We start from the raw sequence: 144,179 nt of genomic DNA, 5'->3' as shown, positions 1-144,179 counted from the left end.
ACAATGCTCCAGAATTCTTCTCATCACAATGTTCCATGACCGTGTCATCACAATGCTCCATGGCCATTGTCATCACAATGCTCCAGAATTCTTGTCATCACAATGTTCCATGGCCGTGTCATCACAATGCTCCATGGCCCTTGTCAGCACAATGCTCCAGAATTCTCATCACAATGTTCCATGACCGTGTCATCACAGTGCTCCATGGCCCTTGTCATCATAATGCTCCAGAATTCTTGTCATCACAATGTTCCATGACCGTATCATCACAATGCTCCATGGCCCTTGTCAGCACAATGCTCCAGAATTCTTCGCATCAAAATGTTCCATGACCGTGTCATCACAATGCACCATGGCACTTGTCATCACAATGCTCCAGAATTCTTGTCATCACAATGTTCCATGGCCGTGTCATCACAATGCTCCATGGCCCTTGTCATCATAATGCTCCAGAATTCTTGTCATTACTATATTCCATGAACGTGTCATCACAATGCTCTATGGCGCTTGTCATCAGAATGCTCCAGAATTCTTGTCATCACAATGTTCCATGACCGTGTCATCACAATGCTCCATGGCCCTTGTCAGCACAATGTTCCATGACACTTTTTGTCACAATACTCCATGACCACAGTCATCACAGAGTTCTCTGTACATATCATCACAATGTTCCTTGTCACCTTTAATCACAATGCTCCATGCCCTTTAATCACAATGCTCCAGAAATCTTCTCATCACAATGTTCCATGACCGTTTCATCACAATGCTCTATGGCCACTGTCATCACAATGCTCCAGAATTCTTGTCATCACAATGTTCCATGGCCGTGTCATCACAATGCTCCATGGCCCTTGTCAGCACAATGCTCCAGAATTCTTCTCATCACAATGTTCCATGACCGTGTCATCACAATGCTCCATGGCCATTGTCATGACAATGCTCCAGAATTCTTCTCATCACAATGTTCCATGACCGTGTCATCACAATGGTCCATTGTCCTTGTCATCACAATGCTCCAGAATTCTTGTCATCACAATGTTCCATGGCCGTGTCATCACAATGCTCCATTGCCCTTGTCATCATAATGCTCCAGAATTATTGTCATCACAATGTTCCTTGACCGTGTCATCACAATGCTCCATGGCCCTTGTCAGCACAATGTTCCATGACACTTTTTGTCACAATACTCCATGACCACAGTCATCACAGAATTCTCTGCACATATCATCACAATGTTCCTTGTCACCTTTAATCACAATGCTCCATGCCCTTTAATCACAATGCTCCAGAATTCTTCTCATCACAATGTTCCATGACCGTGTCATCACAATGCTCCATGGCCCTTGTCATCACAATGCTCCAGAATTCTTCTCATCACAATGTTCCATGGCCGTGTCATCACAATGCTCCATTGCCCTTGTCATCACAATGCTCCAGAATTCTTGTCATCACAATGTTCCATGGCCCTGTCATCACAATGCTCCATTGCCCTTGTCATCATAATGCTCCAGAATTCTTGTCATCACAATGTTCCTTGACTGTGTCATCACAATGCTCCATGGCCCTTGTCAGCACAATGTTCCATGACACTTTTTGTCACAATACTCCATGACCACAGTAAATCACAGAATTCTCTGCACATATCATCACAATGTTCCTTGTCACCTTTAATCACAATGCTCCATGCCATTTAATCACAATGCTCCAGAATTCTTCTCATCACAATGTTCCATGACCGTGTCATCACAATGCTCCATGGCCCTTGTCATCACAATGCTCCAGAATTCTTGTCATCACAATGTTCCATGGCCGTGTCATCATAATGCTCCATGGCTCTTGTCATCATAATGCTCCAGAATTCTTGTCATTACTATATTCCATGAACGTGTCATCACAATGCTCTATGGCGCTTGTCATCAGAATGCTCCAGAATTCTTCTCATCACAATGTTCCATGACCGTGTCATCACAATGCTCCATGGCCCTTGTCAGCACAATGCTCCAGAATTCTTCTCATCACAATGTTCCATGACCGTGTCATCACAATGCTCCATGGCCCGTGTCAGCACAATGCTCAAGAATTCTTGTCATCACAATGTTCCATGACCGTGTCATCACAATGCTCCATGGCCATTGTCATCACAATGCTCCAGAATTCTTGTCATCACAATGTTCCTTGACCGTGTCATCACAATGCTCCATGGCCCTTGTCATCACAATGCTCCAGAATTCTTGTCATCACAATGTTCCATGACCGTATCATCACAATGCTCCATGGCCCTTGTCATCACAATGCTCCAGAATTCTTGTCATCACAATGTTCCATGACCGTGTCATCACCATGCTCCATGGCCCTTGTCATGACAATGCTCCAGAATTCTTCTCATCACAATGTTCCATGACCGTGTCATGACAATGCTCCATGGCCATTATCATCACAATGCTCCCGAATTCTTGTCATCACAATGTTCCATGGCCCTGTCATCACAATGCCCCATGGCCCTTGTCATCACAGTGCTCCAGAATTCTTGTCATCACAATGTTCCATGACCGTGTCATCACAATGCTACATGGCCCTTGTCAACACAATGTTCCATGAAACTTTTTGTCACAATACTCCATGACCACAGTCATCACAGAGTTCTCTGCACATATCATCACAATGTTCCTTGTCACGTTTAATCACAATGCTCCATGCCCTTTAATCACAATGCTCCAGAATTCTTCTCATCACAATGTTCCATGACCGTGTCATCACTGTGTTCCATGGCCACTGTCATCACAATGCTCCAGAATTCTTGTCATCACAATGTTCCTTGACCGTGTCATCACAATGCTCCATGGCCCTTGTCATTACAATGCTCCAGAATTCTTGTCATCACAATGTTCCATGACCGTGTCATCACAATGCTCCTTGGCCCATGTCAGCACAATGTTCCATGACACTTTTTGTCACAATACTCCATGACCACAGTCATCACAGAGTTCTCTGTACATATCATCACAATGTTCCTTGTCACCTTTAATCACAATGCTCCATGCCCTTTAATCACAATGCTCCAGAATTCTTCTCATCACAATGTTCCATGACCGTTTCATCACAATGCTCTATGGCTATTGTCATCACAATGCTCCAGAATTCTTGTCATCACAATGTTCCATGGCCGTGTCATCACAATGCTCCATGGCCCTTGTCAGCACAATGCTCCAGAATTCTTCTCATCACAATGTTCCATGACCGTGTCATCACAATGCTCCATGGCCATTGTCATGACAATGCTCCAGAATTCTTCTCATCACAATGTTCCATGACCGTGTCATCACAATGGTCCATTGCCCTTGTCATCACAATGCTCCAGAATTCTTGTCATCACAATGTTCCATGGCCGTGTCATCACAATGCTCCATGGCCCTTGTCATCATAATGCTCCAGAATTCTTGTCATTACTATATTCCATGAACGTGTCATCACAATGCTCTATGGCGCTTGTCATCAGAATGCTCTAGAATTCTTGTCATCACAATGTTCCATGGCCCTGTCATCACAATGCTCCATTGCCCTTGTCATCATAATGCTCCAGAATTATTGTCATCACAATGTTCCTTGACCGTGTCATCACAATGCTCCATGGCCCTTGTCAGCACAATGTTCCATGACACTTTTTGTCACAATACTCCATGACCACAGTCATCACAGAATTCTCTGCACATATCATCACAATGTTCCTTGTCACCTTTAATCACAATGCTCCATGCCCTTTAATCACAATGCTCCAGAATTCTTCTCATCACAATGTTCCATGACCGTGTCATCACAATGCTCCATGGCCCTTGTCATCACAATGCTCCAGAATTCTTGTCATCACAATGTTCCATGGCCGTGTCATCATAATGCTCCATGGCTCTTGTCATCAAAATGCTCCAGAATTCTTGTCATTACTATATTCCATGAACGTGTCATCACAATGCTCTATGGCGCTTGTCATCAGAATGCTCCAGAATTCTTGTCATCACAATGTTCCCTGACCGTTTCATCACAATGATCCATCGCCTTTGTCATCAGGATGCTCCAGAATTCTTGTCATCACAATGTTCCATAACCGTGTCATCACAATGCTCCATGGCCCTTGTCATGACAATGCTCCAGAATTCTTCTCATCACAATGTTCCATGACCGTGTCATCACAATGCTCCATGGGCATTGTCATCACAATGCTCCCGAATTCTTGTCATCACAATGTTCCATGGCCCTGTCATCACAGTGCTCCATGACCCTTGTCATCATAATGCTCCAGAATTCTTCTCATCACAATGTTCCATGACCGGGTCATCACAATGCTCCATGGCCCTTGTCAGCACAATGCTCCAGAATTCTTCTCATCACAATGTTCCATGACCGGGTCATCACAATGCTCCATGGCCCGTGTCAGCACAATGCTCCAGAATTCTTGTCATCACAATGTTCCATGACCGTGTCCTCACAATGCTCCATGGCCATTGTCATCACAATGCTCCAGAATTCTTGTCATCACAATGTTCCATGACCGTGTCATCACAATGCTCCATGGCCCTTGTCATCACAATGCTCCAGAATTTTGTCATCACAATGTTCCATGACCGTATCATTACAATGCTCCATGGCCCTTGTCAGCACAATGCTCCAGAATTCTTGTCATCACAATGTTCCATGACCGTGTCCTCACAATGCTCCATGGCCCTTGTAATCACAATGCTCCAGAATTCTTGTCATCACCATGTTCCATGACCGTGTCATCACAATGCTCCATGGCCCTTGTCATGACAATGCTCCAGAATTCTTCTCATCACAATGATCCATTACCGTGTCAACACAATGCTTCATGGCCACTGTCATCACAATGAACCAGAATTTTTGTCATCACAATGTTCCATGGCCGTGTCATCACAATGCTCCATGGCCCTTGTCATCATAATGCTCCAGAATTCTTGTCATTACTATATTCCATGAACGTGTCATCACAATGCTCTATGGCGCTTGTCATCAGAATGCTCCAGAATTCTTGTCATCACAATGTTCCATGGCCCTGTCATCACAATGCTCCATTGCCCTTGTCATCATAATGCTCCAGAATTCTTGTCATCACAATGTTCCTTGACCGTGTCATCACAATGCTCCATTGCCCTTGTCATTACAATGCTCCAGAATTCTTGTCATCACAATGTTCCATGACCGTGTCATCACAATGCTCAATGGCCCTTGTCAGCACAATGTTCCATGACACTTTTTGTCACAATACTCCATGACCACAGTCATCACAGAATTCTCTGCACATATCATCACAATGTTCCTTGTCACCTTTAATCACAATGCTCCATGCCCTTTAATCACAATGCTCCAGAATTCTTCTCATCACAATGTTCCATGACCGTGTCATCACAATGCTCCATGGCCTTTGTCATCACAATGCTCCAGAATTCTTGTCATCACAATGTTCCATGGCCGTGTCAGCACAATGCTCCATGGCCCTTGTCAGCACAATGCTCCAGAATTCTTCTCATCACAATGTTCCATGACCGTTCCATCACAATGCTCCATGGCCCTTGTCATCACAATGCTCCAGAATTCTTGTCATCACAATGTTCCATGGCCGTGTCATCACAATGCTCCATGGCCCTTGTCATCATAATGCTCCAGAATTCTTGTCATTACTATATTCCATGAACGTGTCATCACAATGCTCTATGGCGCTTGTCATCAGAATGTTCCAGAATTCTTGTCATCACAATGTTCCATGGCCCTGTCATCACAATGCTCCATTGCCCTTGTCATCATAATGCTCCAGAATTCTTGTCATCACAATGTTCCTTGACCGTGTCATCACAATGCTCCATGGCCCTTGTCAGCACAATGTTCCATGACACTTTTTGTCACAATACTCCATGACCACAGTCATCACAGAATTCTCTGCACATATCATCACAATGTTCCTTGTCACCTTTAATCACAATGCTCCATGCCCTTTAATCACAATGCTCCAGAATTCTTCTCATCACAATGTTCCATGACCGTGTCATCACAATGCTCCATGGCCCTTGTCATCACAATGCTCCAGAATTCTTGTCATCACAATGTTCCATGGCCGTGTCATCATAATGCTCCATGGCTCTTGTCATCATAATGCTCCAGAATTCTTGTCATTACTATATTCCATGAACGTGTCATCACAATGCTCTATGGCGCTTGTCATCAGAATGCTCCAGAATTCTTCTCATCACAATGTTCCATGACCGTGTCATCACAATGTTCCATGGCCCTTGTCAGCACAATGCTCCAGAATTCTTGTCATCACAATGTTCCTTGACCGTGTCATCACAATGCTCCATGGCCCTTGTCATCACAATGCTCCAGAATTCTTGTCATCACAATGTTCCATGACCGTATCATCACAATGCTCCATGGCCCTTGTCATCACAATGCTCCAGAATTCTTGTCATCACAATGTTCCATGACCGTGTCATCACCATGCTCCATGGCCCTTGTCATGACAATGCTCCAGAATTCTTCTCATCACAATGTTCCATGACCGTGTCATGACAATGCTCCATGGCCATTGTCATCACAATGCTCCCGAATTCTTGTCATCACAATGTTCCATGGCCCTGTCATCACAATGCCCCATGGCTCTTGTCATCACAGTGCTCCAGAATTCTTGTCATCACAATGTTCCATGACCGTGTCATCACAATGCTACATGGCCCTTGTCAGCACAATGTTCCATGACACTTTTTGTCACAATACTACATGACCACAGTCATCACAGAGTTCTCTGTACATATCATCACAATGTTCCTTGTCACCTTTAATCACAATGCTCCATGCCCTTTAATCACAATGCTCCAGAATTCTTCTCATCACAATGTTCCATGACCGTTTCATCACAATGCTCTATGGCCATTTTCATCACAATGCTCCAGAATTCTTGTCATCACAATGTTCCATGGCCGTGTCATCACAATGCTCCATGGCCCTTGTCAGCACAATGCTCCAGAATTCTTCTCATCACAATGTTCCATGACCGTGTCATCACAATGCTCCATGGCCATTGTCATGACAATGCTCCAGAATTCGTCTCATCACAATGTTCCATGACCGTGTCATCACAATGGTCCATGGCCCATGTCATGACAATGCTCCAGAATTCTTCTCATCACAATGTTCCATGACCGTGTCATCACAATGCTCCATGGCCATTGTCATCACAATGCTCCCGAATTCTTGTCATCACAATGTTCCATGGCCCTGTCATCACAGTGCTCCATGGCCCTTGTCATCATAATGCTCCAGAATTCTTCTCATCACAATGTTCCATGACCGTGTCATCACAATGCTCCATGGCCCTTGTCATCACAATGCTCCAGAATTTTGTCATCACAATGTTCCATGACCGTATCATTACAATGCTCCATGGCCCTTGTCAGCACAATGCTCCAGAATTCTTCTCATCACTATGTTCCATGACCGTGTCATCACAATGCTCCATGGCCCTTGTCATCACAATGCTCCAGAATTCTTGTCATCACCATGTTCCATGACCGTGTCATCACAATGCTCCATGGCCCTTGTCATGACAATGCTCCAGAATTCTTCTCATCACAATGATCCATTACCGTGTCAACACAATGCTTCATGGCCACTGTCATCACAATGAACCAGAATTTTTGTCATCACAATGTTCCATGGCCGTGTCATCACAATGCTCCATGGCCCTTGTCATCATAATGCTCCAGAATTCTTGTCATTACTATATTCCATGAACGTGTCATCACAATGCTCTATGGCGCTTGTCATCAGAATGCTCCAGAATTCTTGTCATCACAATGTTCCATGGCCCTGTCATCACAATGCTCCATTGCCCTTGTCATCATAATGCTCCAGAATTCTTGTCATCACAATGTTCCTTGACCGTGTCATCACAATGCTCCATTGCCCTTGTCATTACAATGCTCCAGAATTCTTGTCATCACAATGTTCCATGACCGTGTCATCACAATGCTCAATGGCCCTTGCCAGCACAATGTTCCATGACACTTTTTGTCACAATACTCCATGACCACAGTCATCACAGAATTCTCTGCACATATCATCACAATGTTCCTTGTCACCTTTAATCACAATGCTCCATGCCCTTTAATCACAATGCTCCAGAATTCTTCTCATCACAATGTTCCATGACCGTGTCATCACAATGCTCCATGGCCTTTGTCATCACAATGCTCCAGAATTCTTGTCATCACAATGTTCCATGGCCGTGTCAGCACAATGCTCCATGGCCCTTGTCAGCACAATGCTCCAGAATACTTCTCATCACAATGTTCCATGACCGTTCCATCACAATGCTCCATGGCCCTTGTCATCACAATGCTCCAGAATTCTTGTCATCACAATGTTCCATGGCCGTGTCATCATAATGCTCCATGGCTCTTGTCATCATAATGCTCCAGAATTCTTGTCATTACTATATTCCATGAACGTGTCATCACAATGCTCTATGGCGCTTGTCATCAGAATGCTCCAGAATTCTTGTCATCACTATGTTCCATGGCCCTGTCATCACAGTGCTCCATGGCCCTTGTCATCATAATGTTCCAGAATACTTCTCATCACAATGTTCCATGACCATGTCATCACAATGCTCCATGGCCCTTGTCAGCACAATGCTCCAGAATTCTTCTCATCACAATGTTCCATGACCGTGTCATCACAATGCTCCATGGCCCGTGTCAGCACAATGCTCCAGAATTCTTGTCATCACAATGTTCCATGACCGTGTCATCAAAATGCTCCATGGCCATTGTCATCACAATGCTCCAGAATTCTTGTCATCACAATGTTCCTTGACCGTGTCATCACAATGCTCCATGGCCCTTGTCATCACAATGCTCCAGAATTCTTGTCATCACAATGTTCCATGACCGTATCATCACAATGCTCCATGGCCCTTGTCATCACAATGCTCCAGAATTCTTGTCATCACAATGTTCCATGACCGTGTCATCACCATGCTCCATGGCCCTTGTCATGACAATGCTCCAGAATTCTTCTCATCACAATGTTCCATGACCGTGTCAACACAATGCTTCATGTCCACTGTCATCACAATGCTCCAGAATTCTTGTCATCACAATGTTCCATGGCCGTGTCATCACAATGCTCCATGGCCCTTGTCATCATAATGCTCCAGAATTCTTGTCATTACTATATTCCATGAACGTGTCATCACAATGCTCTATGGCGCTTGTCATCAGAATGTTCCAGAATTCTTGTCATCACAATATTCCATGGCCCTGTCATCACAATGCTCCATTGCCCTTGTCATCATAATGCTCCAGAATTCTTGTCATCACAATGTTCCTTGACCGTGTCATCACAATGCTCCATGGCCCTTGTCAGCACAATGTTCCATGACACTTTTTGTCACAATACTCCATGACCACAGTCATCACAGAATTCTCTGCACATATCATCACAATGTTCCTTGTCACCTTTAATCACAATGCTCCATGCCCTTTAATCACAATGCTCCAGAATTCTTCTCATCACAATGTTCCATGACCGTGTCATCACAATGCTCCATGGCCCTTGTCATCACAATGCTCCAGAATTCTTGTCATCACAATGTTCCATGGCCGTGTCATCATAATGCTCCATGGCTCTTGTCATCATAATGCTCCAGAATTCTTGTCATTACTATATTCCATGAACGTGTCATCACAATGCTCTATGGCGCTTGTCATCAGAATGCTCCAGAATTCTTCTCATCACAATGTTCCATGACCGTGTCATCACAATGCTCCATGGCCCTTGTCAGCACAATGCTCCAGAATTCTTGTCGTCACAATGTTCCTTGACCGTGTCATCACAATGCTCCATGGCCCTTGTCATCACAATGCTCCAGAATTCTTGTCATCACAATGTTCCATGACCGTATCATCACAATGCTCCATGGCCCTTGTCATCACAATGCTCCAGAATTCTTGTCATCACAATGTTCCATGACCGTGTCATCACCATGCTCCATGGCCCTTGTCATGACAATGCTCCAGAATTCTTCTCATCACAATGTTCCATGACCGTGTCATGACAATGCTCCATGGCCATTGTCATCACAATGCTCCCGAATTCTTGTCATCACAATGTTCCATGGCCCTGTCATCACAATGCCCCATGGCCCTTGTCATCACAGTGCTCCAGAATTCTTGTCATCACAATGTTCCATGACCGTGTCCTCACAATGCTACATGGCCCTTGTCAGCACAATGTTCCATGACACTTTTTGTCACAATACTACATGACCACAGTCATCACAGAGTTCTCTGTACATATCATCACAATGTTCCTTGTCACCTTTAATCACAATGCTCCATGCCCTTTAATCACAATGCTCCAGAATTCTTCTCATCACAATGTTCCATGACCGTTTCATCACAATGCTTTATGGCCATTTTCATCACAATGCTCCAGAATTCTTGTCATCACAATGTTCCATGGCCGTGTCATCACAATGCTCCATGGCCCTTGTCAGCACAATGCTCCAGAATTCTTCTCATCACAATGTTCCATGACCGTGTCATCACAATGCTCCATGGCCATTGTCATGACAATGCTCCAGAATTCTTCTCATCACAATGTTCCATGACCGTGTCATCACAATGGTCCATGGCCCATGTCATCACAATGCTCCAGAATTCTTGTCATCACAATGTTCCATGGCCGTGTCATCACAATGCTCCATGGCCCTTGTCATCATAATGCTCCAGAATTCTTGTCATTACTATATTCCATGAACGTGTCATCACAATGCTCTATGGCGCTTGTCATCAGAATGCTCTAGAATTCTTGTCATCACAATGTTCCATGGCCCTGTCATCACAATGCTCCATTGCCCTTGTCATCATAATGCTCCAGAATTATTGTCATCACAATGTTCCTTGACCGTGTCATCACAATGCTCCATGGCCCTTGTCAGCACAATGTTCCATGACACTTTTTGTCACAATACTCCATGACCACAGTCATCACAGAATTCTCTGCACATATCATCACAATGTTCCTTGTCACCTTTAATCACAATGCTCCATGCCCTTTAATCACAATGCTCCAGAATTCTTCTCATCACAATGTTCCATGACCGTGTCATCACAATGCTCCATGGCCATTGTCATCACAATGCTCCAGAATTCTTGTCATCACAATGTTCCATGGCCGTGTCATCATAATGCTCCATGGCTCTTGTCATCATAATGCTCCAGAATTCTTGTCATTACTATATTCCATTAACGTGTCATCACAATGCTCTATGGCGCTTGTCATCAGAATGCTCCAGAATTCTTGTCATCACAATGTTCCCTGACCGTTTCATCACAATGCTCCATCGCCTTTGTCATCAGAATGCTCCAGAATTCTTGTCATCACAATGTTCCATAACCGTGTCATCACAATGCTCCATGGCCCTTGTCAGCACAATGCTGCAGAATTCTTGTCTTCACAATGTTCCATGACCGTGTCATCACAATGCTCCATGGCCCTTGTCATCACAATTCTCCAGAATTCTTGTCATCACAATGTTCCATGACCGTGTCATCACAATGCTCCATGGCCCTTGTCATGACAATGCTCCAGAATTCTTCTCATCACAATATTCCATGACCGTGTCATCACAATGCTCCATGGCCATTGTCATCACAATGCTCCCGAATTCTTGTCATCACAATGTTCCATGGCCCTGTCATCACAGTGCTCCATGGCCCTTGTCATTATAATGCTCCAGAATTCTTCTCATCACAATGTTCCATGACCGTGTCATCACAATGCTCCATGGCCCGTGTCAGCACAATGCTCCAGAATTCTTGTCATCACAATGTTCCATGACCGTGTCATCAAAATGCTCCATGGCCATTGTCATCACAATGCTCCAGAATTCTTGTCATCACAATGTTCCTTGACCGTGTCATCACAATGCTCCATGGCCCTTGTCATCACAATGCTCCAGAATTCTTGTCATCACAATGTTCCATGACCGTATCATCACAATGCTCCATGGCCCTTGTCATCACAATGCTCCAGAATTCTTGTCATCACAATGTTCCATGACCGTGTCATCACCATGCTCCATGGCCCTTGTCATGACAATGCTCCAGAATTCTTCTCATCACAATGTTCCATGACCGTGTCATGACAATGCTCCATGGCCATTGTCATCACAATGCTCCCGAATTCTTGTCATCACAATGTTCCATGGCCCTGTCATCACAATGCTCCATGGCCCTTGTCATCACAATGCTCCAGAATTCTTGTCATCACAATGTTCCATGACCGTGTCATCACAATGCTCCATGGCCCTTGTCAGCACAATATTCCATGAAACTTTTTGTCAAAATACTCCATGACCACAGTCATCACAGAGTTCTCTGCACATATCATCACAATGTTCCTTGTCACCTTTAATCACAATGCTCCATGCCCTTTAATCACAATGCTCCAGAATTCTTCTCATCACAATGTTCCATGACCGTGTCATCACAATGCTCCATGGCCATTGTCATCACAATGCTCCAGAATTCTTGTCATCACAATGTTCCATGGCCGTGTCATCACAATGCTCCATGGCCCTTGTCAGCACAATGCTCCAGAATTCTCATCACAATGTTCCATGACCGTGTCATCACAGTGCTCCATGGCCCTTGTCATCATAATGCTCCAGAATTCTTGTCATCACAATGTTCCATGACCGTATCATCACAATGCTCCATGGCCCTTGTCAGCACAATGCTCCAGAATTCTTCGCATCAAAATGTTCCATTACCGTGTCATCACAATGCACCATGGCACTTGTCATCACAATGCTCCAGAATTCTTGTCATCACAATGTTCCATGGCCGTGTCATCACAATGCTCCATGGCCCTTGTCATCATAATGCTCCAGAATTCTTGTCATTACTATATTCCATGAACGTGTCATCACAATGCTCTATGGCGCTTGTCATCAGAATGCTCCAGAATTCTTGTCATCACAATGTTCCATGGCCCTGTCATCACAATGCTCCATTGCCCTTGTCATCATAATGCTCCAGAATTCTTGTCATCACAATGTTCCTTGACCGTGTCATCACAATGCTCCATGGCCCTTGTCATTACAATGCTCCAGAATTCTTGTCATCACAATGTTCCATGACCGTGTCATCACAATGCTCCATGGCCCTTGTCAGCACAATGTTCCATGACACTTTTTGTCACAATACTACATGACCACAGTCATCACAGAGTTCTCTGTACATATCATCACAATGTTCCTTGTCACCTTTAATCACAATGCTCCATGCCCTTTAATCACAATGCTCCAGAAATCTTCTCATCACAATGTTCCATGACCGTTTCATCACAATGCTCTATGGCCATTGTCATCACAATGCTCCAGAATTCTTGTCATCACAATGTTCCATGGCCGTGTCATCACAATGCTCCATGGCCCTTGTCATCACAATGCTCCAGAATTCTTCTCATCACAATGTTCCATGACCGTGTCATCACAATGCTCCATGGCCCTTGTCAGCACAATGCTCCAGAATTCTTGTCATCACAATGTTCCTTGACCGTGTCATCACAATGCTCCATGGCCCTTGTCATCACAATGCTCCAGAATTCTTGTCATCACAATGTTCCATGACCGTATCATCACAATGCTCCATGGCCCTTGTCATCACAATGCTCCAGAATTCTTGTCATCACAATGTTCCATGACCGTGTCATCACCATGCTCCATGGCCCTTGTCATGACAATGCTCCAGAATTCTTCTCATCACAATGTTCCATGACCGTGTCATGACAATGCTCCATGGCCATTGTCATCACAATGCTCCCAAATTCTTGTCATCACAATGTTCCATGGCCCTGTCATCACAATGCCCCATGGCCCTTGTCATCACAGTGCTCCAGAATTCTTGTCATCACAATGTTCCATGACCGTGTCTTCACAATGCTACATGGCCCTTGTCAGCACAATGTTCCATGACACTTTTTGTCACAATACTACATGACCACAGTCATCACAGAGTTCTCTGTACATATCATCACAATGTTCCTTGTCACCTTTAATCACAATGCTCCATGCCCTTTAATCACAATGCTCCAGAAATCTTCTCATCACAATGTTCCATGACCGTTTCATCACAATGCTCTATGGCCATTGTCATCACAATGCTCCAGAATTCTTGTCATCACAATGTTCCATGGCCGTGTCATCACAATGCTCCATGGCCCTTGTCAGCACAATGCTCCAGAATTATTCTCATCACAATGTTCCATGACCGTGTCATCACAATGCTCCATGGCCCTTGTCATGACAATGCTCCAGAATTCTTCTCATCACAATGATCCATTACCGTGTCAACACAATGCTCCATGGCCATTGTCATGACAATGCTCCAGAATTCTTCTCATCACAATGTTCCATGACCGTGTCATCACAATGGTCCATGGCCCATGTCATCACAATGCTCCAGAATTCTTGTCATCACAATGTTCCATGGCCGTGTCATCACAATGCTCCATGGCCCTTGTCATCATAATGCTCCAGAATTCTTGTCATTACTATATTCCATGAACGTGTCATCACAATGCTCTATGGCGCTTGTCATCAGAATGCTCTAGAATTCTTGTCATCACAATGTTCCATGGCCCTGTCATCACAATGCTCCATTGCCCTTGTCATCATAATGCTCCAGAATTATTGTCATCACAATGTTCCTTGACCGTGTCATCACAATGCTCCATGGCCCTTGTCAGCACAATGTTCCATGACACTTTTTGTCACAATACTCCATGACCACAGTCATCACAGAATTCTCTGCACATATCATCACAATGTTCCTTGTCACCTTTAATCACAATGCTCCATGCCCTTTAATCACAATGCTCCAGAATTCTTCTCATCACAATGTTCCATGACCGTGTCATCACAATGCTCCATGGCCATTGTCATCACAATGCTCCAGAATTCTTGTCATCACAATGTTCCATGGCCGTGTCATCATAATGCTCCATGGCTCTTGTCATCATAATGCTCCAGAATTCTTGTCATTACTATATTCCATTAACGTGTCATCACAATGCTCTATGGCGCTTGTCATCAGAATGCTCCAGAATTCTTGTCATCACAATGTTCCCTGACCGTTTCATCACAATGCTCCATCGCCTTTGTCATCAGAATGCTCCAGAATTCTTGTCATCACAATGTTCCATAACCGTGTCATCACAATGCTCCATGGCCCTTGTCAGCACAATGCTGCAGAATTCTTGTCTTCACAATGTTCCATGACCGTGTCATCACAATGCTCCATGGCCCTTGTCATCACAATTCTCCAGAATTCTTGTCATCACAATGTTCCATGACCGTGTCATCACAATGCTCCATGGCCCTTGTCATGACAATGCTCCAGAATTCTTCTCATCACAATGTTCCATGACCGTGTCATCACAATGCTCCATGGCCATTGTCATCACAATGCTCCCGAATTCTTGTCATCACAATGTTCCATGGCCCTGTCATCACAGTGCTCCATGGCCCTTGTCATTATAATGCTCCAGAATTCTTCTCATCACAATGTTCCATGACCGTGTCATCACAATGCTCCATGGCCCGTGTCAGCACAATGCTCCAGAATTCTTGTCATCACAATGTTCCATGACCGTGTCATCAAAATGCTCCATGGCCATTGTCATCACAATGCTCCAGAATTCTTGTCATCACAATGTTCCTTGACCGTGTCATCACAATGCTCCATGGCCCTTGTCATCACAATGCTCCAGAATTCTTGTCATCACAATGTTCCATGACCGTATCATCACAATGCTCCATGGCCCTTGTCATCACAATGCTCCAGAATTCTTGTCATCACAATGTTCCATGACCGTGTCATCACCATGCTCCATGGCCCTTGTCATGACAATGCTCCAGAATTCTTCTCATCACAATGTTCCATGACCGTGTCATGACAATGCTCCATGGCCATTGTCATCACAATGCTCCCGAATTCTTGTCATCACAATGTTCCATGGCCCTGTCATCACAATGCTCCATGGCCCTTGTCATCACAATGCTCCAGAATTCTTGTCATCACAATGTTCCATGACCGTGTCATCACAATGCTCCATGGCCCTTGTCAGCACAATATTCCATGAAACTTTTTGTCAAAATACTCCATGACCACAGTCATCACAGAGTTCTCTGCACATATCATCACAATGTTCCTTGTCACCTTTAATCACAATGCTCCATGCCCTTTAATCACAATGCTCCAGAATTCTTCTCATCACAATGTTCCATGACCGTGTCATCACAATGCTCCATGGCCATTGTCATCACAATGCTCCAGAATTCTTGTCATCACAATGTTCAATGGCCGTGTCATCACAATGCTCCATGGCCCTTGTCAGCACAATGCTCCAGAATTCTCATCACAATGTTCCATGACCGTGTCATCACAGTGCTCCATGGCCCTTGTCATCATAATGCTCCAGAATTCTTGTCATCACAATGTTCCATGACCGTATCATCACAATGCTCCATGGCCCTTGTCAGCACAATGCTCCAGAATTCTTCGCATCAAAATGTTCCATTACCGTGTCATCACAATGCACCATGGCACTTGTCATCACAATGCTCCAGAATTCTTGTCATCACAATGTTCCATGGCCGTGTCATCACAATGCTCCATGGCCCTTGTCATCATAATGCTCCAGAATTCTTGTCATTACTATATTCCATGAACGTGTCATCACAATGCTCTATGGCGCTTGTCATCAGAATGCTCCAGAATTCTTGTCATCACAATGTTCCATGGCCCTGTCATCACAATGCTCCATTGCCCTTGTCATCATAATGCTCCAGAATTCTTGTCATCACAATGTTCCTTGACCGTGTCATCACAATGCTCCATGGCCCTTGTCATTACAATGCTCCAGAATTCTTGTCATCACAATGTTCCATGACCGTGTCATCACAATGCTCCATGGCCCTTGTCAACACAATGTTCCATGACACTTTTTGTCACAATACTACATGACCACAGTCATCACAGAGTTTTCTGTACATATCATCACAATGTTCCTTGTCACCTTTAATCACAATGCTCCATGCCCTTTAATCACAATGCTCCAGAAATCTTCTCATCACAATGTTCCATGACCGTTTCATCACAATGCTCTATGGCCATTGTCATCACAATGCTCCAGAATTCTTGTCATCACAATGTTCCATGGCCGTGTCATCACAATGCTCCATGGCACTTGTCAGCACAATGCTCCAGAATTCTTCTCATCACAATGTTCCATGACCGTGTCATCACAATGCTCCATGGCCCTTGTCATCACAATGCTCCAGAATTCTTTTCATCACAATGTTCCATGGCCGTGTCATCATAATGCTCCATGGCTCTTGTCATCATAATGCTCCAGAATTCTTGTCATTACTATATTCCATGAACGTGTCATCACAATGCTCTATGGCGCTTGTCATCAGAATGCTCCAGAATTCTTCTCATCACAATGTTCCATGACCGTGTCATCACAATGCTCCATGGCCCTTGTCAGCACAATGCTCCAGAATTCTTGTCATCACAATGTTCCTTGACCGTGTCATCACAATGCTCCATGGCCCTTGTCATCACAATGCTCCAGAATTCTTGTCATCACAATGTTCCATGACCGTATCATCACAATGCTCCATGGCCCTTGTCATCACAATGCTCCAGAATTCTTGTCATCACAATGTTCCATGACCGTGTCATCACCATGCTCCATGGCCCTTGTCATGACAATGCTCCAGAATTCTTCTCATCACAATGTTCCATGACCGTGTCATGACAATGCTCCATGGCCATTGTCATCACAATGCTCCCGAATTCTTGTCATCACAATGTTCCATGGCCCTGTCATCACAATGCCCCATGGCCCTTGTCATCACAGTGCTCCAGAATTCTTGTCATCACAATGTTCCATGACCGTGTCATCACAATGCTACATGGCCCTTGTCAGCACAATGTTCCATGACAGTTTTTGTCACAATACTACATGACCACAGTCATCACAGAGTTCTCTGCACATATAATCACAATGTTCCATGTCACCTTTAATCACAATGCTCCATGCCCTTTAATCACAATGCTCCAGAATTCTTCTCATCACAATGTTCCATTACCGTGCCATCACAATGCTCCATGGCCCTTGTCATCACAATGCTCCAGAATTCTTCTCATCACAATGTTCCATGACCGTGTCATCACAATGCTCCATGGCCCTTGTCAGCACAATTCTCCAGAATTCTTCTCATCACAATGTTCCATGACCGTGTCATCACAATGCTCCATGGCCCGTGTCAGCACAATGCTCCACAATTCTTGTCATCACAATGTTCCATGACCGTGTCATCACAATGCTCCATGGCCATTGTCATCACAATGCTCCAGAATTCTTGTCATCACAATGTTCCTTGACCGTGTCATCACAATGCTCCATGGCCCTTGTCATCACAATGCTCCAGAATTCTTGTCATCACAATGTTCCATGACCGTATCATCACAATGCTCCATGGCCCTTGTCATCACAATGCTCCAGAATTCTTGTCATCACAATGTTCCATGACCGTGTCATCACCATGCTCCATGGCCATTGTCATGACAATGCTCCAGAATTCTTCTCATCACAATGTTCCATGACCGTGTCATGACAATGCTCCATGGCCATTGTCATCACAATGCTCCCGAATTCTTGTCATCACAATGTTCCATGGCACTGTCATCACAATGCCCCATGGCCCTTGTCATCACAGTGCTCCAGAATTCTTGTCATCACAATGTTCCATGACCGTGTCATCACAATGCTACATGGCCCTTGTCAGCACAATGTTCCATGAAACTTTTTGTCACAATACTCCATGACCACAGTCATCACAGGGTTCTCTGCACATATCATCACATTGTTCCTTGTCAACTTTAATCACAATGCTCCATGCCCTTTAATCACAATGCTCCAGAATTCTTCTCATCACAAAGTTCCATGACCGTGTCATCACAGTGTTCCATGGCCACTGTCATCACAATGCTCCAGAATTCTTGTCATCACAATGTTCCTTGACCGTGTCATCACAATGCTCCATGGCCCTTGTCATTACAATGCTCCAGAATTCTTGTCATCACAATGTTCCATGACCGTTTCATCACAATGCTCCTTGGCCCATGTCAGCACAATGTTCCATAACACTTTTTGTCACAATACTCCTTGACCACAGTCATCACAGAGTTCTCTGTACATATCATCACAATGTTCCTTGTCACCTTTAATCACAATGCTCCATGCCCTTTAATCACAATGCTCCAGAATTCTTCTCATCACAATGTTCCATGACCGTTTCATCACAATGCTCTATGGCCATTTTCATCACAATGCTCCAGAATTCTTGTCATCACAATGTTCCATGGCCGTGTCATCACAATGCTCCATGGCCCTTGTCAGCACAATGCTCCAGAATTCTTCTCATCACAATGTTCCATGACCGTGTCATCACAATGCTCCATGGCCATTGTCATGACAATGCTCCAGAATTCTTCTCATCACAATGTTCCATGACCGTGTCATCACAATGGTCCATGGCCCTTGTCAGCACAATGCTCCAGAATTCTTCTCATCACAATGTTCCATGACCGTGTCATCACAATGCTCCATGGCCATTGTCATGACAATGCTCCAGAATTCTTCTCATCACAATGTTCCATGACCGTGTCATCACAATGGTCCATGGCCCTTGTCATCACAATGCTCCAGAATTCTTGTCAGCACAATGTTCCATGACCGTGTCATCACCATGCTCCATGGCACTTGTCATGACAATGCTCCAGAATTCTTCTCATCACAATGTTCCATGACCGTGTCATGACAATGCTCCATGGCCATTGTCATCACAATGCTCCCGAATTCTTGTCATCACAATGTTCCATGGCCCTGTCATCACAATGCTCCATGGCCCTTGTCATCACAATGCTCCAGAATACTTGTCATCACAATGTTCCATGACCGTGTCATCACAATGCTCCATGGCCCTTGTCAGCACAATATTCCATGAAACTTTTTGTCAAAATACTCCATGACCACAGTCATCACAGAGTTCTCTGCACATATCATCACAATGTTCCTTGTCACCTTTAATCACAATGCTCCATGCCCTTTAATCACAATGCTCCAGAATTCTTCTCATCACAATGTTCCATGACCGTGTCATCACAATGCTCCATGGCCATTGTCATCACAATGCTCCAGAATTCTTGTCATCACAATGTTCCATGGCCGTGTCATCACAATGCTCCATGGCCCTTGTCAGCACAATGCTCCAGAATTCTCATCACAATGTTCCATGACCGTGTCATCACAGTGCTCCATGGCCCTTGTCATCATAATGCTCCAGAATTCTTGTCATCACAATGTTCCATGACCGTATCATCACAATGCTCCATGGCCCTTGTCAGCACAATGCTCCAGAATTCTTCGCATCAAAATGTTCCATGACCGTGTCATCACAATGCACCATGGCACTTGTCATCACAATGCTCCAGAATTCTTGTCATCACAATGTTCCATGGCCGTGTCATCACAATGCTCCATGGCCCTTGTCATCATAATGCTCCAGAATTCTTGTCATTACTATATTCCATGAACGTGTCATCACAATGCTCTATGGCGCTTGTCATCAGAATGCTCCAGAATTCTTGTCATCACAATGTTCCATGACCGTGTCATCACAATGCTCCATGGCCCTTGTCAGCACAATGTTCCATGACACTTTTTGTCACAATACTACATGACCACAGTCATCACAGAGTTCTCTGTACATATCATCACAATGTTCCTTGTCACCTTTAATCACAATGCTCCATGCCCTTTAATCACAATGCTCCAGAAATCTTCTCATCACAATGTTCCATGACCGTTTCATCACAATGCTCTATGGCCATTGTCATCACAATGCTCCAGAATTCTTGTCATCACAATGTTCCATGGCCGTGTCATCACAATGCTCCATGGCCCTTGTCAGCACAATGCTCCAGAATTCTTCTCATCACAATGTTCCATTACCGTGTCATCACAATGCTCCATGGCCCTTGTCATGACAATGCTCCAGAATTCTTCTCATCACAATGATCCTTTACCGTGTCAACACAATGCTTCATGGCCACTGTCATCACAATGCTCCAGAATTCTTGTCATCACAATGTTCCATGGCCGTGTCATCACAATGCTCCATGGCCCTTGTCATCATAATGCTCCAGAATTCTTGTCATTACTATAATCCATGAACGTGTCATCACAATGCTCTATGGCGCTTGTCATCAGAATGTTCCAGAATTCTTGTCATCACAATGTTCCATGGCCCTGTCATCACAATGCTCCATTGCCCTTAACATCATAATGCTCCAGAATTCTTGTCATCACAATGTTCCTTGTCCGTGTCATCACAATGCTCCATGGCCCTTGTCAGCACAATGTTCCATGACACTTTTTGTCACAATACTCCATGACCACAGTCATCACAGAATTCTCTGCACATATCATCACTATGTTCCTTGTCACCTTTAATCACAATGCTCCATGCCCTTTAATCACAATGCTCCAGAATTCTTCTCATCACAATGTTCCATGACCGTGTCATCACAATGCTCCATGGCCCTTGTCATCACAATGCTCCAGAATTCTTGTCATCACAATGTTCCATGGCCGTGTCATCATAATGCTCCATGGCTCTTGTCATCATAATGCTCCAGAATTCTTGTCATTACTATATTCCATGAACGTGTCATCACAATGCTCTATGGCGCTTGTCATCAGAATGCTCCAGAATTCTTCTCATCACAATGTTCCATGACCGTGTCAACACAATCCTCCATGGCCCTTGTCAGCACAATGCTCCAGAATTCTTCTCATCACAATGTTCCATGACCGTGTCATCACATTGCTCCATGGCCCGTGTCAGCACAATGCTCCAGAATTCTTGTCATCACAATGTTCCATGACCGTGTCATCACAATGCTCCATGGCCATTGTCATCACAATGCTCCAGAATTCTTGTCATCACAATGTTCCTTGACCGTGTCATCACAATGCTCCATGGCCCTTTTCATCACAATGCTCCAGAATTCTTGTCATCACAATGTTCCATGACCGTATCATCACAATGCTCCATGGCCCTTGTCATCACAATGCTCCAGAATTCTTGTCATCACAATGTTCCATGACCGTGTCATCACCATGCTCCATGGCCCTTGTCATGACAAAGCTCCAGAATTCTTCTCATCACAATGTTCCATGACCGTGTCATGACAATGCTCCATGGCCATTGTCATCACAATGCTCCCGAAATCTTGTCATCACAATGTTCCATGGCCCTGTCATCACAATGCCCCATGGCCCTTGTCATCACAGTGCTCCAGAATTCTTGTCATCACAATGTTCCATGACCGTGTCATCACAATGCTACATGGCCCTTGTCAGCAAAATGTTCCATGACACTTTTTGTCACAATACTCCATGACCACAGTCATCACAGAATTCTCTGCACATATCATCACAATGTTCCTTGTCACCTTTAATCACAATGCTCCATGCCCTTTAATCACAATGCTCCAGAATTCTTCTCATCACAATGTTCCATGACCGTGTCATCACAATGCTCCATGGCCTTTGTCATCACAATGCTCCAGAATTCTTGTCATCACAATGTTCCATGGCCGTGTCAGCACAATGCTCCATGGCCCTTGTCAGCACAATGCTCCAGAATTCTTCTCATCACAATGTTCCATGACCGTGCCATCACAATGCTCCATGGGCCTTGTCATCACAATGCTCCAGAATTCTTGTCATCACAATGTTCCATGGCCGTGTCATCATAATGCTCCATGGCTCTTGTCATCATAATGCTCCAGAATTCTTGTCATTACTATATTCCATAAATGTGTCATCACAATGCTCTATGGCGCTTGTCATCAGAATGCTCCAGAATTCTTGTCATCACAATGTACCATGGCCCTGTCATCACAGTGCTCCATGGCCCTTGTCATCATAATGTTCCAGAATTCTTCTCATCACAATGTTCCATGACCATGTCATCACAATGCTCCATGGCCCTTGTCAGCACAATGCTCCAGAATTCTTCTCATCACAATGTTCCATGACCGTGTCATCACAATGCTCCATGGCCCGTGTCAGCACAATGCTCCAGAATTCTTGTCATCACAATGTTCCATGACCGTGTCATCAAAATGCTCCATGGCCATTGTCATCACAATGCTCCAGAATTCTTGTCATCACAATGTTCCTTGACCGTGTCATCACAATGCTCCATGGCCCTTGTCAGCACAATATTCCATGAAACTTTTTGTCAAAATACTCCATGACCACAGTCATCACAGAGTTCTCTGCACATATCATCACAATATTCCTTGTCACCTTTAATCACAATGCTCCATGCCCTTTAATCACAATGCTCCAGAATTCTTGTCATCACAATGTTCCATGACCGTATCATCACAATGCTCCATGGCCCTTGTCATCACAATGATCCAGAATTCTTCTCATCACAATGTTCCATGACCGTGTCATGACAATGCTCCATGGCCATTGTCATCACAATGCTCCCGAATTCTTGTCATCACAATATTCCATGGCCCTGTCATCACAATGCCCCATGGCCCTTGTCATCACAGTGCTCCAGAATTCTTGTCATCACAATGTTCCATGACCGTGTCATCACAATGCTACATGGCCCTTGTCAGCACAATGTTCCATGACAGTTTTTGTCACAATACTACATGACCACAGTCATCACAGAGTTCTCTGCACATATAATCACAATGTTCCATGTCACCTTTAATCACAATGCTCCATGCCCTTTAATCACAATGCTCCAGAATTCTTCTCATCACAATGTTCCATTACCGTGCCATCACAATGCTCCATGGCCCTTGTCATCACAATGCTCCAGAATTCTTGTCATCACAATGTTCCATGGCCGTGTCATCATAATGCTCCATGGCTCTTGTCACCATAATGCTCCAGAATTCTTGTCATTACTATATTCCATGAACGTGTCATCACAATGCTCTATGGCGCTTGTCATCAGAATGCTCCAGAATTCTTCTCATCACAATGTTCCATGACCGTGTCATCACAATGCTCCATGGCCCTTGTCAGCACAATTCTCCAGAAATCTTCTCATCACAATGTTCCATTACCGTGCCATCACAATGCTCCATGGCCCTTGTCATCACAATGCTCCAGAATTCTTCTCATCACAATGTTCCATGACCGTGTCATCACAATGCTCCATGGCCCTTGTCAGCACAATTCTCCAGAATTCTTCTCATCACAATGTTCCATGACCGTGTCATCACAATGCTCCATGGCCCGTGTCAGCACAATGCTCCACAATTCTTGTCATCACAATGTTCCATGACCGTGTCATCACAATGCTCCATGGCCATTGTCATCACAATGCTCCAGAATTCTTGTCATCACAATGTTCCTTGACCGTGTCATCACAATGCTCCATGGCCCTTGTCATCACAATGCTCCAGAATTCTTGTCATCACAATGTTCCATGACCGTATCATCACAATGCTCCATGGCCCTTGTCATCACAATGCTCCAGAATTCTTGTCATCACAATGTTCCATGACCGTGTCATCACCATGCTCCATGGCCATTGTCATGACAATGCTCCAGAATTCTTCTCATCACAATGTTCCATGACCGTGTCATGACAATGCTCCATGGCCATTGTCATCACAATGCTCCCGAATTCTTGTCATCACAATGTTCCATGGCACTGTCATCACAATGCCCCATGGCCCTTGTCATCACAGTGCTCCAGAATTCTTGTCATCACAATGTTCCATGACCGTGTCATCACAATGCTACATGGCCCTTGTCAGCACAATGTTCCATGAAACTTTTTGTCACAATACTCCATGACCACAGTCATCACAGGGTTCTCTGCACATATCATCACATTGTTCCTTGTCAACTTTAATCACAATGCTCCATGCCCTTTAATCACAATGCTCCAGAATTCTTCTCATCACAAAGTTCCATGACCGTGTCATCACAGTGTTCCATGGCCACTGTCATCACAATGCTCCAGAATTCTTGTCATCACAATGTTCCTTGACCGTGTCATCACAATGCTCCATGGCCCTTGTCATTACAATGCTCCAGAATTCTTGTCATCACAATGTTCCATGACCGTTTCATCACAATGCTCCTTGGCCCATGTCAGCACAATGTTCCATAACACTTTTTGTCACAATACTCCTTGACCACAGTCATCACAGAGTTCTCTGTACATATCATCACAATGTTCCTTGTCACCTTTAATCACAATGCTCCATGCCCTTTAATCACAATGCTCCAGAATTCTTCTCATCACAATGTTCCATGACCGTTTCATCACAATGCTCTATGGCCATTTTCATCACAATGCTCCAGAATTCTTGTCATCACAATGTTCCATGGCCGTGTCATCACAATGCTCCATGGCCCTTGTCAGCACAATGCTCCAGAATTCTTCTCATCACAATGTTCCATGACCGTGTCATCACAATGCTCCATGGCCATTGTCATGACAATGCTCCAGAATTCTTCTCATCACAATGTTCCATGACCGTGTCATCACAATGGTCCATGGCCCTTGTCAGCACAATGCTCCAGAATTCTTCTCATCACAATGTTCCATGACCGTGTCATCACAATGCTCCATGGCCATTGTCATGACAATGCTCCAGAATTCTTCTCATCACAATGTTCCATGACCGTGTCATCACAATGGTCCATGGCCCTTGTCATCACAATGCTCCAGAATTCTTGTCAGCACAATGTTCCATGACCGTGTCATCACCATGCTCCATGGCACTTGTCATGACAATGCTCCAGAATTCTTCTCATCACAATGTTCCATGACCGTGTCATGACAATGCTCCATGGCCATTGTCATCACAATGCTCCCGAATTCTTGTCATCACAATGTTCCATGGCCCTGTCATCACAATGCTCCATGGCCCTTGTCATCACAATGCTCCAGAATACTTGTCATCACAATGTTCCATGACCGTGTCATCACAATGCTCCATGGCCCTTGTCAGCACAATATTCCATGAAACTTTTTGTCAAAATACTCCATGACCACAGTCATCACAGAGTTCTCTGCACATATCATCACAATGTTCCTTGTCACCTTTAATCACAATGCTCCATGCCCTTTAATCACAATGCTCCAGAATTCTTCTCATCACAATGTTCCATGACCGTGTCATCACAATGCTCCATGGCCATTGTCATCACAATGCTCCAGAATTCTTGTCATCACAATGTTCCATGGCCGTGTCATCACAATGCTCCATGGCCCTTGTCAGCACAATGCTCCAGAATTCTCATCACAATGTTCCATGACCGTGTCATCACAGTGCTCCATGGCCCTTGTCATCATAATGCTCCAGAATTCTTGTCATCACAATGTTCCATGACCGTATCATCACAATGCTCCATGGCCCTTGTCAGCACAATGCTCCAGAATTCTTCGCATCAAAATGTTCCATGACCGTGTCATCACAATGCACCATGGCACTTGTCATCACAATGCTCCAGAATTCTTGTCATCACAATGTTCCATGGCCGTGTCATCACAATGCTCCATGGCCCTTGTCATCATAATGCTCCAGAATTCTTGTCATTACTATATTCCATGAACGTGTCATCACAATGCTCTATGGCGCTTGTCATCAGAATGCTCCAGAATTCTTGTCATCACAATGTTCCATGACCGTGTCATCACAATGCTCCATGGCCCTTGTCAGCACAATGTTCCATGACACTTTTTGTCACAATACTACATGACCACAGTCATCACAGAGTTCTCTGTACATATCATCACAATGTTCCTTGTCACCTTTAATCACAATGCTCCATGCCCTTTAATCACAATGCTCCAGAAATCTTCTCATCACAATGTTCCATGACCGTTTCATCACAATGCTCTATGGCCATTGTCATCACAATGCTCCAGAATTCTTGTCATCACAATGTTCCATGGCCGTGTCATCACAATGCTCCATGGCCCTTGTCAGCACAATGCTCCAGAATTCTTCTCATCACAATGTTCCATGACCGTGTCATCACAATGCTCCATGGCCCTTGTCATGACAATGCTCCAGAATTCTTCTCATCACAATGATCCTTTACCGTGTCAACACAATGCTTCATGGCCACTGTCATCACAATGCTCCAGAATTCTTGTCATCACAATGTTCCATGGCCGTGTCATCACAATGCTCCATGGCCCTTGTCATCATAATGCTCCAGAATTCTTGTCATTACTATAATCCATGAACGTGTCATCACAATGCTCTATGGCGCTTGTCATCAGAATGTTCCAGAATTCTTGTCATCACAATGTTCCATGGCCCTGTCATCACAATGCTCCATTGCCCTTAACATCATAATGCTCCAGAATTCTTGTCATCACAATGTTCCTTGTCCGTGTCATCACAATGCTCCATGGCCCTTGTCAGCACAATGTTCCATGACACTTTTTGTCACAATACTCCATGACCACAGTCATCACAGAATTCTCTGCACATATCATCACTATGTTCCTTGTCACCTTTAATCACAATGCTCCATGCCCTTTAATCACAATGCTCCAGAATTCTTCTCATCACAATGTTCCATGACCGTGTCATCACAATGCTCCATGGCCCTTGTCATCACAATGCTCCAGAATTCTTGTCATCACAATGTTCCATGGCCGTGTCATCATAATGCTCCATGGCTCTTGTCATCATAATGCTCCAGAATTCTTGTCATTACTATATTCCATGAACGTGTCATCACAATGCTCTATGGCGCTTGTCATCAGAATGCTCCAGAATTCTTCTCATCACAATGTTCCATGACCGTGTCAACACAATCCTCCATGGCCCTTGTCAGCACAATGCTCCAGAATTCTTCTCATCACAATGTTCCATGACCGTGTCATCACATTGCTCCATGGCCCGTGTCAGCACAATGCTCCAGAATTCTTGTCATCACAATGTTCCATGACCGTGTCATCACAATGCTCCATGGCCATTGTCATCACAATGCTCCAGAATTCTTGTCATCACAATGTTCCTTGACCGTGTCATCACAATGCTCCATGGCCCTTTTCATCACAATGCTCCAGAATTCTTGTCATCACAATGTTCCATGACCGTATCATCACAATGCTCCATGGCCCTTGTCATCACAATGCTCCAGAATTCTTGTCATCACAATGTTCCATGACCGTGTCATCACCATGCTCCATGGCCCTTGTCATGACAAAGCTCCAGAATTCTTCTCATCACAATGTTCCATGACCGTGTCATGACAATGCTCCATGGCCATTGTCATCACAATGCTCCCGAAATCTTGTCATCACAATGTTCCATGGCCCTGTCATCACAATGCCCCATGGCCCTTGTCATCACAGTGCTCCAGAATTCTTGTCATCACAATGTTCCATGACCGTGTCATCACAATGCTACATGGCCCTTGTCAGCAAAATGTTCCATGACACTTTTTGTCACAATACTCCATGACCACAGTCATCACAGAATTCTCTGCACATATCATCACAATGTTCCTTGTCACCTTTAATCACAATGCTCCATGCCCTTTAATCACAATGCTCCAGAATTCTTCTCATCACAATGTTCCATGACCGTGTCATCACAATGCTCCATGGCCTTTGTCATCACAATGCTCCAGAATTCTTGTCATCACAATGTTCCATGGCCGTGTCAGCACAATGCTCCATGGCCCTTGTCAGCACAATGCTCCAGAATTCTTCTCATCACAATGTTCCATGACCGTGCCATCACAATGCTCCATGGGCCTTGTCATCACAATGCTCCAGAATTCTTGTCATCACAATGTTCCATGGCCGTGTCATCATAATGCTCCATGGCTCTTGTCATCATAATGCTCCAGAATTCTTGTCATTACTATATTCCATAAATGTGTCATCACAATGCTCTATGGCGCTTGTCATCAGAATGCTCCAGAATTCTTGTCATCACAATGTACCATGGCCCTGTCATCACAGTGCTCCATGGCCCTTGTCATCATAATGTTCCAGAATTCTTCTCATCACAATGTTCCATGACCATGTCATCACAATGCTCCATGGCCCTTGTCAGCACAATGCTCCAGAATTCTTCTCATCACAATGTTCCATGACCGTGTCATCACAATGCTCCATGGCCCGTGTCAGCACAATGCTCCAGAATTCTTGTCATCACAATGTTCCATGACCGTGTCATCAAAATGCTCCATGGCCATTGTCATCACAATGCTCCAGAATTCTTGTCATCACAATGTTCCTTGACCGTGTCATCACAATGCTCCATGGCCCTTGTCAGCACAATATTCCATGAAACTTTTTGTCAAAATACTCCATGACCACAGTCATCACAGAGTTCTCTGCACATATCATCACAATATTCCTTGTCACCTTTAATCACAATGCTCCATGCCCTTTAATCACAATGCTCCAGAATTCTTGTCATCACAATGTTCCATGACCGTATCATCACAATGCTCCATGGCCCTTGTCATCACAATGATCCAGAATTCTTCTCATCACAATGTTCCATGACCGTGTCATGACAATGCTCCATGGCCATTGTCATCACAATGCTCCCGAATTCTTGTCATCACAATATTCCATGGCCCTGTCATCACAATGCCCCATGGCCCTTGTCATCACAGTGCTCCAGAATTCTTGTCATCACAATGTTCCATGACCGTGTCATCACAATGCTACATGGCCCTTGTCAGCACAATGTTCCATGACAGTTTTTGTCACAATACTACATGACCACAGTCATCACAGAGTTCTCTGCACATATAATCACAATGTTCCATGTCACCTTTAATCACAATGCTCCATGCCCTTTAATCACAATGCTCCAGAATTCTTCTCATCACAATGTTCCATTACCGTGCCATCACAATGCTCCATGGCCCTTGTCATCACAATGCTCCAGAATTCTTGTCATCACAATGTTCCATGGCCGTGTCATCATAATGCTCCATGGCTCTTGTCACCATAATGCTCCAGAATTCTTGTCATTACTATATTCCATGAACGTGTCATCACAATGCTCTATGGCGCTTGTCATCAGAATGCTCCAGAATTCTTCTCATCACAATGTTCCATGACCGTGTCATCACAATGCTCCATGGCCCTTGTCAGCACAATTCTCCAGAATTCTTCTCATCACAATGTTCCATGACCGTGTCATCACAATGCTCCATGGCCCGTGTCAGCACAATGCTCCACAATTCTTGTCATCACAATGTTCCATGACCGTGTCATCACAATGCTCCATGGCCATTGTCATCACAATGCTCCAGAATTCTTGTCATCACAATGTTCCTTGACCGTGTCATCACAATGCTCCATGGCCCTTGTCATCACAATGCTCCAGAATTCTTGTCATCACAATGTTCCATGACCGTATCATCACAATGCTCCATGGCCCTTGTCATCACAATGCTCCAGAATTCTTGTCATCACAATGTTCCATGACCGTGTCATCACCATGCTCCATGGCCATTGTCATGACAATGCTCCAGAATTCTTCTCATCACAATGTTCCATGACCGTGTCATGACAATGCTCCATGGCCATTGTCATCACAATGCTCCCGAATTCTTGTCATCACAATGTTCCATGGCACTGTCATCACAATGCCCCATGGCCCTTGTCATCACAGTGCTCCAGAATTCTTGTCATCACAATGTTCCATGACCGTGTCATCACAATGCTACATGGCCCTTGTCAGCACAATGTTCCATGAAACTTTTTGTCACAATACTCCATGACCACAGTCATCACAGGGTTCTCTGCACATATCATCACATTGTTCCTTGTCAACTTTAATCACAATGCTCCATGCCCTTTAATCACAATGCTCCAGAATTCTTCTCATCACAAAGTTCCATGACCGTGTCATCACAGTGTTCCATGGCCACTGTCATCACAATGCTCCAGAATTCTTGTCATCACAATGTTCCTTGACCGTGTCATCACAATGCTCCATGGCCCTTGTCATTACAATGCTCCAGAATTCTTGTCATCACAATGTTCCATGACCGTTTCATCACAATGCTCCTTGGCCCATGTCAGCACAATGTTCCATAACACTTTTTGTCACAATACTCCTTGACCACAGTCATCACAGAGTTCTCTGTACATATCATCACAATGTTCCTTGTCACCTTTAATCACAATGCTCCATGCCCTTTAATCACAATGCTCCAGAATTCTTCTCATCACAATGTTCCATGACCGTTTCATCACAATGCTCTATGGCCATTTTCATCACAATGCTCCAGAATTCTTGTCATCACAATGTTCCATGGCCGTGTCATCACAATGCTCCATGGCCCTTGTCAGCACAATGCTCCAGAATTCTTCTCATCACAATGTTCCATGACCGTGTCATCACAATGCTCCATGGCCATTGTCATGACAATGCTCCAGAATTCTTCTCATCACAATGTTCCATGACCGTGTCATCACAATGGTCCATGGCCCTTGTCAGCACAATGCTCCAGAATTCTTCTCATCACAATGTTCCATGACCGTGTCATCACAATGCTCCATGGCCATTGTCATGACAATGCTCCAGAATTCTTCTCATCACAATGTTCCATGACCGTGTCATCACAATGGTCCATGGCCCTTGTCATCACAATGCTCCAGAATTCTTGTCATCACAATGTTCCATGACCGTGTCATCACCATGCTCCATGGCCCTTGTCATGACAATGCTCCAGAATTCTTCTCATCACAATGTTCCATGACCGTGTCATGACAATGCTCCATGGCCATTGTCATCACAATGCTCCCGAATTCTTGTCATCACAATGTTCCATGGCCCTGTCATCACAATGCTCCATGGCCCTTGTCATCACAATGCTCCAGAATTCTTGTCATCACAATGTTCCATGACCGTGTCATCACAATGCTCCATGGCCCTTGTCAGCACAATATTCCATGAAACTTTTTGTCAAAATACTCCATGACCACAGTCATCACAGAGTTCTCTGCACATATCATCACAATGTTCCATGTCACCTTTAATCACAATGCTCCATGCCCTTTAATCACAATGCTCCAGAATTCTTCTCATCACAATGTTCCATGACCGTGTCATCACAATGCTCCATGGCCATTGTCATCACAATGCTCCAGAATTCTTGTCATCACAATGTTCCATGGCCGTGTCATCACAATGCTCCATGGCCCTTGTCAGCACAATGCTCCAGAATTCTCATCACAATGTTCCATGACCGTGTCATCACAGTGCTCCATGGCCCTTGTCATCATAATGCTCCAGAATTCTTGTCATCACAATGTTCCATGACCGTATCATCACAATGCTCCATGGCCCTTGTCAGCACAATGCTCCAGAATTCTTCGCATCAAAATGTTCCATGACCGTGTCATCACAATGCACCATGGCACTTGTCATCACAATGCTCCAGAATTCTTGTCATCACAATGTTCCATGGCCGTGTCATCACAATGCTCCATGGCCCTTGTCATCATAATGCTCCAGAATTCTTGTCATTACTATATTCCATGAACGTGTCATCACAATGCTCTATGGCGCTTGTCATCAGAATGCTCCAGAATTCTTGTCATCACAATGTTCCATGACCGTGTCATCACAATGCTCCATGGCCCTTGTCAGCACAATGTTCCATGACACTTTTTGTCACAATACTACATGACCACAGTCATCACAGAGTTCTCTGTACATATCATCACAATGTTCCTTGTCACCTTTAATCACAATGCTCCATGCCCTTTAATCACAATGCTCCAGAAATCTTCTCATCACAATGTTCCATGACCGTTTCATCACAATGCTCTATGGCCATTGTCATCACAATGCTCCAGAATTCTTGTCATCACAATGTTCCATGGCCGTGTCATCACAATGCTCCATGGCCCTTGTCAGCACAATGCTCCAGAATTCTTCTCATCACAATGTTCCATGACCGTGTCATCACAATGCTCCATGGCCCTTGTCATGACAATGCTCCAGAATTCTTCTCATCACAATGATCCATTACCGTGTCAACACAATGCTTCATGGCCACTGTCATCACAATGCTCCAGAATTCTTGTCATCACAATGTTCCATGGCCGTGTCATCACAATGCTCCATGGCCCTTGTCATCATAATGCTCCAGAATTCTTGTCATTACTATAATCCATGAACGTGTCATCACAATGCTCTATGGCGCTTGTCATCAGAATGTTCCAGAATTCTTGTCATCACAATGTTCCATGGCCCTGTCATCACAATGCTCCATTGCCCTTAACATCATAATGCTCCAGAATTCTTGTCATCACAATGTTCCTTGACCGTGTCATCACAATGCTCCATGGCCCTTGTCAGCACAATGTTCCATGACACTTTTTGTCACAATACTCCATGACCACAGTCATCACAGAATTCTCTGCACATATCATCACTATGTTCCTTGTCACCTTTAATCACAATGCTCCATGCCCTTTAATCACAATGCTCCAGAATTCTTCTCATCACAATGTTCCATGACCGTGTCATCACAATGCTCCATGGCCCTTGTCATCACAATGCTCCAGAATTCTTGTCATCACAATGTTCCATGGCCGTGTCATCATAATGCTCCATGGCTCTTGTCATCATAATGCTCCAGAATTCTTGTCATTACTATATTCCATGAACGTGTCATCACAATGCTCTATGGCGCTTGTCATCAGAATGCTCCAGAATTCTTCTCATCACAATGTTCCATGACCGTGTCAACACAATCCTCCATGGCCCTTGTCAGCACAATGCTCCAGAATTCTTCTCATCACAATGTTCCATGACCGTGTCATCACATTGCTCCATGGCCCGTGTCAGCACAATGCTCCAGAATTCTTGTCATCACAATGTTCCATGACCGTGTCATCACAATGCTCCATGGCCATTGTCATCACAATGCTCCAGAATTCTTGTCATCACAATGTTCCTTGACCGTGTCATCACAATGCTCCATGGCCCTTTTCATCACAATGCTCCAGAATTCTTGTCATCACAATGTTCCATGACCGTATCATCACAATGCTCCATGGCCCTTGTCATCACAATGCTCCAGAATTCTTGTCATCACAATGTTCCATGACCGTGTCATCACCATGCTCCATGGCCCTTGTCATGACAAAGCTCCAGAATTCTTCTCATCACAATGTTCCATGACCGTGTCATGACAATGCTCCATGGCCATTGTCATCACAATGCTCCCGAAATCTTGTCATCACAATGTTCCATGGCCCTGTCATCACAATGCCCCATGGCCCTTGTCATCACAGTGCTCCAGAATTCTTGTCATCACAATGTTCCATGACCGTGTCATCACAATGCTACATGGCCCTTGTCAGCACAATGTTCCATGACACTTTTTGTCACAATACTCCATGACCACAGTCATCACAGAATTCTCTGCACATATCATCACAATGTTCCTTGTCACCTTTAATCACAATGCTCCATGCCCTTTAATCACAATGCTCCAGAATTCTTCTCATCACAATGTTCCATGACCGTGTCATCACAATGCTCCATGGCCTTTGTCATCACAATGCTCCAGAATTCTTGTCATCACAATGTTCCATGGCCGTGTCAGCACAATGCTCCATGGCCCTTGTCAGCACAATGCTCCAGAATTCTTCTCATCACAATGTTCCATGACCGTGCCATCACAATGCTCCATGGGCCTTGTCATCACAATGCTCCAGAATTCTTGTCATCACAATGTTCCATGGCCGTGTCATCATAATGCTCCATGGCTCTTGTCATCATAATGCTCCAGAATTCTTGTCATTACTATATTCCATAAATGTGTCATCACAATGCTCTATGGCGCTTGTCATCAGAATGCTCCAGAATTCTTGTCATCACAATGTACCATGGCCCTGTCATCACAGTGCTCCATGGCCCTTGTCATCATAATGTTCCAGAATTCTTCTCATCACAATGTTCCATGACCATGTCATCACAATGCTCCATGGCCCTTGTCAGCACAATGCTCCAGAATTCTTCTCATCACAATGTTCCATGACCGTGTCATCACAATGCTCCATGGCCCGTGTCAGCACAATGCTCCAGAATTCTTGTCATCACAATGTTCCATGACCGTGTCATCAAAATGCTCCATGGCCATTGTCATCACAATGCTCCAGAATTCTTGTCATCACAATGTTCCTTGACCGTGTCATCACAATGCTCCATGGCCCTTGTCAGCACAATATTCCATGAAACTTTTTGTCAAAATACTCCATGACCACAGTCATCACAGAGTTCTCTGCACATATCATCACAATATTCCTTGTCACCTTTAATCACAATGCTCCATGCCCTTTAATCACAATGCTCCAGAATTCTTCTCATCACAATGTTCCATGACCGTGTCATCACAATGCTCCATGGCCATTGTCATCACAATGCTCCAGAATTCTTGTCATCACCATGTTCCATGGCCGTGTCATCACAATGCTCCATGGCCCTTGTCAGCACAATGCTCCAGAATTCTCATCACAATGTTCCATGACCGTGTCATCACAGTGCTCCATGGCTCTTGTCATCATAATGCTCCTGAATTCTTCTCATCACAATGTTCCATGACCGTGTCATCACAATGCTCCATGGCCCTTGTCATCATAATGCTCCAGAATTCTTGTCATCACAATGTTCCTTGACCGTGTCATCACAATGCTCCATGGCCCTTGTCAGCACAATGTTCCATGACACTTTTTGTCACAATACTCCATGACCACAGTCATCACAGAATTCTCTGCACATATCATCACAATGTTCCTTGTCACCTTTAATCACAATGCTCCATGCCCTTGTCATCACAATGCTCCAGAATTCTTGTCATCACAATGTTCCATGACCGTATCATCACAATGCTCCATGGCCCTTGTCATCACAATGCTCCAGAATTCTTGTCATCACAATGTTCCATGACCGTGTTATCACCATGCTCCATGGCCCTTGTCATGACAATGCTCCAGAATTCTTCTCATCACAATGTTCCATGACCGTGTCATGACAATGCTCCATGGCCATTGTCATCACAATGCTCCCGAATTCTTGTCATCACAATGTTCCATGGCCCTGTCATCACAATGCCCCATGGCCCTTGTCATCACAGTGCTCCAGAATTCTTGTCATCACAATGTTCCATGACCGTGTCATCACAATGCTACATGGCCCTTGTCAGCACAATGTTCCATGAAATTTTTGTCACAATACTCCATGACCACAGTCATCACAGAGTTCTCTGCACATATCATCACAATGTTCCTTGTCACGTTTAATCACAATGCTCCATGCCCTTTAATCACAATGCTCCAGAATTCTTCGCATCACAATGTTCCATGACCGTGTCATCACAGTGTTCCATGGCCACTGTCATCACAATGCTCCAGAATTCTTGTCATCACAATGTTCCTTGACCGTGTCATCACAATGCTCCATGGCCCTTGTCATTACAATGCTCCAGAATTCTTGTCATCACAATGTTCCATGACCGTGTCATCACAATGCTCCTTGGCCCATGTCAGCACAATGTTCCATGACACTTTTTGTCACAATACTCCTTGACCACAGTCATCACAGAGTTCTCTGTACATATCATCACAATGTTCCTTGTCACCTTTAATCACAATGCTCCATGCCCTTTAATCACAATGCTCCAGAATTCTTCTCATCACAATGTTCCATGACCGTTTCATCACAATGCTCTATGGCCATTGTCATCACAATGCTCCAGAATTCTTGTCATCACAATGTTCCATGGCCGTGTCATCACAATGCTCCATGGCCCTTGTCAGCACAATGCTCCAGAATTCTTCTCATCACAATGTTCCATGACCGTGTCATCACAATGCTCCATGGCCATTATCATGACAATGCTCCAGAATTCTTCTCATCACAATGTTCCATGACCGTGTCATCACAATGGTCCATGGCCCTTGTCATCACAATGCTCCAGAATTCTTGTCATCACAATGTTCCATGGCCGTGTCATCACAATGCTCCATGGCCCTTGTCATCATAATGCTCCAGAATTCTTGTCATTACTATATTCCATGAACGTGTCATCACAATGGTCTATGGCGCTTGTCATCAGAATGCTCTAGAATTCTTGTCATCACAATGTTCCATGGCCCTGTCATCACAATGCTCCATTGCCCTTGTCATCATAATGCTCCAGAATTATTGTCATCACAATGTTCCTTGACCGTGTCATCACAATGCTCCATGGCCCTTGTCAGCACAATGTTCCATGACACTTTTTGTCACAATACTCCATGACCACAGTCATCACAGAATTCTCTGCACATATCATCACAATGTTCCTTGTCACCTTTAATCACAATGCTCCATGCCCTTTAATCACAATGCTCCAGAATTCTTCTCGTCACAATGTTCCATAACCGTGTCATCACAATGCTCCATGGCCCTTGTCATCACAATGCTCCAGAATTCTTGTCATCACAATGTTCCATGGCCGTGTCATCATAATGCTCCATGGCTCTTGTCATCATAATGCTCCAGAATTCTTGTCATTACTATATTCCATGAACGTGTCATCACAATGCTCTATGGCGCTTGTCATCAGAATGCTCCAGAATTCTTGTCATCACAATGTTCCCTGACCGTTTCATCACAATGCTCCATCGCCTTTGTCATCAGAATGCTCCAGAATTCTTTTCATCACAATGTTCCATGACTGTGTCATCACAATGCTCCATGGCCCTTGTCATGACAATGCTCCAGAATTCTTCTCATCACAATGTTCCATGACTGTGTCATCACAATGCTCCATGGCCATTGTCATCACAATGCTACCGAATTCTTGTCATCACAATGTTCCATGGCCCTGTCATCACAGTGCTCCATGGCCCTTGTCATCATAATGTTCCAGAATTCTTCTCATCACAATGTTCCATGACCGTGTCATCACAATGCTCCATGGCCCTTGTCAGCACAATGCTCCAGAATTCTTCTCATCACAATGTTCCATGACCGTGTCATCACAATGCTCCATGGCCCGTGTCAGCACAATGCTCCAGAATTCTTGTCATCACAATGTTCCATGACAGTTTCATCACAATGCTCCATGGCCATTGTCATCACAATGCTCCAGAATTCTTGTCATCACAATGTTCCTTGACCGTGTCATCACAATGCTCCATGGCCCTTGTCATCACAATGCTCCAGCATTCTTGTCATCACAATGTTCCATGACCGTATCATCACCATGCTCCATGGCCCTTGTCATCACAATGCTCCAGAATTCTTGTCATCACAATGTTCCATGACCGTGTCTTCACCATGCTCCATGGCCCTTGTCATGACAATGCTCCAGAATTCTTCTCATCACAATGTTCCATGACCGTGTCATGACAATGCTCCATGGCCATTGTCATCACAATGCTCCCGAATTCTTGTCATCACAATGTTCCATGGCCCTGTCATCACAATGCTCCATGGCCCTTGTCATCACAGTGCTCCAGAATTCTTGTCATCACAATGTTCCATGACCGTGTCATCACAATGCTCCATGGCCCTTGTCAGCACAATGTTCCATGAAACTTTTTGTCACAATACTCCATGACCATAGTCATCACAGAGTTCTCTGCACATATCATCACAATATTCCTTGTCACCTTTAATCACAATGCTCCATGCCCTTTAATCACAATGCTCCAGAATTCTTCTCATCACAATGTTCCATGACCGTGTCATCACAATGCTCCATGGCCCTTGTCATCACAATGCTCCAGAAATCTTGTCATCACAATGTTCCATGGCCGTGTCATCATAATGCTCCATGGCTCTTGTCATCATAATGCTCCAGAATTCTTGTCATTACTATATTCCATGAACGTGTCATCACAATGCTCTATGGCGCTTGTCATCAGAATGCTCCAGAATTCTTGTCATCACAATGTTCCCTGACCGTTTCATCACAATGCTCCATCGCCTTTGTCATCAGAATGCTCCAGAATTCTTGTCATCAAAATGTTCCATAACCGTGTCATCACAATGCTCCATGGCCCATGTCAGCACAATGCTCCAGAATTCTTCTCATCACAATGTTCCATGACCGTGTCATCACAATGCTCCATGGCCCGTGTCAGCACAATGCTCCAGAATTCTTGTCATCACAATGTTCCATGACAGTGTCATCACAATGCTCCATGGCCATTGTCATCACAATGCTCCAGAATTCTTGTCATCACAATGTTCCTTGACCGTGTCATCACAATGCTCCATGGCCCTTGTCATCACAATGCTCCAGAATTCTTGTCATCACAATGTTCCATGACCGTATCATCACAATGCTCCATGGCCCTTGTCATCACAATGCTCCAGAATTCTTCTCATCACAATGTTCCATGACCGTGTCATCACCATGCTCCATGGCCCTTGTCATGACAATGCTCCATGGCCCTTGTCAGCACAATGTTCCATGAAACTTTTTGTCACAATACTCCATGACCACAGTCATCACAGAGTTCTCTGCACATATCAACACAATGTTCCTTGTCACGTTTAATCACAATGCTCCATGCCCTTTAATCACAATGCTCCAGAATTCTTCTCATCACAATGTTCCATGACCGTGTCATCACAGTGCTCCATGGCCACTGCCATCACAATGCTCCAGAATTCTTGTCATCACAATTTTCCATGGCCGTGTCATCACAATGCTCCATGGCCCTTGTCATCATAATGCTCCAGAATTCTTGTCATTACTATATTCCATGAACGTGTCATCACAATGCTCTATGGCGCTTGTCATCAGAATGCTCCAGAATTCTTGTCATCACAATGTTCCATGGCCCTGTCATCACAATGCTCCATTGCACTTGTCATCATAATGCTCCAGAATTCTTGTCATCACAATGTTCCTTGACCGTGTCATCACAATTCTCCATGGCCCTTGTCATTACAATGCTCCAGAATTCTTGTCATCACAATGTTCCATGACCGTGTCATCACAATGCTCCATGGCCCTTGTCAGCACAATGTTCCATGACACTTTTTGTCACAATACTCCATGACCACAGTCATCACAGAATTCTCTGCACATATCATCACAATGTTCCTTGTCACCTTTAATCACAATGCTCCATGCCCTTTAATCACAATGCTCCAGAATTCTTCTCATCACAATGTTCCATGACCGTGCCATCACAATGCTCCATGGCCCTTGTCATCACAATTCTCCAGAATTCTTGTCATCACAATGTTCCATGGCCGTGTCATCATAATGCTCCATGGCTCTTGTCATCATAATGCTCCAGAATTCTTGTCATTACTATATTCCATGAACGTGTCATCACAATGCTCTATGGTGCTTGTCATCAGAATGCTCCAGAATTCTTGTCATCACAATGTTCCCTGACCGTTTCATCACAATGCTATATCGCCTTTGTCATCAGAATGCTCCGGAATTCTTGTCATCACAATGTTCCATAACCGTGTCATCACAATGCTCCATGGCCCTTGTCAGCACAATGCTCCAGAATTCTTGTCTTCACAATGTTCCATGACCGTGTCATCACAATGCTCCATGGCCCTTGTCATGACAATGCTCCAGAATTCTTCTCATCACAATGTTCCATGACCGTGTCATCACAATGCTCCATGGCCATTGTCATCACAATGCTCCCGAATTCTTGTCATCACAATGTTCCATGGCCCTGTCATCACAGTGCTCCATGGCCCTTGTCATCATAATGTTCCAGAATTCTTCTCATCACAATGTTCCATGAACGTGTCATCACAATGCTCCATGGCCCTTGTTAGCACAATGCTCCAGAATTCTTCTCATCACAATGTTCCATGACCGTGTCATGACAATGCTCCATGGCCATTGTCATCACAATGCTCCCGAAATCTTGTCATCACAATGTTCCATGGCCCTGTCATCACAATGCCCCATGGCCCTTGTCATCACAGTGCTCCAGAATTCTTGTCATCACAATGTTCCATGACCGTGTCATCACAATGCTACATGGCCCTTGTCAGCAAAATGTTCCATGACACTTTTTGTCACAATACTCCATGACCACAGTCATCACAGAATTCTCTGCACATATCATCACAATGTTCCTTGTCACCTTTAATCACAATGCTCCATGCCCTTTAATCACAATGCTCCAGAATTCTTCTCATCACAATGTTCCATGACCGTGTCATCACAATGCTCCATGGCCTTTGTCATCACAATGCTCCAGAATTCTTGTCATCACAATGTTCCATGGCCGTGTCAGCACAATGCTCCATGGCCCTTGTCAGCACAATGCTCCAGAATTCTTCTCATCACAATGTTCCATGACCGTGCCATCACAATGCTCCATGGGCCTTGTCATCACAATGCTCCAGAATTCTTGTCATCACAATGTTCCATGGCCGTGTCATCATAATGCTCCATGGCTCTTGTCATCATAATGCTCCAGAATTCTTGTCATTACTATATTCCATAAATGTGTCATCACAATGCTCTATGGCGCTTGTCATCAGAATGCTCCAGAATTCTTGTCATCACAATGTACCATGGCCCTGTCATCACAGTGCTCCATGGCCCTTGTCATCATAATGTTCCAGAATTCTTCTCATCACAATGTTCCATGACCATGTCATCACAATGCTCCATGGCCCTTGTCAGCACAATGCTCCAGAATTCTTCTCATCACAATGTTCCATGACCGTGTCATCACAATGCTCCATGGCCCGTGTCAGCACAATGCTCCAGAATTCTTGTCATCACAATGTTCCATGACCGTGTCATCAAAATGCTCCATGGCCATTGTCATCACAATGCTCCAGAATTCTTGTCATCACAATGTTCCTTGACCGTGTCATCACAATGCTCCATGGCCCTTGTCAGCACAATATTCCATGAAACTTTTTGTCAAAATACTCCATGACCACAGTCATCACAGAGTTCTCTGCACATATCATCACAATATTCCTTGTCACCTTTAATCACAATGCTCCATGCCCTTTAATCACAATGCTCCAGAATTCTTGTCATCACAATGTTCCATGACCGTATCATCACAATGCTCCATGGCCCTTGTCATCACAATGATCCAGAATTCTTCTCATCACAATGTTCCATGACCGTGTCATGACAATGCTCCATGGCCATTGTCATCACAATGCTCCCGAATTCTTGTCATCACAATATTCCATGGCCCTGTCATCACAATGCCCCATGGCCCTTGTCATCACAGTGCTCCAGAATTCTTGTCATCACAATGTTCCATGACCGTGTCATCACAATGCTACATGGCCCTTGTCAGCACAATGTTCCATGACAGTTTTTGTCACAATACTACATGACCACAGTCATCACAGAGTTCTCTGCACATATAATCACAATGTTCCATGTCACCTTTAATCACAATGCTCCATGCCCTTTAATCACAATGCTCCAGAATTCTTCTCATCACAATGTTCCATTACCGTGCCATCACAATGCTCCATGGCCCTTGTCATCACAATGCTCCAGAATTCTTGTCATCACAATGTTCCATGGCCGTGTCATCATAATGCTCCATGGCTCTTGTCACCATAATGCTCCAGAATTCTTGTCATTACTATATTCCATGAACGTGTCATCACAATGCTCTATGGCGCTTGTCATCAGAATGCTCCAGAATTCTTCTCATCACAATGTTCCATGACCGTGTCATCACAATGCTCCATGGCCCTTGTCAGCACAATTCTCCAGAATTCTTCTCATCACAATGTTCCATGACCGTGTCATCACAATGCTCCATGGCCCGTGTCAGCACAATGCTCCACAATTCTTGTCATCACAATGTTCCATGACCGTGTCATCACAATGCTCCATGGCCATTGTCATCACAATGCTCCAGAATTCTTGTCATCACAATGTTCCTTGACCGTGTCATCACAATGCTCCATGGCCCTTGTCATCACAATGCTCCAGAATTCTTGTCATCACAATGTTCCATGACCGTATCATCACAATGCTCCATGGCCCTTGTCATCACAATGCTCCAGAATTCTTGTCATCACAATGTTCCATGACCGTGTCATCACCATGCTCCATGGCCATTGTCATGACAATGCTCCAGAATTCTTCTCATCACAATGTTCCATGACCGTGTCATGACAATGCTCCATGGCCATTGTCATCACAATGCTCCCGAATTCTTGTCATCACAATGTTCCATGGCACTGTCATCACAATGCCCCATGGCCCTTGTCATCACAGTGCTCCAGAATTCTTGTCATCACAATGTTCCATGACCGTGTCATCACAATGCTACATGGCCCTTGTCAGCACAATGTTCCATGAAACTTTTTGTCACAATACTCCATGACCACAGTCATCACAGGGTTCTCTGCACATATCATCACATTGTTCCTTGTCAACTTTAATCACAATGCTCCATGCCCTTTAATCACAATGCTCCAGAATTCTTCTCATCACAAAGTTCCATGACCGTGTCATCACAGTGTTCCATGGCCACTGTCATCACAATGCTCCAGAATTCTTGTCATCACAATGTTCCTTGACCGTGTCATCACAATGCTCCATGGCCCTTGTCATTACAATGCTCCAGAATTCTTGTCATCACAATGTTCCATGACCGTTTCATCACAATGCTCCTTGGCCCATGTCAGCACAATGTTCCATAACACTTTTTGTCACAATACTCCTTGACCACAGTCATCACAGAGTTCTCTGTACATATCATCACAATGTTCCTTGTCACCTTTAATCACAATGCTCCATGCCCTTTAATCACAATGCTCCAGAATTCTTCTCATCACAATGTTCCATGACCGTTTCATCACAATGCTCTATGGCCATTTTCATCACAATGCTCCAGAATTCTTGTCATCACAATGTTCCATGGCCGTGTCATCACAATGCTCCATGGCCCTTGTCAGCACAATGCTCCAGAATTCTTCTCATCACAATGTTCCATGACCGTGTCATCACAATGCTCCATGGCCATTGTCATGACAATGCTCCAGAATTCTTCTCATCACAATGTTCCATGACCGTGTCATCACAATGGTCCATGGCCCTTGTCAGCACAATGCTCCAGAATTCTTCTCATCACAATGTTCCATGACCGTGTCATCACAATGCTCCATGGCCATTGTCATGACAATGCTCCAGAATTCTTCTCATCACAATGTTCCATGACCGTGTCATCACAATGGTCCATGGCCCTTGTCATCACAATGCTCCAGAATTCTTGTCATCACAATGTTCCATGACCGTGTCATCACCATGCTCCATGGCCCTTGTCATGACAATGCTCCAGAATTCTTCTCATCACAATGTTCCATGACCGTGTCATGACAATGCTCCATGGCCATTGTCATCACAATGCTCCCGAATTCTTGTCATCACAATGTTCCATGGCCCTGTCATCACAATGCTCCATGGCCCTTGTCATCACAATGCTCCAGAATTCTTGTCATCACAATGTTCCATGACCGTGTCATCACAATGCTCCATGGCCCTTGTCAGCACAATATTCCATGAAACTTTTTGTCAAAATACTCCATGACCACAGTCATCACAGAGTTCTCTGCACATATCATCACAATGTTCCATGTCACCTTTAATCACAATGCTCCATGCCCTTTAATCACAATGCTCCAGAATTCTTCTCATCACAATGTTCCATGACCGTGTCATCACAATGCTCCATGGCCATTGTCATCACAATGCTCCAGAATTCTTGTCATCACAATGTTCCATGGCCGTGTCATCACAATGCTCCATGGCCCTTGTCAGCACAATGCTCCAGAATTCTCATCACAATGTTCCATGACCGTGTCATCACAGTGCTCCATGGCCCTTGTCATCATAATGCTCCAGAATTCTTGTCATCACAATGTTCCATGACCGTATCATCACAATGCTCCATGGCCCTTGTCAGCACAATGCTCCAGAATTCTTCGCATCAAAATGTTCCATGACCGTGTCATCACAATGCACCATGGCACTTGTCATCACAATGCTCCAGAATTCTTGTCATCACAATGTTCCATGGCCGTGTCATCACAATGCTCCATGGCCCTTGTCATCATAATGCTCCAGAATTCTTGTCATTACTATATTCCATGAACGTGTCATCACAATGCTCTATGGCGCTTGTCATCAGAATGCTCCAGAATTCTTGTCATCACAATGTTCCATGACCGTGTCATCACAATGCTCCATGGCCCTTGTCAGCACAATGTTCCATGACACTTTTTGTCACAATACTACATGACCACAGTCATCACAGAGTTCTCTGTACATATCATCACAATGTTCCTTGTCACCTTTAATCACAATGCTCCATGCCCTTTAATCACAATGCTCCAGAAATCTTCTCATCACAATGTTCCATGACCGTTTCATCACAATGCTCTATGGCCATTGTCATCACAATGCTCCAGAATTCTTGTCATCACAATGTTCCATGGCCGTGTCATCACAATGCTCCATGGCCCTTGTCAGCACAATGCTCCAGAATTCTTCTCATCACAATGTTCCATGACCGTGTCATCACAATGCTCCATGGCCCTTGTCATGACAATGCTCCAGAATTCTTCTCATCACAATGATCCATTACCGTGTCAACACAATGCTTCATGGCCACTGTCATCACAATGCTCCAGAATTCTTGTCATCACAATGTTCCATGGCCGTGTCATCACAATGCTCCATGGCCCTTGTCATCATAATGCTCCAGAATTCTTGTCATTACTATAATCCATGAACGTGTCATCACAATGCTCTATGGCGCTTGTCATCAGAATGTTCCAGAATTCTTGTCATCACAATGTTCCATGGCCCTGTCATCACAATGCTCCATTGCCCTTAACATCATAATGCTCCAGAATTCTTGTCATCACAATGTTCCTTGACCGTGTCATCACAATGCTCCATGGCCCTTGTCAGCACAATGTTCCATGACACTTTTTGTCACAATACTCCATGACCACAGTCATCACAGAATTCTCTGCACATATCATCACTATGTTCCTTGTCACCTTTAATCACAATGCTCCATGCCCTTTAATCACAATGCTCCAGAATTCTTCTCATCACAATGTTCCATGACCGTGTCATCACAATGCTCCATGGCCCTTGTCATCACAATGCTCCAGAATTCTTGTCATCACAATGTTCCATGGCCGTGTCATCATAATGCTCCATGGCTCTTGTCATCATAATGCTCCAGAATTCTTGTCATTACTATATTCCATGAACGTGTCATCACAATGCTCTATGGCGCTTGTCATCAGAATGCTCCAGAATTCTTCTCATCACAATGTTCCATGACCGTGTCAACACAATCCTCCATGGCCCTTGTCAGCACAATGCTCCAGAATTCTTCTCATCACAATGTTCCATGACCGTGTCATCACATTGCTCCATGGCCCGTGTCAGCACAATGCTCCAGAATTCTTGTCATCACAATGTTCCATGACCGTGTCATCACAATGCTCCATGGCCATTGTCATCACAATGCTCCAGAATTCTTGTCATCACAATGTTCCTTGACCGTGTCATCACAATGCTCCATGGCCCTTTTCATCACAATGCTCCAGAATTCTTGTCATCACAATGTTCCATGACCGTATCATCACAATGCTCCATGGCCCTTGTCATCACAATGCTCCAGAATTCTTGTCATCACAATGTTCCATGACCGTGTCATCACCATGCTCCATGGCCCTTGTCATGACAAAGCTCCAGAATTCTTCTCATCACAATGTTCCATGACCGTGTCATGACAATGCTCCATGGCCATTGTCATCACAATGCTCCCGAAATCTTGTCATCACAATGTTCCATGGCCCTGTCATCACAATGCCCCATGGCCCTTGTCATCACAGTGCTCCAGAATTCTTGTCATCACAATGTTCCATGACCGTGTCATCACAATGCTACATGGCCCTTGTCAGCACAATGTTCCATGACACTTTTTGTCACAATACTCCATGACCACAGTCATCACAGAATTCTCTGCACATATCATCACAATGTTCCTTGTCACCTTTAATCACAATGCTCCATGCCCTTTAATCACAATGCTCCAGAATTCTTCTCATCACAATGTTCCATGACCGTGTCATCACAATGCTCCATGGCCTTTGTCATCACAATGCTCCAGAATTCTTGTCATCACAATGTTCCATGGCCGTGTCAGCACAATGCTCCATGGCCCTTGTCAGCACAATGCTCCAGAATTCTTCTCATCACAATGTTCCATGACCGTGCCATCACAATGCTCCATGGGCCTTGTCATCACAATGCTCCAGAATTCTTGTCATCACAATGTTCCATGGCCGTGTCATCATAATGCTCCATGGCTCTTGTCATCATAATGCTCCAGAATTCTTGTCATTACTATATTCCATAAATGTGTCATCACAATGCTCTATGGCGCTTGTCATCAGAATGCTCCAGAATTCTTGTCATCACAATGTACCATGGCCCTGTCATCACAGTGCTCCATGGCCCTTGTCATCATAATGTTCCAGAATTCTTCTCATCACAATGTTCCATGACCATGTCATCACAATGCTCCATGGCCCTTGTCAGCACAATGCTCCAGAATTCTTCTCATCACAATGTTCCATGACCGTGTCATCACAATGCTCCATGGCCCGTGTCAGCACAATGCTCCAGAATTCTTGTCATCACAATGTTCCATGACCGTGTCATCAAAATGCTCCATGGCCATTGTCATCACAATGCTCCAGAATTCTTGTCATCACAATGTTCCTTGACCGTGTCATCACAATGCTCCATGGCCCTTGTCAGCACAATATTCCATGAAACTTTTTGTCAAAATACTCCATGACCACAGTCATCACAGAGTTCTCTGCACATATCATCACAATATTCCTTGTCACCTTTAATCACAATGCTCCATGCCCTTTAATCACAATGCTCCAGAATTCTTCTCATCACAATGTTCCATGACCGTGTCATCACAATGCTCCATGGCCATTGTCATCACAATGCTCCAGAATTCTTGTCATCACCATGTTCCATGGCCGTGTCATCACAATGCTCCATGGCCCTTGTCAGCACAATGCTCCAGAATTCTCATCACAATGTTCCATGACCGTGTCATCACAGTGCTCCATGGCTCTTGTCATCATAATGCTCCTGAATTCTTCTCATCACAATGTTCCATGACCGTGTCATCACAATGCTCCATGGCCCTTGTCATCATAATGCTCCAGAATTCTTGTCATCACAATGTTCCTTGACCGTGTCATCACAATGCTCCATGGCCCTTGTCAGCACAATGTTCCATGACACTTTTTGTCACAATACTCCATGACCACAGTCATCACAGAATTCTCTGCACATATCATCACAATGTTCCTTGTCACCTTTAATCACAATGCTCCATGCCCTTGTCATCACAATGCTCCAGAATTCTTGTCATCACAATGTTCCATGACCGTATCATCACAATGCTCCATGGCCCTTGTCATCACAATGCTCCAGAATTCTTGTCATCACAATGTTCCATGACCGTGTTATCACCATGCTCCATGGCCCTTGTCATGACAATGCTCCAGAATTCTTCTCATCACAATGTTCCATGACCGTGTCATGACAATGCTCCATGGCCATTGTCATCACAATGCTCCCGAATTCTTGTCATCACAATGTTCCATGGCCCTGTCATCACAATGCCCCATGGCCCTTGTCATCACAGTGCTCCAGAATTCTTGTCATCACAATGTTCCATGACCGTGTCATCACAATGCTACATGGCCCTTGTCAGCACAATGTTCCATGAAATTTTTGTCACAATACTCCATGACCACAGTCATCACAGAGTTCTCTGCACATATCATCACAATGTTCCTTGTCACGTTTAATCACAATGCTCCATGCCCTTTAATCACAATGCTCCAGAATTCTTCGCATCACAATGTTCCATGACCGTGTCATCACAGTGTTCCATGGCCACTGTCATCACAATGCTCCAGAATTCTTGTCATCACAATGTTCCTTGACCGTGTCATCACAATGCTCCATGGCCCTTGTCATTACAATGCTCCAGAATTCTTGTCATCACAATGTTCCATGACCGTGTCATCACAATGCTCCTTGGCCCATGTCAGCACAATGTTCCATGACACTTTTTGTCACAATACTCCTTGACCACAGTCATCACAGAGTTCTCTGTACATATCATCACAATGTTCCTTGTCACCTTTAATCACAATGCTCCATGCCCTTTAATCACAATGCTCCAGAATTCTTCTCATCACAATGTTCCATGACCGTTTCATCACAATGCTCTATGGCCATTGTCATCACAATGCTCCAGAATTCTTGTCATCACAATGTTCCATGGCCGTGTCATCACAATGCTCCATGGCCCTTGTCAGCACAATGCTCCAGAATTCTTCTCATCACAATGTTCCATGACCGTGTCATCACAATGCTCCATGGCCATTATCATGACAATGCTCCAGAATTCTTCTCATCACAATGTTCCATGACCGTGTCATCACAATGGTCCATGGCCCTTGTCATCACAATGCTCCAGAATTCTTGTCATCACAATGTTCCATGGCCGTGTCATCACAATGCTCCATGGCCCTTGTCATCATAATGCTCCAGAATTCTTGTCATTACTATATTCCATGAACGTGTCATCACAATGGTCTATGGCGCTTGTCATCAGAATGCTCTAGAATTCTTGTCATCACAATGTTCCATGGCCCTGTCATCACAATGCTCCATTGCCCTTGTCATCATAATGCTCCAGAATTATTGTCATCACAATGTTCCTTGACCGTGTCATCACAATGCTCCATGGCCCTTGTCAGCACAATGTTCCATGACACTTTTTGTCACAATACTCCATGACCACAGTCATCACAGAATTCTCTGCACATATCATCACAATGTTCCTTGTCACCTTTAATCACAATGCTCCATGCCCTTTAATCACAATGCTCCAGAATTCTTCTCGTCACAATGTTCCATAACCGTGTCATCACAATGCTCCATGGCCCTTGTCATCACAATGCTCCAGAATTCTTGTCATCACAATGTTCCATGGCCGTGTCATCATAATGCTCCATGGCTCTTGTCATCATAATGCTCCAGAATTCTTGTCATTACTATATTCCATGAACGTGTCATCACAATGCTCTATGGCGCTTGTCATCAGAATGCTCCAGAATTCTTGTCATCACAATGTTCCCTGACCGTTTCATCACAATGCTCCATCGCCTTTGTCATCAGAATGCTCCAGAATTCTTTTCATCACAATGTTCCATGACTGTGTCATCACAATGCTCCATGGCCCTTGTCATGACAATGCTCCAGAATTCTTCTCATCACAATGTTCCATGACTGTGTCATCACAATGCTCCATGGCCATTGTCATCACAATGCTACCGAATTCTTGTCATCACAATGTTCCATGGCCCTGTCATCACAGTGCTCCATGGCCCTTGTCATCATAATGTTCCAGAATTCTTCTCATCACAATGTTCCATGACCGTGTCATCACAATGCTCCATGGCCCTTGTCAGCACAATGCTCCAGAATTCTTCTCATCACAATGTTCCATGACCGTGTCATCACAATGCTCCATGGCCCGTGTCAGCACAATGCTCCAGAATTCTTGTCATCACAATGTTCCATGACAGTTTCATCACAATGCTCCATGGCCATTGTCATCACAATGCTCCAGAATTCTTGTCATCACAATGTTCCTTGACCGTGTCATCACAATGCTCCATGGCCCTTGTCATCACAATGCTCCAGCATTCTTGTCATCACAATGTTCCATGACCGTATCATCACCATGCTCCATGGCCCTTGTCATCACAATGCTCCAGAATTCTTGTCATCACAATGTTCCATGACCGTGTCTTCACCATGCTCCATGGCCCTTGTCATGACAATGCTCCAGAATTCTTCTCATCACAATGTTCCATGACCGTGTCATGACAATGCTCCATGGCCATTGTCATCACAATGCTCCCGAATTCTTGTCATCACAATGTTCCATGGCCCTGTCATCACAATGCTCCATGGCCCTTGTCATCACAGTGCTCCAGAATTCTTGTCATCACAATGTTCCATGACCGTGTCATCACAATGCTCCATGGCCCTTGTCAGCACAATGTTCCATGAAACTTTTTGTCACAATACTCCATGACCATAGTCATCACAGAGTTCTCTGCACATATCATCACAATATTCCTTGTCACCTTTAATCACAATGCTCCATGCCCTTTAATCACAATGCTCCAGAATTCTTCTCATCACAATGTTCCATGACCGTGTCATCACAATGCTCCATGGCCCTTGTCATCACAATGCTCCAGAAATCTTGTCATCACAATGTTCCATGGCCGTGTCATCATAATGCTCCATGGCTCTTGTCATCATAATGCTCCAGAATTCTTGTCATTACTATATTCCATGAACGTGTCATCACAATGCTCTATGGCGCTTGTCATCAGAATGCTCCAGAATTCTTGTCATCACAATGTTCCCTGACCGTTTCATCACAATGCTCCATCGCCTTTGTCATCAGAATGCTCCAGAATTCTTGTCATCAAAATGTTCCATAACCGTGTCATCACAATGCTCCATGGCCCATGTCAGCACAATGCTCCAGAATTCTTCTCATCACAATGTTCCATGACCGTGTCATCACAATGCTCCATGGCCCGTGTCAGCACAATGCTCCAGAATTCTTGTCATCACAATGTTCCATGACAGTGTCATCACAATGCTCCATGGCCATTGTCATCACAATGCTCCAGAATTCTTGTCATCACAATGTTCCTTGACCGTGTCATCACAATGCTCCATGGCCCTTGTCATCACAATGCTCCAGAATTCTTGTCATCACAATGTTCCATGACCGTATCATCACAATGCTCCATGGCCCTTGTCATCACAATGCTCCAGAATTCTTCTCATCACAATGTTCCATGACCGTGTCATCACCATGCTCCATGGCCCTTGTCATGACAATGCTCCATGGCCCTTGTCAGCACAATGTTCCATGAAACTTTTTGTCACAATACTCCATGACCACAGTCATCACAGAGTTCTCTGCACATATCAACACAATGTTCCTTGTCACGTTTAATCACAATGCTCCATGCCCTTTAATCACAATGCTCCAGAATTCTTCTCATCACAATGTTCCATGACCGTGTCATCACAGTGCTCCATGGCCACTGCCATCACAATGCTCCAGAATTCTTGTCATCACAATTTTCCATGGCCGTGTCATCACAATGCTCCATGGCCCTTGTCATCATAATGCTCCAGAATTCTTGTCATTACTATATTCCATGAACGTGTCATCACAATGCTCTATGGCGCTTGTCATCAGAATGCTCCAGAATTCTTGTCATCACAATGTTCCATGGCCCTGTCATCACAATGCTCCATTGCACTTGTCATCATAATGCTCCAGAATTCTTGTCATCACAATGTTCCTTGACCGTGTCATCACAATTCTCCATGGCCCTTGTCATTACAATGCTCCAGAATTCTTGTCATCACAATGTTCCATGACCGTGTCATCACAATGCTCCATGGCCCTTGTCAGCACAATGTTCCATGACACTTTTTGTCACAATACTCCATGACCACAGTCATCACAGAATTCTCTGCACATATCATCACAATGTTCCTTGTCACCTTTAATCACAATGCTCCATGCCCTTTAATCACAATGCTCCAGAATTCTTCTCATCACAATGTTCCATGACCGTGCCATCACAATGCTCCATGGCCCTTGTCATCACAATTCTCCAGAATTCTTGTCATCACAATGTTCCATGGCCGTGTCATCATAATGCTCCATGGCTCTTGTCATCATAATGCTCCAGAATTCTTGTCATTACTATATTCCATGAACGTGTCATCACAATGCTCTATGGTGCTTGTCATCAGAATGCTCCAGAATTCTTGTCATCACAATGTTCCCTGACCGTTTCATCACAATGCTATATCGCCTTTGTCATCAGAATGCTCCGGAATTCTTGTCATCACAATGTTCCATAACCGTGTCATCACAATGCTCCATGGCCCTTGTCAGCACAATGCTCCAGAATTCTTGTCTTCACAATGTTCCATGACCGTGTCATCACAATGCTCCATGGCCCTTGTCATGACAATGCTCCAGAATTCTTCTCATCACAATGTTCCATGACCGTGTCATCACAATGCTCCATGGCCATTGTCATCACAATGCTCCCGAATTCTTGTCATCACAATGTTCCATGGCCCTGTCATCACAGTGCTCCATGGCCCTTGTCATCATAATGTTCCAGAATTCTTCTCATCACAATGTTCCATGAACGTGTCATCACAATGCTCCATGGCCCTTGTTAGCACAATGCTCCAGAATTCTTCTCATCACAATGTTCCATGACCGTGTCATCACAATGCTCCATGGCCATTGTCATCACAATGCTCCAGAATTCTTGTCATCACAATGTTCCATGGCTGAGTCATCACAATGCTCCATGGCCTTGTCATCATAATGCTCCAGAATTATTGTCATTACACTGTTCCATGACCGTATAATCACAATGCTCCATGGCCCTTGTCAGCACAATGCTCCAGAATTCCTCTCATCACAATGTTCCATGACCGTTTCAACACAATGCTCCATGGCCACTGTCATCACAATGCTCCAGAATTCTTGTCATCACAATGTTCCATGGCCGTGTCATCACAATGCTCCATGGCCCTTTTCATCATAATGATCCAGAATTCTTGTCATTACTATATTCCATGAACGTGTCATCACAATGCTCTATGGCGCTTGTCATCAGAATGCTCCAGAATTCTTGTCATCACAATGTTCCATGTCCCTGTCATCACAATGCTCCATTGCCCTTGTCATCATACTGCTCCAGAATTCTTGTCATCACAATGTTCCTTAACCGTGTCATCACAATGCTCCATGGCCCTTGTCATCACAATGCTCCAGAATTCTTGTCATCACAATGTTCCATGACCGTGTCATCACAATGCTCCATGGCCCTTGTCATCACAATGCTCCAGAATTCTTCTCATCACAATGTTCCATGACCGTGTCATCACAATGCTCCATGGCCCTTGTCATCACAATGCTCCAGAATTCTTGTCATCACAATGTTCCATGACCGTATCAACACAATGCTCCATGGCCACTGTCATCACAATGCTCCAGAATTCTTGTCATCACAATGTTCCATGGCCGTGTCATCACAATGCTCCATGGCCCTTGTCAGCACAATGTTCCATGACAATTTTTGTCACAATACTCCATGACCACAGTCATAACAGAGTTCTCTGTACATATCATCACAATGTTCCTTGTCACCTTTAATCACAATGTTCCATGCCCTTTAATCACAATGCTCCAGAATTCTTCTCATCACAATGTTCCATGACCGTTTCATCACAATGCTCTATGGCCATTGTCATCACAATGCTCTAGAATTCTTGTCATCACAATGTTCCATGGCCGTGTCATCACAATGCTCCATGGCCCTTGTCAGCACAATGCTCCAGAATTCTTCTCATCACAATGTTCCATGACCGTGTCATCACAATGGTCTATGGCCCTTGTCATCACAATGCTCCAGAATTCTTGTCATCACAATGTTCCATGGCCGTGTCATCACAATGCTCCATGGCCTTTGTCCTCATAATGCTCCAGAATTCTTGTCATTACAATGCTCCATGGCCTTTGTCATCATAATGCTCCAGAATTCTTGTCATTACTATATTCCATGAACGTGTCATCACAATGCTCTATGGCGCTTGTCATCAGAATGCTCCAGAATTCTTGTCATCACAATCTTCCATGGCCCTGTCATCAAAATGCTCCATGGCCCTTGTCATCATAATGCTCCAGAATTCTTGTCATCACAATGTTCCATGACCGTATCATCACAGTGCTCCATGACCCTTGTCATCACAATGATCCGGAATTCTTCTCATCACAATGTTCCATGACCGTGTCATCACAATGCTCCATGGCCCTTGTCATCACAATGCTCCAGAATTCTTGTCATCACAATGTTCCTTAACCATGTCATCACAATGCTCCATGGCCCTTGTCATCACAATGCTCCAGAATCCTTGTCATCACAATGTTCCATGACCGTGTCATCACAATGCTCCATGGCCCTTGTCAGCACAATGCTCCAGAATTCTTCTCATCACTATGTTCCATGACCGTGTCATCACAATGCTCCATGGCCCTTGTCATCACAATGCTCCAGAATTCTTTTCATCACCATGTTCCATGACCGTGTCATCACAATGCTCCATGGCCCTTGTCATGACAATGCTCCAGAATTCTTCTCATCACAATGATCCATTACCGTGTCAACACAATGCTTCATGGCCACTGTCATCACAATGCTCCAGAATTCTTGTCATCACAATGTTCCATGGCCGTGTCATCACAATGCTCCATGGCCCTTGTCATCATAATGCTCCAGAATTCTTGTCATTACTATATTCGATGAACGTGTCATCACAATGCTCTATGGCGCTTGTCATCAGAATGCTCCAGAATTCTTGTCATCACAATGTTCCATGGCCCTGTCATCACAATGCTCCATTGCCCTTGTCATTACAATGCTCCAGAATTCTTGTCATCACAATGTTCCATGACCGTGTCATCACAATGCTCCATGGCCCTTGTCAGCACAATGTTCCATGACACTTTTTGTCACAATACTCCATGACCACAGTCATCACAGAATTCTCTGCACATATCATCACAATGTTCCTTGTCACCTTTAATCACAATGCTCCATGCCCTTTAATCACAATGCTCCAGAATTCTTCTCATCACAATGTTCCATGACCGTGTCATCACAATGCTCCATGGCCATTGTCATCACAATGCTCCAGAATTCTTGTCATCACAATGTTCCATGGCCGTGTCAGCACAATGCTCCATGGCCTTTGTCAGCACAATGCTCCAGAATTCTTCTCATCACAATGTTCCATTACCGTGCCATCACAATGCTCCATGGCCCTTGTCATCACAATGCTCCAGAATTCTTGTCATCACAATGTTCCATGGCCGTGTCATCATAATGCTCCATGGCTCTTGTCATCATAATGCTCCAGAATTCTTGTCATTACTATATTCCATGAACGTGTCATCACAATGCTCTATGGCGCTTGTCATCAGAATGCTCCAGAATTCTTGTCATCACAATGTTCCCTGACCGTTTCATCACAATGCTCCATCGCCTTTGTCATCAGAATGCTGCAGAATTCTTGTCATCACAATGTTCCATAACCGTGTCATCACAATGCTCCATGGCCCTTGTCAGCACAATGCTCCAGAATTCTTGTCTTCACAATGTTCCATGACCGTGTCATCACAATGCTCCATGGCCCTTGTCATGACAATGCTCCAGAATTCTTCTCATCACAATGTTCCATGACCGTGTCATCACAATGCTCCATGGCCATTGTCATCACAATGCTCCCGAATTCTTGTCATCACAATGTTCCATGGCCCTGTCATCACAGTGCTCCATGGCCCTTGTCATCATAATGTTCCAGAATTCTTCTCATCACAATGTTCCATGACACTTTTTGTCACAATATTCCATGACCACTGTCATCACAGAGTTTTCTGCCCATATCATCACAATGTTCCTTGTCAACTTTAATCACAATGCTCCATGCACTTTCATCACAATGCTCCAGAAATCTTGTCATCGCAATGTTCCTTGACCATGTCATCACAATGCTCCATGACCCTTGTCATCACAATGATCCAGAATTCTTCTCATCACAATGTTCCATGAACGTGTCATCACAATGCTCCATGGCCCTTGTTAGCACAATGCTCCAGAATTCTTCTCATCACAATGTTCCATGACCGTGTCATCACAATGCTCCATGGCCATTGTCATCACAATGCTCCAGAATTCTTGTCATCACAATGTTCCATGACCATGTCATCACAATGCTCCATGACCCTTGTCATCACAATGATCCAGAATTCTTCTCATCACACTGTTCCATGACCGTATCATCACAATGCTCCATGGCCCTTGTCAGCACAATGCTCCAGAATTCTTCTCATCACAATGTTCCATGACCGTTTCAACACAATGCTCCATGGCCACTGTCATCACAATGCTCCAGAATTCTTGTCATCACAATGTTCCATGGCCGTGTCATCACAATGCTCCATGGCCCTTGTCATCATAATGATCCAGAATTCTTGTCATTACTATATTCCATGAACGTGTCATCACAATGCTCCATGGCCCTTGTCAGCACAATGCTCCAGAATTCTTCTCATCACAATGTTCCATGACCGTGTCATCACAATGCTCCATGGCCACTGTCATCACAATGCTCCAGACTTCTTGTCATCATAATGTTCCATGGCCGTGTCATCACAATGCTCCATGGCCCTTGTCATCATAATGCTCCAGAATTCTTGTCATTACTATATGCTATGAACGTGTCATCACAATGCTCTATGGCGCTTGTCATCAGAATGCTCCAGAATTCTTGTCATCAAGATGTTGCATGACCGTGTCATCACAATGCTCCATCGCCTTTGTCATCAGAATGCTCCAGAATTCTTGTCATCACAATGTTCCATGACCATGTCATCACAATGCTCCATGGCCCTTGTCAGCACAATGCTCCAGAATTATTGTCATCACAATGTTCCATGACCGTGTCATCACAATGCTCCATGGCCCTTGTCATGACAATGCTCCAGAATTCTTCTCATCACAATGTTCCATGACCGTCTCAACACAATGCTCCTTGGCCACTGTCATCACAATGCTCCAGAATTCTTGTCATCACAATGTTCCATGGCCGTGTCATCACAATGCTCCATGGCCCTTGTCATCATAAAGCTCCAGAATTCTTGTCATTACTATATTCCATGAACGTGTCATCACAATGCTCTATGGCGCTTGTCATCAGAATGCTCCAGAATTCTTGTCATCACAATGTTCCATGGCCCTGTCATCACAATGCTCCATTGCCCTTGTCATCATAATGCTCCAGAATTCTTGTCATCACAATGTTCCTTGACCGTGTCATCACAATGCTCCATGGCCCTTGTCATTACAATGCTCCAGAATTCTTGTCATCACAATGTTCCATGACCGTGTCATCACAATGCTCCATGGCCCTTGTCAGCACAATGTTCCATGATACTTTTTGTCACAATACTCCATGACCACAGTCATCACAGAGTTCTCTGTACATATCATCACAATGTTCCTTATCACCTTTAATCACAATGCTCCATGCCTTTTAATCAAAATGCTCCAGAATTCTTCCCATCCCAAAGTTCCATGACCGTTTCATCACAATGCTCTATGGCCATTGTCATCACAATGCTCCAGAATTCTTGTCATCACAATGTTCCATGGCCGTGTCATCACAATGCTCCATGGCCCTTGTCAGCACAATGCTCCAGAATTCTTCTCATCACAATGTTCCATGACCGGGTCATCACAATGCTCCATGGCCAATGTCATGACAATGCTCCAGAATTCTTCTCATCACAATGTACCATGACCGTGTCATCACAAAGCTCCATGGCCTTTGTCATCATAATGCTCCAGAATTCTTGTCATTACTAGATTCCATGAACGTGTCATCACAATGCTCTATGGCGCTTGTCATCAGAATGCTCCAGAATTCTTGTCATCACAATCTTCCATGGCCCTGGTCATCATAATGCTCCAGAATTCTTGTCATCACAATGTTCCTTGACCATGTCATCTCAATGCTCCATGGCCCTTGTCATCACAATGCTCCAGAATTCTTGTCATCACAATGTTCCATGACCGTGTCATCACAATGCTCCATGGCCCTTGTCAGCACAATATTCCATGACAATTTTTGTCACAATACTCCATGACCACTGTCATCACAGAGTTTTCTGCCCATATCATCACAATGTTCCTTTTCAACTTTAATCACAATGCTCCATGCACTTACATCACAATGCTCCAGAAATCTTGTCATCGCAATGTTCCTTGACCATGTCATCACAATGCTCCATGACCCTTGTCATCACAATACTCCAGAATTCTTCTCATCACAATGTTCCATGACCGTGTCATCACAATGCTCCATGGCCATTGTCATCACAATGCTCCAGAATTCTTGTCATCACCATGTTCCATGGCTGTGTCATCACAATGCTCCATGGCCCTTGTCATCATAATGCTCCAGAATTCTTGTCATTACACTGTTCCATGACCGTATCCTCACAATGCTCCATGGCCCTTGTCAGCACAATGCTCCAGAATTCTTCTCATCATAATGTTCCATGACCGTGTCAACACAATGCTCCATGGCCACTGTCATCACAATGCTCCAGAATTCTTGTCATCACAATGTTCCATGGCCGTGTCATCACAATGCTCCATGGCCCTTGTCATCAGAATGCTCCAGAATTCTTGTCATTACTATATGCCATGAACGTGTCATCACAATGCTCTATGGCGCTTGTCATCAGAATGCTCCAGAATTCTTGTAATCAAGTTGTTGCATGACCGTGTCATCACAATGCTCCATCGCCTTTGTCATCAGAATGCTCCAGAATTCTTGTCATCACAATGTTCCATGACCGTGTCATCACAGTGCTCCATGGCCCTTGTCAGCACAATGCTACAGAATTCTTCTCATCACAATGTTCCATGACCGTGTCATCACAATGCTCCATGGCCATTGTCATGACAATGCTCCAGAATTCTTCTCATCACAATGTTCCATGACCGTGTCATCACAATGCTCCATGGCCCTTGTCATCACAATACTCCAGAATTCTTGTCATCACAATGTTCCATGGCCGTGTCATCACAATGCTCCATGGCCTTTGTCATCATAATGCTCCAGAATTCTTGTCATTACTATATTCCATGAACGTGTCATCACAATGCTCTATGGCGCTTGTCATCAGAATTATCCAGAATTCTTGTCATCACAATCTTCCATGGCCCTGTCATCACAATGCTCCATGGCCCTTGTCATCATAATGCTCCAGAATTCTTGTCATCACAATGTTCCATGACCGTATCATCACAGTGCTCCATGGCCCTTGTCAGCACAAGCTCCAGAATTCTTGTCATCACAATGATCCATGACAGTGTCATCACAATGCTCCATGGCCATTGTCATCACAATGCTCCAGAATTCTTGTCATCACAATGTTCCTTGACCGTGTCATCACAATGCTCCATGGCCCTTGTCATCACAATGCTCCAGAATTCTTGTCATCACAATGTTCCATGACCGTATCATCACAATGCTCCATGGCCCTTGTCATCACAATGCTCCAGAATTCTTGTCATCACAATGTTCCATGACCGTGTCATCACCATGCTCCATGGCCCTTGTCATGACAATGCTCCAGAATTCTTCTCATCACAATGTTCCATGACCGTGTCATGACAATGCTCCATGGCCCTTGTCAGCACAATGTTCCATGAAACTTTTTGTCACAATACTCCATGACCACAGTCATCACAGAGTTCTCTGCACATATCAACACAATGTTCCTTGTCACGTTTAATCACAATGCTACATGCCCTTTAATCACAATGCTCCAGAATTCTTCTCATCACAATGTTCCATGACCGTGTCATCACAGTGCTCCATGGCCACTGTCATCACAATGCTCCAGAATTCTTGTCATCACAATGTTCCATGGCCGTGTCATCACAATGCTCCATGGCCATTGTCATCATAATGCTCCAGAATTCTTGTCATTACTATATTCCATGAACGTGTCATCACAATGCTCTATGGCGCTTGTCATCAGAATGCTCCAGAATTATGGTCATCACAATGTTCCATGGCCCTGTCATCACAATGCTCCATTGCCCTTGTCATCATAATGCTCCAGAATTCTTGTCCTCACAATGTTCCTTGACCGTGTCATCACAATGCTCCATGGCCCTTGTCATTACAATGCTCCAGAATTCTTGTCATCACAATGTTCCATGACCGTGTCATCACAATGCTCCATGGCCCTTGTCAGCACAATGTTCCATGACACTTTTTGTCACAATACTCCATGACCACAGTCATCACAGAGTTCTCTGTACATATCATCACAATGTTCCTTGTCACCTTTAATCACAATGTTCCATGCCCTTTAATCACAATGCTCCAGAATTCTTCTCATCACAATGTTCCATGACCGTTTCATCACAATGCTCTATGGCCATTGTCATCACAATGCTCTAGAATTCTTGTCATCACAATGTTCCATGGCCGTGTCATCACAATGCTCCATGGCCCTTGTCAGCACAATGCTCCAGAATTCTTCTCATCACAATGTTCCATGACCGTGTCATCACAATGGTCCATGGCCCTTGTCATCACAATGCTCCAGAATTCTTGTCATCACAATGTTCCATGGCCGTGTCATCACAATGCTCCATGGCCTTTGTCCTCATAATGCTCCAGAATTCTTGTCATTACAATGCTCCATGGCCTTTGTCATCATAATGCTCCAGAATTCTTGTCATTACTATATTCCATGAACGTGTCATCACAATGCTCTATGGCGCTTGTCATCAGAATGCTCCAGAATTCTTGTCATCACAATCTTCCATGGCCCTGTCATCAAAATGCTCCATGGCCCTTGTCATCATAATGCTCCAGAATTCTTGTCATCACAATGTTCCATGACCGTATCATCACAGTGCTCCATGACCCTTGTCATCACAATGCTCCAGAATTCTTGTCATCACAATGTTCCTTAACCATGTCATCACAATGCTCCATGGCCCTTGTCATCACAATGCTCCAGAATCCTTGTCATCACAATGTTCCATGACCGTGTCATCACAATGCTCCATGGCCCTTGTCAGCACAATGCTCCAGAATTCTTCTCATCACTATGTTCCATGACCGTGTCATCACAATGCTCCATGGCCCTTGTCATCACAATGCTCCAGAATTCTTTTCATCACCATGTTCCATGACCGTGTCATCACAATGCTCCATGGCCCTTGTCATGACAATGCTCCAGAATTCTTCTCATCACAATGATCCATTACCGTGTCAACACAATGCTTCATGGCCACTGTCATCACAATGCTCCAGAATTCTTGTCATCACAATGTTCCATGGCCGTGTCATCACAATGCTCCATGGCCCTTGTCATCATAATGCTCCAGAATTCTTGTCATTACTATATTCCATGAACGTGTCATCACAATGCTCTATGGCGCTTGTCATCAGAATGCTCCAGAATTCTTGTCATCACAATGTTCCATGGCCCTGTCATCACAATGCTCCATTGCCCTTGTCATTACAATGCTCCAGAATTCTTGTCATCACAATGTTCCATGACCGTGTCATCACAATGCTCCATGGCCCTTGTCAGCACAATGTTCCATGACACTTTTTGTCACAATACTCCATGACCACAGTCATCACAGAATTCTCTGCACATATCATCACAATGTTCCTTGTCACCTTTAATCACAATGCTCCATGCCCTTTAATCACAATGCTCCAGAATTCTTCTCATCACAATGTTCCATGACCGTGTCATCACAATGCTCCATGGCCATTGTCATCACAATGCTCCAGAATTCTTGTCATCACAATGTTCCATGGCCGTGTCAGCACAATGCTCCATGGCCCTTGTCAGCACAATGCTCCAGAATTCTTCTCATCACAATGTTCCATTACCGTGCCATCACAATGCTCCATGGCCCTTGTCATCACAATGCTCCAGAATTCTTGTCATCACAATGTTCCATGGCCGTGTCATCATAATGCTCCATGGCTCTTGTCATCATAATGCTCCAGAATTCTTGTCATTACTATATTCCATGAACGTGTCATCACAATGCTCTATGGCGCTTGTCATCAGAATGCTCCAGAATTCTTGTCATCACAATGTTCCCTGACCGTTTCATCACAATGCTCCATCGCCTTTGTCATCAGAATGCTGCAGAATTCTTGTCATCACAATGTTCCATAACCGTGTCATCACAATGCTCCATGGCCCTTGTCAGCACAATGCTCCAGAATTCTTGTCTTCACAATGTTCCATGACCGTGTCATCACAATGCTCCATGGCCCTTGTCATGACAATGCTCCAGAATTCTTCTCATCACAATGTTCCATGACCGTGTCATCACAATGCTCCATGGCCATTGTCATCACAATGCTCCCGAATTCTTGTCATCACAATGTTCCATGGCCCTGTCATCACAGTGCTCCATGGCCCTTGTCATCATAATGTTCCAGAATTCTTCTCATCACAATGTTCCATGACACTTTTTGTCACAATATTCCATGACCACTGTCATCACAGAGTTTTCTGCCCATATCATCACAATGTTCCTTGTCAACTTTAATCACAATGCTCCATGCACTTTCATCACAATGCTCCAGAAATCTTGTCATCGCAATGTTCCTTGACCATGTCATCACAATGCTCCATGACCCTTGTCATCACAATGATCCAGAATTCTTCTCATCACAATGTTCCATGAACGTGTCATCACAATGCTCCATGGCCCTTGTTAGCACAATGCTCCAGAATTCTTCTCATCACAATGTTCCATGACCGTGTCATCACAATGCTCCATGGCCATTGTCATCACAATGCTCCAGAATTCTTGTCATCACAATGTTCCATGACCATGTCATCACAATGCTCCATGACCCTTGTCATCACAATGATCCAGAATTCTTCTCATCACACTGTTCCATGACCGTATCATCACAATGCTCCATGGCCCTTGTCAGCACAATGCTCCAGAATTCTTCTCATCACAATGTTCCATGACCGTGTCATCACAATGCTCCATGGCCACTGTCATCACAATGCTCCAGACTTCTTGTCATCATAATGTTCCATGGCCGTGTCATCACAATGCTCCATGGCCCTTGTCATCATAATGCTCCAGAATTCTTGTCATTACTATATGCTATGAACGTGTCATCACAATGCTCTATGGCGCTTGTCATCAGAATGCTCCAGAATTCTTGTCATCAAGATGTTGCATGACCGTGTCATCACAATGCTCCATCGCCTTTGTCATCAGAATGCTCCAGAATTCTTGTCATCACAATGTTCCATGACCATGTCATCACAATGCTCCATGGCCCTTGTCAGCACAATGCTCCAGAATTATTGTCATCACAATGTTCCATGACCGTGTCATCACAATGCTCCATGGCCCTTGTCAGCACAATGCTCCAGAATTCTTGTCATCACAATGATCCATGACAGTGTCATCACAATGCTCCATGGCCATTGTCATCACAATGCTCCAGAATTCTTGTCATCACAATGTTCCTTGACCGTGTCATCACAATGCTCCATGGCCCTTGTCATCACAATGCTCCAGAATTCTTGTCATCACAATGTTCCATGACCGTATCATCACAATGCTCCATGGCCCTTGTCATCACAATGCTCCAGAATTCTTGTCATCACAATGTTCCATGACCGTGTCATCACCATGCTCCATGGCCCTTGTCATGACAATGCTCCAGAATTCTTCTCATCACAATGTTCCATGACCGTGTCATGACAATGCTCCATGGCCCTTGTCAGCACAATGTTCCATGAAACTTTTTGTCACAATACTCCATGACCACAGTCATCACAGAGTTCTCTGCACATATCAACACAATGTTCCTTGTGACGTTTAATCACAATGCTACATGCCCTTTAATCACAATGCTCCAGAATTCTTCTCATCACAATGTTCCATGACCGTGTCATCACAGTGCTCCATGGCCACTGTCATCACAATGCTCCAGAATTCTTGTCATCACAATGTTCCATGGCCGTGTCATCACAATGCTCCATGGCCATTGTCATCATAATGCTCCAGAATTCTTGTCATTACTATATTCCATGAACGTGTCATCACAATGCTCTATGGCGCTTGTCATCAGAATGCTCCAGAATTATGGTCATCACAATGTTCCATGGCCCTGTCATCACAATGCTCCATTGCCCTTGTCATCATAATGCTCCAGAATTCTTGTCCTCACAATGTTCCTTGACCGTGTCATCACAATGCTCCATGGCCCTTGTCATTACAATGCTCCAGAATTCTTGTCATCACAATGTTCCATGACCGTGTCATCACAATGCTCCATGGCCCTTGTCAGCACAATGTTCCATGACACTTTTTGTCACAATACTCCATGACCACAGTCATCACAGAGTTCTCTGTACATATCATCACAATGTTCCTTGTCACCTTTAATCACAATGTTCCATGCCCTTTAATCACAATGCTCCAGAATTCTTCTCATCACAATGTTCCATGACCGTTTCATCACAATGCTCTATGGCCATTGTCATCACAATGCTCTAGAATTCTTGTCATCACAATGTTCCATGGCCGTGTCATCACAATGCTCCATGGCCCTTGTCAGCACAATGCTCCAGAATTCTTCTCATCACAATGTTCCATGACCGTGTCATCACAATGGTCCATGGCCCTTGTCATCACAATGCTCCAGAATTCTTGTCATCACAATGTTCCATGGCCGTGTCATCACAATGCTCCATGGCCTTTGTCCTCATAATGCTCCAGAATTCTTGTCATTACAATGCTCCATGGCCTTTGTCATCATAATGCTCCAGAATTCTTGTCATTACTATATTCCATGAACGTGTCATCACAATGCTCTATGGCGCTTGTCATCAGAATGCTCCAGAATTCTTGTCATCACAATCTTCCATGGCCCTGTCATCAAAATGCTCCATGGCCCTTGTCATCATAATGCTCCAGAATTCTTGTCATCACAATGTTCCATGACCGTATCATCACAGTGCTCCATGACCCTTGTCATCACAATGATCCGGAATTCTTCTCATCACAATGTTCCATGACCGTGTCATCACAATGCTCCATGGCCCTTGTCATCACAATGCTCCAGAATTCTTGTCATCACAATGTTCCTTAACCATGTCATCACAATGCTCCATGGCCCTTGTCATCACAATGCTCCAGAATCCTTGTCATCACAATGTTCCATGACCGTGTCATCACAATGCTCCATGGCCCTTGTCAGCACAATGCTCCAGAATTCTTCTCATCACTATGTTCCATGACCGTGTCATCACAATGCTCCATGGCCCTTGTCATCACAATGCTCCAGAATTCTTTTCATCACCATGTTCCATGACCGTGTCATCACAATGCTCCATGGCCCTTGTCATGACAATGCTCCAGAATTCTTCTCATCACAATGATCCATTACCGTGTCAACACAATGCTTCATGGCCACTGTCATCACAATGCTCCAGAATTCTTGTCATCACAATGTTCCATGGCCGTGTCATCACAATGCTCCATGGCCCTTGTCATCATAATGCTCCAGAATTCTTGTCATTACTATATTCCATGAACGTGTCATCACAATGCTCTATGGCGCTTGTCATCAGAATGCTCCAGAATTCTTGTCATCACAATGTTCCATGGCCCTGTCATCACAATGCTCCATTGCCCTTGTCATTACAATGCTCCAGAATTCTTGTCATCACAATGTTCCATGACCGTGTCATCACAATGCTCCATGGCCCTTGTCAGCACAATGTTCCATGACACTTTTTGTCACAATACTCCATGACCACAGTCATCACAGAATTCTCTGCACATATCATCACAATGTTCCTTGTCACCTTTAATCACAATGCTCCATGCCCTTTAATCACAATGCTCCAGAATTCTTCTCATCACAATGTTCCATGACCGTGTCATCACAATGCTCCATGGCCATTGTCATCACAATGCTCCAGAATTCTTGTCATCACAATGTTCCATGGCCGTGTCAGCACAATGCTCCATGGCCCTTGTCAGCACAATGCTCCAGAATTCTTCTCATCACAATGTTCCATTACCGTGCCATCACAATGCTCCATGGCCCTTGTCATCACAATGCTCCAGAATTCTTGTCATCACAATGTTCCATGGCCGTGTCATCATAATGCTCCATGGCTCTTGTCATCATAATGCTCCAGAATTCTTGTCATTACTATATTCCATGAACGTGTCATCACAATGCTCTATGGCGCTTGTCATCAGAATGCTCCAGAATTCTTGTCATCACAATGTTCCCTGACCGTTTCATCACAATGCTCCATCGCCTTTGTCATCAGAATGCTCCAGAATTCTTGTCATCACAATGTTCCATAACCGTGTCATCACAATGCTCCATGGCCCTTGTCAGCACAATGCTCCAGAATTCTTGTCTTCACAATGTTCCATGACCGTGTCATCACAATGCTCCATGGCCCTTGTCATGACAATGCTCCAGAATTCTTCTCATCACAATGTTCCATGACCGTGTCATCACAATGCTCCATGGCCATTGTCATCACAATGCTCCCGAATTCTTGTCATCACAATGTTCCATGGCCCTGTCATCACAGTGCTCCATGGCCCTTGTCATCATAATGTTCCAGAATTCTTCTCATCACAATGTTCCATGACACTTTTTGTCACAATATTCCATGACCACTGTCATCACAGAGTTTTCTGCCCATATCATCACAATGTTCCTTGTCAACTTTAATCACAATGCTCCATGCACTTTCATCACAATGCTCCAGAAATCTTGTCATCGCAATGTTCCTTGACCATGTCATCACAATGCTCCATGACCCTTGTCATCACAATGATCCAGAATTCTTCTCATCACAATGTTCCATGAACGTGTCATCACAATGCTCCATGGCCCTTGTTAGCACAATGCTCCAGAATTCTTCTCATCACAATGTTCCATGACCGTGTCATCACAATGCTCCATGGCCATTGTCATCACAATGCTCCAGAATTCTTGTCATCACAATGTTCCATGACCATGTCATCACAATGCTCCATGACCCTTGTCATCACAATGATCCAGAATTCTTCTCATCACACTGTTCCATGACCGTATCATCACAATGCTCCATGGCCCTTGTCAGCACAATGCTCCAGAATTCTTCTCATCACAATGTTCCATGACCGTTTCAACACAATGCTCCATGGCCACTGTCATCACAATGCTCCAGAATTCTTGTCATCACAATGTTCCATGGCCGTGTCATCACAATGCTCCATGGCCCTTGTCATCATAATGATCCAGAATTCTTGTCATTACTATATTCCATGAACGTGTCATCACAATGCTCTATGGCGCTTGTCATCAGAATGCTCCAGAATTCTTGTCATCACAATGTTCCATGTCCCTGTCATCACAATGCTCCATTGCCCTTGTCATCATACTGCTCCAGAATTCTTGTCATCACAATGTTCCTTGACCGTGTCATCACAATGCTCCATGGCCCTTGTCATCACAATGCTCCAGAATTCTTGTCATCACAATGTTCCATGACCGTGTCATCACAATGCTCCATGGCCCTTGTCAGCACAATGCTCCAGAATTCTTCTCATCACAATGTTCCATGACCGTGTCATCACAATGCTCCATGGCCACTGTCATCACAATGCTCCAGACTTCTTGTCATCATAATGTTCCATGGCCGTGTCATCACAATGCTCCATGGCCCTTGTCATCATAATGCTCCAGAATTCTTGTCATTACTATATGCTATGAACGTGTCATCACAATGCTCTATGGCGCTTGTCATCAGAATGCTCCAGAATTCTTGTCATCAAGATGTTGCATGACCGTGTCATCACAATGCTCCATCGCCTTTGTCATCAGAATGCTCCAGAATTCTTGTCATCACAATGTTCCATGACCATGTCATCACAATGCTCCATGGCCCTTGTCAGCACAATGCTCCAGAATTATTGTCATCACAATGTTCCATGACCGTGTCATCACAATGCTCCATGGCCCTTGTCATGACAATGCTCCAGAATTCTTCTCATCACAATGTTCCATGACCGTCTCAACACAATGCTCCATGGCCACTGTCATCACAATGCTCCAGAATTCTTGTCATCACAATGTTCCATGGCCGTGTCATCACAATGCTCCATGGCCCTTGTCATCATAAAGCTCCAGAATTCTTGTCATTACTATATTCCATGAACGTGTCATCACAATGCTCTATGGCGCTTGTCATCAGAATGCTCCAGAATTCTTGTCATCACAATGTTCCATGGCCCTGTCATCACAATGCTCCATTGCCCTTGTCATCATAATGCTCCAGAATTCTTGTCATCACAATGTTCCTTGACCGTGTCATCACAATGCTCCATGGCCCTTGTCATTACAATGCTCCAGAATTCTTGTCATCACAATGTTCCATGACCGTGTCATCACAATGCTCCATGGCCCTTGTCAGCACAATGTTCCATGATACTTTTTGTCACAATACTCCATGACCACAGTCATCACAGAGTTCTCTGTACATATCATCACAATGTTCCTTATCACCTTTAATCACAATGCTCCATGCCTTTTAATCAAAATGCTCCAGAATTCTTCCCATCCCAAAGTTCCATGACCGTTTCATCACAATGCTCTATGGCCATTGTCATCACAATGCTCCAGAATTCTTGTCATCACAATGTTCCATGGCCGTGTCATCACAATGCTCCATGGCCCTTGTCAGCACAATGCTCCAGAATTCTTCTCATCACAATGTTCCATGACCGGGTCATCACAATGCTCCATGGCCAATGTCATGACAATGCTCCAGAATTCTTCTCATCACAATGTACCATGACCGTGTCATCACAAAGCTCCATGGCCTTTGTCATCATAATGCTCCAGAATTCTTGTCATTACTAGATTCCATGAACGTGTCATCACAATGCTCTATGGCGCTTGTCATCAGAATGCTCCAGAATTCTTGTCATCACAATCTTCCATGGCCCTGGTCATCATAATGCTCCAGAATTCTTGTCATCACAATGTTCCTTGACCATGTCATCTCAATGCTCCATGGCCCTTGTCATCACAATGCTCCAGAATTCTTGTCATCACAATGTTCCATGACCGTGTCATCACAATGCTCCATGGCCCTTGTCAGCACAATATTCCATGACAATTTTTGTCACAATACTCCATGACCACTGTCATCACAGAGTTTTCTGCCCATATCATCACAATGTTCCTTTTCAACTTTAATCACAATGCTCCATGCACTTACATCACAATGCTCCAGAAATCTTGTCATCGCAATGTTCCTTGACCATGTCATCACAATGCTCCATGACCCTTGTCATCACAATACTCCAGAATTCTTCTCATCACAATGTTCCATGACCGTGTCATCACAATGGTCCATGGCCATTGTCATCACAATGCTCCAGAATTCTTGTCATCACCATGTTCCATGGCTGTGTCATCACAATGCTCCATGGCCCTTGTCATCATAATGCTCCAGAATTCTTGTCATTACACTGTTCCATGACCGTATCCTCACAATGCTCCATGGCCCTTGTCAGCACAATGCTCCAGAATTCTTCTCATCATAATGTTCCATGACCGTGTCAACACAATGCTCCATGGCCACTGTCATCACAATGCTCCAGAATTCTTGTCATCACAATGTTCCATGGCCGTGTCATCACAATGCTCCATGGCCCTTGTCATCAGAATGCTCCAGAATTCTTGTCATTACTATATGCCATGAACGTGTCATCACAATGCTCTATGGCGCTTGTCATCAGAATGCTCCAGAATTCTTGTAATCAAGTTGTTGCATGACCGTGTCATCACAATGCTCCATCGCCTTTGTCATCAGAATGCTCCAGAATTCTTGTCATCACAATGTTCCATGACCGTGTCATCACAGTGCTCCATGGCCCTTGTCAGCACAATGCTACAGAATTCTTCTCATCACAATGTTCCATGACCGTGTCATCACAATGCTCCATGGCCATTGTCATGACAATGCTCCAGAATTCTTCTCATCACAATGTTCCATGACCGTGTCATCACAATGCTCCATGGCCCTTGTCATCACAATACTCCAGAATTCTTGTCATCACAATGTTCCATGGCCGTGTCATCACAATGCTCCATGGCCTTTGTCATCATAATGCTCCAGAATTCTTGTCATTACTATATTCCATGAACGTGTCATCACAATGCTCTATGGCGCTTGTCATCAGAATTATCCAGAATTCTTGTCATCACAATCTTCCATGGCCCTGTCATCACAATGCTCCATGGCCCTTGTCATCATAATGCTCCAGAATTCTTGTCATCACAATGTTCCATGACCGTATCATCACAGTGCTCCATGACCCTTGTCATCACAATGATCCAGAATTCTTCTCATCACAATGTTCCATGACCGTGTCATCACAATGCTCCATGGCCCTTGTCAGCACAATGCTCCAGAATTCTTGTCATCACAATGATCCATGACAGTGTCATCACAATGCTCCATGGCCATTGTCATCACAATGCTCCAGAATTCTTGTCATCACAATGTTCCTTGACCGTGTCATCACAATGCTCCATGGCCCTTGTCATCACAATGCTCCAGAATTCTTCTCATCACAATGTTCCATGGCCGTGTCAGCACAATGCTCCATGGCCCTTGTCAGCACAATGCTCCAGAATGCTTCTCATCACAATGTTCCATGACCGTGCCATCACAATGCTCCATGGCCCTTGTCATCACAATGCTCCAGCATTCTTGTCATCACAATGTTCCATGGCCGTGTCATCATAATGCTCCATGGCTCTTGTCATCATAATGCTCCAGAATTCTTGTCATTACTATATTCCATGAACGTGTCATCACAATGCTCTATGGCGCTTGTCATCAGAATGCTCCAGAATTCTTGTCATCACAATGTTCCCTGACCGTTTCATCACAATGCTCCATCGCCTTTGTCATCAGAATGCTCCAGAATTCTTGTCATCACAATGTTCCATAACCGTGTCATCACAATGCTCCATGGCCCTTGTCAGCACAATGCTCCAGAATTCTTGTCTTCACAATGTTCCATGACCGTGTCATCACAATGCTCCATGGCCCTTGTCATGACAATGCTCCAGAATTCTTCTCATCACAATGTTCCATGACCGTGTCATCACAATGCTCCATGGCCATTGTCATCACAATGCTCCCGAATTCTTTTCATCACAATGTTCCATGGCCCTGTCATCACAGTGCTCCATGGCCCTTGTCATCATAATGTTCCAGAATTCTTCTCATCACAATGTTCCATGACACTTTTTGTCACAATACTCCATGACCACTGTCATCACAGAGTTTTCTGCCCATATCATCACAATGTTCCTTGTCAACTTTAATCACAATGCTCCATGCACTTTCATCACAATGCTCCAGAATTCTTCTCATCACAATGTTCCATGACCGTGTCATCACAATGCTCCATGGCCCTTGTTAGCACAATGCTCCAGAATTCTTCTCATCACAATGTTCCATGACCGTGTCATCACAATGCTCCATGGCCATTGTCATCACAATGCTCCAGAATTCTTGTCATCACAATGTTCCATGGCTGTGTCATCACAATGCTCCATGGCCTTGTCATCATAATGCTCCAGAATTATTGTCATTACACTGTTCCATGACCGTATCATCACAATGCTCCATGGCCCTTGTCAGCACAATGCTCCAGAATTCTTCTCATCACAATGTTCCATGACCGTTTCAACACAATGCTCCATGGCCACTGTCATCACAATGCTCCAGGATTCTTGTCATCACAATGTTCCATGGCCGTGTCATCACAATGCTCCATGTCCCTTGTCATCATAATGAATCAGAATTCTTGTCATTACTATATTCCATGAACGTGTCATCACAATGCTCTATGGCGCTTGTCATCAGAATGCTCCAGAATTCTTGTCATCACAATGTTCCATTTCCCTGTCATCACAATGCTCCATTGCCCTTGTCATCATACTGCTCCAGAATTCTTGTCATCACAATGTTCCTTGACCGTGTCATCACAATGCTCCATGGCCCTTGTCATCACAATGCTCCAGAATTCTTGTCATCACAATGTTCCATGACCGTGTCATCACAATGCTCCATGGCCCTTGTCATCACAATGCTCCAGAATTCTTGTCATCACAATGTTCCATGACCGTATCAACACAATGCTCCATGGCCACTGTCATCACAATGCTCCAGAATTCTTGTCATCACAATGTTCCATGGCCGTTTCATCACAATGCTCCATGGCCCTTGTCATCATAATGCTCCAGAATTCTTGTCATTACTATATGCCATGAACGTGTCATCACAATGCTCTATGGCGCTTGTCATCAGAATGCTCCAGAATTCTTGTCATCAAGATGTTGCATGACCGTGTCATCACAATGCTCCATCGCCTTTGTCATCAGAATGCTCCAGAATTCTTGTCATCACAATGTTCCATGACCGTGTCATCACAGTGCTCCATGGCCCTTGTCAGCACAATGCTCCAGAATTATTGTCATCACAATGTTCCATGACCGTGTCATCACAATGCTCCATGGCCCTTGTCATGACAATGCTCCAGAATTCTTCTCATCACAATGTTCCATGACAGTGTCAACACAATGCTCCATGGCCACTGTCATCACAATGCTCCAGACTTCTTGTCATCATAATGTTCCATGGCCGTGTCATCACAATGCTCCATGGCCCTTGTCATCATAATGCTCCAGAATTCTTGTCATTACTATATGCTATGAACGTGTCATCACAATGCTCTATGGCGCTTGTCATCAGAATGCTCCAGAATTCTTGTCATCAAGATGTTGCATGACCGTGTCATCACAATGCTCCATCGCCTTTGTCATCAGAATGCTCCAGAATTCTTGTCATCACAATGTTCCATGACCTTGTCATCACAATGCTCCATGGCCCTTGTCAGCACAATGCTCCAGAATTCTTGTCATCACAATGTTCCATGACCGTGTCATCACAATGCTCCATGGCACTTGTCAAGACAATGCTCCAGAATTCTTGTCATCACAATGTTCCATGGCCGTGTCATCACAATGCTCCATGGCCCTTGTCAGCACAATGCTCCAGAATTCTTCGCATCACAATGTTCCATGACCGTGTCATCACAATGCTCCATGGCCCTTGTCATCACAATGCTCCAGAATTCTTGTCATCACAATGTTCCATGACCGTATCATCACAATGCTCCATGGCCCTTGTCATCACAATGCTCCAGAATTCTTGTCATCACAATGTTCCATGACCGTGTCATCACCATGCTCCATGGCCCTTGTCATGACAATGCTCCAGAATTCTTCTCATCACAATGTTCCATGACCGTGTCATGACAATGCTCCATGGCCCTTGTCAGCACAATGTTCCATGAAACTTTTTGTCACAATACTCCATGACCACAGTCATCACAGAGTTCTCTGCACATATCAACACAATGTTCCTTGTCACGTTTAATCACAATGCTACATGCCCTTTAATCACAATGCTCCAGAATTCTTCTCATCACAATGTTCCATGACCGTGTCATCACAGTGCTCCATGGCCACTGTCATCACAATGCTCCAGAATTCTTGTCATCACAATGTTCCATGGCCGTGTCATCACAATGCTCCATGGCCATTGTCATCATAATGCTCCAGAATTCTTGTCATTACTATATTCCATGAACGTGTCATCACAATGCTCTATGGCGCTTGTCATCAGAATGCTCCAGAATTATGGTCATCACAATGTTCCATGGCCCTGTCATCACAATGCTCCATTGCCCTTGTCATCATAATGCTCCAGAATTCTTGTCCTCACAATGTTCCTTGACCGTGTCATCACAATGCTCCATGGCCCTTGTCATTACAATGCTCCAGAATTCTTGTCATCACAATGTTCCATGACCGTGTCATCACAATGCTCCATGGCCCTTGTCAGCACAATGTTCCATGACACTTTTTGTCACAATACTCCATGACCACAGTCATCACAGAGTTCTCTGTACATATCATCACAATGTTCCTTGTCACCTTTAATCACAATGTTCCATGCCCTTTAATCACAATGCTCCAGAATTCTTCTCATCACAATGTTCCATGACCGTTTCATCACAATGCTCTATGGCCATTGTCATCACAATGCTCTAGAATTCTTGTCATCACAATGTTCCATGGCCGTGTCATCACAATGCTCCATGGCCCTTGTCAGCACAATGCTCCAGAATTCTTCTCATCACAATGTTCCATGACCGTGTCATCACAATGGTCCATGGCCCTTGTCATCACAATGCTCCAGAATTCTTGTCATCACAATGTTCCATGGCCGTGTCATCACAATGCTCCATGGCCTTTGTCCTCATAATGCTCCAGAATTCTTGTCATTACAATGCTCCATGGCCTTTGTCATCATAATGCTCCAGAATTCTTGTCATTACTATATTCCATGAACGTGTCATCACAATGCTCTATGGCGCTTGTCATCAGAATGCTCCAGAATTCTTGTCATCACAATCTTCCATGGCCCTGTCATCAAAATGCTCCATGGCCCTTGTCATCATAATGCTCCAGAATTCTTGTCATCACAATGTTCCATGACCGTATCATCACAGTGCTCCATGACCCTTGTCATCACAATGATCCGGAATTCTTCTCATCACAATGTTCCATGACCGTGTCATCACAATGCTCCATGGCCCTTGTCATCACAATGCTCCAGAATTCTTGTCATCACAATGTTCCTTAACCATGTCATCACAATGCTCCATGGCCCTTCTCATCACAATGCTCCAGAATCCTTGTCATCACAATGTTCCATGACCGTGTCATCACAATGCTCCATGGCCCTTGTCAGCACAATGCTCCAGAATTCTTCTCATCACTATGTTCCATGACCGTGTCATCACAATGCTCCATGGCCCTTGTCATCACAATGCTCCAGAATTCTTTTCATCACCATGTTCCATGACCGTGTCATCACAATGCTCCATGGCCCTTGTCATGACAATGCTCCAGAATTCTTGTCATCACAATGTTCCATGACCGTGTCATCACAATGCTCCATGGCCCTTGTCAGCACAATGTTCCATGACACTTTTTGTCACAATACTCCATGACCACAGTCATCACAGAATTCTCTGCACATATCATCACAATGTTCCTTGTCACCTTTAATCACAATGCTCCATGCCCTTTAATCACAATGCTCCAGAATTCTTCTCATCACAATGTTCCATGACCGTGTCATCACAATGCTCCATGGCCATTGTCATCACAATGCTCCAGAATTCTTGTCATCACAATGTTCCATGGCCGTGTCAGCACAATGCTCCATGGCCCTTGTCAGCACAATGCTCCAGAATTCTTCTCATCACAATGTTCCATTACCGTGCCATCACAATGCTCCATGGCCCTTGTCATCACAATGCTCCAGAATTCTTGTCATCACAATGTTCCATGGCCGTGTCATCATAATGCTCCATGGCTCTTGTCATCATAATGCTCCAGAATTCTTGTCATTACTATATTCCATGAACGTGTCATCACAATGCTCTATGGCGCTTGTCATCAGAATGCTCCAGAATTCTTGTCATCACAATGTTCCCTGACCGTTTCATCACAATGCTCCATCGCCTTTGTCATCAGAATGCTCCAGAATTCTTGTCATCACAATGTTCCATAACCGTGTCATCACAATGCTCCATGGCCCTTGTCAGCACAATGCTCCAGAATTCTTGTCTTCACAATGTTCCATGACCGTGTCATCACAATGCTCCATGGCCCTTGTCATGACAATGCTCCAGAATTCTTCTCATCACAATGTTCCATGACCGTGTCATCACAATGCTCCATGGCCATTGTCATCACAATGCTCCCGAATTCTTGTCATCACAATGTTCCATGGCCCTGTCATCACAGTGCTCCATGGCCCTTGTCATCATAATGTTCCAGAATTCTTCTCATCACAATGTTCCATGACACTTTTTGTCACAATATTCCATGACCACTGTCATCACAGAGTTTTCTGCCCATATCATCACAATGTTCCTTGTCAACTTTAATCACAATGCTCCATGCACTTTCATCACAATGCTCCAGAAATCTTGTCATCGCAATGTTCCTTGACCATGTCATCACAATGCTCCATGACCCTTGTCATCACAATGATCCAGAATTCTTCTCATCACAATGTTCCATGAACGTGTCATCACAATGCTCCATGGCCCTTGTTAGCACAATGCTCCAGAATTCTTCTCATCACAATGTTCCATGACCGTGTCATCACAATGCTCCATGGCCATTGTCATCACAATGCTCCAGAATTCTTGTCATCAAGATGTTGCATGACCGTGTCATCACAATGCTCCATCGCCTTTGTCATCAGAATGCTCCAGAATTCTTGTCATCACAATGTTCCATGACCATGTCATCACAATGCTCCATGGCCCTTGTCAGCACAATGCTCCAGAATTATTGTCATCACAATGTTCCATGACCGTGTCATCACAATGCTCCATGGCCCTTGTCATGACAATGCTCCAGAATTCTTCTCATCACAATGTTCCATGACCGTCTCAACACAATGCTCCATGGCCACTGTCATCACAATGCTCCAGAATTCTTGTCATCACAATGTTCCATGGCCGTGTCATCACAATGCTCCATGGCCCTTGTCATCATAAAGCTCCAGAATTCTTGTCATTACTATATTCCATGAACGTGTCATCACAATGCTCTATGGCGCTTGTCATCAGAATGCTCCAGAATTCTTGTCATCACAATGTTCCATGGCCCTGTCATCACAATGCTCCATTGCCCTTGTCATCATAATGCTCCAGAATTCTTGTCATCACAATGTTCCTTGACCGTGTCATCACAATGCTCCATGGCCCTTGTCATTACAATGCTCCAGAATTCTTGTCATCACAATGTTCCATGACCGTGTCATCACAATGCTCCATGGCCCTTGTCAGCACAATGTTCCATGATACTTTTTGTCACAATACTCCATGACCACAGTCATCACAGAGTTCTCTGTACATATCATCACAATGTTCCTTATCACCTTTAATCACAATGCTCCATGCCTTTTAATCAAAATGCTCCAGAATTCTTCCCATCCCAAAGTTCCATGACCGTTTCATCACAATGCTCTATGGCCATTGTCATCACAATGCTCCAGAATTCTTGTCATCACAATGTTCCATGGCCGTGTCATCACAATGCTCCATGGCCCTTGTCAGCACAATGCTCCAGAATTCTTCTCATCACAATGTTCCATGACCGGGTCATCACAATGCTCCATGGCCAATGTCATGACAATGCTCCAGAATTCTTCTCATCACAATGTACCATGACCGTGTCATCACAAAGCTCCATGGCCTTTGTCATCATAATGCTCCAGAATTCTTGTCATTACTAGATTCCATGAACGTGTCATCACAATGCTCTATGGCGCTTGTCATCAGAATGCTCCAGAATTCTTGTCATCACAATCTTCCATGGCCCTGGTCATCATAATGCTCCAGAATTCTTGTCATCACAATGTTCCTTGACCATGTCATCTCAATGCTCCATGGCCCTTGTCATCACAATGCTCCAGAATTCTTGTCATCACAATGTTCCATGACCGTGTCATCACAATGCTCCATGGCCCTTGTCAGCACAATATTCCATGACAATTTTTGTCACAATACTCCATGACCACTGTCATCACAGAGTTTTCTGCCCATATCATCACAATGTTCCTTTTCAACTTTAATCACAATGCTCCATGCACTTACATCACAATGCTCCAGAAATCTTGTCATCGCAATGTTCCTTGACCATGTCATCACAATGCTCCATGACCCTTGTCATCACAATACTCCAGAATTCTTCTCATCACAATGTTCCATGACCGTCTCATCACAATGCTCCATGGCCATTGTCATCACAATGCTCCAGAATTCTTGTCATCACCATGTTCCATGGCTGTGTCATCACAATGCTCCATGGCCCTTGTCATCATAATGCTCCAGAATTCTTGTCATTACACTGTTCCATGACCGTATCCTCACAATGCTCCATGGCCCTTGTCAGCACAATGCTCCAGAATTCTTCTCATCATAATGTTCCATGACCGTGTCAACACAATGCTCCATGGCCACTGTCATCACAATGCTCCAGAATTCTTGTCATCACAATGTTCCATGGCCGTGTCATCACAATGCTCCATGGCCCTTGTCATCAGAATGCTCCAGAATTCTTGTCATTACTATATGCCATGAACGTGTCATCACAATGCTCTATGGCGCTTGTCATCAGAATGCTCCAGAATTCTTGTAATCAAGTTGTTGCATGACCGTGTCATCACAATGCTCCATCGCCTTTGTCATCAGAATGCTCCAGAATTCTTGTCATCACAATGTTCCATGACCGTGTCATCACAGTGCTCCATGGCCCTTGTCAGCACAATGCTACAGAATTCTTCTCATCACAATGTTCCATGACCGTGTCATCACAATGCTCCATGGCCATTGTCATGACAATGCTCCAGAATTCTTCTCATCACAATGTTCCATGACCGTGTCATCACAATGCTCCATGGCCCTTGTCATCACAATACTCCAGAATTCTTGTCATCACAATGTTCCATGGCCGTGTCATCACAATGCTCCATGGCCTTTGTCATCATAATGCTCCAGAATTCTTGTCATTACTATATTCCATGAACGTGTCATCACAATGCTCTATGGCGCTTGTCATCAGAATTATCCAGAATTCTTGTCATCACAATCTTCCATGGCCCTGTCATCACAATGCTCCATGGCCCTTGTCATCATAATGCTCCAGAATTCTTGTCATCACAATGTTCCATGACCGTATCATCACAGTGCTCCATGACCCTTGTCATCACAATGATCCAGAATTCTTCTCATCACAATGTTCCATGACCGTGTCATCACAATGCTCCATGGCCCTTGTCAGCACAATGCTCCAGAATTCTTGTCATCACAATGATCCATGACAGTGTCATCACAATGCTCCATGGCCATTGTCATCACAATGCTCCAGAATTCTTGTCATCACAATGTTCCTTGACCGTGTCATCACAATGCTCCATGGCCCTTGTCATCACAATGCTCCAGAATTCTTCTCATCACAATGTTCCATGGCCGTGTCAGCACAATGCTCCATGGCCCTTGTCAGCACAATGCTCCAGAATGCTTCTCATCACAATGTTCCATGACCGTGCCATCACAATGCTCCATGGCCCTTGTCATCACAATGCTCCAGCATTCTTGTCATCACAATGTTCCATGGCCGTGTCATCATAATGCTCCATGGCTCTTGTCATCATAATGCTCCTGAATTCTTGTCATTACTATATTCCATGAACGTGTCATCACAATGCTCTATGGCGCTTGTCATCAGAATGCTCCAGAATTCTTGTCATCACAATGTTCCCTGACCGTTTCATCACAATGCTCCATCGCCTTTGTCATCAGAATGCTCCAGAATTCTTGTCATCACAATGTTCCATAACCGTGTCATCACAATGCTCCATGGCCCTTGTCAGCACAATGCTCCAGAATTCTTGTCTTCACAATGTTCCATGACCGTGTCATCACAATGCTCCATGGCCCTTGTCATGACAATGCTCCAGAATTCTTCTCATCACAATGTTCCATGACCGTGTCATCACAATGCTCCATGGCCATTGTCATCACAATGCTCCCGAATTCTTGTCATCACAATGTTCCATGGCCCTGTCATCACAGTGCTCCATGGCCCTTGTCATCATAATGTTCCAGAATTCTTCTCATCACAATGTTCCATGACACTTTTTGTCACAATACTCCATGACCACTGTCATCACAGAGTTTTCTGCCCATATCATCACAATGTTCCTTGTCAACTTTAATCACAATGCTCCATGCACTTTCATCACAATGCTCCAGAAATCTTGTCATCGCAATGTTCCTTGACCATGTCATCACAAGGCTCCATGACCCTTGTCATCACAATGATCCAGAATTCTTCTCATCACAATGTTCCATGAACGTGTCATCACAATGCTCCATGGCCCTTGTTAGCACAATGCTCCAGAATTCTTCTCATCACAATGTTCCATGACCGTGTCATCACAATGCTCCATGGCCATTGTCATCACAATGCTCCAGAATTCTTGTCATCACAATGTTCCATGGCTGTGTCATCACAATGCTCCATGGCCTTGTCATCATAATGCTCCAGAATTATTGTCATTACACTGTTCCATGACCGTATCATCACAATGCTCCATGGCCCTTGTCAGCACAATGCTCCAGAATTCTTCTCATCACAATGTTCCATGACCGTTTCAACACAATGCTCCATGGCCACTGTCATCACAATGCTCCAGGATTCTTGTCATCACAATGTTCCATGGCCGTGTCATCACAATGCTCCATGTCCCTTGTCATCATAATGAATCAGAATTCTTGTCATTACTATATTCCATGAACGTGTCATCACAATGCTCTATGGCGCTTGTCATCAGAATGCTCCAGAATTCTTGTCATCACAATGTTCCATTTCCCTGTCATCACAATGCTCCATTGCCCTTGTCATCATACTGCTCCAGAATTCTTGTCATCACAATGTTCCTTGACCGTGTCATCACAATGCTCCATGGCCCTTGTCATCACAATGCTCCAGAATTCTTGTCATCACAATGTTCCATGACCGTGTCATCACAATGCTCCATGGCCCTTGTCATCACAATGCTCCAGAATTCTTGTCATCACAATGTTCCATGACCGTATCAACACAATGCTCTATGGCGCTTGTCATCAGAATGCTCCAGAATTCTTGTCATCAAGATGTTGCATGACCGTGTCATCACAATGCTCCATCGCCTTTGTCATCAGAATGCTCCAGAATTCTTGTCATCACAATGTTCCATGACCGTGTCATCACAGTGCTCCATGGCCCTTGTCAGCACAATGCTCCAGAATTATTGTCATCACAATGTTCCATGACCGTGTCATCACAATGCTCCATGGCCCTTGTCATGACAATGCTCCAGAATTCTTCTCATCACAATGTTCCATGACAGTGTCAACACAATGCTCCATGGCCACTGTCATCACAATGCTCCAGACTTCTTGTCATCATAATGTTCCATGGCCGTGTCATCACAATGCTCCATGGCCCTTGTCATCATAATGCTCCAGAATTCTTGTCATTACTATATGCTATGAACGTGTCATCACAATGCTCTATGGCGCTTGTCATCAGAATGCTCCAGAATTCTTGTCATCAAGATGTTGCATGACCGTGTCATCACAATGCTCCATCGCCTTTGTCATCAGAATGCTCCAGAATTCTTGTCATCACAATGTTCCATGACCTTGTCATCACAATGCTCCATGGCCCTTGTCAGCACAATGCTCCAGAATTCTTGTCATCACAATGTTCCATGACCGTGTCATCACAATGCTCCATGGCACTTGTCAAGACAATGCTCCAGAATTCTTGTCATCACAATGTTCCATGGCCGTGTCATCACAATGCTCCATGGCCCTTGTCAGCACAATGCTCCAGAATTCTTCGCATCACAATGTTCCATGACCGTGTCATCACAATGCTCCATGGCCCTTGTCATCACAATGCTCCAGAATTCTTGTCATCACAATGTTCCATGACCGTATCATCACAATGCTCCATGGCCCTTGTCATCACAATGCTCCAGAATTCTTGTCATCACAATGTTCCATGACCGTGTCATCACCATGCTCCATGGCCCTTGTCATGACAATGCTCCAGAATTCTTCTCATCACAATGTTCCATGACCGTGTCATGACAATGCTCCATGGCCCTTGTCAGCACAATGTTCCATGAAACTTTTTGTCACAATACTCCATGACCACAGTCATCACAGAGTTCTCTGCACATATCAACACAATGTTCCTTGTCACGTTTAATCACAATGCTACATGCCCTTTAATCACAATGCTCCAGAATTCTTCTCATCACAATGTTCCATGACCGTGTCATCACAGTGCTCCATGGCCACTGTCATCACAATGCTCCAGAATTCTTGTCATCACAATGTTCCATGGCCGTGTCATCACAATGCTCCATGGCCATTGTCATCATAATGCTCCAGAATTCTTGTCATTACTATATTCCATGAACGTGTCATCACAATGCTCTATGGCGCTTGTCATCAGAATGCTCCAGAATTATGGTCATCACAATGTTCCATGGCCCTGTCATCACAATGCTCCATTGCCCTTGTCATCATAATGCTCCAGAATTCTTGTCCTCACAATGTTCCTTGACCGTGTCATCACAATGCTCCATGGCCCTTGTCATTACAATGCTCCAGAATTCTTGTCATCACAATGTTCCATGACCGTGTCATCACAATGCTCCATGGCCCTTGTCAGCACAATGTTCCATGACACTTTTTGTCACAATACTCCATGACCACAGTCATCACAGAGTTCTCTGTACATATCATCACAATGTTCCTTGTCACCTTTAATCACAATGTTCCATGCCCTTTAATCACAATGCTCCAGAATTCTTCTCATCACAATGTTCCATGACCGTTTCATCACAATGCTCTATGGCCATTGTCATCACAATGCTCTAGAATTCTTGTCATCACAATGTTCCATGGCCGTGTCATCACAATGCTCCATGGCCCTTGTCAGCACAATGCTCCAGAATTCTTCTCATCACAATGTTCCATGACCGTGTCATCACAATGCTCCATGGCCCTTGTCATCATAATGCTCCAGAATTCTTGTCATTACTATATTCCATGAACGTGTCATCACAATGCTCTATGGCCATTGTCATCACAATGCTCTAGAATTCTTGTCATCACAATGTTCCATGGCCGTGTCATCACAATGCTCCATGGCCCTTGTCAGCACAATGCTCCAGAATTCTTCTCATCACAATGTTCCATGACCGTGTCATCACAATGGTCCATGGCCCTTGTCATCACAATGCTCCAGAATTCTTGTCATCACAATGTTCCATGGCCGTGTCATCACAATGCTCCATGGCCTTTGTCCTCATAATGCTCCAGAATTCTTGTCATTACAATGCTCCATGGCCTTTGTCATCATAATGCTCCAGAATTCTTGTCATTACTATATTCCATGAACGTGTCATCACAATGCTCTATGGCGCTTGTCATCAGAATGCTCCAGAATTCTTGTCATCACAATCTTCCATGGCCCTGTCATCAAAATGCTCCATGGCCCTTGTCATCATAATGCTCCAGAATTCTTGTCATCACAATGTTCCATGACCGTATCATCACAGTGCTCCATGACCCTTGTCATCACAATGATCCGGAATTCTTCTCATCACAATGTTCCATGACCGTGTCATCACAATGCTCCATGGCCCTTGTCATCACAATGCTCCAGAATTCTTGTCATCACAATGTTCCTTAACCATGTCATCACAATGCTCCATGGCCCTTCTCATCACAATGCTCCAGAATCCTTGTCATCACAATGTTCCATGACCGTGTCATCACAATGCTCCATGGCCCTTGTCAGCACAATGCTCCAGAATTCTTCTCATCACTATGTTCCATGACCGTGTCATCACAATGCTCCATGGCCCTTGTCATCACAATGCTCCAGAATTCTTTTCATCACCATGTTCCATGACCGTGTCATCACAATGCTCCATGGCCCTTGTCATGACAATGCTCCAGAATTCTTCTCATCACAATGATCCATTACCGTGTCAACACAATGCTTCATGGCCACTGTCATCACAATGCTCCAGAATTCTTGTCATCACAATGTTCCATGGCCGTGTCATCACAATGCTCCATGGCCCTTGTCATCATAATGCTCCAGAATTCTTGTCATTACTATATTCCATGAACGTGTCATCACAATGCTCTATGGCGCTTGTCATCAGAATGCTCCAGAATTCTTGTCATCACAATGTTCCATGGCCCTGTCATCACAATGCTCCATTGCCCTTGTCATTACAATGCTCCAGAATTCTTGTCATCACAATGTTCCATGACCGTGTCATCACAATGCTCCATGGCCCTTGTCAGCACAATGTTCCATGACACTTTTTGTCACAATACTCCATGACCACAGTCATCACAGAATTCTCTGCACATATCATCACAATGTTCCTTGTCACCTTTAATCACAATGCTCCATGCCCTTTAATCACAATGCTCCAGAATTCTTCTCATCACAATGTTCCATGACCGTGTCATCACAATGCTCCATGGCCATTGTCATCACAATGCTCCAGAATTCTTGTCATCACAATGTTCCATGGCCGTGTCAGCACAATGCTCCATGGCCCTTGTCAGCACAATGCTCCAGAATTCTTCTCATCACAATGTTCCATTACCGTGCCATCACAATGCTCCATGGCCCTTGTCATCACAATGCTCCAGAATTCTTGTCATCACAATGTTCCATGGCCGTGTCATCATAATGCTCCATGGCTCTTGTCATCATAATGCTCCAGAATTCTTGTCATTACTATATTCCATGAACGTGTCATCACAATGCTCTATGGCGCTTGTCATCAGAATGCTCCAGAATTCTTGTCATCACAATGTTCCCTGACCGTTTCATCACAATGCTCCATCGCCTTTGTCATCAGAATGCTCCAGAATTCTTGTCATCACAATGTTCCATAACCGTGTCATCACAATGCTCCATGGCCCTTGTCAGCACAATGCTCCAGAATTCTTGTCTTCACAATGTTCCATGACCGTGTCATCACAATGCTCCATGGCCCTTGTCATGACAATGCTCCAGAATTCTTCTCATCACAATGTTCCATGACCGTGTCATCACAATGCTCCATGGCCATTGTCATCACAATGCTCCCGAATTCTTGTCATCACAATGTTCCATGGCCCTGTCATCACAGTGCTCCATGGCCCTTGTCATCATAATGTTCCAGAATTCTTCTCATCACAATGTTCCATGACACTTTTTGTCACAATATTCCATGACCACTGTCATCACAGAGTTTTCTGCCCATATCATCACAATGTTCCTTGTCAACTTTAATCACAATGCTCCATGCACTTTCATCACAATGCTCCAGAAATCTTGTCATCGCAATGTTCCTTGACCATGTCATCACAATGCTCCATGACCCTTGTCATCACAATGATCCAGAATTCTTCTCATCACAATGTTCCATGAACGTGTCATCACAATGCTCCATGGCCCTTGTTAGCACAATGCTCCAGAATTCTTCTCATCACAATGTTCCATGACCGTGTCATCACAATGCTCCATGGCCATTGTCATCACAATGCTCCAGAATTCTTGTCATCACAATGTTCCATGACCATGTCATCACAATGCTCCATGACCCTTGTCATCACAATGATCCAGAATTCTTCTCATCACACTGTTCCATGACCGTATCATCACAATGCTCCATGGCCCTTGTCAGCACAATGCTCCAGAATTCTTCTCATCACAATGTTCCATGACCGTTTCAACACAATGCTCCATGGCCACTGTCATCACAATGCTCCAGAATTCTTGTCATCACAATGTTCCATGGCCGTGTCATCACAATGCTCCATGGCCCTTGTCATCATAATGATCCAGAATTCTTGTCATTACTATATTCCATGAACGTGTCATCACAATGCTCTATGGCGCTTGTCATCAGAATGCTCCAGAATTCTTGTCATCACAATGTTCCATGTCCCTGTCATCACAATGCTCCATTGCCCTTGTCATCATACTGCTCCAGAATTCTTGTCATCACAATGTTCCTTGACCGTGTCATCACAATGCTCCATGGCCCTTGTCATCACAATGCTCCAGAATTCTTGTCATCACAATGTTCCATGACCGTGTCATCACAATGCTCCATGGCCCTTGTCAGCACAATGCTCCAGAATTCTTCTCATCACAATGTTCCATGACCGTGTCATCACAATGCTCCATGGCCACTGTCATCACAATGCTCCAGACTTCTTGTCATCATAATGTTCCATGGCCGTGTCATCACAATGCTCCATGGCCCTTGTCATCATAATGCTCCAGAATTCTTGTCATTACTATATGCTATGAACGTGTCATCACAATGCTCTATGGCGCTTGTCATCAGAATGCTCCAGAATTCTTGTCATCAAGATGTTGCATGACCGTGTCATCACAATGCTCCATCGCCTTTGTCATCAGAATGCTCCAGAATTCTTGTCATCACAATGTTCCATGACCATGTCATCACAATGCTCCATGGCCCTTGTCAGCACAATGCTCCAGAATTATTGTCATCACAATGTTCCATGACCGTGTCATCACAATGCTCCATGGCCCTTGTCATGACAATGCTCCAGAATTCTTCTCATCACAATGTTCCATGACCGTCTCAACACAATGCTCCATGGCCACTGTCATCACAATGCTCCAGAATTCTTGTCATCACAATGTTCCATGGCCGTGTCATCACAATGCTCCATGGCCCTTGTCATCATAAAGCTCCAGAATTCTTGTCATTACTATATTCCATGAACGTGTCATCACAATGCTCTATGGCGCTTGTCATCAGAATGCTCCAGAATTCTTGTCATCACAATGTTCCATGGCCCTGTCATCACAATGCTCCATTGCCCTTGTCATCATAATGCTCCAGAATTCTTGTCATCACAATGTTCCTTGACCGTGTCATCACAATGCTCCATGGCCCTTGTCATTACAATGCTCCAGAATTCTTGTCATCACAATGTTCCATGACCGTGTCATCACAATGCTCCATGGCCCTTGTCAGCACAATGTTCCATGATACTTTTTGTCACAATACTCCATGACCACAGTCATCACAGAGTTCTCTGTACATATCATCACAATGTTCCTTATCACCTTTAATCACAATGCTCCATGCCTTTTAATCAAAATGCTCCAGAATTCTTCCCATCCCAAAGTTCCATGACCGTTTCATCACAATGCTCTATGGCCATTGTCATCACAATGCTCCAGAATTCTTGTCATCACAATGTTCCATGGCCGTGTCATCACAATGCTCCATGGCCCTTGTCAGCACAATGCTCCAGAATTCTTCTCATCACAATGTTCCATGACCGGGTCATCACAATGCTCCATGGCCAATGTCATGACAATGCTCCAGAATTCTTCTCATCACAATGTACCATGACCGTGTCATCACAAAGCTCCATGGCCTTTGTCATCATAATGCTCCAGAATTCTTGTCATTACTAGATTCCATGAACGTGTCATCACAATGCTCTATGGCGCTTGTCATCAGAATGCTCCAGAATTCTTGTCATCACAATCTTCCATGGCCCTGGTCATCATAATGCTCCAGAATTCTTGTCATCACAATGTTCCTTGACCATGTCATCTCAATGCTCCATGGCCCTTGTCATCACAATGCTCCAGAATTCTTGTCATCACAATGTTCCATGACCGTGTCATCACAATGCTCCATGGCCCTTGTCAGCACAATATTCCATGACAATTTTTGTCACAATACTCCATGACCACTGTCATCACAGAGTTTTCTGCCCATATCATCACAATGTTCCTTTTCAACTTTAATCACAATGCTCCATGCACTTACATCACAATGCTCCAGAAATCTTGTCATCGCAATGTTCCTTGACCATGTCATCACAATGCTCCATGACCCTTGTCATCACAATACTCCAGAATTCTTCTCATCACAATGTTCCATGACCGTGTCATCACAATGCTCCATGGCCATTGTCATCACAATGCTCCAGAATTCTTGTCATCACCATGTTCCATGGCTGTGTCATCACAATGCTCCATGGCCCTTGTCATCATAATGCTCCAGAATTCTTGTCATTACACTGTTCCATGACCGTATCCTCACAATGCTCCATGGCCCTTGTCAGCACAATGCTCCAGAATTCTTCTCATCATAATGTTCCATGACCGTGTCAACACAATGCTCCATGGCCACTGTCATCACAATGCTCCAGAATTCTTGTCATCACAATGTTCCATGGCCGTGTCATCACAATGCTCCATGGCCCTTGTCATCAGAATGCTCCAGAATTCTTGTCATTACTATATGCCATGAACGTGTCATCACAATGCTCTATGGCGCTTGTCATCAGAATGCTCCAGAATTCTTGTCATCACAATGTTCCATGGCCCTGTCATCACAATGCTCCATTGCCCTTGTCATCATAATGCTCCAGAATTCTTGTCATCACAATGTTCCTTGACCGTGTCATCACAATGCTCCATGGCCCTTGTCATTACAATGCTCCAGAATTCTTGTCATCACAATGTTCCATGACCGTGTCATCACAATGCTCCATGGCCCTTGTCAGCACAATGTTCCATGATACTTTTTGTCACAATACTCCATGACCACAGTCATCACAGAGTTCTCTGTACATATCATCACAATGTTCCTTATCACCTTTAATCACAATGCTCCATGCCTTTTAATCAAAATGCTCCAGAATTCTTCCCATCCCAAAGTTCCATGACCGTTTCATCACAATGCTCTATGGCCATTGTCATCACAATGCTCCAGAATTCTTGTCATCACAATGTTCCATGGCCGTGTCATCACAATGCTCCATGGCCCTTGTCAGCACAATGCTCCAGAATTCTTCTCATCACAATGTTCCATGACCGGGTCATCACAATGCTCCATGGCCAATGTCATGACAATGCTCCAGAATTCTTCTCATCACAATGTACCATGACCGTGTCATCACAAATCTCCATGGCCTTTGTCATCATAATGCTCCAGAATTCTTGTCATTACTAGATTCCATGAACGTGTCATCACAATGCTCTATGGCGCTTGTCATCAGAATGCTCCAGAATTCTTGTCATCACAATCTTCCATGGCCCTGGTCATCATAATGCTCCAGAATTCTTGTCATCACAATGTTCCTTGACCATGTCATCTCAATGCTCCATGGCCCTTGTCATCACAATGCTCCAGAATTCTTGTCATCACAATGTTCCATGACCGTGTCATCACAATGCTCCATGGCCCTTGTCAGCACAATATTCCATGACAATTTTTGTCACAATACTCCATGACCACTGTCATCACAGAGTTTTCTGCCCATATCATCACAATGTTCCTTTTCAACTTTAATCACAATGCTCCATGCACTTACATCACAATGCTCCAGAAATCTTGTCATCGCAATGTTCCTTGACCATGTCATCACAATGCTCCATGACCCTTGTCATCACAATACTCCAGAATTCTTCTCATCACAATGTTCCATGACCGTGTCATCACAATGCTCCATGGCCATTGTCATCACAATGCTCCAGAATTCTTGTCATCACCATGTTCCATGGCTGTGTCATCACAATGCTCCATGGCCCTTGTCATCATAATGCTCCAGAATTCTTGTCATTACACTGTTCCATGACCGTATCCTCACAATGCTCCATGGCCCTTGTCAGCACAATGCTCCAGAATTCTTCTCATCATAATGTTCCATGACCGTGTCAACACAATGCTCCATGGCCACTGTCATCACAATGCTCCAGAATTCTTGTCATCACAATGTTCCATGGCCGTGTCATCACAATGCTCCATGGCCCTTGTCATCAGAATGCTCCAGAATTCTTGTCATTACTATATGCCATGAACGTGTCATCACAATGCTCTATGGCGCTTGTCATCAGAATGCTCCAGAATTCTTGTAATCAAGTTGTTGCATGACCGTGTCATCACAATGCTCCATCGCCTTTGTCATCAGAATGCTCCAGAATTCTTGTCATCACAATGTTCCATGACCGTGTCATCACAGTGCTCCATGGCCCTTGTCAGCACAATGCTACAGAATTCTTCTCATCACAATGTTCCATGACCGTGTCATCACAATGCTCCATGGCCATTGTCATGACAATGCTCCAGAATTCTTCTCATCACAATGTTCCATGACCGTGTCATCACAATGCTCCATGGCCCTTGTCATCACAATACTCCAGAATTCTTGTCATCACAATGTTCCATGGCCGTGTCATCACAATGCTCCATGGCCTTTGTCATCATAATGCTCCAGAATTCTTGTCATTACTATATTCCATGAACGTGTCATCACAATGCTCTATGGCGCTTGTCATCAGAATTATCCAGAATTCTTGTCATCACAATCTTCCATGGCCCTGTCATCACAATGCTCCATGGCCCTTGTCATCATAATGCTCCAGAATTCTTGTCATCACAATGTTCCATGACCGTATCATCACAGTGCTCCATGACCCTTGTCATCACAATGATCCAGAATTCTTCTCATCACAATGTTCCATGACCGTGTCATCACAATGCTCCATGGCCCTTGTCAGCACAATGCTCCAGAATTCTTGTCATCACAATGATCCATGACAGTGTCATCACAATGCTCCATGGCCATTGTCATCACAATGCTCCAGAATTCTTGTCATCACAATGTTCCTTGACCGTGTCATCACAATGCTCCATGGCCCTTGTCATCACAATGCTCCAGAATTCTTCTCATCACAATGTTCCATGGCCGTGTCAGCACAATGCTCCATGGCCCTTGTCAGCACAATGCTCCAGAATGCTTCTCATCACAATGTTCCATGACCGTGCCATCACAATGCTCCATGGCCCTTGTCATCACAATGCTCCAGCATTCTTGTCATCACAATGTTCCATGGCCGTGTCATCATAATGCTCCATGGCTCTTGTCATCATAATGCTCCAGAATTCTTGTCATTACTATATTCCATGAACGTGTCATCACAATGCTCTATGGCGCTTGTCATCAGAATGCTCCAGAATTCTTGTCATCACAATGTTCCCTGACCGTTTCATCACAATGCTCCATCGCCTTTGTCATCAGAATGCTCCAGAATTCTTGTCATCACAATGTTCCATAACCGTGTCATCACAATGCTCCATGGCCCTTGTCAGCACAATGCTCCAGAATTCTTGTCTTCACAATGTTCCATGACCGTGTCATCACAATGCTCCATGGCCCTTGTCATGACAATGCTCCAGAATTCTTCTCATCACAATGTTCCATGACCGTGTCATCACAATGCTCCATGGCCATTGTCATCACAATGCTCCCGAATTCTTGTCATCACAATGTTCCATGGCCCTGTCATCACAGTGCTCCATGGCCCTTGTCATCATAATGTTCCAGAATTCTTCTCATCACAATGTTCCATGACACTTTTTGTCACAATACTCCATGACCACTGTCATCACAGAGTTTTCTGCCCATATCATCACAATGTTCCTTGTCAACTTTAATCACAATGCTCCATGCACTTTCATCACAATGCTCCAGAAATCTTGTCATCGCAATGTTCCTTGACCATGTCATCACAATGCTCCATGACCCTTGTCATCACAATGATCCAGAATTCTTCTCATCACAATGTTCCATGAACGTGTCATCACAATGCTCCATGGCCCTTGTTAGCACAATGCTCCAGAATTCTTCTCATCACAATGTTCCATGACCGTGTCATCACAATGCTCCATGGCCATTGTCATCACAATGCTCCAGAATTCTTGTCATCACAATGTTCCATGGCTGTGTCATCACAATGCTCCATGGCCTTGTCATCATAATGCTCCAGAATTATTGTCATTACACTGTTCCATGACCGTATCATCACAATGCTCCATGGCCCTTGTCAGCACAATGCTCCAGAATTCTTCTCATCACAATGTTCCATGACCGTTTCAACACAATGCTCCATGGCCACTGTCATCACAATGCTCCAGGATTCTTGTCATCACAATGTTCCATGGCCGTGTCATCACAATGCTCCATGTCCCTTGTCATCATAATGAATCAGAATTCTTGTCATTACTATATTCCATGAACGTGTCATCACAATGCTCTATGGCGCTTGTCATCAGAATGCTCCAGAATTCTTGTCATCACAATGTTCCATTTCCCTGTCATCACAATGCTCCATTGCCCTTGTCATCATACTGCTCCAGAATTCTTGTCATCACAATGTTCCTTGACCGTGTCATCACAATGCTCCATGGCCCTTGTCATCACAATGCTCCAGAATTCTTGTCATCACAATGTTCCATGACCGTGTCATCACAATGCTCCATGGCCCTTGTCATCACAATGCTCCAGAATTCTTGTCATCACAATGTTCCATGACCGTATCAACACAATGCTCCATGGCCACTGTCATCACAATGCTCCAGAATTCTTGTCATCACAATGTTCCATGGCCGTTTCATCACAATGCTCCATGGCCCTTGTCATCATAATGCTCCAGAATTCTTGTCATTACTATATGCCATGAACGTGTCATCACAATGCTCTATGGCGCTTGTCATCAGAATGCTCCAGAATTCTTGTCATCAAGATGTTGCATGACCGTGTCATCACAATGCTCCATCGCCTTTGTCATCAGAATGCTCCAGAATTCTTGTCATCACAATGTTCCATGACCGTGTCATCACAGTGCTCCATGGCCCTTGTCAGCACAATGCTCCAGAATTATTGTCATCACAATGTTCCATGACCGTGTCATCACAATGCTCCATGGCCCTTGTCATGACAATGCTCCAGAATTCTTCTCATCACAATGTTCCATGACAGTGTCAACACAATGCTCCATGGCCACTGTCATCACAATGCTCCAGACTTCTTGTCATCATAATGTTCCATGGCCGTGTCATCACAATGCTCCATGGCCCTTGTCATCATAATGCTCCAGAATTCTTGTCATTACTATATGCTATGAACGTGTCATCACAATGCTCTATGGCGCTTGTCATCAGAATGCTCCAGAATTCTTGTCATCAAGATGTTGCATGACCGTGTCATCACAATGCTCCATCGCCTTTGTCATCAGAATGCTCCAGAATTCTTGTCATCACAATGTTCCATGACCTTGTCATCACAATGCTCCATGGCCCTTGTCAGCACAATGCTCCAGAATTCTTGTCATCACAATGTTCCATGACCGTGTCATCACAATGCTCCATGGCACTTGTCAAGACAATGCTCCAGAATTCTTGTCATCACAATGTTCCATGGCCGTGTCATCACAATGCTCCATGGCCCTTGTCAGCACAATGCTCCAGAATTCTTCGCATCACAATGTTCCATGACCGTGTCATCACAATGCTCCATGGCACTTGTCATCACAATGCTCCAGAATTCTTGTCATCACAATGTTCCATGACCGTGTCATCACAATGCTCCATGGCCCTTGTCATGACAATGGTCCAGAATTCTTCTCATCACAATGTTCCATGACCGTGTCAACACAATGCTCCATGGCCACTGTCATCACAATGCTCCAGAATTCTTGTCATCACAATGTTCCATGGCCGTGTCATCACAATGCTCCATGGCCCTTGTCATCATAAAGCTCCAGAATTCTTGTCATTACTATATTCCATGAACGTGTCATCACAATGCTCTATGGCGCTTGTCATCAGAATGCTCCAGAATTCTTGTCATCACAATGTTCCATGGCCCTGTCATCACAATGCTCCATTGCCCTTGTCATCATAATGCTCCAGAATTCTTGTCATCACAATGTTCCTTGACCGTGTCATCACAATGCTCCATGGCCCTTGTCATTACAATGCTCCAGAATTCTTGTCATCACAATGTTCCATGACCGTGTCATCACAATGCTCCATGGCCCTTGTCAGCACAATGTTCCATGATACTTTTTGTCACAATACTCCATGACCACAGTCATCACAGAGTTCTCTGTACATATCATCACAATGTTCCTTGTCACCTTTAATCACAATGCTCCATGCCCTTTAATCACAATGCTCCAGAATTCTTCTCATCCCAATGTTCCATGACCGTTTCATCACAATGCTCTATGGCCATTGTCATCACAATGCTCCAGAATTCTTGTCATCACAATGTTCCATGGCCGTGTCATCACAATGCTCCATGGCCCTTGTCAGCACAATGCTCCAGAATTCTTCTCATCACAATGTTCCATGACCGGGTCATCACAATGCTCCATGGCCATTGTCATGACAATGCTCCAGAATTCTTCTCATCACAATGTTCCATGACCGTGTCATCACAATGCTCCATGGCCTTTGTCATCATAATGCTCCAGAATTCTTGTCATTACTATATTCCATGAACGTGTCATCACAATGCTCTATGGCGCTTGTCATCAGAATGCTCCAGAATTCTTGTCATCACAATCTTCCATGGCCCTGTCATCACAATGCTCCATGGCCCTTGTCATCATAATGCTCCAGAATTCTTGTCATCACAATGTTCCATGACCGTATCATCACAGTGCTCCATGACCCTTGTCATCACAATGCTACAGAATTCTTGTCATCACAATGTTCCTTGACCATGTCATCACAATGCTCCATGGCCCTTGTCATCACAATGCTCCAGAATTCTTGTCATCACAATGTTCCATGACCGTGTCATCACAATGCTCCATGGCCCTTGTCAGCACAATGTTCCATGACACTTTTTGTCACAATACTCCATGACCACTGTCATCACAGAGTTTTCTGCCCATATCATCACAATGTTCCTTGTCAACTTTAATCACAATGCTCCATGCACTTACATCACAATGCTCCAGAAAGCTTGTCATCGCAATGTTCCTTAACCATGTCATCACAATGCTCCATGACCCTTGTCATCACAATGCTCCAGAATTCTTCTCATCACAATGTTCCATGACCGTGTCATCACAATGCTCCATGGCCATTGTCATCACAATGCTCCAGAATTCTTGTCATCACAATGTTCCATGGCTGTGTCATCACAATGCTCCATGGCCCTTGTCATCATAATGCTCCAGAATTCTTGTCATTACACTGTTCCATGACCGTATCCTCACAATGCTCCATGGCCCTTGTCCGCACAATGCTCCAGAATTCTTCTCATCATAATGTTCCATGACCGTGTCAACACAATGCTCCATGGCCACTGTCATCACAATGCTCCAGAATTCTTGTCATCACAATGTTCCATGGCCGTGTCATCACAATGCTCCATGGCCCTTGTCATCAGAATGCTCCAGAATTCTTGTCATTACTATATGCCATGAACGTGTCATCACAATGCTCTATGGCGCTTGTCATCAGAATGCTCCAGAATTCTTGTCATCAAGATGTTGCATGACTGTGTCATCACAATGCTCCATCGCCTTTGTCATCAGAATGCTCCAGAATTCTTGTCATCACAATGTTCCATGACCGTGTCATCACAGTGCTCCATGGCCCTTGTCAGCACAATGCTCCAGAATTATTGTCATCACAATGTTCCATGACCGTGTCATCACAATGCTCCATGGCCCTTGTCATGGCAATGCTCCAGAATTCTTCTCATCACAATGTTCCATGACCGTGTCAACACAATGCTCCATGGCCACTGTCATCACAATGCTCCAGAATTCTTGTCATCACAATGTTCCATGGCCGTGTCATCACAATGCTCCATGGCCCTTGTCATCATAATGCTCCAGAATTCTTGTCATTACTATATGCCATGAACGTGTCATCACAATGCTCTATGGCGCTTGTCATCAGAATGCTCCAGAATTCTTGTCATCAAGATGTTGCATGACTGTGTCATCACAATGCTCCATCGCCTTTGTCATCAGAATGCTCCAGAATTCTTGTCATCACAATGTTCCATGACCATGTCATCACAATGATCCATGGCCCTTTTCATCAGAATGCTCCAGAATTCTTGTCATCACAATGTTCCATGACCATGTCATCACAATGCTCCATGGCCCTTGTCATGACAATGCTCCAGAATTCTTCTCATCACAATGTTCCATGACCGTGTCATCACAATGCTCCTTGGCCATTGTCATCACAATGCTCCCAAATTTTTGTCATCACAATGTTCCATGGCCCTGTCATCACAATGCTCCATGGCCTTGTCATCATAATGCTCCAGAATTCTTGTCATCACAATGTTCCATGACAGTATCATCACAATGCTCCATGGCCCTTGTCAGCACAATGCTCCAGAATTCTTCTCATCACAATGTTCCATGACCGTGTCATCACAATGCTCCATGGCCCTTGTCAGCACAATGCTCCAGAATTCTTTTCATCACAATGTTCCATGACCGTGTCATCACAATGCTCCATGGCCATTGTCATCACAATGCTCCAGAATTCTTGTCATCACAATGTTCCATGGCGGTGTCATCACAATGCTCCATGGCCCTTGTCATCATAATGCTCCAGAATTCTTGTCATCACAATGTTCCATGACCGTATCATCACAATGCTCCATGGCCCTTGTCAGCACAATGCTCCAGAATTCTTCTCATCACAATGTTCCATGACCGTGTCATCACAATGCTCCATGGCCCGTGTCAGCACAATGCTCCAGAATTCTTGTCATCACAATGTTCCATGACCGTGTCATCACAATGCTCCATGGCCATTGTCATCACAATGCTCCCGAATTCTTGTCATCACAATGTTTCTTGACCGTGTCATCACAATGCTCCATGGCCCTTGTCATCACAATGTTCCAGAATTCTTGTCATCACAATGTTCCATGACCGTGTCATCACCATGCTCCATGGCCCTTGTCATGACAATGCTCCAGAATTCTTCTCATCACAATGTTCCATGACCGTGTCATGACAATGCTCCATGGCCATTGTCATCACAATGCTCCCGAATTCTTGTCATCAAAATGTTCCATGGCCCTGTCATCACAATGCTCCATGGCCCTTGTCATCACAATGCTCCAGAATTCTTGTCATCACAATGTTCCATGACCGTGTCATCACAATGCTCCATGGCCCTTGTCAGCACAATGTTCCATGACACTTTTTGTCACAACACTCCATGACCACAGTCATGACAGAGTTCTCTGTACATATCATCACAATGTTCCTTGTCACCTTTAATCACAATGCTCCATGCCCTTTAATCACAATGCTCCAGAATTCTTCTCATCACAATGTTCCATGACCGTTTCATCACAATGCTCTATGGCCATTGTCATCACAATGCTCCAGAATTCTTGTCATCACAATGTTCCATGGCCGTGTCATCACAATGCTCCATGTCCCTTGTCAGCACAATGATCCAGAATTCTTCTCATCACAATGTTCCATGACCGTGTCATCACAATGCTCCATGGCCATTGTCATGACAATGCTCCAGAATTCTTCTCATCACAATGTTCCATGACCGTGTCATCACAATGCTCCATGGCCCTTGTCATCACAATGCTCCAGAATTCTTGTCATCACAATGTTCCATGGCCGTGTCATCACAATGCTCCATGGCCTTTGTCATCATAATGCTCCAGAATTCTTGTCATTACTATATTTCATGAACGTGTCATCACAATGCTCTATGGCGCTTGTCATCATTATTATCCAGAATTCTTGTCATCACAATCTTCCATGGCCCTGTCATCACAATGCTCCATGGCCCTTGTCATCATAATGCTCCAGAATTCTTGTCATCACAATGTTCCATGACCGTATCATCACAGTGCTCCATGACCCTTGTCATCACAATGATCCAGAATTCTTCTCATCACAATGTTCCATGACCGTGTCATCACAATGCTCCATGGCCCTTGTCATCACAATGCTCCAGAATTCTTGTCATCACAATGTTCCTTGACCACGTCATCACAATGCTCCATGGCCCTTGTCATCACAATGCTCCAGAATTCTTGTCATCACAATGTTCCATGACCGTGTCATCACAATGCTCCATGGCCCTTGTCAGCACAATGTTCCATGACACTTTTTGTCACAATACTCCATGACCACTGTCATCACAGAGTTTTCTGCCCATATCATCACAATGTTCCTTGTCAACTTTAATCACAATGCTCCATGCACTTTCATCACAATGCTCCAGAAATCTTGTCATCGCAATGTTCCTTGACCATGTCATCACAGTGCTCCATGACCCTTGTCATCACAATGATCCAGAATTCTTCTCATCACAATGTTCCATGAACGTGTCATCACAATGCTCCATGGCCCTTGTTAGCACAATGCTCCAGAATTCTTCTCATCAAAATGTTCCATGACCGTGTCATCACAATGCTCCATGGCCATTGTCATCACAATGCTCCAGAATTCTTGTCATCACAATGTTCCATGACCGTGTCATCACAATGCTCCATGGCACTTGTCATGACAATGCTCCAGAATTCTTGTCATCACAATGTTCCATGGCCGTGTCATCACAATGCTCCATGGCCCTTGTCAGCACAATGCTCCAGAATTCTCATCACAATGTTCCATGACCGTGTCATCACAGTGCTCCATGGCCCTTGTCATCATAATGCTCCAGAATTCTTGTCATCACAATGTTCCATGACCGTGTCATCACAATGCTCCATGGCCCTTGTCAGCACAATGTTCCATGACAATTTTTGTCACAATACTCCATGACCACAGTCATCACAGAGTTCTCTGTACATATCATCACAATGTTCCTTGTCACCTTTAATCACAATGCTCCATGCTCTTTAATCACAATGCTCCAGAATTCTTCTCATCACAATGTTTCATGACCGTTTCATCACAATGCTCTATGGCCATTGTCATCACAATGCTCCAGAATTCTTGTCATCACAATGTTCCATGGCCGTGTCATCACAATGCTCCATGGCCCTTGTCAGCACAATGCTCCAGAATTCTTCTCATCACAATGTTCCATGACCGTGTCATCACAATGCTCCATGGCCATTGTCATGACAATGCTCCAGAATTCTTCTCATCACAATGTTCCATGACCGTGTCATCACAATGCTCCATGGCCCTTGTCATCACAATGCTCCAGAATTCTTGTCATCACAATGTTCCATGGCCGTGTCATCACAATGCTCCATGGCCTTTGTCATCATAATGCTCCAGAATTCTTGTCATTACTATATTCCATGAACGTGTCATCACAATGCTCTATGGCGCTTGTCATCAGAATTATCCAGAATTCTTGTCATCACAATCTTCCATGGCCCTGTCATCACAATGCTCCATGGCCCTTGTCATCATAATGCTCCAGAATTCTTGTCATCACAATGTTCCATGACGGTATCATCACAGTGCTCCATGACCCTTGTCATCACAATGATCCAGAATTCTTCTCATCACAATGTTCCATGACCGTGTCATCACAATGCTCCATGGTCCTTGTCATCACAATGCTCCAGAATTCTTGTCATCACAATGTTCCATGACCGTGTCATCACAATGCTCCATGGCCCTTGTCAGCACAATGTTCCATGACACTTTTTGTCACAATACTCCATGACCACTGTCATCACAGAGGTTTCTGCCCATATCATCACAATGTTCCTTGTCAACTTTAATCACAATGCTCCATGCACTTTCATCACAATGCTCCAGAAATCTTGTCATCGCAATGTTCCTTGACCATGTCATCACAGTGCTCCATGACCCTTGTCATCACAATGATCCAGAATTCTTCTCATCACAATGTTCCATGAACGTGTCATCACAATGCTCCATGGCCCTTGTTAGCACAATGCTCCAGAATTCTTCTCATTAAAATGTTCCATGACCGTGTCATCACAATGCTCCATGGCCATTGTCATCACAATGCTCCAGAATTCTTGTCATCACAATGTTCCATGACCGTGTCATCACAATGCTCCATGGCACTTGTCATGACAATGCTCCAGAATTCTTGTCATCACAATGTTCCATGGCCGTGTCATCACAATGCTCCATGGCCCTTGTCAGCACAATGCTCCAGAATTCTCATCACAATGTTCCATGACCGTGTCATCACAGTGCTCCATGGCCCTTGTCATCATAATGCTCCAGAATTCTTGTCATCACAATGTTCCATGACTGTGTCATCACAATGCTCCATGGCCCTTGTCAGCACAATGTTCCATGACACTTTTTGTCACAATACTCCATGACCACAGTCATCACAGAGTTCTCTGTACATATCATCACAATGTTCCTTGTCACCTTTAATCACAATGCTCCATGCCCTTTAATCACAATGCTCCAGAATTCTTCTCATCACAATGTTCCATGACCGTTTCATCACAATGCTCTATGGCCATTGTCATCACAATGCTCCAGAATTCTTGTCATCACAATGTTCCATGGCCGTGTCATCACAATGCTCCATGGCCCTTGTCAGCACAATGCTCCAGAATTCTTCTCATCACAATGTTCCATGACCGTGTCATCACAATGCTCCATGGCCATTGTCATGACAATGCTCCAGAATTCTTGTCATCACAATGTTCCATGACCGTATCATCACAGTGCTGCATGACCCTTGTCATCACAATGATCCAGAATTCTTCTCATCACAATGTTCCATGACCGTGTCATCACAATGCTCCATGGCCCTTTTCATCACAATGCTCCAGAATTCTTGTCATCACAATGTTCCTTGACCATGTCATCACAATGCTCCATGGCCCTTGTCATCACAATGCTCCAGAATTCTTGTCATCACAATGTTCCATGACCGTGTCATCACAATGCTCCATGGCTCTTGTCAGCACAATGTTCCATGACACTTTTTGTCACAATACTCCATGACCACTGTCATCACAGAGGTTTCTGCCCATATCATCACAATGTTCCTTGTCAACTTTAATCACAATGCTCCATGCACTTTCATCACAATGCTCCAGAAATCTTGTCATCGCAATGTTCCTTGACCATGTCATCACAGTGCTCCATGACCCTTGTCATCACAATGATCCAGAATTCTTCTCATCACAATGTTCCATGAACGTGTCATCACAATGCTCCATGGCCCTTGTTAGCACAATGCTCCAGAATTCTTCTCATCAAAATGTTCCATGACCGTGTCATCACAATGCTCCATGGCCATTGTCATCACAATGCTCCAGAATTCTTGTCATCACAATGTTCCATGACCGTGTCATCACAATGCTCCATGGCACTTGTGATGACAATGCTCCAGAATTCTTGTCATCACCATGTTCCATGACCGTGTCATCACAATGCTCCATGGCCCTTGTCATGACAATGCTCCAGAATTCTTCTCATCACAATGTTCCATGACCGTGTCAACACAATGCTCCATGGCCACTGTCATCACAATGCTCCAGAATTCTTGTCATCACAATGTTCCATTGCCGTGTCATCACAATGCTCCATTGCCCTTGTCATCATAATGCTCCAGAATTCTTGTCATTACTATATTCCATGAACGTGTCATCACAATGCTCTATGGCGCTTGTCATCAGAATGCTCCAGAATTCTTGTCATCACAATCTTCCATGGCCCTGTCATCACAATGCTCCATGGCCCTTGTCATCATAATGCTCCAGAATTCTTGTCATCACAATGTTCCATGACCGTATCATCACAGTGCTCCATGACCCTTGTCATCACAATGATCCAGAATTCTTCTCATCACAATGTTCCATGACCGTGTCATCACAATGCTCCATGGCCCTTGTCATCACAATGCTCCAGAATTCTTGTCATCACAATGTTCCTTGACCATGTCATCACAATGCTCCATGGCCCTTGTCATCACAATGCTCCAGAATTCTTGTCATCACAATGTTCCATGACCGTGTCATCACAATGCTCCATGACCCTTGTCAGCACAATGTTCCATGACACTTTTTGTCACAATACTCCATGACCACTGTCATCACAGAGTTTTCTGCCCATATCATCACAATGTTCCTTGTCAACTTTAATCACAATGCTCCATGCACTTTCATCACAATGCTCCAGAAATATTGTCATCGCAATGTTCCTTGACCATGTCATCACAATGCTCCATGACCCTTGTCATCACAATGATCCAGAATTCTTCTCATCACAATGTTCCATGAACGTGTCATCACAATGCTCCATGGCCCTTGTTAGCACAATGCTCCAGAATTCTTCTCATCACAATGTTCCATGACCGTGTCATCACAATGCTCCATGGCCATTGTCATCACAATGCTCCAGAATTGTTGTCATCACAATGTTCCATGGCTGTGTCATCACAATGCTCCATGGCCCTTGTCATCATAATGCTCCAGAATTATTGTCATTACACTGTTCCATGACCGTATCATCACAATGCTCCATGGCCCTTGTCAGCACAATGCTCCAGAATTCTTCTCATCACAATGTTCCATGACCGTTTCAACACAATGCTCCATGGCCACTGTCATCACAATGCTCCAGAATTCTTGTCATCACAATGTTCCATGGCCGTGTCATCACAATGCTCCATGGCCCTTGTCATCACAATGCTCCAGAATTCTTGTCATCACAATGTTCCATGACCGTGTCATCACAATGCTCCATGGCTCTTGTCAGCACAATGCTCCAGACTTCTTGTCATCACAATGTTCCATGGCCGCGTCATCACAATGCTCCATGGCCCTTGTCATCATAATGCTCCAGAATTCTTGTCATTACTATATGCCATGAACGTGTCATCACAATGCTCTATGGCGCTTGTCATCAGAATGCTCCAGAATTCTTGTCATCAAGATGTTGCATGACCGTGTCATCACAATGCTCCATCGCCTTTGTCATCAGAATGCTCCAGAATTCTTGTCATCACAATGCTCCATGACCATGTCATCACAATGCTCCATGGCCCTTGTCAGCACAATGCTCCAGAATTATTGTCATCACAATGTTCCATGACCGTGTCATCACAATGCTCCATGGCACTTGTCATGACAATGCTCCAGAATTCTTGTCATCACAATGTTCCATGGCCGTGTCATCACAAAGCTCCATGGCCCTTGTCAGCACAATGCTGCAGAATTCTCATCACAATGTTCCATGACCGTGTCATCACAGTGCTCCATGGCCCTTGTCATCATAATGCTCCAGAATTCTTGTCATCACAATGTTCCATGACCGTATCATCACAATGCTCCATGGCCCTTGTCAGCACAATGCTCCAGAATTCTTCGCATCACAATGTTCCATGACCGAGTCATCACAATGCTCCATGGCCATTGTCATCACAATGCTCCAGAATTCTTGTCATCACAATGTTCCATGGCTGTGTCATCACAATGCTCCATGGCCCTTGTCATCATAATGCTCCAGAATTCTTGTCATTACACTGTTCCATGACCGTATCCTCACAATGCTCCATGGCCCTTGTCAGCACAATGCTCCAGAATTCTTCTCATCATAATGTTCCATGACCGTGTCAACACAATGCTCCATGGCCACTGTCATCACAATGCTCCAGAATTCTTGTCATCACAATGTTCCATGGCCGTGTCATCACAATGCTCCATGGCCCTTGTCATCAGAATGCTCCAGAATTCTTGTCATTACTATATGCCATGAACGTGTCATCACAATGCTCTATGGCGCTTGTCATCAGAATGCTCCAGAATTCTTGTCATCAAGTTGTTGCATGACCGTGTCATCACAATGCTCCATCGCCTTTGTCATCAGAATGCTCCAGAATTCTTGTCATCACAATGTTCCATGACCGTGTCATCACAGTGCTCCATGGCCCTTGTCAGCACAATGCTCCAGAATTCTTCTCATCACAATGTTCCATGACCGTGTCATCACAATGCTCCATGGCCATTGTCATGACAATGCTCCAGAATTCTTCTCATCACAATGTTCCATGACCGTGTCATCACAATGCTCCATGGCCCTTGTCAGCACAATGTTCCATGAAACTTTTTGTCACAATACTCCATGACCACAGTCATCACAGTGTTCTCTGCACATATCATCACAATGTTCCTTGTCACCTTTAATCACAATGCTCCATGCCCTTTAATCACAATGCTCCAGAATTCTTCTCATCACAATGTTCCATGACCATGTCATCACAATGCTCCATGGCCCTTGTCATCACAATGCTCCAGAAATCTTGTCATCACAATGTTCCATGGCCGTGTCATCATAATGCTCCATGGCTCTTGTCATCATAATGCTCCAGAATTCTTGTCATTACTATATTCCATGAACGTGTCATCACAATGCTCTATGGCGCTTGTCATCAGAATGCTCCAGAATTCTTGTCATCACAATGTTCCCTGACCGTTTCATCACAATGCTCCATCGCCTTTGTCATCAGAATGCTCCAGAATTCTTGTCATCACAATGTTCCATAACCGTGTCATCACAATGCTCCATGGCCCTTGTCAGCACAATGCTGCAGAATTCTTGTCTTCACAATGTTCCATGACCGTGTCATCACAATGCTCCATGGCCCTTGTCATCACAATGCTCCAGAATTCTTGTCATCACAATGTTCCATGACCGTGTCATCACAATGCTCCATGGCCCTTGTCATGACAATGCTCTAGAATTCTTTTCATCACAATGTTCCATGACCGTGTCATCACAATGCTCCATGGCCATTGTCATCACAATGCTCCCGAATTCTTGTCATCACAATGTTCCATGGCCCTGTCATCACAGTGCTCCATGGCCCTTGTCATCATAATGTTCCAGAATTCTTCTCATCACAATGTTCCATGACCGTGTCATCACAATGCTCCATGGCCCTTGTCAGCACAATGCTCCAGAATTCTTCTCATCACAATGTTCCATGACCGTGTCATCACAATGCTCCATGGCCCGTGTCAGCACAATGCTCCAGAATTCTTGTCATCACAATGTTCCATGACAGTGTCATCACAATGCTCCATGGCCACTGTCATCACAATGCTCCAGAATTCTTGTCATCACAATGTTCCTTGACCGTGTCATCACAATGCTCCATGGCCCTTGTCATCACAATGCTCCAGAATTCTTGTCATCACAATGTTCCATGACCGTGTCATCACCATGCTCCATGGCCCTTGTCATGACAATGCTCCAGAATTCTTCTCATCACAATGTTCCATGACCGTGTCATGACAATGCTCCATGGCCCTTGTCAGCACAATGTTCCATGAAACATTTTGTCACAATACTCCATGACCACTGTCATCACAGAGGTTTCTGCCCATATCATCACAATGTTCCTTGTCAACTTTAATCACAATGCTCCATGCACTTTCATCACAATGCTCCAGAAATCTTGTCATCGCAATGTTCCTTGACCATGTCATCACAATGCTCCATGACCCTTGTCATCACAATGATCCAGAATTCTTCTCATCACAATGTTCCATGAACGTGTCATCACAATGCTCCATGGCCCTTGTTAGCACAATGCTCCAGAATTCTTCTCATCAAAATGTTCCATGACCGTGTCATCACAATGCTCCATGGCCATTGTCATCACAATGCTCCAGAATTCTTGTCATCACAATGTTCCATGACCGTGTCATCACAATGCTCCATGGCACTTGTCATGACAATGCTCCAGAATTCTTGTCATCACCATGTTCCATGACCGTGTCATCACAATGCTCCATGGCCCTTGTCATGACAATGCTCCAGAATTCTTCTCATCACAATGTTCCATGACCGTGTCAACACAATGCTCCATGGCCACTGTCATCACAATGCTCCAGAATTCTTGTCATCACAATGTTCCATGGCCGTGTCATCACAATGCTCCATTGCCCTTGTCATCATAATGCTCCAGAATTCTTGTCATTACTATATTCCATGAACGTGTCATCACAATGCTCTATGGCGCTTGTCATCAGAATGCTCCAGAATTCTTGTCATCACAATCTTCCATGGCCCTGTCATCACAATGCTCCATGGCCCTTGTCATCATAATGCTCCAGAATTCTTGTCATCACAATGTTCCATGACCGTATCATCACAGTGCTCCATGACCCTTGTCATCACAATGATCCAGAATTCTTCTCATCACAATGTTCCATGACCGTGTCATCACAATGCTCCATGGCCCTTGTCATCACAATGCTCCAGAATTCTTGTCATCACAATGTTCCTTGACCATGTCATCACAATGCTCCATGGCCCTTGTCATCACAATGCTCCAGAATTCTTGTCATCACAATGTTCCATGACCGTGTCATCACAATGCTCCATGACCCTTGTCAGCACAATGTTCCATGACACTTTTTGTCACAATACTCCATGACCACTGTCATCACAGAGTTTTCTGCCCATATCATCACAATGTTCCTTGTCAACTTTAATCACAATGCTCCATGCACTTTCATCACAATGCTCCAGAAATATTGTCATCGCAATGTTCCTTGACCATGTCATCACAATGCTCCATGACCCTTGTCATCACAATGATCCAGAATTCTTCTCATCACAATGTTCCATGAACGTGTCATCACAATGCTCCATGGCCCTTGTTAGCACAATGCTCCAGAATTCTTCTCATCACAATGTTCCATGACCGTGTCATCACAATGCTCCATGGCCATTGTCATCACAATGCTCCAGAATTCTTGTCATCACAATGTTCCATGGCTGTGTCATCACAATGCTCCATGGCCCTTGTCATCATAATGCTCCAGAATTATTGTCATTACACTGTTCCATGACCGTATCATCACAATGCTCCATGGCCCTTGTCAGCACAATGCTCCAGAATTCTTCTCATCACAATGTTCCATGACCGTTTCAACACAATGCTCCATGGCCTCTGTCATCACAATGCTCCAGAATTCTTGTCATCACAATGTTCCATGGCCGTGTCATCACAATGCTCCATGGCCCTTGTCATCATAATGATCCAGAATTCTTGTCATTACTATATGCCATGAACGTGTCATCACAATGCTCTATGGCGCTTGTCATCAGAATGCTCCAGAATTCTTGTCATCAAGATGTTACATGACCGTGTCATCACAATGCTCCATGGCCTTTGTCATCATAATGCTCCAGAATTCTTGTCATTACTATATTCCATGAACGTGTCATCACAATGCTCTATGGCGCTTGTCATCAGAATTATCCAGAATTCTTGTCATCACAATCTTCCATGGCCCTGTCATCACAATGCTCCATGGCCCTTGTCATCATAATGCTCCAGAATTCTTGTCATCACAATGTTCCATGACCGTATCATCACAGTGCTCCATGACCCTTGTCATCACAATGATCCAGAATTCTTCTCATCACAATGTTCCATGACCGTGTCATCACAATACTCCATGGCCCTTGTCAGCACAATGCTCCAGAATTCTTGTCATCACAATGATCCATGACAGTGTCATCACAATGCTCCATGGCCATTGTCATCACAATGCTCCAGAATTCTTGTCATCACAATGTTCCTTGACCGTGTCATCACAATGCTCCATGGCCCTTGTCATCACAATGCTCCAGCATTCTTGTCATCACAATGTTCCATGACCGTATCATCACCATGCTCCATGGCCCTTGTCATCACAATGCTCCAGAATTCTTGTCATCACAATGTTCCATGACCGTGTCATCACCATGCTCCATGGCCCTTGTCATGACAATGCTCCAGAATTCTTCTCATCACAATGTTCCATGACCGTGTCATGACAATGCTCCATGGCCATTGTCATCACAATGCTCCCGAATTCTTGTCATCACAATGTTCCATGGCCCTGTCATCACAATGCTCCATGGCCCTTGTCATCACAGTGCTCCAGAATTCTTGTCATCACAATGTTCCATGACCGTGTCATCACAATGCTCCATGGCCCTTGTCAGCACAATGTTCCATGAAACTTTTTGTCACAATACTCCATGACCACAGTCATCACAGAGTTCTCTGCACATATCATCACAATGTTCCTTGTCACCTTTAATCACAATGCTCCATGCCCTTTAATCACAATGCTCCAGAATTCTTATCATCACAATGTTCCATGACCGTGTCATCACAATGCTCCATGGCCCTTGTCATCACAATGCTCCAGAAATCTTGTCATCACAATGTTCCATGGCCGTGTCATCATAATGCTCCATGGCTCTTGTCATCATAATGCTCCAGAATTCTTGTCATTACTATATTCCATGAACGTGTCATCACAATGCTCTATGGCGCTTGTCATCAGAATGCTCCAGAATTCTTGTCATCACAATGTTCCCTGACCGTTTCATCACAATGCTCCATCGCCTTTGTCATCAGAATGCTCCAGAATTCTTGTCATCACAATGTTCCATAACCGTGTCATCACAATGCTCCATGGCCCTTGTCAGCACAATGCTGCAGAATTCTTGTCTTCACAATGTTCCATGACCGTGTCATCACCATGCTCCATGGCCCTTGTCATCACAATGCTCCAGAATTCTTGTCATCACAATGTTCCATGACCGTGTCATGACAATGCTCCATGGCCCTTGTCAGCACAATGTTCCATGAAACTTTTTGTCACAATACTCCATGACCACAGTCATCACAGAGTTCTCTGCACATATCCACACAATGTTCCTTGTCACGTTTAATCACAATGCTCCATGCCCTTTAATCACAATGCTCCAGAATTCTTCTCATCACAATGTTCCATGACCGTGTCATCACAGTGCTCCATGGCCACTGTCATCACAATGCTCCAGAATTCTTGTCATCACAATGTTCCATGGCCGTGTCATCACAATGCTCCATGGCCCTTGTCATGACAATGCTCCAGAATTCTTCTCATCACAATGTTCCATGACCGTATCATCACAATGCTCCATCGCCTTTGTCATCAGAATGCTCCAGAATTCTTGTCATCACAATGTTCCATGACCATGTCATCACAATGATCCATGGCCCTTTTCATCAGAATGCTCCAGAATTCTTGTCATCACAATGTTCCATGACCATGTCATCACAATGCTCCATGGCCCTTGTCATGACAATGCTCCAGAATTCTTCTCATCACAATGTTCCATGACCGTGTCATCACAATGCTCCTTGGCCATTGTCATCACAATGCTCCCAAATTTTTGTCACCACAATGTTCCATGGCCCTGTCATCACAATGCTCCATGGCCCTTGTCATCATAATGCTCCAGAATTCTTGTCATCACAATGTTCCATGACCGTATCATCACAATGCTCCATGGCCCTTGTCAGCACAATGCTCCAGAATTCTTCTCAATACAATGTTCCATGACCGTGTCATCACAATGCTCCATGGCCCTTGTCAGCACAATGCTCCAGAATTCTTTTCATCACAATGTTCCATGACCGTGTCATCACAATGCTCCATGGCCATTGTCATCACAATGCTCCAGAATTCTTCTCATCACAATGTTCCATGACCGTTTCATCACAATGCTCTATGGCCATTGTCATCACAATGCTCCAGAATTCTTGTCATCACAATGTTCCATGGCTGTGTCATCACAATGCTCCATGGCCCTTGTCAGCACAATGCTCCAGAATTCTTCTCATCACAATGTTCCATGACCGTGTCATCACAATGCTCCATGGCCATTGTCATGACAATGCTCCAGAATTCTTCTCATCACAATGTTCCATGACCGTGTCATCACAATGCTCCATGGCCCTTGTCATCACAATGCTCCAGAATTCTTGTCATCACAATGTTCCATGGCCGTGTCATCACAATGCTCCATGGCCTTTGTCATCATAATGCTCCAGAATTCTTGTCATCACAATGTTCCATGACCGTATCATCACAGTGCTCCATGACCCTTGTCATCACAATGATCCAGAATTCTTCTCATCACAATGTTCCATGACCGTGTCATCACAATGCTCCATGGCCCTTGTCAGCACAATGCTCCAGAATTCTTGTCATCACAATGATCCATGACAGTGTCATCACAATGCTCCATGGCCATTGTCATCACAATGCTCCAGAATTCTTGTCATCACAATGTTCCTTGACCGTGTCATCACAATGCTCCATGGCCCTTGTCATCACAATGCTCCAGCATTCTTGTCATCACAATGTTCCATGACCGTATCATCACCATGCTCCATGGCCCTTGTCATCACAATGCTCCAGAATTCTTCTCATCACAATGTTCCATGACCGTATCATCACAATGCTCCATCGCCTTTGTCATCAGAATGCTCCAGAATTCTTGTCATCACAATGTTCCATGACCATGTCATCACAATGATCCATGGCCCTTTTCATCAGAATGCTCCAGAATTCTTGTCATCACAATGTTCCATGACCATGTCATCACAATGCTCCATGGCCCTTGTCATGACAATGCTCCAGAATTCTTCTCATCACAATGTTCCATGACCGTGTCATCACAATGCTCCTTGGCCATTGTCATCACAATGCTCCCAAATTTTTGTCACCACAATGTTCCATGGCCCTGTCATCACAATGCTCCATGGCCCTTGTCATCATAATGCTCCAGAATTCTTGTCATCACAATGTTCCATGACCGTATCATCACAATGCTCCATGGCCCTTGTCAGCACAATGCTCCAGAATTCTTCTCAATACAATGTTCCATGACCGTGTCATCACAATGCTCCATGGCCCTTGTCAGCACAATGCTCCAGAATTCTTTTCATCACAATGTTCCATGACCGTGTCATCACAATGCTCCATGGCCATTGTCATCACAATGCTCCAGAATTCTTCTCATCACAATGTTCCATGACCGTTTCATCACAATGCTCTATGGCCATTGTCATCACAATGCTCCAGAATTCTTGTCATCACAATGTTCCATGGCTGTGTCATCACAATGCTCCATGGCCCTTGTCAGCACAATGCTCCAGAATTCTTCTCATCACAATGTTCCATGACCGTGTCATCACAATGCTCCATGGCCATTGTCATGACAATGCTCCAGAATTCTTCTCATCACAATGTTCCATGACCGTGTCATCACAATGCTCCATGGCCCTTGTCATCACAATGCTCCAGAATTCTTGTCATCACAATGTTCCATGGCCGTGTCATCACAATGCTCCATGGCCTTTGTCATCATAATGCTCCAGAATTCTTGTCATCACAATGTTCCATGACCGTATCATCACAGTGCTCCATGACCCTTGTCATCACAATGATCCAGAATTCTTCTCATCACAATGTTCCATGACCGTGTCATCACAATGCTCCATGGCCCTTGTCAGCACAATGCTCCAGAATTCTTGTCATCACAATGATCCATGACAGTGTCATCACAATGCTCCATGGCCATTGTCATCACAATGCTCCAGAATTCTTGTCATCACAATGTTCCTTGACCGTGTCATCACAATGCTCCATGGCCCTTGTCATCACAATGCTCCAGCATTCTTGTCATCACAATGTTCCATGACCGTATCATCACCATGCTCCATGGCCCTTGTCATCACAATGCTCCAGAATACTTCTCATCACAATGTTCCATGACCGTGTCATCACCATGCTCCATGGCCCTTGTCATGACAATGCTCCAGAATTCTTCTCATCACAATGTTCCATGACCGTGTCATGACAATGCTCCATGGCCCTTGTCAGCACAATGTTCCATGAAACATTTTGTCACAATACTCCATGACCACTGTCATCACAGAGGTTTCTGCCCATATCATCACAATGTTCCTTGTCAACTTTAATCACAATGCTCCATGCACTTTCATCACAATGCTCCAGAAATCTTGTCATCGCAATGTTCCTTGACCATGTCATCACAATGCTCCATGACCCTTGTCATCACAATGATCCAGAATTCTTCTCATCACAATGTTCCATGAACGTGTCATCACAATGCTCCATGGCCCTTGTTAGCACAATGCTCCAGAATTCTTCTCATCAAAATGTTCCATGACCGTGTCATCACAATGCTCCATGGCCATTGTCATCACAATGCTCCAGAATTCTTGTCATCACAATGTTCCATGACCGTGTCATCACAATGCTCCATGGCACTTGTCATGACAATGCTCCAGAATTCTTGTCATCACCATGTTCCATGACCGTGTCATCACAATGCTCCATGGCCCTTGTCATGACAATGCTCCAGAATTCTTCTCATCACAATGTTCCATGACCGTGTCAACACAATGCTCCATGGCCACTGTCATCACAATGCTCCAGAATTCTTGTCATCACAATGTTCCATGGCCGTGTCATCACAATGCTCCATTGCCCTTGTCATCATAATGCTCCAGAATTCTTGTCATTACTATATTCCATGAACGTGTCATCACAATGCTCTATGGCGCTTGTCATCAGAATGCTCCAGAATTCTTGTCATCACAATCTTCCATGGCCCTGTCATCACAATGCTCCATGGCCCTTGTCATCATAATGCTCCAGAATTCTTGTCATCACAATGTTCCATGACCGTATCATCACAGTGCTCCATGACCCTTGTCATCACAATGATCCAGAATTCTTCTCATCACAATGTTCCATGACCGTGTCATCACAATGCTCCATGGCCCTTGTCATCACAATGCTCCAGAATTCTTGTCATCACAATGTTCCTTGACCATGTCATCACAATGCTCCATGGCCCTTGTCATCACAATGCTCCAGAATTCTTGTCATCACAATGTTCCATGACCGTGTCATCACAATGCTCCATGACCCTTGTCAGCACAATGTTCCATGACACTTTTTGTCACAATACTCCATGACCACTGTCATCACAGAGTTTTCTGCCCATATCATCACAATGTTCCTTGTCAACTTTAATCACAATGCTCCATGCACTTTCATCACAATGCTCCAGAAATATTGTCATCGCAATGTTCCTTGACCATGTCATCACAATGCTCCATGACCCTTGTCATCACAATGATCCAGAATTCTTCTCATCACAATGTTCCATGAACGTGTCATCACAATGCTCCATGGCCCTTGTTAGCACAATGCTCCAGAATTCTTCTCATCACAATGTTCCATGACCGTGTCATCACAATGCTCCATGGCCATTGTCATCACAATGCTCCAGAATTCTTGTCATCACAATGTTCCATGGCTGTGTCATCACAATGCTCCATGGCCCTTGTCATCATAATGCTCCAGAATTATTGTCATTACACTGTTCCATGACCGTATCATCACAATGCTCCATGGCCCTTGTCAGCACAATGCTCCAGAATTCTTCTCATCACAATGTTCCATGACCGTTTCAACACAATGCTCCATGGCCTCTGTCATCACAATGCTCCAGAATTCTTGTCATCACAATGTTCCATGGCCGTGTCATCACAATGCTCCATGGCCCTTGTCATCATAATGATCCAGAATTCTTGTCATTACTATATGCCATGAACGTGTCATCACAATGCTCTATGGCGCTTGTCATCAGAATGCTCCAGAATTCTTGTCATCAAGATGTTACATGACCGTGTCATCACAATGCTCCATGGCCTTTGTCATCATAATGCTCCAGAATTCTTGTCATTACTATATTCCATGAACGTGTCATCACAATGCTCTATGGCGCTTGTCATCAGAATTATCCAGAATTCTTGTCATCACAATCTTCCATGGCCCTGTCATCACAATGCTCCATGGCCCTTGTCATCATAATGCTCCAGAATTCTTGTCATCACAATGTTCCATGACCGTATCATCACAGTGCTCCATGACCCTTGTCATCACAATGATCCAGAATTCTTCTCATCACAATGTTCCATGACCGTGTCATCACAATGCTCCATGGCCCTTGTCAGCACAATGCTCCAGAATTCTTGTCATCACAATGATCCATGACAGTGTCATCACAATGCTCCATGGCCATTGTCATCACAATGCTCCAGAATACTTGTCATCACAATGTTCCTTGACCGTGTCATCACAATGCTCCATGGCCCTTGTCATCACAATGCTCCAGCATTCTTGTCATCACAATGTTCCATGACCGTATCATCACCATGCTCCATGGCCCTTGTCATCACAATGCTCCAGAATTCTTGTCATCACAATGTTCCATGACCGTGTCATCACCATGCTCCATGGCCCTTGTCATGACAATGCTCCAGAATTCTTCTCATCACAATGTTCCATGACCGTGTCATGACAATGCTCCATGGCCATTGTCATCACAATGCTCCCGAATTCTTGTCATCACAATGTTCCATGGCCCTGTCATCACAATGCTCCATGGCCCTTGTCATCACAGTGCTCCAGAATTCTTGTCATCACAATGTTCCATGACCGTGTCATCACAATGCTCCATGGCCCTTGTCAGCACAATGTTCCATGAAACTTTTTGTCACAATACTCCATGACCACAGTCATCACAGAGTTCTCTGCACATATCATCACAATGTTCCTTGTCACCTTTAATCACAATGCTCCATGCCCTTTAATCACAATGCTCCAGAATTCTTATCATCACAATGTTCCATGACCGTGTCATCACAATGCTCCATGGCCCTTGTCATCACAATGCTCCAGAAATCTTGTCATCACAATGTTCCATGGCCGTGTCATCATAATGCTCCATGGCTCTTGTCATCATAATGCTCCAGAATTCTTGTCATTACTATATTCCATGAACGTGTCATCACAATGCTCTATGGCGCTTGTCATCAGAATGCTCCAGAATTCTTGTCATCACAATGTTCCCTGACCGTTTCATCACAATGCTCCATCGCCTTTGTCATCAGAATGCTCCAGAATTCTTGTCATCACAATGTTCCATAACCGTGTCATCACAATGCTCCATGGCCCTTGTCAGCACAATGCTGCAGAATTCTTGTCTTCACAATGTTCCATGACCGTGTCATCACCATGCTCCATGGCCCTTGTCATCACAATGCTCCAGAATTCTTGTCATCACAATGTTCCATGACCGTGTCATGACAATGCTCCATGGCCCTTGTCAGCACAATGTTCCATGAAACTTTTTGTCACAATACTCCATGACCACAGTCATCACAGAGTTCTCTGCACATATCCACACAATGTTCCTTGTCACGTTTAATCACAATGCTCCATGCCCTTTAATCACAATGCTCCAGAATTCTTCTCATCACAATGTTCCATGACCGTGTCATCACAGTGCTCCATGGCCACTGTCATCACAATGCTCCAGAATTCTTGTCATCACAATGTTCCATGGCCGTGTCATCACAATGCTCCATGGCCCTTGTCATGACAATGCTCCAGAATTCTTCTCATCACAATGTTCCATGACCGTATCATCACAATGCTCCATCGCCTTTGTCATCAGAATGCTCCAGAATTCTTGTCATCACAATGTTCCATGACCATGTCATCACAATGATCCATGGCCCTTTTCATCAGAATGCTCCAGAATTCTTGTCATCACAATGTTCCATGACCATGTCATCACAATGCTCCATGGCCCTTGTCATGACAATGCTCCAGAATTCTTCTCATCACAATGTTCCATGACCGTGTCATCACAATGCTCCTTGGCCATTGTCATCACAATGCTCCCAAATTTTTGTCACCACAATGTTCCATGGCCCTGTCATCACAATGCTCCATGGCCCTTGTCATCATAATGCTCCAGAATTCTTGTCATCACAATGTTCCATGACCGTATCATCACAATGCTCCATGGCCCTTGTCAGCACAATGCTCCAGAATTCTTCTCAATACAATGTTCCATGACCGTGTCATCACAATGCTCCATGGCCCTTGTCAGCACAATGCTCCAGAATTCTTTTCATCACAATGTTCCATGACCGTGTCATCACAATGCTCCATGGCCATTGTCATCACAATGCTCCAGAATTCTTCTCATCACAATGTTCCATGACCGTTTCATCACAATGCTCTATGGCCATTGTCATCACAATGCTCCAGAATTCTTGTCATCACAATGTTCCATGGCTGTGTCATCACAATGCTCCATGGCCCTTGTCAGCACAATGCTCCAGAATTCTTCTCATCACAATGTTCCATGACCGTGTCATCACAATGCTCCATGGCCATTGTCATGACAATGCTCCAGAATTCTTCTCATCACAATGTTCCATGACCGTGTCATCACAATGCTCCATGGCCCTTGTCATCACAATGCTCCAGAATTCTTGTCATCACAATGTTCCATGGCCGTGTCATCACAATGCTCCATGGCCTTTGTCATCATAATGCTCCAGAATTCTTGTCATCACAATGTTCCATGACCGTATCATCACAGTGCTCCATGACCCTTGTCATCACAATGATCCAGAATTCTTCTCATCACAATGTTCCATGACCGTGTCATCACAATGCTCCATGGCCCTTGTCAGCACAATGCTCCAGAATTCTTGTCATCACAATGATCCATGACAGTGTCATCACAATGCTCCATGGCCATTGTCATCACAATGCTCCAGAATTCTTGTCATCACAATGTGCCTTGACCGTGTCATCACAATGCTCCATGGCCCTTGTCATCACAATGCTCCAGCATTCTTGTCATCACAATGTTCCATGACCGTATCATCACCATGCTCCATGGCCCTTGTCATCACAATGCTCCAGAATTCTTCTCATCACAATGTTCCATGACCGTATCATCACAATGCTCCATCGCCTTTGTCATCAGAATGCTCCAGAATTCTTGTCATCACAATGTTCCATGACCATGTCATCACAATGATCCATGGCCCTTTTCATCAGAATGCTCCAGAATTCTTGTCATCACAATGTTCCATGACCATGTCATCACAATGCTCCATGGCCCTTGTCATGACAATGCTCCAGAATTCTTCTCATCACAATGTTCCATGACCGTGTCATCACAATGCTCCTTGGCCATTGTCATCACAATGCTCGCAAATTTTTGTCACCACAATGTTCCATGGCCCTGTCATCACAATGCTCCATGGCCCTTGTCATCATAATGCTCCAGAATTCTTGTCATCACAATGTTCCATGACCGTATCATCACAATGCTCCATGGCCCTTGTCAGCACAATGCTCCAGAATTCTTCTCAATACAATGTTCCATGACCGTGTCATCACAATGCTCCATGGCCCTTGTCAGCACAATGCTCCAGAATTCTTTTCATCACAATGTTCCATGACCGTGTCATCACAATGCTCCATGGCCATTGTCATCACAATGCTCCAGAATTCTTCTCATCACAATGTTCCATGACCGTTTCATCACAATGCTCTATGGCCATTGTCATCACAATGCTCCAGAATTCTTGTCATCACAATGTTCCATGGCTGTGTCATCACAATGCTCCATGGCCCTTGTCAGCACAATGCTCCAGAATTCTTCTCATCACAATGTTCCATGACCGTGTCATCACAATGCTCCATGGCCATTGTCATGACAATGCTCCAGAATTCTTCTCATCACAATGTTCCATGACCGTGTCATCACAATGCTCCATGGCCCTTGTCATCACAATGCTCCAGAATTCTTGTCATCACAATGTTCCATGGCCGTGTCATCACAATGCTCCATGGCCTTTGTCATCATAATGCTCCAGAATTCTTGTCATCACAATGTTCCATGACCGTATCATCACAGTGCTCCATGACCCTTGTCATCACAATGATCCAGAATTCTTCTCATCACAATGTTCCATGACCGTGTCATCACAATGCTCCATGGCCCTTGTCAGCACAATGCTCCAGAATTCTTGTCATCACAATGATCCATGACAGTGTCATCACAATGCTCCATGGCCATTGTCATCACAATGCTCCAGAATTCTTGTCATCACAATGTTCCTTGACCGTGTCATCACAATGCTCCATGGCCCTTGTCATCACAATGCTCCAGCATTCTTGTCATCACAATGTTCCATGACCGTATCATCACCATGCTCCATGGCCCTTGTCATCACAATGCTCCAGAATACTTCTCATCACAATGTTCCATGACCGTGTCATCACCATGCTCCATGGCCCTTGTCATGACAATGCTCCAGAATTCTTCTCATCACAATGTTCCATGACCGTGTCATGACAATGCTCCATGGCCCTTGTCAGCACAATGTTCCATGAAACTTTTTGTCACAATACTCCATGACCACAGTCATCACAGAGTTCTCTGCACATATCAACACAATGTTCCTTGTCACGTTTAATCACAATGCTCCATGCCCTTTAATCACAATGCTCCAGAATTCTTCTCATCACAATGTTCCATGACCGTGTCATCACAGTGCTCCATGGCCACTGTCATCACAATGCTCCAGAATTCTTGTCATCACAATGTTCCATGGCCGTGTCATCACAATGCTCCATGGCCATTGTCATCATAATGCTCCAGAATTCTTGTCATTACTATATTACATGAACGTGTCATCACAATGCTCTATGGCGCTTGTCATCAGAATGCTCCAGAATTCTTGTCATCACAATGTTCCATGGCCCTGTCATCACAATGCTCCATTGCCCTTGTCATATAATGCTCCAGAATTCTTGTCATCACAATGTTCCTTGACCGTGTCATCACAATGCTCCATGGCCCTTGTCATTACAATGCTCCAGAATTCTTGTCATCACAATGTTCCATGGCCGTGTCATCACAATGCTCCATTGCCTTTGTCATCATAATGCTCCAGAATTCTTGTCATTACAATGCTCCATGGCCTTTGTCATCATAATGCTCCAGAATTCTTGTCATTACTATATTTCATGAACGTGTCATCACAATGCTCTATGGCGCTTGTCATCAGAATGCTCCAGAATTCTTGTCATCACAATCTTCCATGGCCCTGTCATCACAATGCTCCATGGCCCTTGTCATCATAATGCTCCAGAATTCTTGTCATCACAATGTTCCATGACCGTATCATCACAGTGCTCCATGACCCTTGTCATCACAATGATCCGGAATTCTTCTCATCACAATGTTCCATGACCGTGTCATCACAATGCTCCATGGCCCTTGTCATCACAATGCTCCAGAATTCTTGTCATCACAATGTTCCTTGACCGTGTCATCACAATGCTACATGGCCCTTGTCATCACAATGCTCCAGAATCCTTGTCATCACAATGTTCCATGACCGTGTCATCACAATGCTCCATGGCCCTTGTCAGCACAATGCTCCAGAATTCTTCTCATCACTATGTTCCATGACCGTGTCATCACAATGCTCCATGGCCCTTGTCATCACAATGCTCCAGAATTCTTTTCATCACAATGTTCCATGACCGTGTCATCACAATGCTCCATGGCCCTTGTCATGACAATGCTCCAGAATTCTTCTCATCACAATGATCCATTACCGTGTCAACACAATGCTTCATGGCCACTGTCATCACAATGCTCCAGAATTCTTGTCATCACAATGTTCCATGGCCGTGTCATCACAATGCTCCATGGCCCTTGTCATCATAATGCTCCAGAATTCTTGTCATTACTATATTCCATGAACGTGTCATCACAATGCTCTATGGCGCTTGTCATCAGAATGCTCCAGAATTCTTGTCATCACAATGTTCCATGGCCCTGTCATCACAATGCTCCATTGCCCTTGTCATCATAATGCTCCAGAATACTTGTCATCACAATGTTCCTTGACCGTGTCATCACAATGCTCCATTGCCCTTGTCATTACAATGCTCCAGAATTCTTGTCATCACAATGTTCCATGACCGTGTCATCACAATGCTCCATGGCCCTTGTCAGCACAATGTTCCATGACACTTTTTGTCACAATACTCCATGACCACAGTCATCACAGAATTCTCTGCACATATCATCACAATGTTCCTTGTCACCTTTAATCACAATGCTCCATGCCCTTTAATCACAATGCTCCAGAATTCTTCTCATCACAATGTTCCATGACCGTGTCATCACAATGCTCCATGGCCATTGTCATCACAATGCTCCAGAATTCTTGTCATCACAATGTTCCATGGCCGTGTCAGCACAATGCTCCATGGCCCTTGTCAGCACAATGCTCCAGAATTCTTCTCATCACAATGTTCCATGACCGTGCCATCACAATGCTCCATGGCCCTTGTCATCACAATGCTCCAGCATTCTTGTCATCACAATGTTCCATGGCCGTGTCATCATAATGCTCCATGGCTCTTGTCATCATAATGCTCCAGAATTCTTGTCATTACTATATTCCATGAACGTGTCATCACAATGCTCTATGGCGCTTGTCATCAGAATGCTCCAGAATTCTTGTCATCACAATGTTTCCTGACCGTTTCATCACAATGCTCCATCGCCTTTGTCATCAGAATGCTCCAGAATTCTTGTCATCACAATGTTCCATAACCGTGTCATCACAATGCTCCATGGCCCTTGTCAGCACAATGCTCCAGAATTCTTGTCTTCACAATGTTCCATGACCGTGTCATCATAATGCTCCATGGCCCTTGTCATGACAATGCTCCAGAATTCTTCTCATCACAATGTTCCATGACCGTGTCATCACAATGCTCGATGGCCATTGTCATCACAATGCTCCCGAATTCTTGTCATCACAATGTTCCATGGCCCTGTCATCACAGTGCTCCATGGCCCTTGTCATCATAATGTTCCAGAATTCTTCTCATCACAATGTTCCATGACACTTTTTGTCACAATACTCCATGACCACTGTCATCACAGAGTTTTCTGCCCATATCATCACAATGTTCCTTGTCAACTTTAATCACAATGCTCCATGCACTTTCATCACAATGCTCCAGAAATCTTGTCATCGCAATGTTCCTTGACCATGTCATCACAATGCTCCATGACCCTTGTCATCACAATGATCCAGAATTCTTCTCATCACAATGTTCCATGAACGTGTCATCACAATGCTCCATGGCCCTTGTTAGCACAATGCTCCAGAATTCTTCTCATCACAATGTTCCATGACCGTGTCATCACAATGCTCCATGGCCATTGTCATCACAATGCTCCAGAATTCTTGTCATCACAATGTTCCATGGCTGTGTCATCACAATGCTCCATGGCCTTGTCATCATAATGCTCCAGAATTATTGTCATTACACTGTTCCATGACCGTATCATCACAACGCTCCATGGCCCTTGTCAGCACAATGCTCCAGAATTCTTCTCATCACAATGTTCCATGACCGTTTCAACACAATGCTCCATGGCCACTGTCATCACAATGCTCCAGAATTCTTGTCATCACAATGTTCCATGGCCGTGTCATCACAATGCTCCATGGCCCTTGTCATCATAATGATCCAGAATTCTTGTCATTACTATATTCCATGAACGTGTCATCACAATGCTCTATGGCGCTTGTCATCAGAATGCTCCAGAATTCTTGTCATCACAATGTTCCATGTCCCTGTCATCACAATGCTCCATTGCCCTTGTCATCATACTGCTCCAGAATTCTTGTCATCACAATGTTCCTTGACCGTGTCATCACAATGCTCCATGGCCCTTGTCATCACAATGCTCCAGAATTCTTGTCATCACAATGTTCCATGACCATGTCATCACAATGCTCCATGGCCCTTGTCATCACAATGCTCCAGAATTCTTGTCATCACAATGTTCCATGACCGTATCAACACAATGCTCCATGGCCACAGTCAACACAATGAACCAGAATTCTTGTCATCACAATGTTCCATGGCCGTGTCATCACAATGCTCCATGGCCCTTGTCATCATAATGCTCCAGAATTCTTGTCATTACTATATGCTATGAACGTGTCATCACAATGCTCTATGGCGCTTGTCATCAGAATGCTCCAGAATTCTTGTCATCAAAATGTTGCATGACCGTGTCATCACAATGCTCCATCGCCTTTGTCATCAGAATGCTCCAGAATTCTTGTCATCACAATGTTCCATGACCATGTCATCACAATGCTCCATGGCCCTTGTCAGCACAATGCTCCAGAATTATTGTCATCACAATGTTCCATGACCGTGTCATCACAATGCTCCATGGCACTTGTCATGACAATGCTCCAGAATTCTTGTCATCACAATGTTCCATGGCCGTGTCATCACAATGCTCCATGGCCCTTGTCAGCACAATGCTCCAGAATTCTTTGCATCACAATGTTCCATGACCGTGTCATCACAATGCTCCATGGCATTTGTCATCACAATGCTCCAGAATTCTTGTCATCACAATGTTCCATGACCGTGTCATCACAATGCTCCATGGCCCTTGTCATGACAATGGTCCAGAATTCTTCTCATCACAATGTTCCATGACCGTGTCAACACAATGCTCCATGGCCACTGTCATCACAATGCTCCAGAATTCTTGTCATCACAATGTTCCATGGCCGTTTCATCACAATGCTCCATGGCCCTTGTCATCATAAAGCTCCAGAATTCTTGTCATTACTATATTCCATGAACGTGTCATCACAATGCTCTATGGCGCTTGTCATCAGAATGCTCCAGAATTCTTGTCATCACAATGTTCCATGGCCCTGTCATCACAATGCTCCATTGCCCTTGTCATCATAATGCTCCAGAATTCTTGTCATCACAATGTTCCTTGACCGTGTCATCACAATGCTCCATGGCCCTTGTCATTACAATGCTCCAGAATTCTTGTCATCACAATGTTCCATGACCGTGTCATCACAATGCTCCATGGCCCTTGTCAGCACAATATTCCATGATACTTTTTGTCACAATACTCCATGACCACAGTCATCACAGAGTTCTCTGTACATATCATCACAATGTTCCTTGTCACCTTTAATCACAATGCTCCATGCCCTTTAATCACAATGCTCCAGAATTCTTCTCATCCCAATGTTCCATGACCGTTTCATCACAATGCTCTATGGCCATTGTCATCACAATGCTCCAGAATTCTTGTCATCACAATGTTCCATGGCCGTGTCATCACAATGCTCCATGGCCCTTGTCAGCACAATGCTCCAGAATTCTTCTCATCACAATGTTCCATGACCGGGTCATCACAATGCTCCATGGCCATTGTCATGACAATGCTCCAGAATTCTTCTCATCACAATGTTCCATGACCGTGTCATCACAATGCTCCATGGCCTTTGTCATCATAATGCTCCAGAATTCTTGTCATTACTATATTCCATGAACGTGTCATCACAATGCTCTATGGCGCTTGTCATCAGAATGCTCCAGAATTCTTGTCATCACAATCTTCCATGGCCCTGTCATCACAATGCTCCATGGCCCTTCTCATCATAATGCTCCAGAATTCTTGTCATCACAATGTTCCATGACCGTATCATCACAGTGCTCCATGAACCTTGTCATCACAATGCTCCAGAATTCTTGTCATCACAATGTTCCTTGACCATGTCATCACAATGCTCCATGGCCCTTGTCATCACAATGCTCCAGAATTCTTGTCATCACAATGTTCCATGACCGTGTCATCACAATGCTCCATGGCCCTTGTCAGCACAATGTTCCATGACACTTTTTGTCACAATACTCCATGACCACTGTCATCACAGAGTTTTCTGCCCATATCATCACAATGTTCCTTGTCAACTTTAATCACAATGCTCCATGCACTTACATCACAATGCTCCAGAAAGCTTGTCATCGCAATGTTCCTTAACCATGTCATCACAATGCTCCATGACCCTTGTCATCACAATGCTCCAGAATTCTTCTCATCACAATGTTCCATGACCGTGTCATCAAAATGCTCCATGGCCATTGTCATCACAATGCTCCAGAATTCTTGTCATCACAATGTTCCATGGCTGTGTCATCACAATGCTCCATGGCCCTTGTCATCATAATGCTCCAGAATTCTTGTCATTACACTGTTCCATGACCGTATCCTCACAATGCTCCATGGCCCTTGTCAGCACAATGCTCCAGAATTCTTCTCATCATAATGTTCCATGACCGTGTCAACACAATGCTCCATGGCCACTGTCATCACAATGCTCCAGAATTCTTGTCATCACAATGTTCCATGGCCGTGTCATCACAATGCTCCATGGCCCTTGTCATCAGAATGCTCCAGAATTCTTGTCATTACTATATGCCATGAACGTGTCATCACAGTGCTCCATGGCCCTTGTCAGCACAATGCTCCAGAATTATTGTCATCACAATGTTCCATGACCGTGTCATCACAATGCTCCATGGCCCTTGTCATGGCAATGCTCCAGAATTCTTCTCATCACAATGTTCCATGACCGTGTCAACACAATGCTCCATGGCCACTGTCATCACAATGCTCCAGAATTCTTGTCATCACAATGTTCCATGGCCGTGTCATCACAATGCTCCATGGCCCTTGTCATCATAATGCTCCAGAATTCTTGTCATTACTATATGCCATGAACGTGTCATCACAATGCTCTATGGCGCTTGTCATCAGAAAGCTCCAGAATTCTTGTCATCAAGATGTTGCATGACTGTGTCATCACAATGCTCCATCGCCTTTGTCATCAGAATGCTCCAGAATTCTTGTCATCACAATGTTCCATGACCATGTCATCACAATGATCCATGGCCCTTTTCATCAGAATGCTCCAGAATTCTTGTCATCACAATGTTCCATGACCATGTCATCACAATGCTCCATGGCCCTTGTCATGACAATGCTCCAGAATTCTTCTCATCACAATGTTCCATGACCGTGTCATCACAATGCTCCTTGGCCATTGTCATCACAATGCTCCCAAATTTTTGTCATCACATTGTTCCATGGCCCTGTCATCACAATGCTCCATGGCCTTGTCATCATAATGCTCCAGAATTCTTGTCATCACAATGTTCCATGAACGTGTCATCACAATGCTCCATGGCCCTTGTTAGCACAATGCTCCAGAATTCTTCTCATTAAAATGTTCCATGACCGTGTCATCACAATGCTCCATGGCCATTGTCATCACAATGCTCCAGAATTCTTGTCATCACAATGTTCCATGACCGTGTCATCACAATGCTCCATGGCACTTGTCATGACAATGCTCCAGAATTCTTGTCATCACAATGTTCCATGGCCGTGTCATCACAATGCTCCATGGCCCTTGTCAGCACAATGCTCCAGAATTCTCATCACAATGTTCCATGACCGTGTCATCACAGTGCTCCATGGCCCTTGTCATCATAATGCTCCAGAATTCTTGTCATCACAATGTTCCATGACCGTGTCATCACAATGCTCCATGGCCCTTGTCAGCACAATGTTCCATGACACTTTTTGTCACAATACTCCATGACCACAGTCATCACAGAGTTCTCTGTACATATCATCAAAATGTTCCTTGTCACCTTTAATCACAATGCTCCATGCCCTTTAATCACAATGCTCCAGAATTCTTCTCATCACAATGTTCCATGACCGTTTCATCACAATGCTCTATGGCCATTGTCATCACAATGCTCCAGAATTCTTGTCATCACAATGTTCCATGGCCATGTCATCACAATGCTCCATGGCCCTTGTCAGCACAATGCTCCAGAATTCTTGTCATCACAATGTTCCTTGACCATGTCATCACAATGCTCCATGGCCCTTGTCATCACAATGCTCCAGAATTCTTGTCATCACAATGTTCCATGACCGTTTCATCACAATGCTCCATGGCCCTTGTCAGCACAATGTTCCATGACACTTTTTGTCACAATACTCCATGACCACTGTCATCACAGAGGTTTCTGCCCATATCATCACAATGTTCCTTGTCAACTTTAATCACAATGCTCCATGCACTTTCATCACAATGATCCAGAAATCTTGTCATCGCAATGTTCCTTGACCATGTCATCACAGTGCTCCATGACCCTTGTCATCACAATGATCCAGAATTCTTCTCATCACAATGTTCCATGAACGTGTCATCACAATGCTCCATGGCCCTTGTTAGCACAATGCTCCAGAATTCTTCTCATCAAAATGTTCCATGACCGTGTCATCACAATCCTCCATGGCCATTGTCATCACAATGCTCCAGAATTCTTGTCATCACAATGTTCCATGACCGTGTCATCACAATGCTCCATGGCACTTGTCATGACAATGCTCCAGAATTCTTGTCATCACCATGTTCCATGACCGTGTCATCACAATGCTCCATGGCCCTTGTCATGACAATGCTCCAGAATTCTTCTCATCACAATGTTCCATGACCGTGTCAACACAATGCTCCATGGCCACTGTCATCACAATGCTCCAGAATTCTTGTCATCACAATGTTCCATGGCCGTGTCATCACAATGCTCCATTGCCCTTGTCATCATAATGCTCCAGAATTCTTGTCATTACTATATTCCATGAACGTGTCATCACAAAGCTCTATGGCGCTTGTCATCAGAATGCTCCAGAATTCTTGTCATCACAATCTTCCATGGCCCTGTCATCACAATGCTCCATGGCCCTTGTCATCATAATGCTCCAGAATTCTTGTCATTACACTGTTCCATGACCGTATCATCACAATGCTCCATGGCCCTTGTCAGCACAATGCTCCAGAATTCTTCTCATCACAATGTTCCATGACCGTGTCATCACAATGCTCCATGGCCATTGTCATCACAATGCTCCAGAATTCTTGTCATCAGAATGTTCCATGGCTGTGTCATCACAATGCTCCATGGCCCTTGTCATCATAATGCTCCAGAATTATTGTCATTACACTGTTCCATGACCGTATCATCACAATGCTCCATGGCCCTTGTCAGCACAATGCTCCAGAATTCTTCTCATCACAATGTTCCATGACCGTTTCAACACAATGCTCCATGGCCACTGTCATCACAATGCTCCAGAATTCTTGTCATCACAATGTTCCATGACCGTGTCATCACAATGCTCCATGGCCCTTGTCAGCACAATGCTCCAGAATTCTTTTCATCACAATGTTCCATGACCGTGTCATCACAATGCTCCATGGCCATTGTCATCACAATGCTCCAGAATTCTTGTCATCACAATGTTCCATGGCGGTGTCATCACAATGCTCCATGGCCCTTGTCATCATAATGCTCCAGAATTCTTGTCATCACAATGTTCCATGACCGTATCATCACAATGCTCCATGGCCCTTGTCAGCACAATGCTCCAGAATGCTTCTCATCACAATGTTCCATGACCGTGTCATCACAATGCTCCATGGCCCGTGTCAGCACAATTCTCCAGAATTCTTGTCATCACAATGTTCCATGACCGTGTCATCACAATGCTCCATGGCCATTGTCATCACAATGCTCCCGAATTCTTGTCATCACAATGTTTCTTGACCGTGTCATCACAATGCTCCATGGCCCTTGTCATCACAATGTTCCAGAATTCTTGTCATCACAATGTTCCATGACCGTGTCATCACCATGCTCCATGGCCCTTGTCATGACAATGCTCCAGAATTCTTCTCATCACAATGTTCCATGACCGTGTCATGACAATGCTCCATGGCCATTGTCATCACAATGCTCCCGAATTCTTGTCATCAAAATGTTCCATGGCCCTGTCATCACAATGCTCCATGGCCCTTGTCATCACAATGCTCCAGAATTCTTGTCATCACAATGTTCCATGACCGTGTCATCACAATGCTCCATGGCCCTTGTCAGCCCAATGTTCCATGACACTTTTTGTCACAACACTCCATGACCACAGTCATGAGAGAGTTCTCTGTACATATCATCACAATGTTCCTTGTCACCTTTAATCAAAATGCTCCATGCCCTTTAATCACAATGCTCCAGAATTTTTCTCATCACAATGTTCCATGACCGTTTCATCACAATGCTCTATGGCCATTGTCATCACAATGCTCCAGAATTCTTGTCATCACAATGTTCCATGGCCGTGTCATCACAATGCTCCATGGCCCTTGTCAGCACAATGCTCCAGAATTCTTCTCATCACAATGTTCCATGACCGTGTCATCACAATGCTCCATGGCCATTGTCATGACAATGCTCCAGAATACTTCTCATCACAATGTTCCATGACCGTGTCATCACAATGCTCCATGGCCCTTGTCATCACAATGCTCCAGAATTCTTGTCATCACAATGTTCCATGGCCGTGTCATCACAATGCTCCATGGCCTTTGCCATCATAATGCTCCAGAATTCTTGTCATTACTATACTCCATGAACGTGTCATCAAAATGCTCTATGGCGCTTGTCATCAGAATTATCCAGAATTCTTGTCATCACAATCTTCCATGGCCCTGTCATCACAATGCTCCATGGCCCTTGTCATCATAATGCTCCAGAATTCTTGTCATCACAATGTTCCATGACCGTATCATCACAGTGCTCCATGACCCTTGTCATCACAATGGTCCAGAATTCTTCTCATCACAATGTTCCATGACCGTGTCATCACAATGCTCAATGGCCCTTGTCATCACAATGCTCCAGAATTCTTGTCATCACAATGTTCCATGACCGTGTCATCACAATGCTCCATGGCCCTTGTCAGCACAATGTTCCATGACACTTTTTGTCACAATACTCCATGACCACTGTCATCACAGAGGTTTCTGCCCATATCATCACAATGTTCCTTGTCAACTTTAATCACAATGCTCCATGCACTTTCATCACAATGCTCCAGAAATCTTGTCATCGCAATGTTCCTTGACCATGTCTTCACAGTGCTCCATGACCCTTGTCATCACAATGATCCAGAATTCTTCTCATCACAATGTTCCATGAACGTGTCATCACAATGCTCCATGGCCCTTGTTAGCACAATGCTCCAGAATTCTTCTCATTAAAATGTTCCATGACCGTGTCATCACAATGCTCCATGGCCATTGTCATCACAATGCTCCAGAATTCTTGTCATCACAATGTTCCATGACCGTGTCATCACAATGCTCCATGGCACTTGTCATGACAATGCTCCAGAATTCTTGTCATCACAATGTTCCATGGCCGTGTCATCACAATGCTCCATGGCCCTTGTCAGCACAATGCTCCAGAATTCTCATCACAATGTTCCATGACCGTGTCATCACAGTGCTCCATGGCCCTTGTCATCATAATGCTCCAGAATTCTTGTCATCACAATGTTCCATGACCGTGTCATCACAATGCTCCATGGCCCTTGTCAGCACAATGTTCCATGACACTTTTTGTCACAATACTCCATGACCACAGTCATCACAGAGTTCTCTGTACATATCATCAAAATGTTCCTTGTCACCTTTAATCACAATGCTCCATGCCCTTTAATCACAATGCTCCAGAATTCTTCTCATCACAATGTTCCATGACCGTTTCATCACAATGCTCTATGGCCATTGTCATCACAATGCTCCAGAATTCTTGTCATCACAATGTTCCATGGCCATGTCATCACAATGCTCCATGGCCCTTGTCAGCACAATGCTCCAGAATTCTTCTCATCACAATGTTCCATGACCGTGTCATCACAATGCTCCATGGCCATTGTCATGACAATGCTCCAGAATTCTTGTCATCACAATGTTCCATGACCGTATCATCACAGTGCTCCATGACCCTTGTCATCACAATGATCCAGAATTCTTCTCATCACAATGTTCCATGACCGTGTCATCACAATGCTCCATGGCCCTTGTCATCACAATGCTCCAGAATTCTTGTCATCACAATGTTCCTTGACCATGTCATCACAATGCTCCATGGCCCTTGTCATCACAATGCTCCAGAATTCTTGTCATCACAATGTTCCATGACCGTTTCATCACAATGCTCCATGGCCCTTGTCAGCACAATGTTCCATGACACTTTTTGTCACAATACTCCATGACCACTGTCATCACAGAGGTTTCTGCCCATATCATCACAATGTTCCTTGTCAACTTTAATCACAATGCTCCATGCACTTTCATCACAATGCTCCAGAAATCTTGTCATCGCAATGTTCCTTGACCATGTCATCACAGTGCTCCATGACCCTTGTCATCACAATGATCCAGAATTCTTCTCATCACAATGTTCCATGAACGTGTCATCACAATGCTCCATGGCCCTTGTTAGCACAATGCTCCAGAATTCTTCTCATCACAATGTTCCATGAACGTGTCATCACAATCCTCCATGGCCATTGTCATCACAATGCTCCAGAATTCTTGTCATCACAATGTTCCATGACCGTGTCATCACAATGCTCCATGGCACTTGTCATGACAATGCTCCAGAATTCTTGTCATCACCATGTTCCATGACCGTGTCATCACAATGCTCCATGGCCCTTGTCATGACAATGCTCCAGAATTCTTCTCATCACAATGTTCCATGACCGTGTCAACACAATGCTCCATGGCCACTGTCATCACAATGCTCCAGAATTCTTGTCATCACAATGTTCCATGGCCGTGTCATCACAATGCTCCATTGCCCTTGTCATCATAATGCTCCAGAATTCTTGTCATTACTATATTCCATGAACGTGTCATCACAATGCTCTATGGCGCTTGTCATCAGAATGCTCCAGAATTCTTGTCATCACAATCTTCCATGGCCCTGTCATCACAATGCTCCATGGCCCTTGTCATCATAATGCTCCAGAATTCTTGTCATCACAATGTTCCATGACCGTATCATCACAGTGCTCCATGACCCTTGTCATCACAACGATCCAGAATTCTTCTCATCACAATGTTCCATGACCGTGTCATCACAATGCTCCATGGCCCTTGTCATCACAATGCTCCAGAATTCTTGTCATCACAATGTTCCTTGACCATGTCATCACAATGCTCCATGGCCCTTGTCATCATAATGCTCCAGAATTATTGTCATTACACTGTTCCATGACCGTATCATCACAATGCTCCATGGCCCTTGTCAGCACAATGCTCCAGAATTCTTCTCATCACAATGTTCCATGACCGTGTCATCACAATGCTCCATGGCCATTGTCATCACAATGCTCCAGAATTCTTGTCATCACAATGTTCCATGGCTGTGTCATCACAATGCTCCATGGCCCTTGTCATCATAATGCTCCAGAATTATTGTCATTACACTGTTCCATGACCGTATCATCACAATGCTCCATGGCCCTTGTCAGCACAATGCTCCAGAATTCTTCTCATCACAATGTTCCATGACCGTTTCAACACAATGCTCCATGGCCACTGTCATCACAATGCTCCAGAATTCTTGTCATCACAATGTTCCATGGCCGTGTCATCACAATGCTCCATGGCCCTTGTCATCATAATGATCCAGAATTCTTGTCATTACTATATTCCATGAACGTGTCATCACAATGCTCTATGGCGCTTGTCATCAGAATGCTCCAGAATTCTTGTCATCACAATGTTCCATGTCCCTGTCATCACAATGCTCCATTGCCCTTCTCATCATACTGCTCCAGAATTCTTGTCATCCCAATGTTCCTTGATCGTGTCATCACAATGCTCCATGGCCCTTGTCAACACAATGCTCCAGAATTCTTGTCATCACAATGTTCCATGACCGTGTCATCACAATGCTCCATGGCTCTTGTCAGCACAATGCTCCAGACTTCTTGTCATCACAATGTTCCATGGCCGTGTCATCACAATGCTCCATGGCCCTTGTCATCATAATGCTCCAGAATTCTTGTCATTACTATATGCCATGAACGTGTCATCACAATGCTCTATGGCGCTTGTCATCAGAATGCTCCAGAATTCTTGTCATCAAGATGTTGCATGACCGTGTCATCACAATGCTCCATCGCCTTTGTCATCAGAATGCTCCAGAATTCTTGTCATCACAATGTTCCATGACCATGTCATCACAATGCTCCATGGCCCTTGTCAGCACAATGCTCCAGAATTATTGTCATCACAATGTTCCATGACCGTGTCATCACAATGCTCCATGGCCCTTGTCAGCACAATGCTGCAGAATTCTCATCACAATGTTCCATGACCGTGTCATCACAGTGCTCCATGGCCCTTGTCATCATAATGCTCCAGAATTCTTGTCATCACAATGTTCCATGACCGTATCATCACAATGCTCCATGGCCCTTGTCAGCACAATGCTCCAGAATTCTTCGCATCACAATGTTCCATGACCGTGTCATCACAATGCTCCATGGCACTTGTCATCACAATGCTCCAGAATTCTTGTCATCACAATGTTCCATGACCGTGTCATCACAATGCTCCATGGCCCTTGTCATGACAATGCTCCAGAATTCTTCTCATCACAATGTTCCATGACCGTGTCAACACAAAGCTCCATGGCCACTGTCATCACAATGCTCCAGAATTCTTGTCATCACAATGTTCCATGGCCGTGTCATCACAATGCTCCATTGCCCTTGTCATCATAATTCTCCAGAATTCTTGTCATTACTATATTCCATGAACGTGTCATCACAATGCTCTATGGCGCTTGTCATCAGAATGCTCCAGAATTCTTGTCATCACAATCTTCCATGGCCCTGTCATCACAATGCTCCATGGCCCTTGTCATCACAATGCTCCAGAATTCTTGTCATCACAATGTTCCATGACCGTGTCATCACAATGCTCCATGGCCCTTGTCAGCACAATGTTCCATGACACTTTTTGTCACAATACTCCATGACCACTGTCATCACAGAGTTTTCTGCCCATATCATCACAATGTTCCTTGTCAACTTTAATCACAATGCTCCATGCACTTTCATCACAATGCTCCAGAAATATTGTCATCGCAATGTTCCTTGACCATGTCATCACAATGCTCCATGACCCTTGTCATCACAATGATCCAGAATTCTTCTCATCACAATGTTCCATGAACGTGTCATCACAATGCTCCATGGTCCTTGTTAGCACAATGCTCCAGAATTCTTCTCATCACAATGTTCCATGACCGTGTCATCACAATGCTCCATGGCCATTGTCATCACAATGCTCCAGAATTCTTGTCATCACAATGTTCCATGGCTGTGTCATCACAATGCTCCATGGCCCTTGTCATCATAATGCTCCAGAATTCTTGTCATTACACTGTTCCATGACCGTATCATCACAATGCTCCATGGCCCTTGTCAGCACAATGCTCCAGAATTCTTCTCATCACAATGTTCCATTACCGTGTCAACACAATGCTCCATGGCCACTGTCATCACAATGCTCCAGAATTCTTGTCATCACAATGTTCCATGGCCGTGTCATCACAATGCTCCATGGCCCTTGTCATCATAATGCTCCAGAATTCTTGTCATTACTATATGCCATGAACGTGTCATCACAATGCTCTATGGCGCTTGTCATCAGACTGCTCCAGAATTCTTGTCATCAAGATGTTGCATGACCGTGTCATCACAATGCTCCATCGCCTTTGTCATCAGAATGCTCCAGAATTCTTGTCATCACAATGTTCCATGACCGTGTCATCACAGTGCTCCATGGCCCTTGTCAGCACAATGCTCCAGAATTATTGTCATCACAATGTTCCATGACCGTGTCATCACAATGCTCCATGGCCCTTGTCATGACAATGCTCCAGAATTCTTCTCATCACAATGTTCCATGACCGTGTCATCACAATGCTCCATGGCCCTTGTCATCACAATGCTCCAGAATTCTTGTCATCACAATGTTCCATGACCGTATCAACACAATGCTCCATGGCCACTGTCATCACAATGCTCCAGAATTCTTGTCATTACTATATGCCATGAACGTGTCATCACAATGCTCTATGGCGCTTGTCATCAGAATGCTCCAGAATTCTTGTCATCACAATGTTCCTAGACCGTGTCATCACAATGCTCCATGGCCCTTGTCATTACAATGCTCCAGAATTCTTCTCATCACAATGTTCCATGACCGTGACATCACAATGCTCCATGGCCCTTGTCAGCACAATGTTCCATGATTCTTTTTGTCACAATACTCCATGACCACAGTCATCACAGAGTTCTCTGTACATATCATCACAATGTTCCTTGTCACCTTTAATCACAATGCTCCATGCCCTTTAATCACAATGCTCCAGAATTCTTCTCATCACAATGTTCCATGACCGTGTCATCACAATGCTCCATGGCCCTTGTCAGCACAATGCTCCAGAATTCTTCTCATCACAATTTTCCATGACCGTTTCAACACAATGCTCCATGGCCACTGTCATCACAATGCTCCAGAATTCTTGTCATCACAATGTTCCATGGCCGTGTCATCACAATGCTCCATGGCCCTTGTCATCATAATGATCCAGAATTCTTGTCATTACTATATTCCATGAACGTGTCATCACAATGCTCTATGGCGCTTGTCATCAGAATGCTCCAGAATTATGGTCATCACAATGTTCCATGTTCCTGTCATCACAATGCTCCATTGCCCTTGTCATCATACTGCTCCAGAATTCTTGTCATCACAATGTTCCATGACCATGTCATCACAATGCTCCATGGCCCTTGTCAGCACAATGCTCCAGAATTATTGTCATCACAATGTTCCATGACCGTGTCATCACAATGCTCCATGGCACTTGTCATGACAATGCTCCAGAATTCTTGTCATCACAATGTTCCATGGCCGTGTCATCACAATGCTCCATGGCCCTTGTCAGCACAATGCTCCAGAATTCTCATCACAATGTTCCATGACCGTGTCATCACAGTGCTCCATGGCCCTTGTCATCATAATGCTCCAGAATTCTTGTCATCACAATGTTCCATGACCGTATCATCACAATGCTCAATGGCCCTTGTCAGCACAATGCTCCAGAATTCTTCGCATCACAATGTTCCATGACCGTGTCATCACAATGCTCCATGGCACTTGTCATCACAATGCTCCAGAATTCTTCTCATCACAATGTTCCATGACCGTGTCAACACAATGCTCCATGGCCACTGTCATCACAATGCTCCAGAATTCTTGTCATCACAATGCTCCATTGCCCTTGTCATTATAATGCTCCAGAATTCTTGTCATTACTATATTCCATGAACGTGTCACCACAATGCTCTATGGCGCTTGTCATCACAATGCTCCAGAATTCTTGTCATCACGATGTTCCTTGACCATGTCATCACAATGCTCCATGGCCCTTGTCATCACAATGCTCCAGAATTCTTGTCATCACAATGTTCCATGACCGTGTCATCACAATGCTCCATGGCCCTTGTCAGCACAATGTTCCATGACACTTTTTGTCACAATACTCCATGACCACTGACATCACAGAGTTTTCTGCCCATATCATCACAATGTTCCTTGTCAACTTTAATCACAATGCTCCATGCACTTTCATCACAATGCTCCAGAAATCTTGTCATCGCAATGTTCCTTGACCATGTCATCACAATGCTCCATGACCCTCGTCATCACAATGATCCAGAATTCTTCTCATCACAATGTTCCATGAACGTGTCATCACAATGCTCCATGGCCCTTGTTAGCACAATGCTCCAGAATTCTTCTCATCACAATGTTCCATGACCGTGTCATCACAATGCTCCATGGCCTTTGTCATCACAATGCTCCAGAATTCTTGTCATCACAATGTTCCATGGCTGTGTCATCACAATGCTCCATGGCCCTTGTCATCATAATGCTCCAGAATTCTTGTCATTACACTGTTCCATGACCGTATCATCACAATGCTCCATGGCCCTTGTCAGCACAATGCTCCAGAATTCTTCTCATCACAATGTTCCATGACCGTGTCAACACAATGCTCCATGGCCACTGTCATCACAATGCTCCAGAATTCTTGTCATCACAATGTTCCATGGCCGTGTCATCACAATGCTCCATGGCCCTTGTCATCATAATGCTCCAGAATTCTTGTCATTACTATATGCCATGAACGTGTCATCACAATGCTCTATGGCGCTTGTCATCAGAATGCTCCAGAATTCTTCTCATCAAGATGTTGCATGACCGTGTCATCACAATGCTCCATCGCCTTTGTCATCAGAATGCTCCAGAATTCTTGTCATCACAATGTTCCATGACCGTGTCATCACAGTGCTCCATGGCCCTTGTCAGCACAATGCTCCAGAATTATTGTCATCACAATGTTCCATGACCGTGTCGTCACAATGCTCCATGGCCCTTGTCATGACAATGCTCCAGAATTCTTCTCATCACAGTGTTCCATGACCGTGTCATCACAATGCTCCATGGCCCTTGTCATCACAATGCTCCAGAATTCTTGTCATCACAATGTTCCATGACCGTATCAACACAATGCTCCATGGCCACTGTCATCACAATGCTCCAGAATTCTTGTCATCACAATGTTCCATGGCCGTGTCATCACAATGCTCCATGGCCCTTGTCATCATAATGCTCCAGAATTCTTGTCATTACTATATGCCATGAACGTGTCATCACAATGCTCTATGGCGCTTGTCATCAGAATGCTCCAGAATTCTTGTCATCAAGATGTTGCATGACAGTGTCATCACAATGCTCCATCGCCTTTGTCATCAGAATGCTCCAGAATTCTTGTCATCACAATGTTCCATGACCATGTCATCACAATGCTCCATGGCCCTTGTCAGCACAATGCTCCAGAATTATTGTCATCACAATGTTCCATGACCGTGTCATCACAATGCTCCATGGCACTTGTCATGACAATGCTCCAGAATTCTTGTCATCACAATGTTCCATGGCCGTGTCATCACAATGCTCCATGGCCCTTGTCAGCACAATGCTCCAGAATTCTCATCACAATGTTCCATGGCCGTGTCATCACAATGCTCCATGGCCCTTGTCATCATAATGATCCAGAATTCTTGTCATTACTATATTCCATGAACGTGTCATCACAATGCTCTATGGCGCTTGTCATCAGAATGCTCCAGAATTCTTGTCATCACAATGTTCCATGTCCCTGTCATCACAATGCTCCATTGCCCTTGTCATCATAGTGCTCCAGAATTCTTGTCATCACAATGTTCCTTGACCGTGTCATCACAATGCTCCATGGCCCTTGTCATCACAATGCTCCAGAATTCTTGTCATCACAATGTTCCCTGGCTGTGTCATCACAATGCTCCATGGCCCTTGTCAGCACAATGCTCCAGAATTCTTGTCATCACAATGTTCCATGACCGTGTCATCACAATGCTCCATGGCCCTTGTCATCACAATGCTCTAGAATTCTTGTCATCACAATGTTCCATGACCATGTCAACACAATGCTCCATGGCCACTGTCATCACAATGCTCCAGAATTCTTGTCATCACAATGTTCCATGACCGTATCAACACAATGCTCCATGGCCACTGTCATGACAATGCTCCAGAATTCTTGTCATTACTATATGCCATGAACGTGTCATCACAATGCTCTATGGCGCTTGTCATCAGAATGCTCCAGAATTCTTGTCATCACAATGTTCCTAGACCGTGTCATCACAATGCTCCATGGCCCTTGTCATTACAATGCTCCAGAATTCTTCTCATCACAATGTTCCATGACCGTGACATCACAATGCTCCATGGCCCTTGTCAGCACAATGTTCCATGATTCTTTTTGTCACAATACTCCATGACCACAGTCATCACAGAGTTCTCTGTACATATCATCACAATGTTCCTTGTCACCTTTAATCACAATGCTCCATGCCCTTTAATCACAATGCTCCAGAATTCTTCTCATCACAATGTTCCATGACCGTGTCATCACAATGCTCCATGGCCCTTGTCAGCACAATGCTCCAGAATTCTTCTCATCACAATGTTCCATGACCGTTTCAACACAATGCTCCATGGCCACTGTCATCACAATGCTCCAGAATTCTTGTCATCACAATGTTCCATGGCCGTGTCATCACAATGCTCCATGGCCCTTGTCATCATAATGATCCAGAATTCTTGTCATTACTATATTCCATGAACGTGTCATCACAATGCTCTATGGCGCTTGTCATCAGAATGCTCCAGAATTATGGTCATCACAATGTTCCATGTCCCTGTCATCACAATGCTCCATTGCCCTTGTCATCATACTGCTCCAGAATTCTTGTCATCACAATGTTCCATGACCGTGTCATCACAATGCTCCATGGCCCTTGTCAGCACAATGTTCCATGACACTTTTTGTCACAATACTCCATGACCACTGACATCACAGAGTTTTCTGCCCATATCATCACAATGTTCCTTGTCAACTTTAATCACAATGCTCCATGCACTTTCATCACAATGCTCCAGAAATCTTGTCATCGCAATGTTCCTTGACCATGTCATCACAATGCTCCATGACCCTTGTCATCACAATGATCCAGAATTCTTCTCATCACAATGTTCCATGAACGTGTCATCACAATGCTCCATGGCCCTTGTTAGCACAATGCTCCAGAATTCTTCTCATCACAATGTTCCATGACCGTGTCATCACAATGCTCCATGGCCTTTGTCATCACAATGCTCCAGAATTCTTGTCATCACAATGTTCCATGGCTGTGTCATCACAATGCTCCATGGCCCTTGTCATCATAATGCTCCAGAATTCTTGTCATTATACTGTTCCATGACCGTATCATCACAATGCTCCATGGCCCTTGTCAGCACAATGCTCCAGAATTCTTCTCATCACAATGTTCCATGACCGTGTCAACACAATGCTCCATGGCCACTGTCATCACAATGCTCCAGAATTCTTGTCATCACAATGTTCCATGGCCGTGTCATCACAATGCTCCATGGCCCTTGTCATCATAATGCTCCAGAATTCTTGTCATTACTATATGCCATGAACGTGTCATCACAATGCTCTATGGCGCTTGTCATCAGAATGCTCCAGAATTCTTCTCATCAAGATGTTGCATGACCGTGTCATCACAATGCTCCATCGCCTTTGTCATCAGAATGCTCCAGAATTCTTGTCATCACAATGTTCCATGACCGTGTCATCACAGTGCTCCATGGCCCTTGTCAGCACAATGCTCCAGAATTATTGTCATCACAATGTTCCATGACCGTGTCGTCACAATGCTCCATGGCCCTTGTCATGACAATGCTCCAGAATTCTTCTCATCACAGTGTTCCATGACCGTGTCATCACAATGCTCCATGGCCCTTGTCATCACAATGCTCCAGAATTCTTGTCATCACAATGTTCCATGACCGTATCAACACAATGCTCCATGGCCACTGTCATCACAATGCTCCAGAATTCTTGTCATCACAATGTTCCATGGCCGTGTCATCACAATGCTCCATGGCCCTTGTCATCATAATGCTCCAGAATTCTTGTCATTACTATATGCCATGAACGTGTCATCACAATGCTCTATGGCGCTTGTCATCAGAATGCTCCAGAATTCTTGTCATCAAGATGTTGCATGACAGTGTCATCACAATGCTCCATCGCCTTTGTCATCAGAATGCTCCAGAATTCTTGTCATCACAATGTTCCATGACCATGTCATCACAATGCTCCATGGCCCTTGTCAGCACAATGCTCCAGAATTATTGTCATCACAATGTTCCATGACCGTGTCATCACAATGCTCCATGGCACTTGTCATGACAATGCTCCAGAATTCTTGTCATCACAATGTTCCATGGCCGTGTCATCACAATGCTCCATGGCCCTTGTCAGCACAATGCTCCAGAATTCTCATCACAATGTTCCATGGCCGTGTCATCACAATGCTCCATGGCCCTTGTCATCATAATGATCCAGAATTCTTGTCATTACTATATTCCATGAACGTGTCATCACAATGCTCTATGGCGCTTGTCATCAGAATGCTCCAGAATTCTTGTCATCTCAATGTTCCATGTCCCTGTCATCACAATGCTCCATTGCCCTTGTCATCATAGTGCTCCAGAATTCTTGTCATCACAATGTTCCTTGACCGTGTCATCACAATGCTCCATGGCCCTTGTCATCACAATGCTCCAGAATTCTTGTCATCACAATGTTCCCTGGCTGTGTCATCACAATGCTCCATGGCCCTTGTCAGCACAATGCTCCAGAATTCTTGTCATCACAATGTTCCATGACCGTGTCATCACAATGCTCCATGGCCCTTGTCATCACAATGCTCTAGAATTCTTGTCATCACAATGTTCCATGACCGTGTCAACACAATGCTCCATGGCCACTGTCATCACAATGCTCCAGAATTCTTGTCATCACAATGTTCCATGGCCGTGTCATCACAATGCTCCATGGCCCTTGTCATCATAATGCTCCAGAATTCTTGTCATTACTATATGCCATGAACGTGTCATCACAATTCTCTATGGCGCTTGTCATCAGAATGCTCCAGAATTCTTGTCATCAAGATGTTGCATGACCGTGTCATCACAATGCTCCATCGCCTTTGTCATCAGAATGCTCCAGAATTCTTGTCATCACAATGTTCCATGACCGTGTCATCACAGTGCTCCATGGCCCTTGTCAGCACAATGCTCCAGAATTATTGTCATCACAATGTTCCATGACCGTGTCATCACAATGCTCCATGGCCCTTGTCATGACAATGCTCCAGAATTCTTCTCATCACAATGTTCCATGACCGTGTCAACACAATGCTCCATGGCCACTGTCATCACAATGCTCCAGAATTCTTGTCATCACAATGTTCCATGGCCGTGTCATCACAATGCTCCATGGCCCTTGTCATCATAATGCTCCAGAATTCTTGTCATTACTATATGCCATGAACGTGTCATCACAATGCTCTATGGCGCTTGTCATCAGAATGCTCCAGAATTCTTGTCATCAAGATGTTGCATGACCGTGTCATCACAATGCTCCATCGCCTTTGTCATCAGAATGCTCCAGAATTCTTGTCATCACAATGTTCCATGACCGTGTCATCACAGTGCTCCATGGCCCTTGTCAGCACAATGCTCCAGAATTATTGTCATCACAATGTTCCATGACCGTGTCATCACAATGCTCCATGGCCCTTGTCATGACAATGCTCCAGAATTCTTCTCATCACAATGTTCCATGACCGTGTCAACACAATGCTCCATGGCCACTGTCAACACAATGCTCCAGACTTCTTGTCATCACAATGTTCCATGGCCGTGTCATCACAATGCTCCATGGCCCTTGTCATCATAATGCTCCAGAATTCTTGTCATTACTATATGCCATGAACGTGTCATCACAATGCTCTATGGCGCTTGTCATCAGAATGCTCCAGAATTCTTGTCATCACAATGTTCCATGACCATGTCATCACAATGCTCCATGGCCCTTGTCAGCACAATGCTCCAGAATTATTGTCATCACAATGTTCCATGACCGTGTCATCACAATGCTCCATGGCACTTGTCATGACAATGCTCCAGAATTCTTGTCATCACAATGTTCCATGGCCGTGTCATCACAATGCTCCATGGCCCTTGTCAGCACAATGCTCCAGAATTCTCATCACAATGTTCCATGGCCGTGTCATCACAATGCTCCATGGCCCTTGTCATCATAATGATCCAGAATTCTTGTCATTACTATATTCCATGAACGTGTCATCACAATGTTCTATGGCGCTTGTCATCAGAATGCTCCAGAATTCTTGTCATCACAATGTTCCATGTCCCTGTCATCACAATGCTCCATTGCCCTTGTCATCATACTGCTCCAGAATTCTTGTCATCACAATATTCCTTGACCGTGTCATCACAATGCTCCATGGCCCTTGTCATCACAATGCTCCAGAATTCTTGTCATCACAATGTTCCATGGCTGTGTCATCACAATGCTCCATGGCCCTTGTCAGCACAATGCTCCAGAATTCTTGTCATCACAATGTTCCATGACCATGTCATCACAATGCTCCATGGCCCTTGTCATCACAATGCTCCAGAATTCTTGTCATCACAATGTTCCATGACCGTGTCATCACAATGCTCCATGGCCCTTGTCATCATAATGCTCCAGAATTCTTGTCATTACTATATGCCATGAACGTGTCATCACAATGCTCTATGGCGCTTGTCATCAGAATGCTCCAGAATTCTTCTCATCAAGATGTTGCATGACCGTGTCATCACAATGCTCCATCGCCTTTGTCATCAGAATGCTCCAGAATTCTTGTCATCACAATGTTCCATGACCGTGTCATCACAGTGCTCCATGGCCCTTGTCAGCACAATGCTCCAGAATTATTGTCATCACAATGTTCCATGACCGTGTCGTCACAATGCTCCATGGCCCTTGTCATGACAATGCTCCAGAATTCTTCTCATCACAGTGTTCCATGACCGTGTCATCACAATGCTCCATGGCCCTTGTCATCACAATGCTCCAGAATTCTTGTCATCACAATGTTCCATGACCGTATCAACACAATGCTCCATGGCCACTGTCATCACAATGCTCCAGAATTCTTGTCATCACAATGTTCCATGGCCGTGTCATCACAATGCTCCATGGCCCTTGTCATCATAATGCTCCAGAATTCTTGTCATTACTATATGCCATGAACGTGTCATCACAATGCTCTATGGCGCTTGTCATCAGAATGCTCCAGAATTCTTGTCATCAAGATGTTGCATGACAGTGTCATCACAATGCTCCATCGCCTTTGTCATCAGAATGCTCCAGAATTCTTGTCATCACAATGTTCCATGACCATGTCATCACAATGCTCCATGGCCCTTGTCAGCACAATGCTCCAGAATTATTGTCATCACAATGTTCCATGACCGTGTCATCACAATGCTCCATGGCACTTGTCATGACAATGCTCCAGAATTCTTGTCATCACAATGTTCCATGGCCGTGTCATCACAATGCTCCATGGCCCTTGTCAGCACAATGCTCCAGAATTCTCATCACAATGTTCCATGGCCGTGTCATCACAATGCTCCATGGCCCTTGTCATCATAATGATCCAGAATTCTTGTCATTACTATATTCCATGAACGTGTCATCACAATGCTCTATGGCGCTTGTCATCAGAATGCTCCAGAATTCTTGTCATCACAATGTTCCATGTCCCTGTCATCACAATGCTCCATTGCCCTTGTCATCATAGTGCTCCAGAATTCTTGTCATCACAATGTTCCTTGACCGTGTCATCACAATGCTCCATGGCCCTTGTCATCACAATGCTCCAGAATTCTTGTCATCACAATGTTCCCTGGCTGTGTCATCACAATGCTCCATGGCCCTTGTCAGCACAATGCTCCAGAATTCTTGTCATCACAATGTTCCATGACCGTGTCAACACAATGCTCCATGGCCACTGTCATCACAATGCTCCAGAATTTTTGTCATCACAATGTTCCATGGCCGTGTCATCACAATGCTCCATGGCCCTTGTCATCATAATGCTCCAGAATTCTTGTCATTACTATATGCCATGAACGTGTCATCACAATGCTCTATGGCGCTTGTCATCAGAATGCTCCAGAATTCTTGTCATCAAGATGTTGCATGACCGTGTCATCACAATGCTCCATCGCCTTTGTCATCAGAATGCTCCAGAATTCTTGTCATCACAATGTTCCATGACCGTGTCATCACAGTGCTCCATGGCCCTTGTCAGCACAATGCTCCAGAATT

This window comes from Balaenoptera acutorostrata, chromosome 4 (genome assembly GCF_949987535.1).
Source record: "Balaenoptera acutorostrata chromosome 4, mBalAcu1.1, whole genome shotgun sequence".
Taxonomy (NCBI): Eukaryota; Metazoa; Chordata; class Mammalia; order Artiodactyla; family Balaenopteridae; genus Balaenoptera; species Balaenoptera acutorostrata.
This window is presented reverse-complemented; position numbering follows the sequence as displayed.